The sequence below is a fragment of the Urtica dioica genome, chromosome 4, assembly GCF_054948205.1.
Source record: "Urtica dioica subsp. dioica isolate 48M chromosome 4, U.dioica_male_clone48M_v1_H2, whole genome shotgun sequence".
In the NCBI taxonomy this organism is placed as follows: Eukaryota; Viridiplantae; Streptophyta; class Magnoliopsida; order Rosales; family Urticaceae; genus Urtica; species Urtica dioica.
This window is the reverse complement of record NC_142759.1, coordinates 11,002,104-11,145,198: the sequence shown is the minus strand read 5'-3', so window position 1 is coordinate 11,145,198 and position 143,095 is coordinate 11,002,104. Positions and strand designations below refer to the sequence as shown.

The 143,095-nt window shown below is 35.9% G+C and overlaps 13 protein-coding genes and 1 long non-coding RNA gene across 20 annotated transcripts; 7 read left to right on the top strand and 7 right to left on the bottom strand.

The window, feature by feature from the left end:
- The first annotated feature begins 19,849 nt into the window (after window positions 1–19,849).
- LOC149400380 (putative F-box protein At3g10430) lies at window positions 19,850–21,001 on the top strand. Its single transcript, XM_089610421.1, has one exon. The coding sequence runs from the start codon at window positions 19,850–19,852 to the stop codon at window positions 20,999–21,001; it is 1,152 nt and encodes a 383-aa protein (XP_089466547.1).
- Window positions 21,002–28,363: 7,362 nt separating this feature from the next.
- Window positions 28,364–33,178, top strand: LOC149400379 (uncharacterized). The gene is made up of 6 exons (XM_089611373.1): window positions 28,364–28,702; window positions 28,905–29,025; window positions 29,511–31,521; window positions 31,597–31,657; window positions 31,747–31,970; window positions 32,808–33,178. Exons 2-6 carry the CDS (start codon window positions 28,911–28,913, stop codon window positions 32,875–32,877), a joined length of 2,481 nt encoding a protein of 826 aa, XP_089467499.1. The 5' UTR covers window positions 28,364–28,702; window positions 28,905–28,910; the 3' UTR covers window positions 32,878–33,178.
- A 1,585-nt stretch (window positions 33,179–34,763) lies between these two features.
- TBL26 (TRICHOME BIREFRINGENCE-LIKE 26) lies at window positions 34,764–38,641 on the top strand. The gene is made up of 3 exons (XM_089611372.1): window positions 34,764–35,201; window positions 35,352–35,659; window positions 37,544–38,641. Exons 1-3 carry the CDS (start codon window positions 34,919–34,921, stop codon window positions 38,321–38,323), a joined length of 1,371 nt encoding a protein of 456 aa, XP_089467498.1. The 5' UTR covers window positions 34,764–34,918; the 3' UTR covers window positions 38,324–38,641.
- A 5,060-nt stretch (window positions 38,642–43,701) lies between these two features.
- On the top strand, window positions 43,702–45,660 carry GT72B1 (UDP-Glycosyltransferase superfamily protein). Its single transcript, XM_089611795.1, has one exon. The coding sequence runs from the start codon at window positions 43,940–43,942 to the stop codon at window positions 45,386–45,388; it is 1,449 nt and encodes a 482-aa protein (XP_089467921.1). The 5' UTR covers window positions 43,702–43,939; the 3' UTR covers window positions 45,389–45,660.
- Window positions 45,661–57,771: 12,111 nt separating this feature from the next.
- Window positions 57,772–59,604, top strand: LOC149400376 (NADPH HC-toxin reductase 1-like). The gene is made up of 5 exons (XM_089612662.1): window positions 57,772–57,933; window positions 58,014–58,171; window positions 58,255–58,461; window positions 58,815–59,194; window positions 59,387–59,604. The coding sequence occupies exons 1-5, from the start codon at window positions 57,807–57,809 to the stop codon at window positions 59,535–59,537; spliced, it is 1,023 nt and encodes a 340-aa protein (XP_089468788.1). The 5' UTR covers window positions 57,772–57,806; the 3' UTR covers window positions 59,538–59,604.
- Window positions 59,605–68,793: 9,189 nt separating this feature from the next.
- On the top strand, window positions 68,794–70,952 carry LOC149400375 (NADPH HC-toxin reductase 1-like). The gene is made up of 5 exons (XM_089612496.1): window positions 68,794–69,029; window positions 69,109–69,266; window positions 69,600–69,806; window positions 70,148–70,527; window positions 70,738–70,952. The coding sequence occupies exons 1-5, from the start codon at window positions 68,903–68,905 to the stop codon at window positions 70,877–70,879; spliced, it is 1,014 nt and encodes a 337-aa protein (XP_089468622.1). The 5' UTR covers window positions 68,794–68,902; the 3' UTR covers window positions 70,880–70,952.
- Window positions 70,953–79,954: 9,002 nt separating this feature from the next.
- LOC149400374 (putative WRKY transcription factor 53) lies at window positions 79,955–82,693 on the bottom strand. 2 transcript variants are annotated; one of them, XM_089612457.1, is made up of 4 exons: window positions 82,156–82,693; window positions 81,941–82,069; window positions 80,244–81,298; window positions 79,955–80,170 (listed from the first exon to the last, which is right to left on the bottom strand). In XM_089612457.1, the coding sequence occupies exons 1-3, from the start codon at window positions 82,437–82,439 to the stop codon at window positions 80,806–80,808; spliced, it is 906 nt and encodes a 301-aa protein (XP_089468583.1). In that variant the 5' UTR covers window positions 82,440–82,693; the 3' UTR covers window positions 79,955–80,170; window positions 80,244–80,805. The 2 variants fall into 2 exon arrangements, with proteins under 2 accessions (XP_089468583.1, XP_089468584.1); XM_089612458.1 differs by having other exon boundaries at window positions 80,279–81,298.
- Window positions 82,694–87,241: 4,548 nt separating this feature from the next.
- LOC149400373 (uncharacterized) lies at window positions 87,242–87,996 on the bottom strand. The gene is made up of 2 exons (XR_016296329.1): window positions 87,896–87,996; window positions 87,242–87,525 (listed from the first exon to the last, which is right to left on the bottom strand). It is a non-coding gene; the product is annotated as an uncharacterized LOC149400373 (long non-coding RNA).
- A 7,955-nt stretch (window positions 87,997–95,951) lies between these two features.
- Window positions 95,952–98,695, bottom strand: LOC149400372 (uncharacterized). Of its 5 annotated transcripts, none has more exons than XM_089610966.1 (9): window positions 98,440–98,695; window positions 98,286–98,334; window positions 97,698–97,877; window positions 97,493–97,613; window positions 97,278–97,397; window positions 97,115–97,174; window positions 96,978–97,021; window positions 96,748–96,864; window positions 95,952–96,433 (listed from the first exon to the last, which is right to left on the bottom strand). In XM_089610966.1, the coding sequence occupies exons 3-9, from the start codon at window positions 97,785–97,787 to the stop codon at window positions 96,311–96,313; spliced, it is 675 nt and encodes a 224-aa protein (XP_089467092.1). In that variant the 5' UTR covers window positions 97,788–97,877; window positions 98,286–98,334; window positions 98,440–98,695; the 3' UTR covers window positions 95,952–96,310. The 5 variants fall into 5 exon arrangements, with proteins under 5 accessions (XP_089467092.1, XP_089467094.1, XP_089467093.1 ...); XM_089610968.1 differs by having other exon boundaries at window positions 98,286–98,328; XM_089610967.1 differs by lacking the exon at window positions 98,286–98,334.
- A 6,029-nt stretch (window positions 98,696–104,724) lies between these two features.
- On the bottom strand, window positions 104,725–106,271 carry LOC149400371 (CAPRICE-like MYB3). The gene is made up of 4 exons (XM_089612341.1): window positions 105,987–106,271; window positions 105,836–105,905; window positions 105,533–105,620; window positions 104,725–105,020 (listed from the first exon to the last, which is right to left on the bottom strand). Exons 2-4 carry the CDS (start codon window positions 105,888–105,890, stop codon window positions 104,894–104,896), a joined length of 270 nt encoding a protein of 89 aa, XP_089468467.1. The 5' UTR covers window positions 105,891–105,905; window positions 105,987–106,271; the 3' UTR covers window positions 104,725–104,893.
- Window positions 106,272–115,067: 8,796 nt separating this feature from the next.
- On the bottom strand, window positions 115,068–117,479 carry TROL (thylakoid rhodanese-like protein). The gene is made up of 8 exons (XM_089611471.1): window positions 116,705–117,479; window positions 116,512–116,614; window positions 116,346–116,423; window positions 116,199–116,273; window positions 116,030–116,104; window positions 115,848–115,928; window positions 115,569–115,787; window positions 115,068–115,454 (listed from the first exon to the last, which is right to left on the bottom strand). The coding sequence occupies exons 1-8, from the start codon at window positions 117,310–117,312 to the stop codon at window positions 115,407–115,409; spliced, it is 1,287 nt and encodes a 428-aa protein (XP_089467597.1). The 5' UTR covers window positions 117,313–117,479; the 3' UTR covers window positions 115,068–115,406.
- On the bottom strand, window positions 117,436–120,747 carry LOC149400369 (Glycosyl hydrolase superfamily protein). Of its 2 annotated transcripts, XR_016296463.1 has the most exons (9): window positions 120,381–120,747; window positions 120,155–120,228; window positions 119,875–119,955; window positions 119,705–119,789; window positions 119,471–119,568; window positions 119,114–119,201; window positions 118,682–119,036; window positions 117,969–118,516; window positions 117,436–117,646 (listed from the first exon to the last, which is right to left on the bottom strand). XR_016296463.1 is itself a non-coding variant. In XM_089611470.1 (8 exons), the coding sequence occupies exons 1-8, from the start codon at window positions 120,654–120,656 to the stop codon at window positions 118,263–118,265; spliced, it is 1,311 nt and encodes a 436-aa protein (XP_089467596.1). In that variant the 5' UTR covers window positions 120,657–120,747; the 3' UTR covers window positions 117,943–118,262. The 2 variants fall into 2 exon arrangements, 1 of the variants encoding a protein (XP_089467596.1); XM_089611470.1 differs by lacking the exon at window positions 117,436–117,646 and having other exon boundaries at window positions 117,943–118,516.
- An 80-nt stretch (window positions 120,748–120,827) lies between these two features.
- On the top strand, window positions 120,828–123,007 carry WTF1 (Ubiquitin carboxyl-terminal hydrolase family protein). The gene has a single exon (XM_089613164.1). The coding sequence runs from the start codon at window positions 121,041–121,043 to the stop codon at window positions 122,577–122,579; it is 1,539 nt and encodes a 512-aa protein (XP_089469290.1). The 5' UTR covers window positions 120,828–121,040; the 3' UTR covers window positions 122,580–123,007.
- A 1,308-nt stretch (window positions 123,008–124,315) lies between these two features.
- On the bottom strand, window positions 124,316–126,373 carry PYL7 (PYR1-like 7). The gene is made up of 3 exons (XM_089612294.1): window positions 126,093–126,373; window positions 125,429–125,644; window positions 124,316–125,078 (listed from the first exon to the last, which is right to left on the bottom strand). The coding sequence occupies exons 1-3, from the start codon at window positions 126,216–126,218 to the stop codon at window positions 124,863–124,865; spliced, it is 558 nt and encodes a 185-aa protein (XP_089468420.1). The 5' UTR covers window positions 126,219–126,373; the 3' UTR covers window positions 124,316–124,862.
- Window positions 126,374–143,095: the final 16,722 nt, after the last annotated feature.

The following is a 143,095-nucleotide window of genomic DNA, read 5'->3' as shown; positions in this document are numbered from 1 at the left end:
AAAAAAAGAAAAGAAGAAAAACTAATGATTATTTGGTTGAAGGATACTTTTATCCATTTTTTAGACAAAGTCCAATATAAGATATTTTTAAACTAATTGGTCTAGTCATGATATTTTTTAATTATTAAGCACACTTTATGAAATTCGCAACCTAAAATTTGATAAAATTGTTAGTTAGAATTTCTTTTGGTGTAGTTAGAATGCGTGCGATTCATTTTATTTTATTTGCAACCTAAAATTTGATAAAATTGTTAGGAAAAAAAATGAAAATATTGAGAAAGCAGTTGATTAATTTTTGCTAAGTGACAATATAAAATACGTATAAAAACCCAAAGCCAAATCATTGAATTTTAAAGGGAAAAAATTGATGAATCATTCAATAAGGAAAGCAATTTGATGCAAAATAATAATAATGAAATAAGATAAATGATTTTAGAGTATGATACACATAGGATACTTTTTTTCCCAATTAAAATGTTAATGAAAAAAATAAGATTGAAAGATTATAAAAATACATTAAAATTTTACTTGATTTATAGTAATGTATAAATAGAAAGCACATATAAAAGAACAATGAGAAGTTTTATTCTTGTTATTAAAACGTTTGATTCTTGTTATCAAGAAACAACCACTAGGACAAATTAGGCATATATATCGCTTTAATTTTAGTTAGAATAATAAATAAAACCAAGGTATACAATTTATATTTCATTTTTTTAGGGCAAAGATTTATATTTCATATTTTTGGGGTACCTCCTGATAGACAATTTGTTTGGACTAAATAATTTTATCAGAAAAACTAAATTAATTTTTCAAAATCATTGACCAAATTATGAATTTTTTTCAAGGAGACTAAAAATCATTAATTAGTAAGTAAAAATAAATATCTTGATATTGAATGTTACGTCACCACCACAAAAGACGATGCCCACAACACTACTACTCAATGAAAACTAGCTAACCTAAATGACTAAAATAAATTACAACGACATTTAAAACAAGACTAACATAATAAAACAAAAATCACACGAACATATCAACTTCTGATCCCATGGATATGGTGTGTCGCACTTCCATCTCCGGCAGAGACAAACAAATGAAAGACGCGGCTGGATCGTAGGTAGCTCAACTTTCACCAAACGTCGTCTTTGCAAACCACCGACCGCAAGATTCCAATAAGATTCCAAACTCTGACGGTTTTGTGAAGCATCCCCATGAGCCTTCTCCGATAAAGGATCTGCTTATAATAATCAGTGTTCTATTTATTTCCTCTGAAATATCAACCACTTCATTTCACGAATGAAAAAACGAGAGATAAACTTTGGTTTAAGAAGAACATAACATGTGATTAAATTATCACATTTCATACTGTCAAGTATTCAAACCATTAAAATGACTTCTTTTTTTATGAGCTCCCCTGTTGTGCCGTTGAATTGTTATCAACTTATTATAAAAAAAAAAAAGGTGACATTTGTCCTATGTTTTTGGTGTAACATTATATAAAAAAAAAAAAAAAAAAGTAACATTGAAACTCTTTTAGTATAGTTGGAATGCGTGCGATTCATTTTATTTTATTTGCAACCAAAAATTTGATATAAAATTTTATTTTTGAATATTGAAACAAGATAAATGATTTAGAGTATGATACACACAGATATTTTTTCCCCAATTAAAATGTTAATGAAAAAATAAGACTAAAAGATTATGAAAATACATTAAAAATTTACTTGATTTATAGGCATGCAACACTAAAATAACTATGTTAAAAATGTTACTGTGTATAACAATAATAATGTAAAATAGAAAACACAAATAAAACAACAACGAGACGTTTGATTCTTGTTATTAGGACGTTTGATTCTTGTTATTAGGACGTTTGATTCTTGTTATCAAGAAACAACCATTAGAACTAATTATGTCATTAGCGTTAGACGTCTTTCCATTAGCGTTAGACGCCTTTTGGATGCGACGCGACTAGTCGCATCCAAAAAAGTCACCGAGAATCGACATAACTTTTCTTATTTAAGTGGAAATATTTACCAATGGATGCGACTACAGTGCAAGTCACGGCGTTCGTGAAGAGTTTGAACTTTTTTTTTTACTCAGTTTTTTTTCTTCTTTGATTTTGGGAGATGGTGTTTGAAGATTAGAAAGATTTGTGTTTCCTTTATTTATGGAAAATTGGTCATAAATTTATCTTTTCTATAAAAATATATAGTCTGTCATTCTCTACAGACTTGCTATATATGTAGGTAACATTTTTTTTTCTAATTTGTGATTTTTAATTAATTTTTTAAATTATAATTTATCGTTTGATATTAATGGAGGGAATAATAGCTAGTATGATTTTTATTATGCAAAATATAGTAGCCAAAATTATGTTTCATGGTAGCTATAATACTGCTCTACCTTTTAGTCATCATGAGTTGGACAATAAGCTCTTGACACGACTTCTTACATCAGCTGTAAAACAATAAGTTGATCTAACGACGATACTAAAAAGATAAGAAAATACCAGCTCTAAAACTAGCTAATCTAAATAACTCAAACAACGACATCTAAAACAAAGACTCTAAAACTACCTAACATGAATAACAACGACATCTAAATAAAAGACAAACACAATAAAAGAAAAGATCACTCATCCCATGGAAAAGGCATGTCGTCCTTCCATCGCCGGCGGAGACAAGCGGGGGTCAAAAGGCACAAGTCGCGGCTGAATCAAGGATAGCTCAACTTCCACTGGCAGAGAGGGGTCAGAAGGCTCAGGCTGCAGCTGTAACGTAGGTTGCTTAGCATCCACCTATCTTGTTGGTCCTCTGTGCTCCTCAAGATCATAATAACATCCCTGAACTCTACGGTTGCGCGGATCATCTTACTGAGCCTATTCTTTTTGGCGGTAGGAGTAATCGGCAGTATATTTTATGACTAACAAAGTCAAAAATAAGTTTGTCATGGTTCTGGACTTCACCTCTTTGCATGCTTGACTTTCTCTCAAGCTACCTGCAGCTTCACATATACTTAAAACCATGCTAAAAATCACGAATGTTGATGATATTAACTAGAAAATGTTATGGTTAATTTGTAAATGCACCTAATAATATTTACTGTCATTCTTGTTATAGTTAATAAGATTTATTGTTGTTCCTATTATGGTTAATAAGATATTCCAATTAAAATGTTAATGAGAAAAATATTATTAAAATACGTTAAAAATTTACTTGATTTATGAAAATATATAGTCTGCCATTCTCTACACGCTTCCTATATATATGTAGGTAACATTTTTTAAGTCACAACTTCCAAATCTAGACGAAACGAAATAATCCCCACATTAAACGTAACAGAAGAGATTGAGTTAAAAGGAAAATAAAAGTAATGAAAATAACAACACCAGGCAAATTCAGTGGAAATAAAAGCAAAGACTAGTTAAACTAAGTAACTCAAACAATGAAAAAAACAAAGACTCGAAATGAGAAACCTAAATAACAACGACATCAAAACAAAGACAAATACAATAATAGTAAAAATGACTTATCCCATCGAATAGGCGCGTCGCATTTCAAATGGCATAAGTTGCGGCTGGATCTCAAAGAGCTCACCATCCACTGGCGGCGGAGGGGGGCCTATTGGCTCAGGCAGCTGCAACTGTGGTTGCGGAGCATCCTCCTGTGTGCGTTCGAGTCTGGGCATTATAAAATTCAAAATACGTTTCTGAACGCTACGGTTGATCGACTCATCTTCCTCAACCACCTCTTTTTGGCGGTACGAGAAATCGAGTGTATATTTTATGACTAAAAAAGTCAAAAATATATTTGTCATTGTTCTGGACTTAAACACTATGCACACATTTTTTTCTCTCAAGTTATGTGTAGCTTCACATACACTTAAAATGATAATAAAAATCACGGACACGACAGCCAGAAGAAAAAAACACGCTCCTCTTATGGCACGTGCGCGTTTATTGAACAACATGACCACAAAACGCATGATCTCGTAAACCAAAGAGAAGAAGGTCGTGCTGATTATGGTTGGTATAATAGCACGGTCTTTTGTATCAGCGAAAATAGCAGATAGCAAATTTGGTAAGGCCGCAATGATAACCTCCCATAGGAATTGGTGTTTGCTTTGGGGGAGCTGGTTAGAGTTGGTGGTCGTCGACATATTATTTTCTTTCAGAAGACGAGTGAGAGGTTTTTTTTGAGAGATTATGTGGTGTGAGTGTTGTGAGTGAGGATTTGGAATTTATACACGGTACCGCACACATGAGACCGTTGAGGAGGGAGATTCGTGAGTTAGCTTTTATATATTAATAAATGTGAGGCTAATTGATAAGACACTTTTAAATTTACTACCAATAATAACTTAATTTATGGATGGGGGTTAAAAATTTACTTGATTTATAGGCCTGCAACACTAAAAGAACTATGTTAAAAAGTTAGTGTGTATAACAATAATAATGTAAAATAGAAAGCACATATAAAACAACAATGAGACGTTTGAGTCTTGTTACTAGGACGTTTGATTCTGTCATCAAGAAACAACCACTAGAACAAAATATGTCATTAGCGTTAGACGCCTTTTGGATGCAAGGATCACCGAGAATGTACATAATTTTTTCTTATTTAATTGGAAATATTTACCAATGGATGCGACTGGTCGCATCCAAAAGTGCAAGTCACGGCGTCCATGAAGAGTTTGAACTTTTTTTTACTCAGTTTTTTTCTTCTTTGATTCTGGGAGATGGTGTTTGAAGATTAGAAAGATTTGTGTTTCCATTATTTTTGGAAAATCGGTCATAAATCTATATTCTCTATGAAAATATATAGTCTGCCATTCTCTACAGGCTTGCTATATATATATATATATATATATATATATATATATATATATATATATATGTAGGTAACATTTTTTTTCTACCTAATTTGTGATTTTTTAATTGCTCTTTTAAATTCTAATTTATTGTTTGATATTAATAGAGGGAATTATAGCTAGTATGATTTTTATGATGCAAGATATAATAGCCAAAATTATGTTTCATGGTCGTTATAATACTGCTCTACCTTTTAATAATCATGAGCTGGGCAAGTTAGACGTGGAACGTGACGAATAAAATAATAAGTAAAGAGTAAAGACATATACATAAAATCACCCCCTCATTTCCAAAGTGCACTAACTACAGCTACAATTGACTACAGAGTCAAACAATAAACTCTTGACACAACTTCTTACATCAGCTGTAGAACAATAAGTTGATCTAACGACGATACTAAAAAGATAAGAAAATATCAGCTCTAAAACTAGCTAACCTAAATAACTCAAACAACGACATCTAAAACAAAGACTCTAAAATTACCTAACCTGAATAACAATGACATCTAAAACAAAGTCAAACACAATAAAAGCAAAGATCACTCATCCCATGGAAAAGGCATGTCGTCCTTCCATCAACGGCGGAGACAAGCGTGGGTCGAAAGGCACAAGTCACGGCTGAATCACAGATAGCTCAACTTCCACTGGCAGATAGGGGTCAAATGGCTCAGGCTGCAGCTGTAACGTAGGTTGCTCATCATCCATCGATCTTGCGGGTCCTCTGTGCTCCACAAGATCATAATAATTTCCCCGAACTCTACAGTTGCGTTAATCATCTTACCGAGCCTCTTCTTTTTGGCGGTAAGAGTAATCGGCGGTATATTTTATAACTAACAAAGTCAAAAATAAGTTTGTCATAGTTCTGGACTTCAACGCTTTGCACGCCTGACTTTCTCTCAGGCTACCTGCAGCTTTGCATACACTTAGAACCGTGATAAAAATCACGAACCGTGCTAATATTAACTAGAAAATGTTATGGTCAATATGTAAATGTACCTAATAGGATTTACTGTCGTTCTTGTTATGGTTAATAAGATTTACTGTTGTTCTTGTTATGGTTAATAAGATTTTCCAATTAAAATGTTAATAAAAAAATTAAGACTAAAAGATTATTAAAATACATTAAAAATTTACTTGATTTATAGGCATGTAGCACTAAAAGAACTATGTTAAAAATGTTAGTGTGTATAGCAGTAATAATGTAAAATAGAAAGCATATATAAAACAACAATGAGACGTTTGATTCTTGTTATAAGGACGTTTGATTCTTGTTATTAAGAAACAACCACTAGAACAAATTATGTTATTAGCGTTAGACGCCTTTTGGATGCGACTAGTCGCATCCAAAATGGTCACCGAGAATAGACATAATTTTTCTTATTTAAGTGAAAATATTTACCAATGGATGCGACTGGTCGCATCCAAAAGTGCAAGTAACGGACACGACAGCTAGAAGAAAAAAAACACGCTCCTCTTATGGCACGTGCGCATTTATTGAACAACATGACCACAAAACGCATGATCTCGTAAACCAAAAAAAAGAAGGTCGTGCTGATTATGGTTGGTATAATAGCACGGTCTTTTGTATCAGCGAAAATAGCAGATAGCAAATTTGGTAAGGCCGCAATAATAACCTCCCATAGGAATTGGTGTTTGCTTTGGGGGAGCTGGTTAGAGTTGTTGGTCGTCGACATATTATTTTCTTTGAGAAGACGAGTGAGATGTTTTTTTTGGAGAGATTATGTGGTGTGAGTGTTGTGAGTGAGGATTTGGAATTTATACACGGTACTGCACACATGAGACCGTTGAGGAGGGAGATTCGTGAGTTAGCTTTTATATATTAATAAATGTGAGGCTAATTGATAAGACACTTTTAAATTTACTACCAATAATAACTTAATTTATGGATGGGGGTTAAAAATTTACTTGATTTATAGGCTTGCAGCACTAAAAGAACTATGTTAAAAAGTTAGTGTGTATAACAATAATAATGTAAAATAGAAAGCACATATAAAACAACAATGAGACGTTTGAGTCTTGTTACTAGAACGTTTGATTCTGTCATCAAGAAACAACCACTAGAACAAAATATGTCATTAGCGTTAGACGCCTTTTGGATGCAAGGATCACCGAGAATCTACATAATTTTTCTTATTTAATTGGAAATATTTACCAATGGATGCGACTGGTCGCATCCAAAAGTGCAAGTCACGGCGTCCGTGAAGAGTTTGAACTTTTTTTTACTCAGTTTTTTTCTTCTTTGATTCTGGGAGATGGTGTTTGAAGATTAGAAAGATTTGTGTTTCCATTATTTTTGGAAAATCGGTCATAAATCTATCTTCTCTATGAAAATATATAGTCTGCCATTCTCTACAGGCTTGCTATATATATATATATATATATATATATATATATGTAGGTAACATTTTTTTTCTTCCTAATTTGTGATTTTTTAATTGCTCTTTTAAATTCTAATTTATCGTTTGATATTAATAGAGGGAATTATAGCTAGTATGATTTTTATGATGCAAGATATAATAGCCAAAATTATGTTTCATGGTCGTTATAATACTGCTCTACCTTTTAGTAATCATGAGCTGGGCAAGTTAGACGTGGAACGTGACGAATAAAATAATAAGTAAAGAGTAAAGACATATACATAAAATCAGACCCTCATTTCCAAAGTGCACTAACTACAGCTACAATTGACTACAGAGTCAAACAATAAACTCTTGACACAACTTCTTACATCAGCTGTAGAACAATAAGTTGATCTAACGACGATACTAAAAAGATAAGAAAATATCAGCTCTAAAACTAGCTAACCTAAATAACTCAAACAACGACATCTAAAACAAAGACTCTAAAATTACCTAACCTGAATAACGATGACATCTAAAACAAAGTCAAACACAATGAAAGCAAAGATCACTCATCCCATGGAAAAGGCATGTCGTCCTTCCATCAACGGCGGAGACAAGCGTGGGTCGAAAGGCACAAGTCACGGCTGAATCACAGATAGCTCAACTTCCACTGGCAGATAGGGGTCAAATGGCTCAGGCTGCAGCTGTAACGTAGGTTGCTCATCATCCATCGATCTTGCGGGTCCTCTGTGCTCCACAAGATCATAATAATTTCCCCGAACTCTACAGTTGCGTTAATCATCTTACCGAGCCTCTTCTTTTTGGCGGTAAGAGTAATCGGCGGTATATTTTATAACTAACAATGTCAAAAATAAGTTTTTCATAGTTCTGGACTTCAACGCTTTGCACGCCTGACTTTCTCTCAGGCTACCTGCAGCTTTGCATACACTTAGAACCGTGATAAAAATCACGAACCGTGCTAATATTAACTAGAAAATGTTATGGTCAATATGTAAATGTACCTAATAGGATTTACTGTCGTTCTTGTTATGGTTAATAAGATTTACTGTTGTTCTTGTTATGGTTAATAAGATTTTCCAATTAAAATGTTAATAAAAAAATTAAGACTAAAAGATTATTAAAATACATTAAAAATTTACTTGATTTATAGGCATGTAGCACTAAAAGAACTATGTTAAAAATGTTAGTGTGTATAGCAGTAATAATGTAAAATAGAAAGCATATATAAAACAACAATGAGACGTTTGATTCTTGTTATAAGGACGTTTGATTCTTGTTATTAAGAAACAACCACTAGAACAAATTATGTTATTAGCGTTAGACGCCTTTTGGATGCGACTAGTCGCATCCAAAATGGTCGCCGAGAATAGACATAATTTTTCTTATTTAAGTGAAAATATTTACCAATGGATGCGACTGGTCGCATCCAAAAGTGCAAGTAACGGACACGACAGCCAGAAGAAAAAAAACACGCTCCTCTTATGGCACGTGCGCATTTATTGAACAACATGACCACAAAACGCATGATCTCGTAAACCAAAAAAAAGAAGGTCGTGCTGATTATGATTGGTATAATAGCACGGTCTTTTGTATCAGCGAAAATAGCAGATAGCAAATTTGGTAAGGCCGCAATAATAACCTTCCATAGGAATTGGTGTTTGCTTTGGGGGAGCTGGTTAGAGTTGTTGGTCGTCGACATATTATTTTCTTTGAGAAGACGAGTGAGATGTTTTTTTTTTGAGAGATTATGTGGTGTGAGTGTTGTGAGTGAGGATTTGGAATTTATACACGGTACTGCACACATGAGACCGTTGAGGAGGGAGATTCGTGAGTTAGCTTTTATATATTAATAAATGTGAGGCTAATTGATAAGACACTTTTAAATTTACTACCAATAATAACTTAATTTATGGATGGGGGTTAAAAATTTACTTGATTTATAGGCTTGCAGCACTAAAAGAACTATGTTAAAAAGTTAGTGTGTATAACAATAATAATGTAAAATAGAAAGCACATATAAAACAACAATGAGACGTTTGAGTCTTGTTACTAGGACGTTTGATTCTGTCATCAAGAAACAACCACTAGAACAAAATATGTCATTAGCGTTAGACGCCTTTTGGATGCAAGGATCACCGAGAATCTACATAATTTTTCTTATTTAATTGGAAATATTTACCAATGGATGCGACTGGTCGCATCCAAAAGTGCAAGTCACGGCGTCCGTGAAGAGTTTGAACTTTTTTTACTAAGTTGTTTTCTTCTTTGATTCTGGGAGATGGTGTTTGAAGATTAGAAAGATTTGTGTTTCCATTATTTTTGGAAAATCGGTCATAAATCTATCTTCTCTATGAAAATATATAGTCTGCCATTCTCTACAGGCTTGCTATATATATATATATATATATGTAGGTAACATTTTTTTTCTTCCTAATTTGTGATTTTTTAATTGCTCTTTTAAATTCTAATTTATCGTTTGATATTAATAGAGGGAATTATAGCTAGTATGATTTTTATGATGCAAGATATAATAGCCAAAATTATGTTTCATGGTCGTTATAATACTGCTCTACCTTTTAGTAATCATGAGCTGGGCAAGTTAGACGTGGAACGTGACGAACAAAATAATAAGTAAAGAGTAAAGACATATACATAAAATCACCCCCTCATTTCCAAAGTGCACTAACTACAGCTACAATTGACTACATAGTCAAACAATAAACTCTTGACACAACTTCTTACATCAGCTGTAAAACAATAAGTTGATCTAACGACGATACTAAAAAGATAAGAAAATACCAGCTCTAAAACTAGCTAATCTAAATAACTCAAACAACGACATCTAAAACAAAGACTCTAAAACTACCTAACATGAATAACAACGACATCTAAATAAAAGACAAACACAATAAAAGAAAAGATCACTCATCCCATGGAAAAGGCATGTCGTCCTTCCATCGACGGCGGAGACAAGCGTGGGTCGAAAGTCACAAGTCACGGCTGAATCACAGATAGCTCAACTTCCACTGGCAGATAGGGGTCAAATGGCTCAGGCTACAGCTGTAACGTAGGTTGCTCATCATCCATCGATCTTGCGGGTCCTCTGTGCTCCACAAGATCATAATAATATCCCTGACCTCTACAGTTGCGTTAATCATCTTACCGAGCCTCTTCTTTTTGGCGGTAAGAGTAATCGGCGGTATATTTTATAACTAACAAAGTCAAAAATAAGTTTGTCATGGTTCTGGACTTCACCGCTTTGCACGCCTGACTTTCTCTCAAGCTACCTGCAGCTTTGCATACACTTAGAACCGTGATAAAAATCACGAACCGTGCTAATATTAACTAGAAAATGTTATGGTCAATATGTAAATGTACCTAATCGGATTTACTGTCGTTCTTGTTATGGTTAATAAGATTTACTGTTGTTCTTGTTATGGTTAATAAGATTTTCCAATTAAAATGTTAATAAAAAAATTAAGACTAAAAGATTATTAAAATACATTAAAAATATACTTGATTTATAGGCATGTAGCACTTAAAGAACTATGTTAAAAATGTTAGTGTGTATAGCAGTAATAATGTGAAATAGAAAGCATATATAAAACAACAATGATACGTTTGATTCTTGTTATAAGGACGTTTGATTCTTGTTATTAAGAAACAACCACTAGAACAAATTATGTTATTAGCGTTAGACGCCTTTTGAATGCGACTAGTCGCATCCAAAATGGTCACCGAGAATCGACATAATTTTTCTTCTTTAAGTGAAAATATTTACCAATGGATGCGACTGGTCGCATCTAAAAGTGCAAGTAACGAAAACGACAGCCAGAAGAAAAAAACACCCTCCTCTTATGGCACGTGCGCATTTATTGAATAACATGACCACAAAACGCATGATCTCGTAAACCAAAAAGAAGAAGGTCGTGCTGATTATGGTTGGTATAATAGCACGGTCTTTTGTATCAGCGAAAATAGAAGATAGCAAATTTGGTAAGGCCGTAATGATAACCTCCCATAGGAATTGGTGTTTGCTTTGGGGGAGCTGGTTAGAGTTGTTGGTCGTCGACATATTATTTTCTTTGAGAAGACGAGTGAGAGGTTTTTTTTAGAGATTATGTGGTGTGAGTGTTGTGAGTGAGGATTTGGAATTTATACACGGTACTGCACACATGAGACCGTTGAGGAGGGAGATTCGTGAGTTAGCTTTTATATATTAATAAATGTGAGGCTAATTGATAAGACACTTTTAAATTTACTACCAATAATAACTTAATTTATGGATGGGGGTTAAAAATTTACTTGATTTATAGGCCTGCAACACTAAAAGAACTATGTTAAAAAGTATGTGTGTATAACAATAATAATGTAAAATAGAAAGCACATATAAAACAACAATGAGACGTTTGAGTCTTGTTACTAGGACGTTTGATTCTGTCATCAAGAAACAACCACTAGAACAAAATATGTCATTAGCGTTAGACGCCTTTTGGATTCAAGGATCACCGAGAATCTACATAATTTTTCTTATTTAATTGGAAATATTTACCAATGGATGCGACTGGTCGCATTCAAAAGTGCAAGTCACGGCGTCCGTGAAGAGTTTGAACTTTTTTTTACTCAGTTTTTTTCTTCTTTGATTCTGGGAGATGGTGTTTGAAGATTAGAAAGATTTGTGTTTCCATTATTTTTGGAAAATCGGTCATAAATCTATCTTCTCTATGAAAATATATAGTCTGCCATTCTCTACAGGATTGCTATATATATATATATATATATATATATATATATATATATGTAGGTAACATTTTTTTTCTTCCTAATTTGTGATTTTTTAATTGCTCTTTTAAATTCTAATTTATCGTTTGATATTAATAGAGAGAATTATAGCTAGTATGATTTTTATGATGCAAGATATAATAGCCAAAATTATGTTTCATGGTCGTTATAATACTGCTCTACCTTTTAGTAATCATGAGCTGGGCAAGTTAGACGTGGAACGTGATGAAGAAAATAATAAGTAAAGAGTAAAGACATATACATAAAAGCATCCCATCATTTCCAAAGTGCACTAACTACAGCTACAATTGACTACAGAGTCAAACAATAAACTCTTGACACAACTTCTTACATCAGCTGTAAAACAATAAGTTGATCTAATGATGATACTAAAAAGATAAGAAAATACCAGCTCTAAAACTAGCTAACCTATATAACTCAACCAACGACATCTAAAACAAAGACTCTAAAATTACCTAACCTGAATAACAATGACATCTAAAACAAAATCAAACACAATAAAAGCAAAGATCACTCATCCCATGGAAAAGACATGTCGTCCTTCCATCGACGGCGGAGACAAGCGTGGGTCGAAAGTCACAAGTCACGACTGAATCATAGGTAGCTCAACTTCCACTGGCAGATAGGGGTCAAATGGCTCAGGCTGCAGCTGTAACGTAGGTTGCTCATCATCCATCGATCTTGCGGGTCCTCTGTGCTCCACAAGATCATAATAATATCCCTGAACTCTATAGTTGCGCGAATCATCTTACCGAGCCTCTTCTTTTTGGCGGTAAGAGTAATCGGCGATATATTTTATAACTAACAAAGTAAAAAATAAGTTTGTCATGGTTCTGGACTTCACCACTTTGCACGTCTGACTTTCTTTCAAGCTATCTGCAGCTTTGCATACACTTAGAACCGTGATAAAAATCACGAACCGTGCTGATATTAACTAGAAAATGTTATGGTTAATATGTAAATGTACCTAATAGGATTTACTGTCGTTCTTGTTATGGTTAATAAGATTTACTGTTCTTGTTATGGTTAATAAGATTTTCCAATTAAAATGTCAATAAAAAAATTAAGACTAAAAGATTATTAAAATACATTAAAAATTTACTTGATTTATAGGCATGTAGCACTAAAAGAACTATGTTAAAAATGTTAGTGTGTATAGCAGTAATAATGTAAAATAGAAAGCATATATAAAACAACAATGAGACGTTTGATTCTTGTTATAAGGACATTTGATTTTTGTTATTAAGAAACGACCACTAGAACAAATTATGTTATTAGCGTTAGACGCCTTTTGGATGCGACTAGTCGCATCCAAAATGGTCACCGAGAATCGACATAATTTTTCTTATTTAAGTGAAAATATTTACCAATGGATGCGACTGGTCGCATCCAAAAGTGCAAGTAACGGCGTTTGTAAAGAGTTTGAACTTTTTTTTTGCTCTGTTTTTTTCTTCTTTGATTTTGGGAGATGGTGTTTGAAGACTGATATGCGCCTGGAAAGCCTTATCTAAAGTCATATATGTTGAACATGAGTGAGGATTGATCACTCAGTGGGAGCATTATACACTTGCAAAAAGTGTATGACCTGGACAGACTTTGGTTTGGATAGATGCGTCGTTTAAGGATCGTTACGATGCACTAGCCTAGGCCGCATATGATGGTCACAGTGATGCTTGATCTAATATCCTGAAGTAATCAGGGACTTCTAGATCATGTTACCGGTTTCTTTGACTCGCCACGTTAAAGGCTAATAAGATGCTGATCAAATAGGTGTCTTAGGAAGTCGGGACATGATTGTAGAATAAAGTGTTTTACAGATACGGAATCCAGCCTTCTTGAAAGAAGGTAAATGTTCTCTCACCTAAGGGTTGATTATAGAACCGATTGATTGTGCACACTTCCGAAGTTGGCTTACGTTCGGTTGAATCTTTCGCTGGGGAAGCAACGATGCTTAGGGCTTATATGTAACAAGAAAGGTATAACAGAACAAATTGACCTATCTCGATACGGGCAGAACCTGGAGGGTCATGATCACGTACTGACTAAATCAGTGGACACTCGTCACGATGATAAATATAATTCTAGTGTTAAAGAAGGGTTCAGCCTTGGATTACACGGTGGAGTATTGAAAGAGACTAGAGAATTCAATTTGAAAAGAGAATGAAATATTTTGTCTTTTATCGAGATTGTTAAGCTTCTACTACTAGGTTCATCTTCCCCGATTCGGCTTCGATAAAGGCGGATAAGAACGTTAATATAATAATATGTTTTATTATTATAATCTCACTTGTTGTAATAGTGATTGACAACATTTATTCCAAAAAAGGTTATTTTGGGAATTAATGGAAATGTTGTTTATATGTTGCTAGATCAAGTAAATAAACTTTATATTTATTGTTGGACATGTAAATATGTGTTAAATGGGTTTAAAGCTATCAGGCCTTGAAAAAGCAAAAATTTGGGCCTCCCTACCTTGGTATAGGCGGTTTTTGTACTAGTTGTAGAACTAGGGTTTTTTTTTCTTTTTTTTTTTCCTGTTATTCTGTTCCTAAATTAAAGAAGAAAATATAGGAAATATGATTGTCCTATATTCTCTCCTAATATTTAGGCTAAATATTAAGAGAATATTTATGAAAATATATTTTCCTAAATTTTCTCAACAATAAATATTTTATACAGTTATATAAAATAAAATCTAAGATACTGATCTGACGGATGAGAGGAAAAATATGATTCAGTTGTTGAAATCAAAGGGGTGAGGTTTAATCCACTAGTGTGAACACAATCAAAAGAAATAATATTTTCTAGAATATTCTGGAATGTTTTATTAGATACCTTTTGAAATGCTATAAATAGAGGGCTGATGAGAAGTAAAATTTAACCTAATTTGATCACAAATTTCGTGGCCTCCTATGCCTAGGGTGTGCCGACTTTTTCTTCATCTCTTTCCCCTCGGAATTGCTTCAATTCTATTCTTAGAAATAAGAGAAAAAGATCGAAAACACCCCGTTTTCAGATCTAGTGAGATACAACGTTGCCCACTCATTTGTCTTATCTTCCTCAGAGATTACGTTTCGGAAGACTTTGGTGTCATCACATCGAGTCCTTGAAGGATGAGTTCCAGATTTGATCGTGTGGAGGCTTGTACGTTCAAGACGAAGACGAATTGTGAAAGCTTTCGGTTCGTAAACCAAAAACTGTAAGTTTTCTTAAACTCGTCTTTCTCATCGGTTGCTTGATATATTACTTGCTCTCATTAAATAACGTAGATCTAGATCTTGTATAAATAACCATGTTTTAATTAGCTCTTGTTAGCGTAATTTCATTGCTCCCGCTGCAACATGGTTGTTTTCTAGTGTCATTTAATCGATTAAATCACCAACAAGTGGTATCAGAGCTAGCTGATTTACGTCTTTAATATGATTTGTTCGTGTGATTAAATATAATATGGTTTGAATGGATTATATTTTGATATGAAATTCTAACAATTCTGTATATTGATATGTGAATTGTGATTCGTGAGTTGATCGTAGATTATTTGATTCTCGCTTTCTTAGATTTGTTGTTAAACCTGAAATTCAAAAGGTATAGGTTTTTTGTAATTCTTATTAAAATACTTGATGTAATCCGATGGTCGTGAAATTCGGAGAGATGTCTACCCACGGTATGAAGAGATAACTGTCCAAATGTCAGCCTCAACGGAGGTCGGATGATTGTTCTTGTTAATAAGATTTACTGTTGTTGTTGTTACGGTATTGTTCTTGTTACGGTAGATAATACTATTGTTCTTGTTACGGTAAATAAGATTTACTTTTTTTTGTTACGGTAAATAAGATTTACTTTTGTTCTTGGTACGGTAAATAAGATTTACTATTGTTCTAGTTACGGTAAATAAAATTTACTTTTGTTCTTGTTACGGTAAATAAAATTTACTGTTGTTCTTGTTACGGTAAATAAGATTTACTGTTGTTCTTGTTATGGTAAATAAGATTTATTGTTATCTTGTTACGGTAAATAAGATTTATTATTGTTCTTGTGACAGTATTTAAGATTTATTTTTATTCTTGTTATAGTAAATAAAATTTATTATTGTTCTTGTTACGACAAATAGATTTACTGTAGTTTTTGTTATTGTTATTGTTAATTAGATTTACTAATTTTTTTGTTATGGATGATATTAGTTACTATGATAGTTAATAATATTCACCTAAGGCTATTATTGAAATATTTGAATATTATCATGATAAATTGGTTATTTTTCTAAATATGTTATAAAGTGCGAGTGTTGTATTGGGTAGTTGTATATTAAAAAGTAAATTAGATCTGTCGTTTTCTTGGACCAAGCTTGAGAGTTGGGCATATATCTCCTTCCCTCCTTTCCAAAGGGCACAAAAATAAAATTAATAAAAAGGATAAGAAATGCCAGCTCTAACCCAAATATAAGTGATAAAATAAAAAGTGACAAATTATGTGTGTCAGTTGAGTTGGGACACGAAGACAAAACGAAACATGCATGTTTCTTGTTTTTGGCTGAACCAGTCTATCAAGAAAAAGATTGAACTCAATGAGAATAGTTCAACACCACCACCACAAAAGACGACGCCAACAACCACCGTAGATCTTCATCGCGATGATCAGAAGGTGAACGGCGGTGATCAAGAGCAGGTTGTAGAGTCGGCCGTATGGGATTGTGGCAGCCCGTTGTACGACTCGTATGAATTGGTGTCCCTTACCCATCTCATCGAGCGACACTTCATGGTATTTCCGATGTTCCTCGGCGGATCTAAGCGATTCGTCGCTTCCCAGTTCCCTCAGCCTGTGACATCGCGCCACGTGTCCAAGCAGAAATTGGTTTGTTTTTCCCTGGAGAAAATACTGCGTAAAGTTTAGAGGTAAAGTCTTCAGCGTGTAGACGTGAATATGGATACATGTATACTATACAGTGTACATAATTGTTTTTATTCATGTGCGATTGTAGTCTCATTAAATTTATTGGCATTATTTTGTAATACCTTTCTTTTTGTATGTTTTGTTGTGTTTTTACTCCCATGTCCAATTTTGGCATCTAAATCCCAACGGAAGTTTTTTTTTTTTTTTTTTTTTTTTAAATCACAGAGCGGGAATGAAGTGTGGATTGATTTGGATTCATTAAATAATCAGCTAGATTTTGAATTTATTAAGTCATTGTCATGCTTTCCGTCTCATACTCATTTGGTGTGTCAACACAAATTATTCGTTCTAATTTGTGTTAAAATGTTTAAATATAATTGATAATGTTTTTGATTATGTAAAACTAATAAAATGAGAGGTTGAAGGTCTCCCACTATAAATAAGGTAAATGATCATTATGATAGGATTATAAGATGAATTGCTCATCTCGCAGCTGATTGATCTGAGATCGAATGTAATATGGTACTAATTAGAGTACTTTACTGAAAATTGAGATCTATGAGTAAATTAGTTGGTGAACTCTCAAGCCCATTGTTTTGACTTTAAGTAATATGTTAATGATTCAACATTGAAGAAAATATTTGTGATCATAATCATAAGTTTTTTCATTTTATGACTGATTCAACATTCAAGAAAATAAAAGGTTCTACTGTTAAAAGATTCGCTATACGTGGTGGTAGTTAGCTTGATCAAGTGATAATACCACACGTACCTCGACGGAGAGGTTATGGATTCAAGTCCCATGGGTTGCAGAAAATGCATGTTCCTTATGATTTATTCTAAATTATGTAATTTTGGCCAATAGTGCCACTTACGCTTTGCACTGCTAATATATAATGTAATCTTGACCAATAGTGTCATTTCTAAAAAAAAAGATTCGCTATACATTTGTCCTTTAATGTTAAGTGGAAATCGACCATAGACCCATCAAAGACTCTTTAAATTTTTTTATAAGCACAAGGCTCTCTCTCTCTCTCTCTCTCTCTCTCTCTCTCTCTCTCTCTCTCTCAATAGTTCTTCCTCTAGATCGCATGTCCTCGTTGTTGCCCTTAATTCCAATTAATTACGATAAATTTTGATGACATCCGATAATTTTTTATTAATTCCGATGAAATTCAATATTTTCTTCGATGATAGAGTTATAAATAAAAAAAATTAAAAAAATTAATTTCACACATGTTTGTTGGAGATCGTCGGAGGTTGTCGGAATCCGTCAAGGCCAAGAGGGAGAGAGAATTTAAATAAGAGAAAAAAAAAACTTATGTTTAAATGCTATGAAAGATATTTTGGTCCGTCAAAAGTTCAATTTCATATCATTTTAAATAACTAGCCAACTATTGATATTCTTAATTTACTAGGTCCAAATAATAAAATCTCTTTTAGAAACGATATGTTATAAGTAAGCTTGTGATATACAAACTAAATTGTTAATATGATTTGTTATTTTATAATCAAATTTTTCGTTGGTACTTTAGATCAGATAAATTGCGTTTAGTGCTCATATTTAAAAGAAGAGTTACTTCAATTTTTGCATGTAAATTGACAAAGAAAAAAGTAGCCTACGATAATAATAAACGCGGGTTTTGTCCCCATTTTTTTTCTTACTTTACAAAAAAAAAAATCCAAATGCTTTGTGAATTCATTTTCAATTTGATACTGTTATTGGTCAACCTCATTATTTTCTCTCTCTTAATGTTATGTGTTAATTTTTCCAATATTATTTTTTATTAATTACACAATTTAGGAAGAACATAATAGTCATCTCATCTATACTTAATGAACTCAATGACTATTTATTTAAAAAATTAGGAAACTATAATTCGTTTGCCATAGTCCAAATTTAAGAAGGTTATTTTGTCTAATGGCCTTTTTTTTTATAAAGATATTCATGATATTATAAAAGTTATTTAATACAAAATATAGCTACTAACTAACAAAAAAAGTCGTCACTCAGATCATCGGAGATCGTCGGAATCCGAAAAAAATGAAACTTATGTTTAGATGCCTTGAAGGATATTTTGGTCCACAAATAAATCAAAAGCCTAATTTCATATAACTCTAAAATAGAGTAACATCTCTCTATTTATTAGATTCACATGATGAAACATCTCTTTATTTATTAGATTCACATTATGAAATTTCTCTTCTATAAACGATATGTTATATCTAAGTTAAGTTGGTGATATAGTTTGTTATTTTATAAGCGAATAAAAAACGAATACTTTAAATGAGAGAATGTTGAGTTTAATGTTCATATTAAAAGAAGAGAGTTATTTCAAATCTTGCATGTAAATTGAGAAGGAAAAAATAATCTATGATAAAGAGATGATAATAAACGAGAGTTTCGTCCCAATTTTTTTCTTACCTTTTTTAATCAAATGTTTTGTGAATTCATATACACTTTGATTATGTTATTGGTCGATCTCTTTATATTCTCTCTCTCTTAATATATTAATAGTATGTGTTAATTTTTCCGATATTTTATATTTATCACGAAATTTAGGAAAGAGATATTAATAATCTCTTTATACTTATTGAAATTAATGACTATCTATATAAAAATTAGGAAACTATAGTAATTAAAAAAGGCTATTATGTTTAGTTGCCTTTTTTTTGTTTTTAATAAATATATTCCTGATATAAAAAGGCTATTATCGATTTACTAAGGTGACACGGCGAAAGAAATAGTGTCTTTTACCCTAATATATAGTAACATGCCAAACATCCTTAATTAATAATGATATTAATTTCGAAAGGCATTCCTTATATAAATTCGAAAGGCAGTCCTGGCCGACATTGCATGCAAAAAAAAAAAAAAAACAATTTAGAAAACAGTCATGGGAATTCGGATGAGCTTATTGAAACGGCGGCGAAACGGCACGAGCACAACATTACCGGAAGAGCTGATCTTCTCGGAGGTTTTGCCGAAGCTGCCGACGAAATCTCTGATCAGATTCAAAAGCGTGTCGAAGAAGTGGCGAGAGTTGATCACCAACGACGCGGCTCTGAAGAAAGCTCATCATGCGAGGCACGAAAAAAACCCCGAAGCGTCCCTCATCGCCGTGAAGACGAACGAAGACGAAACCGACCAGAAACTCGTTTGGCTCACCGGCGGTCGAGCTCACGAGATCGTCGTTCCACAGCCTGTGAGGGAGATCAGGAGGCTCGGAGGATTCCAATACGGGACATTCGACGAATTCACGTCCTGCAACGGCCTCGTCCTTCTCTCGGAGCCCTTGACGCTGCTCAATCCGGCCACCGGAGAATTCAGGGTTCTTCCGGATCCCGGGGTTCCCTACCCGCAGTACCCGGATTCGGGGCTGGTGTTCGACGACGAGAGCGACGATCACAAGGTGCTACGAGGAACTCACACGTGGGAATGGGATCACAATCCCGTGCTGAGTCTGCAAGTGTTTAGCAAGAGAGCCTGGTCGTGGAGGAACCTCGGACCGCTCCGCGGATTCCAGCTCTGGCCCCGCTCGCTCGTTAGGGCCCGCGTTTCCACGCACGGAGGGCTATACTTTCTTGCGCTGCAAGGAAACGGTCCCAAAATTGCGGTCATGTCGTTTACGTATCGCAACGCGCGAGTGCGAAAGTTGACCGACGGGCCCGACTGTTTCTGGTTGCCAGACCGGAGGAAACGACTGCTCTACGAGATCGTCCTCGTCAAGTGGAAGGAGGACTCGCTGGCTGTGATCGCCGGGGATTTTATGACGGCCAAGACTTGGGAGCTGTGGGCCATGGAAAAGGACGGGTTTCGTTGGTCCAAGCTCTTCGTGCTCCGCGGTTGCCCACTCGCTCGCGGAGTTTGGAATGACCGGTTTCTGATCACCGAGGAGTATTCTTCTCGCCGCACCGTCGAGTTTGTTCTGTGGGACCCACACACGGTCGGGAACAGAAAGGGCCGTCGCGTGCTCGCCAAACGTGAGGATCGTTGGATACACGGGTCTGCCTTTCACTATGTTCCTACATTGATCTCAGTCTCTTGAGATTTGTCGAATCGAAAATTTCGTTACATTCTGTTTCTGTCCACCGAACTTTATGAATTTTTTTTTTTTTCGGGATAATATGATGTATTTTAGGTTGTTTTCTTTTAGTTAATATTCCATAAAAACTGTCGGAACAGACCAGAATTTCGGTCTTTAATATTCGGAAGTGTTCCTATTGTTAAGTGCTGAGACTCTTAGTTATTGAAATTGGAATTTCCATTTCTTTTTCTGCTCTACTTTTATTTAATTATTTTGCTTATTTACAAGCTTTATTATAATGGTAGTATATATATTTTTTTTCTTCTCCTTTTTTTCCTGGCTCATGCATGGTTCACTATATTAATTATTCCAGCTTTGATCTTGCATCAATATATGATTCCCAGTTTCATGATTATTTGTTAACACTCTCCGTGAAGAACAAGGCACAGATGAAGATGGACAGAGCTTTAGTGTTTTAGTATGTAGTTGAACAAAAATAATATATTTGAAACACTCTTTTGAAGTAGTTCAATGTGTGTGTTGTCTCAGAGGAGGAACAGAATCAAAGACAACCTCTAAACATCTTTTAACTCTTACACTTGAGAGCATTCCAAGTCAAGGGTTGACCAATTTAAACTCTGAGCAATACAACATGTATTTCTTCGAAAATTATGTTCATCACCTGCTGAGCCTGAGATTAGTAAAAGTGGTTGAAAATAGCCAATTTGTTGCGACACTATCTATTGTTATCGATCAAATTTCTTTAACTCATTTTCAAAATTGGCTCTCTCCATTTTTTGGAAAATAGCCAATTTCGAAAATTTTCCTCATTTTTTGTTCGCTCCATTTCTTATGTCCCCTAAAGAATTTACTATAATAAGATAGGAAAAAAAATATGATCACACCAAAAAAAAAGTATTAGAACCCAGTATAATAGTTTGACTAAAGAAATGAGAGGAAAAGAAGAAAAGAGGACTTGCGAATTTTTTTTCCAAATAACTAACAAACAGACGTAACACTTTCGGAGAGAAAACTTGGACAATTTATATGAAATAGGCCTTATATTTTTAAGTCACAACTTCCAAATCTAGAAGAAACGAAATAATCCCCACATTAAACGTAACAGAAGAGATTGAGTTAAAAGGAAAATAAAAGTAATGAAAATAGCAACACCAAGGCAAATTGTGAGGAAAATTTTATATCACCTCTGGTATATACAATCAAGTCATCAAACCAACCTCAGTAAAAACATATTGGCAAATAACGCTTATACTTCTTTTTCACTACCAGAGTTGCTCTGACTGTAAAAAAAAAAAGATGGCAACTAGGATTATAATCCAAGAATTAAATACATGTGGAATATTCTAGTTGCTACAAAAAGATTCAATGCGATCGTAGCAAGATCAGTTAATAACCATGATAACAACAATGCATTAACGGAAGTTTTTGATTCGTTGACAATTATAAATAGGATCTATTTTCTTTGCAAATGACTCGGTGTATACCTGGAATACAAGAAAGCCAACAAATATTGAAAAGGTAAACTCTTAATTTTTTTTAGTTAATTACATAAACCAACCTCAATTGCATTCTTAATATGAACTGGATCGGCCAAAAAACGAAACGCTATCCCTTCAACCTTCAACAAATATAACTACACGTTTTGGCAACATTATTATAATTCCATACTTAAGTTATGAACATACATAAACCAAGATAAATTTATCCTCACAAGCACTCGTCCTATCACCAGCATAGTAGAATTGCGCCTAAGCTATAGAAACGTAAATCTCCACGATTCAATGGTAGGTCCGATGATGGACTATCTAACCACCGAATGGATTAATGGCATTTTTTCATATTTAAAAGAATAATGACAATGTCATTCAGAATTGGCATGACATATAATTCAACTAATTTAACACATTTTCTTAATAAACAAGTTCAAGTACTACAAATATTTACTTGCAAAGTTTACTGCTAAAGAAATGTCACCTGGTCAAGCATAAGAGGGATGACCTTAGCCCGCTTTTCAGCTATCTTCTCCACTACCGAATCTGTAAATGTCACAACATAGAACTAATTAAATACTTTTTTTTTTTTTTGCTATGAATTTATATAATTTTAGTTGTGAAGTTAAGTACTTGAAAATTTAGATTTATAATGTGTGTGTCTGTTACAAAGCAACGGTAACAGTAAATAAATAAATAAAAAGCAAAAAAAAAAAAAAGGAAGAAAACTCACATCAATCCGATGAACAAAAGATATTGCCGGCGAAGATTTAAAGGAGATTGAATTACTGTGAAATGTAGATCTGGTTGAGAGTTCTTTAGTCTTCTTCAGGTGGGCTGAGTTGAGAGTTTTAGTACTCATTGGCTTAAGTGTGTTTTGCCCTCAAAAAGTCAAAGAGAGAGTTTGTTGATACGTTATATTGGTTGTTTTTGTCATAACTAAATTGTTGTTCTCTGTGAGGTTGGAAACATCCTCTTAGAACATGAGGTGTCTGTTTTACACGTCAGTACTGTGATGTAGATTTTTTCTGTTAGATCTTTTTGTCTTAAGCGCTTCCGTGTTGTTTTCGATCGTCCAATGAGCGTTCTCCAAGTACATTGAGAAACTCTAGCCAAAGACACTAGGCTTGTATGTGTCTTATACAATGATCTCTTTTCCTTTTTGGTAGGGTAACACATCTATAAATTTTCTTGCAGTCGTCATCACCGAAATATTGTGTCCTAGGTGTTCTTGTTACTCTATTTTGTTGACAACCATTGTTAGAGCTTTGTCATAGATTTTTTGGTTGTTGATTCAGGTTATTGTAAACACGTATTGTTATAAACGTTGTTAAAACACTGAGAGAGTGTGAGTCGAAAGTGATGGGAGCTCAAACACAAGATGATCGTGTATTAGAAATTACTAGGGTATTTTGAATTTAGAGGAAACCTGGAAGGATCATCCATGGTTGTCCGATGTTGTACTTACTCTACCGTCTAGTAGAATTCTCTTTCCACTAAGAGTCACATCCCTCCAAAAGTAGGCACAATTGTTCAAACTGGGTTAACATATCTTGTGTTTATTTATTTACATGTTACGTGTTTGAGTTATTTTGTTAAACTGATAAGTTGTTTCTTAACTTGTGAGAACATCTTTAGAAACATCACAATAAACAATAGATTTACTTTTTCAATTTTTGTCTCACGTTTTTTGTTAGCAATCGGTCTAGTCTAGTGGCCGAAGGTTAAGAGAGAGAGAGAGAGAGAGAGAGCCTATTTGAAGCTTTTGTTAAGGATTTTTTTTTTGGAGAAAAAAAAAAGAAGAAGAAGGTCGACGTTTTTTTTTATTTATTTATTTATTTATTCTTTTTTTTTTTTTTTGGTAGAAATTGGTGTGGAGGTCACGAACCAAAGAGTGACATATTTTTTTGTGTTTTTGTCTTAAGCGTTTTGGTAAGGAATTTTTTATTTATTTTTTTTAGGAAAATAATAAGGAAGAAGAAGTGGGAAGATCATCAAATTTCGAAGAAAGAGTGGAAAGTCGCCATTTGCTTCAAAGTTTTAAAATTGCTTTAACATCGTCATTTGTCACCCATACGTATAATCATGTGGATAAAAATTGAAAAGAGCCTAGCTCCTAATTATATGCTATAGGTAATGGATTTATTTATGAAAATTTTTGACCCTCCCTCGTTTCAGTGCGTATTTGGATTTGATTATCAGCTTATATATGTAGAAAATCAACGAGTACGTGCTCAATCAATAGGTGAAGCACTATCATTGTCTCTTGTTTCGTAAATTAAAAAAATCAAGTAGACATTTTGGGTTTGGATGAGACGATTTATTGATCGATCACCTATTAAGCTATTTTTTCCCTTTAAAGAAGTAAGTTGTTTCATTGTTCCTTCTTCAATACATCACACAACTTTAACACTTCATGATTACTTTTTGTATTAACCTTACTCTTAAATGCCGCATTAAAGACAGTTTAAAAAAAATGTAATCCTTGAAGATACATTAAATTAAAGTGGAAAAAGCAGATTTTGTACTTCCCGACGAAAGCCAAAAAAAGATGGAAAAGGAAAAGTTGAATTCCATTAAGGAACAAGACATTCCTTCTTTTGAGCAAGTGGGGTTTATTATTTCACTTATTTTATTATTTAGCAGTAAACCTATCAAACTCTTTTTCATGAGTCTGATCAAATCAAACAGTTTAAAAACTTCAATTCCATTTAAGTTTTTTTTTTCTAAATAATTTTTATTTAAAGTTTTGATCTTCTGCCTATCTAATATCCATGTTATGGCATCAAGTTCTAACAATAAATTTGGCGCAAAATAATTCACAACTTTAGGCCATAAAGTCCTACATTTGTATCATGTGTGATCTTACACTAATGGCATGTATTTTACCGGATTGTTAGTTAGTTAGTTAAAACTCTTATCAATACGGGTAAAGAGACAGAGCCAAAAAGATAAAATAAAAAGTCTAAATAATATTAAAGTGATGCATTGTGAGCTAATTACCTCTTATAATTTATTTCAATGATTAAGATGTCTTTATCGATATGCATGTAGCGTCTTCGATTTACGGAGAAATCACTTACTGTATTGTGTAGACAAATAAACGGAAAAAACATGAGTAACCCGGCCCTATCAACGAACAAAAAACTTATAATAAGTAGATATCACTAACAAGGGATATATATATATATATATATATATATATATATATATATATATATATATATATATAAAATAAAATAAAAAAACAAAGTTTCCTTATAGCATTAACGCACAAAATTTAGAATTAATCATGTTTAGTTTATTACATTAATATTCATAAAAAAATAACAAATAATTATTAGTTTTTCCTTAGATAATATTTTCCATTACTAGAAACAATTGGGGGCATTTGTTTGAGATTACAATTGGTTAAGTTTGATTTTATTCCAAGTGTGTAATAGGCTTGCTCACATGTGAGCGAAGTTGGCTGTTATTGTTACTAAAAAAATGAAATCGTGTCCAACACTATTCTCGAACAAAAAACCCTAATCATTCTTAGACATTTGGAACGAATAGATGAAAATCCATTGTCCATGTCAAGGATTAAAATCTCGCATCTCGCGGTCGTACCGCACTTTTATTTTTTGGGGGTATTTCGTCTCGTACCGTGGTATCTCGTGGTATTTGATGAACGTTCGGGGTATCTCGTACCGTGTGGTATACCGCATTCTGTCGGATATACCGCAAAAAAAAAAAAAAAAGTATTCCGCTGGGTATTTGAACAACTTTTTAATTATGATTTTGTATAAGTTTAAGATACACAATCTATATAAATAATTTTAAAATAAAGTTTTCACGATTCCACACATGAAATTCTAAGTAGAGTACAAATCAATACACATGTAATAGAGAGATCTCAAGCAAATTCATACTTAATAAAGAAAACAAAGAAAGATACACGTGATAGAGAGTTCTCACACAAAACAACACAAAATATAATAAGTGTACTACAAACCAAAGCATAATAAAAAAAAATAGAGTTCACAATCAAAATTACTACCTAAATTCGGATTATAATAAATCCATATCAACAATCCATTCAAAAATACTTAACAATCCATTCAAAAATTCAACAAAAAAAATTAAATTTCAAGTTTTGAACCTTACCGCGCGAGATCCGGGGGTACGCAGCGAGATTTGAGCAGTTTTACGTCTCTATCGGACGAGAAACGACCTTCCAGCGCGAGATCCGGCGAGATCTTCCCAGATTTGGTCTTCAGTTGTGCGAGAAACGGAGCTCCAGTTTCTCTTCTTCTTCTGCGGAAAACATGCGGAAAAGTAAGCAAAAATGAACTTAAGCCGAACGAGATTTGAGGGTATATAACATGCGAGATAATGCACGAGATCTCGCGAGATTTGACTAAACTTGCGAGATATACCCGTATCTCTCTCGCAGCCTTCCCAAATGCGAGATATACCCGTACCTCTCTCACAGCCTTCCCAAATGCGGAGGACCGGTACGATTCGAAATTTACCGTTTTCGTTTCAATTTACCGGTGCTTTCTGGTGGTTTCCGGTCCCGTGCTTTCAAGGGTTTATCAAATTTTTGGATTTTATAATTTTTTTAATAATTTTTTTTACGTTAATCCATGATTTCAAGGGTTTGAGCAATGAATATGAGTTTATTGGTTGTTTTGTATAGTTTTCTATGTATTTTTAGGTTTAATCCAAATTAAAATGTTGATTTTTAATCCGAATCTGAATTTTTTGATGTTGTAGATGATGATTTAATGATAAATATGATGATTATGATGTTCTTGAGATGAATATGATGCTTATGATGTTTAATGATGATTAATGATGAGTTGAATATGATGATTCGATGATGAATATGATGATTTGTGATGATGAATTGATATAATGTATTCGTTCTATGAAGTATGAACTACGAAATTTGAATTATGAAAAATATGTTTATTTTTGTAAAATATTTCTGAATTCCCTTCGGTTTTTTTTTTTAATATTTTTTGTCGGTTTCTTCTACGATAAACGGTTTTCTGTCGTTATCGATTTTTTTTTGTCTGTATACCCCTCGGTTTCTCTTCCGATAAACGGTTTATCTCCAAAATTGAAGTTTCGGTACGGTAACGATAACGATAGAGCGAACTTTGATCCATGGAATTGATTCTCGTCCAAATGAAGCCTAGTATGCCGGCAGTCATTCCTACTAAAAGTCCAAGATTGTTTGTTTTTTTTATTTTTTTTTATTTTTTTAAATAAAGAATATTAAAAGTAAAAAAGGAAAATATGAATTATCCTCCAAAAGTCAAAAAACAGAAGAGGAAGAATGAAAGTGATGGTGCTGCGTCACGATAAAGAAAATAAAAAAAGAAATTGCATGTGATTGGACACACATCAGATAAGAACTAAATATTAAAAAGAAAAATAAAGTAAATAAATGTAGGCCCATGGCCAACCAAATGGTTAGGTGGGGAAGCGAACAGAGAATCAAAAACGGAAGACTAGTCAGAGAAGATATAACTTTTTTTTAGGACTTCTCAGACCAAATATTTTCATTTTAACCCCTTCCTCTCTCTTTTTTCTATTCACTTTACCCTCGACACTCTTTTTCACTTCTTTTCATATCGTCCAAATCCGTGCTTTTTTTTTTCCTCTCCCGTCGCCACCGAAGAAAAGACCCAAACGGAAACAAATAAATAGACCCAAATACAATTTAAACTAAAGTAATGGGCTAACGAATAAAGTCGTAAAAGAAGGGACAAACAAACAACAGTGTTTCTTTTTCCCCTTCCCTTTTTAGTTTCAGATTGATCAGACAGACGACATCGTTTCGTACATGCTCCTTCGTTACAGACGACATATTTGGAAAAATAGAAAAAAGAATTATGAAGAAAAATTAAATAAAAATTAATATTAAGGAGCACAGACTATAAGCTTAATGCTCACTGTAGACAAAAAAAACCATGCCTTCATAGAGAGAGAATTTTCAGAGGAACTTCCACAAATTTTCTAGGTTCTCTCTCTGCTCTCTTCATTGTTTTCCGAGAAAGACAAAAAACTTGTCTTTCTCTACCAGAATATATAAGCTTTCATTATTGTTCTCACTTTAACGGCCACTTTGTTTCCCGAGAAGGCTCAGCCGAGAGACCGCGGAGCTTAGACAGAGGAAAACTGTTTTTGACGATATTCTCTCTCGCCGGAAACTTCGGTTCGTCACGTCATTTTCGAAGTTTTTATCATTTTTTGTTTTATTTTTGAGCTTTTTTTTTTTTTAAAATTTTTAATTTATTTTATTTTTGCTCTCGGAGACCGAAAGTTGACAGAGAATTTTTAGTTTTCTTCCTTTGTCTGGTTCTGGTAAAACAAATGAGTAAAGAAATTGAAAAACGCAATTTTATTTGCTTGTTTAGGATTTAATGTCGGAGTCGGCGAACATGCGTTTGGTGCGGTGTCCGAAGTGTGAGAATCTTCTTTCCGAGCTCGCTGATTACTCCGTTTATCAGTGCGGTGGCTGTGGAGCTGTGCTTCGAGGTATTTCTATAAATCAATATATAAATATATATATATATATATATATATATATATATTATTTTCATTGTTCAGTTATTCCTTTTGTTGCTGAGCAAATCAAAACGTAAAGCAAAAGCAAGAACTTCGTTTCGTTTCGTTTTGTTTTGTTCTGTTTATAATTTTTAATAATGATTCGTTGTCTCGGAGTCTTCATTTTCAGTATGAGTAAAGTTCTTATACAACATGAAGAAAAAAAAAAATGCTGTGTCAGCTTTGTTTTGGGTATCATTAAAAATGGGTTTGATTTGATGTTCTTTGCAAATTGTGTTTTTATATTTGCTTAAAAAAAAAAACTTTCTAATTTGGCATACCAGGGTCTTAGTTTCGTTTTAAATTGGATTCCTTTACAATGCAAGAAGGTTCGGTTCTAGTATAAATTGAATTATGGTGAGAATAATTTTTCCTTGTGTTCTGAGAGATTGGATTCTTGTTGGCTTATTTGACAGCAAAATCAAAACACCAAGAAGGGGATAGTGTCTCCGAAAAATCCGATGAAGAACCCGGTGTTGTTTCTTTAGCTAGATTGGAAAATTCCTTAGAGAAAAGGACGGTCGATTCACCCGAAGCTTCGAATTCGGAGGCTAAGTTGATTTCAGGCTCCTTCAGGCGCAATCAGAGCGGTTTCGAGGCCGAAAAGGACGATTTCAGAAAAGGCGACATGTACAGGAGTCCCTCGAACGTGAACGAGGAGTGTGTAGGAACTGAGAACGGGCTCGATAGAAGCCTAAACAGAAGGGACATACTGGGAAGAGAGCAGCTCGCGGATCCGAAATCCGAACACGGGTCAGCAACGACCGACTTCCGAAGATCCGGAAGAATGACGAATTTGAAGATAGGCGACACCGATTTCACGAGGATTTCGGCTTCGAATTACCGCGACGAAGGCCCGTCAAACCACCATTTGGGCTCTTCGCACGTGTCCGGCGCCGCGGACGAGTCGAGAGCCCGATACCTCGAGCAAGATCGAGCCGCGCTCCTGAGGAAGCTGGACGAGCTGAGAGACCAGCTTAGCCGGTCTTGTGAAGTGAGTGACATCCCCAAAGAGAAAGTCCCTTTTGCCCCTTACAACAGACCCGATAAACACGCCGTCGGATCCCCGAATTTCGGTCGTTTCGCCGAGCCGGTTCCGTATGCCAACAACAACAATGGGTACGAAATTCCGGGGAACATGTTTTACCCTTCTTCGATGCCGTACCCGAGTCGCGTCCCGGGATACGGAGAGCCCTTTTTCGGGCTGCCCCAAATGCACAATGGAGCCTCGCACGGGTTTCCGAGGCCACTGTACCAGCAACCGCCTCATTCTTACTATTCGGGTCAGTACGTCGACAACGGCCCCGAAGCGTTCGAGCCCTACTCTCACAACAACAACAACAACAACAACCCGGCGTTTCACCATCCATCGTGTCACTGTTTCCACTGCTACGAGAAGCGCCGCCACAATTCCGTGCCGTCCGATCCGATCAACCCGAGGATCGGGTGGCATCAGAACGCGAGGTGGCCGGGCGATTTCAACGGCCGCGAAACGGGTTTCTCTCGCGGCCGCGGCGGCGGTGGTCGGAGAGTGATGTACTCAGGCGGGCGGCGGCTCCGCCCCGTCGGAATCGGAGCTCCGTTCCTCTCTTGCACCAACTGCTTCGAGGTTCTGAAGCTTCCCAAGAGAGCCCGGCTCGCTGACGAGGCTGATCGCAAATTGAAGTGCGGGGCTTGCTCGGCGGTGATGGACATCGCTCTCGTCGATAAGAAGTTTGTTATCTCCGCTGGCTCGGATAAAGTCACCAACGGAAACAACACGAAGCTGAGCTACGCTTTCTCTTCGGACGATTACGACAATTCGGGCTACGATTTCCAGGCCATGGATAGAGAGCCCGCCTCGGGGAAGGCTCGAGAGAGAGAGACCCACTTTCTCTCGTCTTCGTCTCTTTACACCTCGGACGAAGAAATCGGCTCCGGGGCTACTAACTCTGCTCAGCGGCCCGCGAATGCTGATGTGTCTCCGCCGCCGCCGGGTTCGCCTTTGCAAGACCATTTCGAATTCTCGACAAACAACAACAACAGCAACAATTTGGCGAACCGGGCCGGGAAAGGGAACCGAAGCAGTCGGTCGGACCAGGAAAAGGTGAAGCCGGGAAAGATGGCGTCGAGGCAAAACTCGCTGAACAACAAGACTTCGATGGCCGCGACAGAGATGGAGGTTTCGTTCAACGAGTACTCTAATACGGGGATTTCTCAAGACTCGGGAGACGCGAGCAGAACGGAAGACCCGATGCGGACCAACAACAACAAAGGCGACTCTTTCTTCGCCAACATCATCAAGAAGAGCTTTAAAGATTTTTCGAGAGCTAATCAGCCAGACGAACGCGGGAAAATCAACGTCTTCGTAAACGGGCATCCCATAACCGACCGTGTTTTGAAGAAGGCTCAGAAGCTAGCTGGACCGGTCCATCCGGGACACTATTGGTAAGCGAATGGTAATTTTTTTTTTTTTGTGTCTGTTTGAATTGTTTGCATTGAATGTGTTTTTGTCTCAACCAGGTATGATTACCGAGCGGGATTCTGGGGAATCATCGGCGGGCCTTGTCTTGGCATAGTTCTTGTGAGCCTTCTTCCCATAGTAGTAGTACATGAATTTGGCGGTCCTTTTTCCCTCGTGACAACTAAAACGTAGTGTTTTCTTTTTTGCAGCCACACATCGAAGAATTCAACTACCCGATGCCGGAGAAGTGTTCTGGAGGAACGACCGGCGTGTTTGTGAACGGAAGAGAGCTTCACCAAAAAGATATGGAGTTGCTGGCAAGTCGAGGCCTTCCCGCTTCCAGAGATCGATCGTACATCGTCGAGATCTCCGGCCGAGTCCTTGACGAGGACACCGGGGACGAGATAGATGGCCTCGGAAAACTTGCTCCCACGTAAGTTCTCTAATATAAAATTAAAACTACATTTGATTCATTACTTTAAGGGTCCAGTGGCGCTATCTAGCCATATGAAACGCTAGGAATTTTGAAATATCCAACGTTTCGTTAATTTTTTGTAAATAGCCACGTAAATCTATTTACGCTATAAAAATAACAAAAAACGCAGAGTAAATTTCTAGTAAATATGGTTATTTACGAAGTATTTACAACAGTTTTTGGCTATTTACGAAAAATTTACAAAACGTTGACTAAAACGCAAATGCTTATGTTTATGTGGCTTGTATCGCTAAATTTTTGTTACTTTAATTATAATGGTTTTTAATTTTTAATTATTTATTTTTAGTGTGGTAATAGGAGTGAATTGAATGATAGGCATAGAAAAGGAAAGAATCAATGCTGATGAGTTAATTACTTGATTGCACGTGAAGTCTATAAGGATAGGTTTCTGGGGGCTAATATGATTATATATGATATAATTGGTGGTACTACTAGTACTAACTTGCTTACCCAGAATCTATTATATATCTGAGGTACAGAGTACTGTCTTTGAACTTTCTTCTGACAATTGCATTTTCAAGCATCTTATGATTAAGGCCTTGTCAAACATATAATCCATAACCCACTTTGTTCATGTAGTCTTTGTTTGCATATTCCAGCTAGCTTTTTAGACGGTTCTCAAAGATGGTATCTTTTTCTGTAATTGTTTTGTTTTTTTGTCTTTGTCGTTATCTGGAAATTATCAATTACACAGATCTGTCCACAACTTGCATGCACTTGATTTGTTTCAAGAACCCTTTGAAGAGTCTTCTAACTTGTGCGAATTTTGAACAGGGTTGAGAAGGCAAAGCATGGATTTGGAATGAAAGCTCCGAAAAAGGTTCAGACTAATCAAAACAGCTAGAGTTCGCCTTCGCCACTTTGCAAAATATTATGCTCTCCGAACTATTGCAGATTAGAATTGGCGGTCCGACTAACTATGATCGCGATTCGATCAAAAGATTATTTAGCTAGAGTTATTTGAGTGTTTTTCTGTGTTGCAAATCCAGAGTATTAGGAATTGTTTCAGGTCGGCTTCTATTAGTAGTGTATATGTTTGTATTCCAGTTATGATCTCATGTATAACTTGTTCATCTCTCTCTGGATAAAGATTGAAGTGTTAGTATATATTTAATTTTAAATCACTAATTTTGATCTGTTAAATATTTTTGCATCGTATCTCATTGAATAGTTTTTTAAAGTAAAAAGGTAAATAACTTGAACTATGATAAGCAAGGTTCAGAGTTTCAGGTATTATAGAGCATTTATGCAGAGCAATGATTAGCATAGCCCTTATTATTTTTGTTTTTTTCAATGGTACTGTGCTTGTTGCCCTTGCGTCTGTCTGTTATTTGTTTTACGGGCTTTCTTGTGGGCCTTTTAGATACTCTCATTGTTGGTAACAAATTATCTAACATACCGACTTTTGAAACTTAATTTTTCAAATATCAGTAAGTGTTTTAAATCCATAAAATATCAGGTACTTACATATTCGATTTTATCAGGCTTTTGATGTTTACATTTTTTTTTATATATATATTTAAAATAAGGAATGTTTACACTTTAAATAAATAAGAGTTTTCCTTGTAAATAAGAGTGGACTCGGGATATGTGAGAGAATTTCGGAACTAACATTTTTTTAGAGGCTTCCTTTCCAAAATAACTGAATTTTTTTTATAAAAAATGTTGTTTTTTTAATATATTTAGGACGACAATACCCTCCAACATACACATTTTACATTTGTTAAAGTGTATAGTATACACATTTTAAATCCGCATCTACATACAATTACGAGACTGTATAAAAAAAAAATCAAACTTCACTAGACACACTTCACTAGACAATGATAGAGTATACAAAATGATTAAATGAGAGTAAAATTGACACTTCACTAGACACACTTCACTAGACACATGAAGTTTTTTTTTAGAGTGATGCTATTTGGCACGAGCCACGATTTTGAACTATCCACTCAACATTTAACACGTGTATGTTTAATACTTTTGGGTGGGGATGTGGCAAGTCCTGAGTGGGTCGTTCAAAATCGTGGCCCGTGCCATAAATCATTACTGTTTTTTTTAATGATATATAATGTTTACGCGCGTTATTTTTACAATAACTTTTTAAGAACCCAATATTTAGTGTAATTTTCAAGGACATTTTTGTTGACGGCCATGATTTTAAAAGACATGATTAAAAACATAGAGATCCATTTGAATATTTAAAATAAAATAAAGAAGCCGTGTTAGTGAAAAAATAATATGAAATAGTAAATTTAAAATAAAATGATTGGTAAAATAGTCAAAATTTTAAGTTTTTAGCAAAATAGTCCAAGTTTTCCATTTTCTTACAAGATAAACAGAGTTTAACACTGACAATAAAATTTTAATATGTATATAAGGTTTCTACCTATGTCGATGAATTTATTAACAATGTCAAAAGTTTAATTGGCACCAAATACTTCTGTAATTTTTAATGTTTCACTAATTTTAAATAATAAATGTTGACTATTTTTATTTTTATTTTAAATTTCTAAAAGACTCTAATTTATATATAGATTAATTTTTTTTTATAATAACAACTAAATAAATGTAAAACATTTACATATATATTCAGTTAACTTAATGAGTTCTTTCCTGCTTGAATATTTCCTTTTATTGGTCGAACCAAAATAAAATTTTGAATAGGTGTACGAATTCTATACATTAGTATAAATATATAGCAAACTATTGTAAGACTAATTTATTTATAATTTTGTGAGGGTTCTAAAGACCAATGTAATCGCAAAAGTTGTCCAGTCCATGCAATTAAACCCCTTCGTCGTGTCATCAACCACCTTATTGATGATAACAACCCAACAAGACAACACTCGCTGTTCGAGTTGCTTGAAACTTGAATCCCAAAAATGGCAAAGGAAACAACGAGGCTAGATTCTCCATCTCCATTGACGTCGCTTCACAAGCGCAACCATGCCTGTGTCAAGTTCGGCCTCACTTTCCTCTTCGTGGGCTTCGCTTTCAGCTTCATCTTCTCCGATTCCTTCGTCTTTTCCCCCGAAACCCTAGAATCCCCAGACACGACCATACCAACAACAGAAACAGAAACAGAAACAACATCACCGAATCATTCCGTGTCTCCTTCTCCTGAGCCATCGCCGGCGACTGAAATCCAAGCCTCTCCGAAAAACGGTACGTTTCACAGATCTCTCGGCACAATGCACATTTTTTTTGTTTTTGGTTCAGACACGTGTTCATTTTTTTTTTTAATTTGTTTTGAGTTGAGTCGCGATTAAACTACAAAAAAAAAAAAAAAAAAAAAAAAAAATTCATCCTTCGCAGGGACAAATGAAGAAGAAGAAGAGGTAGTGATGAAGTGTGACATATTCAAGGGGGATTGGATCCCAGACTCCTCGGGTCCACGGTACACAAACGAGACGTGCCGTCTGATCGAATCGCATCAGAACTGTATGAGAAACGGACGGCCCGATTCCGCCTACATCTACTGGAAATGGAGACCCAGTGCATGCGAACTCCCAAAGTTCGATCCCCACAGATTTCTTAATCAAATGAGACACAAATCATGGGCTTTCATCGGCGATTCCATCTCTCGCAATCATGTCCAATCACTGCTTTGCATTCTCTCTCAGGTCAGGTGATAATCACAATTATAATAATAATAATACTAATAATACAATTAGCATATGTTTAATTAATGACCCAATTATGCAAGCTTTGCCTTCAAAGTTCAAACTTGGTTTTATCCAAAAAAAAAGAGTTCAAACTTGTTTCTTACTCATCTAAGCTAAAACAAGTACATCATCAGCAGTGGTACTGAAGATGCCACGTCATTCTATTAGTTACATGTTTCTTTTCTTTTTTTCTTGACTATCATCATGGAAGCTTAAAACACAAATCATGAAGAAAAAAACCTTAGCCGCTTTTTTTTTTTCCTACGGGAAATGAATACGTATCCTTTGGTGGGTGGGAACCTTGAAGAGTAAATTATGTAGTTGGAAAACTTTGTCTTTATTTAGGTACTCAATCTATTATTACAAGACCACTTGGTGAGGTTTTATTACATCCACACGATTCTTTTTTATTTTTTTTTTTTGGTGACGCTGGGAGTTATATAAATCACAGTTGTATTGTATTAGTGTGGCTATATAAGGGGTCCTGAAATTTATTGCTTCCCAGACAGGTCTTTACGATCATCATTACTTTTCCAACATCTTTTGATAGGATCATATCATCCGAAATTCCTTTTTTTTTTTTGCCGGTTTACCAAATGCTGTTTTTATTACTATTTTGAGGGATATAATCCAATGAAAAAAGTGTGGAAAATAAATGACGTAAACGATATATTCCCTCAGAAAATCGAAATATTGATAACAACAAAATGTTGCAAAAGTAATAATTTTCCAACTTATAAGATATATGAGATTTAAACTGTAATAACTTATCTTTCAAATATAAAACCTCAAATCTTTATCTTTATAATTACATGTATTTATCTATAATATTATTATATGAAAATAATATGAATAGCCCATATTATTTCAAAGTTTCATAATTGGGGATACTTGATTCCACATTTATTTCTAAGTTATTGAACAGTTTTATAATGGAAACAGAGAGAGTGTATACCTACCCTTTTTCTAGGATTAATGATTTATTAGTTCCTTTTCTTTCATTAGATCTGTTACTTCAGCGTATGTATACCCAGTTCTAAGAAGAAGAGTACAAGCGTTGCTTCAAAGAGGGTCAAAGAACAAGCCTATAATAATAGCGTCAAATTGATTTGTATTGAAAAGAACGGAGCTTTATAATTTTTCGAATATGATATGAAGACAAAATTATTAATTGTTTATATCTGCCTTTTGTTTTCTGTCATGCCATGGTTTGTTTGTTCTTCGTGTCTTCTTTCGTGTTTTTTGTTTTTGTTTTCTGTAAGTTGTGTATTAAATGGGCATAATTTGAATACAACTAGGGCCATCAAAAGCATGGAAGATCAGAAATGTCTCCATGCTTCTAATTTATCTCAATAGAAGTCCCTAGAATAGCCAACTATAATTGGGAGAGTAACATTTTAGTCCATAAATCTTTAAATGATTGAATTATAACATTTTGCTCTATTTCAGAAAACTATTCATTATTTTACTGAAATCTAGCGCCTAACAAACATAAAATCTAATTTCTAACCTTAATCCACTCAGTAGAAATTAAAATTTTATACTGTTAGAGTAAGATCGTGTTTTCATAGAACATTTTAAAATTCAAATTTTTTTATGACAATAACTAAACTAGTATTAACCTTGGGCATTTGGTCTGACCAAAAAATTTCTATTTTATTCCAGGAAAAAGAAATAGTAGACTATAAATTATGTTTTGTATTGGAACAGAATTTCGTTACCGTTTTGAGACCGGAACGGAATAGAATTTTGGTTCTGTTCCGTTCAGATTTCCCAAATTAAACTAATACAAAATCAATAGTTGAAAACTTTTTAATATATAGCTGTCTATGTTGGTCTCAGGTAGAGCAACCAATAGAAGTGTACCACGACAAAGAGTACCGGTCCAAGACATGGCGTTTTCCGTCCCACAACCTCACAGTGGCCGTGATGTGGGCCCCGTTCCTGGTCAAGGCAGCGATCTCCGAGGACATAAACGGAATCTCAACCTCAGAGATCCAACTCCACCTCGACGAGCTCGACGAAACCTGGACAGAGAACTACGACCGCTTCGACTACGCCGTGATCTCCGGCGGCAAATGGTTCCTCAAGGCCTCGATCTTCCACGAGAACGGCACGGTCACGGGCTGCCACTACTGCCGCGACAACCTCACGGAGCTCGGGTTCGACCACTCGTACAGAAAGGCCCTGAGGCTCGCCCTGGGCTTCGTGACGGGCCCGAACCGCGGGCCCGGGACCGTGTTCCTGAGGACGGCCACGCCGGACCACTTCGAGAACGGGGAGTGGTTCAGCGGAGGGTATTGCAACAGGACCGTCCCGTTCAGAGGCGGCGAGGTCGGGCTGAGGGACGTGGATAGGGTCATGAGGGACGTCGAGTTGGAGGAGTTCGGGCGGGCCGTGGAGGCGGGCGGGGCGGGGAAGCTTAGGCTGTTGGACACGACTGGGCTTTCGTTGCTGAGGCCCGACGGGCATCCGGGCCCGTTTAGGCAGTTCCACCCGTTTTCCGAGGACAAAGGCGCTAAGGTTCAGACGGATTGCCTGCATTGGTGCTTGCCCGGCCCCATTGATTCTTGGAATGATTTGGTTATGGAGTTGCTGCTTCGAGGGGACGAATTCCCGTGAGAAGAGCATTGTTTGTGGTTATGTGTTTGTTAGCTATATATTCTTTGAAAGAATCATATGATAATAAAGAAAGGTGTTATTTTATAGAAGCGACATTTTTAGAAGCGATTTCACGGAGTTCATATATGTAAAAAAAAAACTTTTTTTTTTTTTTTTTTTTTTATGAACACAATTCTCATTGAAGAGGTTTAGCATAGTTAAGACCAGAATGCCATAAATATGGTGAACCATTTGACAGTGTGTTTCGGGAGAAATTAATCTTCTCGGTGTGAGAGAAAGATCAACGATTATTATTAACTGAAACAAAAACCAGAAGACGGAGATGAAGATCAAGAACGCAGTGTCTTTCAAAAACCGAGACAAAATATTTCACATCTCCTTGGTTTTTTTTTTTCTTCTTTATATATTTAACCAATATTAGTATTTCAACATCTATCCAATGAAGTAAACTATCTGAACAATATCACAGCCCTGCTTTAGAAGGTTTAAGTGACTGTCGACTCCATAGAAATTAGATTTTGGAGGGAAAAGAGAATTTGAGACGGAAGCCATTTCATTGTATTAATTTGATTGATTTTCATTACAATTATTTGATGCCTCTGCATTTACATAGCCCTCTAGGAATATCCTAGACTATTTTGTAGAGGTGTATGATAAGACTAGAACATGACTTACATATGTATGCACGAAAGTCAGACTTCTCAAACCATCAAACCAACGGGCAAAAACAGATTGAACAAAAATTTGAAAGTCACGAGGGACATGAACTTTAGTAGAATTCTGTAGAGGGTTAGTTACAATTTTGCATAACCTAAGGACTCAAGCATATATAGCCAAATTAAACTATTAATTTTGCAAAATAGCTAAACTTTCACACTATGATAAAAAATAGCCAGTAAAAATTAAAATATCCAAATTCCCTTCTTTCTCGTCTTTTCCTCGATCGATTCTTGAGCTTGAAGTCCTTCGGCCAACCTTAGATCACGGCGGCGGTAAAAAATTCGTCGGCAAGAAAAAAAATGTCACGGAGGAGTCCCATTTTGATAGCTTGTTTGGAACTACGTTTGTGTTTTTGTGGTTCTGATTAACTTTTTTGAAATCGGGATTTTTTTTTTATTTTTTTTATTTTATAGTAATTTGTTACTTATTGGTTGTTGATTCGTAGCTTATCTTGATTAGGTTTAGTGGTTCTGAATGTTTAATTTTTGTGTCTGTGTAGTTTGTTTGACAGAGAATTTAATTTTTTTGAAAGCGGGAGTAAAATGTTTGACGGTTTACTACCTTGTTTGAATTTGCTTGTCAATCTACAACTTACTTTTATTAGGTTTCGTTATTCAGCACGTTTGATTTTTGTGTTTGTGCAGTTTGACAGGTGATTATTTTTTTGGAAAACGATATCAAATTGTTAGACAATATGTTGCCTTATTTGATTTAGCTTATTTCGGTTAGCTTTGGTGATTCTTAACTGACTTTGTATTTGTGTTGTTTTATAGATGGTTAATTAAAATGAAAGTTAGGATTAATTTTTTTAACAATTTATTGAGTTGTTTGGATTTGATATCGATCAGCAACTTATTTGTATTGAGTTTGGTGATTCATAATGTTTGATTTTCGTGTATGAGGTTATCAATTTTTTTAAAAGTGGGATTAATTTTTTTTTTTTTTTTTTTTTTTAGAACCACATAGAACCCAAATAAAATTGGCTATTTTGCACATAACTTCGACTAATTTTTTTTTTTTTTGGCAATGCAGCCATTTTTTAGTTTGGATTTGGTATAATAGTCAACCTCTTCAAAGTTGAGGCAAAGTAACATAAATTTGAAAAAACTCCAATAATAGCCTTATACTTGTTTACCCAAACACATCAATCGATAAAAAAAAAAAACCTAAAACAGCTCTCGTAAGGGAATCGAAGCTCTCGTTCAACGTTATAGATCTGAGCGCCGAGTTCGGCGAAGGAGTCATCAGGATCTTCGCGAGGCTCAAAGTTCCGGCAAACGCCGAGTCGGTCAATCTCATATGGCAGGTCGGACCTTCTGTCACCAATAGAGTATTGGACAAGCACGAATTTTGCAACGCCAATCTCATGGCCAAAGAAAAACTCAGCCTCACATGCTATGCAAACAGAATGAAGATCAAGCGCTCCAGCGCCGTGAGCTCCATCGCCGAAACCCTAGACGGAGTTACAAAAGAAGTTTGAGATCTTCGAGGTCGATGCAGACAAAGAGGATGAGGAAAGGAAGAAAAAGAAAATAAATTCTCCCAACTTAGATTATCTCGTCGATCATCATTACCACCATCATCATTGTTTTTTTTTTTTTTTTACATTATAAGCGACTAAAATGCACTATCTTATGAAAAATTTGACTATTTTGCTAAATACTTAGTTTGAATTGACTACTTTGTACAAAAAAAATCATTTTTTTACAATTAAATTAATTAGTTTATATAAAATTTTCCTAATTTTAATGTTTATATAATTTGGTAGAATTTCGCAAGGCTTCAACTTTTGTTAATGCGAGGCCAAAATATTACTATTAAGTCTCAGATCACAAAGCAATAAGTAATGATTAAGGGTATAATGTTTGGATTCTGGAAGATTCAATGGAAACAAAAATTTGAGGAAAAACACATAATATAAATTGAGAATAGATCAAAATAAGGTTGTTCAAGTGATGAACACGTCCACCTAATTTACTATGGGTCGCGAGTTTGTGTCACGACTCACGATTATGATAATATTCCCCTTTAAAAAAATTGAGATTAACATCCAACGAATTTTGCATACGTGAGATATTTTTTGTTCTCATCAACTACATGTGTAGCTCCGTTTCTATTCTTTTGGCTCAAAATTTTCTTGGGTTTTAAATAGATATGGATAGACAACACAATCGGGCTTTAAAGATTTGGATACAAGCGACAAGGTATCGATTACCTTTGGTATCTTCAATATTTAATTGGTTGTAATATAGTGAGAAAAAAAATATGTTGTTATTTACTCAAATAAAACACAAGGGATCAAGCAGTGGATTTTTATTTTATCCTCATGTTTTCATAAAGATTTAATGTGAAAATTATGAAATATATATATTCAAGAGCAAAAATATTTCGGTAATTACACTTATTATGAGAGGTTATATAAATTTATGACCAATTTATCATTTTTCAGGAAAACTCGTTAAACCAAAGGTGAATGTTCAAACCCGCAAAAGTCAAGAACTAAAAATAAGAAAATAAATGATCAAGTTGTTATTTTGTTTGAGGATTGCTAGGCATCATTGTTAGCTAGTTTATATATGAAGTGAGCTTGTGAGATTATATACATAGATACAAAGATTCCCAAATAAGTGGCTCACCTTAATTACTATCCTCTTTCCCATCAATTTTTTTAAAAGATTTTTATGCAACACTCAAGATGATCAATGATCATCATTAAAACTCGTATTTGAATGCTCGTTGTGTGGACTATAGAAGAGAGTTCAAAGACGTCCCAAAATGACTAATTTAAGCTCACATAATTATAATTTTCCCAGGGAATCAATTTCTAACAAAAATCGCATAAAGTTTGCGATCGAATAGTTAACATATTACGACTGATTGCAAAGTGAAAGATATTTCTTTATGGATATATTTCTTTTATCCTTTCCATGTATTGCCATGATTGTGGAAATGATTTATCAATTGAAAAGATCTATATATATATATATATATATATATATATATAATATTAAAACGAATGATGATTCGATCATATATTTACGAAAAAGTAAGTTTTGGGGAATAAGAGGAAAATAAAAAGAATCCAATTTATTAAATCAAATCAAATCCTCCATCAAAATTGAGAATATCAGTACAGCTGTCAGTGGTGCCCGAGAATTGGGTTTGAAGTTCAATAAGAAACTTGAAGACAACATTCCTGAATGACTGTACCAATGCATGTACATATCTATTGCCTTTTGCCTTTTCTATGGTGTTGTTTGTTTCGTCTGTTAATGATACAAAAATATAAAAAAAATTATCACCAGGGCAAATGTGGCATATCGACAAAAAGAGATGTTTGTAATGATTACATAAGCCTTACGTCTGAATTGACATCATCATATACATCTGGAAAAATCGTTTCATACGTGTCACACTTTTTTTATTTTATTTTTGGATCTCTGCATTGACCTTTCCTAATGCTAACGACGTTATATATGTAGTCAGCATCCTAGAATTATATAGCGTCCCTGTTAAAAAAAAAAAAAAAAAAAAAAAAAAAGAATTACATAGGCATCCGAATGAATAATCTTTTGAACATTTTTTCTATTTTTTTTCCTTTGTATTGATTAAACTTTAGATATCATGCAAAGAGTCTCAAATATATTAATAAAAATTAGAGAAATAGTTTTTTTTTACGTGCAACATTTTTACAACAATTTTGTTTTAAATTCTTTCAAAAACAGTTTTTTTTTTTTTTTTTTTTTTTTTTTTTTTTTTGTGGAAATAGTTATTTCAGTTTATTTTTTCTTCATAAAGATAAAACTGTAAATAATACACAAAGTTAAAACAAATATTTTAAAAAAAATTTAAACACAAAATATATGATTTAAAATTTAAGAAATAATTTTTAAGTGATAAAAACTTTTAGACACTCTATTTTTGCATTTAATTTAAGAAAACACTATCTTAAGATTAGTACACTAAGGCATAAGTTCTTATCAGTACTATGACTAAATCTTTGAAATGCCATTAACTTTTAAAATAATAATTGACAAAATTGTCAATATTTAATTAGTATTACTAAATCATACTATATTTTTTTATTCATTCCAATCGATTAGATTTATTATTGACTTTAACACATATATTAGAATAATTACATACTTTTCAATACAATAATGATACCCGTAGTCGTGAGTTCTTGTGCAAGCAAGAATAATAAAAAAAAAAAAAAAGAAAAAAAAAAGACACATTTAGTTATTAGAAAACATAGTACAGAATACAGATAGACAAAGTAAATACATAATAAATTGAAAATCTTATCTTAAAGTATTGTAGAAAACTAATTAGCTCAAACATCTTTTAGTTTCTAACACTTTAAATGATTACCGAACTGTCATAATTAGAAAATAACGCTACCTACTATTCAGAACAATGTGCATAGACTGAATAAATGTAGCAAAAGGTTCTTATCCCGCTAATTAAATTTCGGGATAATATCAGTATATCACCATATACAATATTCATGTCATGTCACTCTGTAATAAATAAATAAAAAAAACACCAATAAGGTAATTCACAACCACCATATGACATTTGTATGACATTTGTTTACATATAAAATGACGTGTGTAAATACATCAAAGCACGACCACCCATATTGACCCATCTTAAAGAGGTTCCTTCACCATTAGAACTCACAACTTCTCTCTCTTCATCTTCTTCCTCTTCGAGTCCAACCATCACCGCCACCAAAAACAAAGAAGAAGAAGAAAAAGTAAACATTAAACAAATACCCCACAAAACAGAAGACTAAGACCACAGGTACATATTAATTTCTACTATAAAACACCCTCCGTTTTTCCCATAAACACACACTAATCATCCACAAAGAAAAAAAGAAAACACACGCAAATGGAATCGAGAAGAAGGACGCACGTGGCAATGGTACCGTCGCCGGGGATGGGTCACGTGATCCCGATGGCGGAGCTGGCAAAGCTTCTTCTCCGGGCCCACAACATAAGCACGACGCTGGTGGTCCCCACAGACAGCCCGCCGTCGGAGGCCATGAAGTCGGTCCTCTCGTCCCTCCCGCCGGAAATCACCCACGAATTCCTCCCCCAAGTCTCCTTCGACGATCTCCCGAAAGACGCCAAGATCGAGACCCGAATATCCCTCACGGTGGCCCGGTCCCTCCCCCACCTCCGCTCCGCCGTCCGCTCCCTCGCCGGCGACCCATCCCTCCGCCTCGCCGCCGTCGTGGTCGACCTCTTCGCCACCGACGCCCTCGACCTCGCCGCCAACTTCCCCGGCATCTCCGGCCACGTCTTCTACCCCTCCACCGCCACCGCCCTCTCCCTCTTCCTCCACCTCTCGGAGCTCGACGCCGCCATCCCCTCCGGCCAAGAGTTCCGCGACCTCCCGGGCCCCATCACCGTCCCGGGGGTCCTCCCCATCCCCGGCTCCGAGCTCCTCGACCCGATCCAAGACAGGCGCGACGACGCGTACAGATATACACTGCACAACGCCAGGCGCTACATGCTTGCTGATTCGATCATACTCAACTCCTTTCAGGAGCTGGAGCCCCACGCGGTGGGGGCTCTCCTCCAGAGAGAGTCCCCACCAAAGGTGCTACCTGTGGGGCCCCTCATAAACAATGATCGCATCGCCTCTGACCCCTTCGCCTGTCTCCCCTGGCTCGACTCCCAGCCAATCGGGAGCGTCCTATTCGTCTCCTTCGGGAGCGGTGGGACGCTCTCCTCCGCCCAGGTGGCCGAGCTGGCCGCTGGGCTGGAGAAGAGCGAGCAGCGCTTCCTCTGGGTGGTGCGCCGCCCCAACGACGCCCTGGCCAACGCGACTTACTTCTCCGTTGGCGGCGGCGCTGGCGATGGTAAATCGCTAGACTTTCTACCGGAAGGGTTTCTGGCGAGGACGGGCGGACGAGGCAAGGTGGTCTATTCGTGGGCCCCGCAGGCCCAGATACTGGGCCACGAGGCCACGGGAGGGTTCCTGACGCACTGCGGGTGGAACTCGACGCTTGAGAGCGTGGTGAGCGGGGTGCCCTTGATTGTGTGGCCGCTTTTCGCGGAGCAGAAGATGAATGCGTTCATGCTGGCGACGGAGGCCAAGGTGGCGATGAGGCCGCTGAGGTCGCCCGCGACGGGGCTCGTGGAGGCGAGCGAGGTGGCCCGCGTGGCGAAGGCGCTGATCGAAGGGGAAGAAGGAAAGGCTCTCCGCAACAAGATGAGAGAGCTCAAGGACGCCGCGTCCGTGGCTCTCTCCCCGGACGGGGCGTCCACTAAAGCGCTCGCCTCGTTGGCTCGTCAATGGAACGATCACGGCAACAAAGCCGTGGTCGTTTAATTTTAGTCTAGTAGTGGGGTGTGTTCGACTATTTAATTTTTGCCTCCTTATTAATAATTATGTGTACAATATTATTTTTATATGAATTTGTGTGTGTGTGTGTGTGTGTGTGTGTGTGTGTGTGTGTGTGTGTGTGTGTGTGTGTGTGTGTGGGCCCACTTTTGTTGTTTCACACTAAAAAGACTATTAATGATTTGTTGTTTGTAAAGTGAGTGGAGCCCGGAATTGGTGTACAGAAAATGACCAATAATTATAGTTATCATGTTCATATTGGTCAGTGCAGTAGGTGATATTGACATTTAATTAGAAGGGCTTCACATGCTTATATATTTTCAACGATACGGCAAATGATAATTTCAAAAAAAAAAAAAACGATACGGCAAATGATAATTTCAAAAAAAAAAAAACGATACGGCAAATGAATAAAGAAATGTTTAAGCATATGTTAGAACAAGGGCATTTTGCAGAGTTGGCATCTTTTGGGGTAGGGGTGAAATCGGTTCGGTTTTGGACCAATTTGAAAACCGAAACCGAATTTTCGGTTTTGAAAATTTTGGACCAATGACCGAACCGAATTGGTCCAAAACCGAAAATTCGGTTAACCGGTTTTGTAAAACCGATAACCGGTCTTATAACCGTTTTAAAACTGGTTAACCAGTTTTGATACCGGTTAACCGATTTCAAAACTGGTTTAACCAGTTTTAAATGTGTTACAATTATCCAAATCGGTTATCCGGTTCAAATCGGTTATCCGGTTTTAAAACTGGTTATCCGGTGTCAAAACTGGATAAAAAACAAATCGGTTAAATAATCGATAACCGAATTTTTGGATTTTCAAAACCGATAACCGAACCGATTCTTAAATTTGGTTTCGGTTAACTGAACCGAATTTTCGGTTTGATGACATGACACCGAATTTCGGTTCCGGATCGGTTCGATTATCGGTTTAACCAATTTTCGGTCAATTTTTGTACACCCCTATTTTGGGGTGGAAAATAGTTGATTATTTATAGGCACCCAAGTCAAATTTGAAAATAATTGGTTTGTGACTTTTTGTATTTGAGCTAATTAGAAGGAATCATGTGCGTTTGAGGATATGATTAAATATATAAAGATTTTGGACTTTATCTACTTGCATCTTACTGTGTGTGTTGAAGGATATTAATTATAAATATAAAGCCATGTCAGTGAGATTCCAAATGTTTGGTATGGTTCTTTTGTTTGTACTCAGTCGCGCTGAAATGATCAATTATGGTGCGGAGGTTTCAAGATGAAAATCTGTATATACAGTTGAAAAATATATGTTTAGTAAACAGTACGTTTTAGTGTTTGTAACAAAAAAAAAATAAATAAATAACTAACCAATTAAAACATTTGAGATTGTTATATAATCAACGTTTCATAAATCTTAGATAAATAACCAATTTAAGCGTGTAAATAAATGGACGTGACTATTTACTTAATATTTACGAAACATGTAATTTTATTTGTTTAAAGTGTTTTCTGGGGGAATTATGGCAGTTTTCATTCTTATGTAAATTATTATTTCAATTCAATGGTAAGTTTTTAAATTGCTATTTGATCAATGTTTCAATTTTATTTAAAAAATAACCAATAATTTATACGTGATATTTTTTAATCAATAAAATTTACGATAATATCTTTAGTAATGAATTCGGACTAAATGTCAATAGCCAGCGTTTGATTTTTTTTTTTTTTAAGTACTTATATAGCCAACATTTTGACCTTAAAACCCTTTTTGTTGTGGTTTATCTCCGCGGTAACAATTTATCATGTGATAACAATAATTTGTAAATTTCGACACTTATCACGTTATACCACGAAAGATAAGCGATAAATCAGTATAATTGAAGCCACGCTACGTTACCGTCATCGTAACTTAATCCTCGACTAATACTATAAAGGAAAAATGGCATGAACTAGCCAATTCAAACTATGGCTTTTGCAAAATAGCCATAGTTTCATTAGGTTAGCCAAAATAGCCATCACTCTCTGCAGACCCTCGATCACCTCGCCGCCGGGGATTCTGCCGACCGGGATGACCATCTCGACTTCCATGCGCAGCACCGCGGGGCCCGGCCGCGGGCGGTGGTCGGCCATGTGGCGGGCGGCGGCGACTATCTCGCCGGCGAGGGAGGGCAGGAGCTCCGGCGACGAACCTTTCCAGCAAGGAAGCCCGCCTCGTCGCCGTAGCGTGACGGAGAGTCGCGAATCTCCGTCGATCTCCTTGCCTTCGCCTCCGTGACGGAGAGTCCGACGGGAGGTAAGATCTGTGCTATTGCGGTGACTGGAAGGAGGTCTGCGAAGAAGAAGATCGGAGAAGGTCGAGGATTAAATTTTAAGGCTGAATAAAATCCCTGGACTAAATTAATCCTGCCTGGATTAAATTTAATCCCGATATCTTGTCTGGATTAATAATCGCAGCTTGACTATTTTGCTTATACTTGATAAACTTTGACTATTTTGCAAATCCTTAAGTTCTATTTGGCCATTTAGCCGCTTGACCCTACTATAAAAGCCATAATAGTTTTTGCACATGTGCTCCGGTATAAATTTTTGCATGCCCTTTTGTTTAGGTTAGTTGGCTTCTCATTTAATAATGAGATATTTTAAGTATTTGTATCGAACGGTCATGCATTTATATAGGTACAAGAAAGAAGTGTCCAAAAATGTCACTTATTTATATATAATATATATATATATATATATATATATATATATATATATATATATATATATATCACAAATCAGCCATGGCAATGAAAAGTCCCTTGTGTAAACAAATAGTAAATCGTCTTATATATATGTGAGTTACAACTTGCCATCAATTTTGTTTTGTTTCCTTTTTTTTTTTCTCATCTATCACTAAGCTAGTTATATCACTTTTTTTCTCATCTATCACTAATAGACTTCTAAGTACCAATAGTATCGCGAAATTTATATCATCTAGAAGATTTATACTGATTACCTCATATCAAAATTGGTAGCAGGTAAAGATGATAATGATAGTGACGTTGTTTTTTTTGGATCACTCGAAAGGTGGGAATTCTAACAACTCCTTGAAATTCTTCGCCATGTAATTTCTACTTCTGTTTCTTTATAATAAACTTGAGAAACTTTATTATTAGTAGACAACTTTTAAAAACCATATTAATTTTAGCCAAGAAAACATGACCTTTTATCTATTTTCCTACGATCACTTGACTAAACAAATTATAATATATATATATATATATATATATATATTATTTTTTTTTTCTTTTTGGAAAAAGACAATTATATATACTCTAAGGAAAAAAATTCTCTAAATTTCAAAACTTTCGGATTGTGGAAAGTAAAGTATAATGGTTCAACTCGGCTACACGAGTCTCGGTTAGGCTCTAGATTGAGGTTATAAACTATTGGCGATGTTGGACGCGATGAAGAAGAAGAGGTGTTTGAAAGGGCTTTTGATACATTGACTCTTAATCTCAACGATCCGGTGGACCTCAGCGATCGAAATATGGTGGATGCTAAAGTGAATTTTCACGACAAAGACTTTGTCAAGCCGTTTGTTTCTTAAAGCGTGATTTTTCACATTCAAAATGATGGGAAAAATTATTTCATGGAGCACGTCGAGTTGATTTGATAAAAGTTGACGAGAAGTACGCCGATAAAGATAACATCATTTGTTTTGCTATACACTTTTTTATCGAGGTTGTACGACTACATGATTGACATTCTTTAACATGATAATGTAGGAGATCACTCTCGATGAGGTAATTGGAGCATTGCATTGAAACCAAAGGAACACAAAATATAAATAGAATTAGTAGTTACTAGCATAAATAGTTGGGTAATGGCTCAGAATAAATCCAACAATAGAGATACTAAAGGAAATTAAAAGTCGCGAGTAAATTTTCAAAATTTGAACAATTTCATCATCAAGTGTTACAATTGTCATGAAGAAGGACACATGATGATGAATTGTCCGAATCCAGGAGACGGAATGACTGAGACGTATGAGGAGTTTTAGACGGATAAGAGAGTGCCAATGTTCTTCTGGTCTCCATCACTTAATTTGACAAACCTTGGATTATGGAATTTGGATGCTCGTTCCATATCACTACAACAAATACGACATTTACCGACGATTTATTTCGTCGCTAAAAACCCCGAAATCGTCGCTAAATCTCTTTAGCGACGATAATAATCGTCGCTAAATATGCGTGCCTAAATCTATTTAGCGACGATTTTTTCGTCCCTAAATATTTACCGACGATATTAGCGACGATAATGTCGTCCCTAAATGTCGTGACGAGAAGTTTTTTTTCATTTTGAAACAGGAAATTAGCGACGACTTTGTCGTCGCTAATTCACGCGCGAAAATTTCCCGCGTGAATTAGCGACGACAAAGTCGTCGCTATACTTCTGTGTAATAATATTTAGAGTCGTCGCTAATTATTATTATTATTATTTTTTTTTTCGTCGTTAATTATTTATTTTTTATGGTTTTTTGTTTATGAAATTCTAAAATGAAAAATCAAATAAAAACTAAATTATATTATCCAAATCAAGAAATATATAAAATCCGATTACGTACGTTTTCGGTTATCGAGAAATATGTAAATAATAATCTACTATACACAAAATTTCTAATAAAACACTACTCGCGACGTTTGCTTTGTCGTCCCGCCGCTCGTTTTCCTCCTCCTCGACGTGAAACGCTCTTTTGCTGGCGTCGGAGTAGACTGACTTGGTCCGCCGGGCGTCGTCTGCTGGCTGGCGTCGGGAGTCCTCTGCTGGCCGCCCGTCGGAGTGTGGACGTCGGGCGTCGGAGTGTGGACGCCGGCCGTCGGAGTCTGCTGGCTGTGGGATGACGGAGCCTGCTGCGAACTCTGTGGAAATTGGGACATGAACGAGCTAAGGTTGAGGCCGGGCACCTGACTCTGTATTGTCTCGGCGAACGCGGCGAGGGTCGATGCCAACACCTCCTGCGAGACATATCCTGGTTGCGACGTCCCAGCCTCCGAACTGTAGACTTCGGCGACTTCAGCCGCCATCCGTGCTCCCTGTGGCACCAAACGTCCGACGCCGGTCAAGTGATCAGTCCGCGAACCCATAATATCGCGGATCGCCTGCTGCTCTAGAACAGAAATATCAACGTCCGCTCCTTGGTGCCCAGCCTCCGCTCGCAACGTGTTGAACCTAGCGACCAGTCGATCCTGATATAATTAACTAGTTAGTATATATTAATCGAAAAATAAGAAAAATAAATGTAAACTTACATAACGTGCGGAGGCTTCAGGAGTCAGCCATTCGGACTTGTCGGACTGATGTTAGCGCTTGTAGTTCGCATACAAGCTCTCGAAAGCGTCTGTCTCGACGCTCTTCTGCATGTAAACAAAACTTCAAGTGTTAGATAATTTTAACGATTTGATGTATCATATAAACATAAAACTTACGTTCTTCATGCGGTGGGTCGAGAACCCAATCGTCCCCTGTCGAGTCTTCGTCTTCTTCTTCACGCGATTCGCCTTGTTCTTCGCTTGAATGACCTGTAATATAAGTAACCGTACATGTAAAGAACAAATCGTTTAATAAAAGGGTAAACACATATTTAACGTAAATGATTTGATTACCTTAAATTCATCGCTCGTATATCGTTGTATCAGCGTCTCCCATTCAGTGTCGAGCTTAACGGTCCTCGGTTTCAGCGACCGCGCCACCTGTACGCTGCTCTTGCAGTCGATGTCGAACCATGACCGCAAGGTATGCCTCCAATCGCGAAGACGAGTCTTCGCGTATCGAATGATTGCCGCATCGACAATCGCCTTCTTCTTCCCGGTTGCATCACCATCGACTCGAATGTCGTACTTGTCTCGAATCGCTGCTCGGATCTCGGCCTCCTTCGCCGGCCCCACGTTCGCATTCGTCCACCTTGGGACCGTAGGCGAGATCTTGTCTCGGACGACCAACCCGAGCGTGTTCGCGAACGTCGCGAGATCCGGTTCCATCTCGCGCTCTGGCTGCAAGAACGACTGAAACTCCTCGTTATAAACGACGACTTCCTTCACCCCGGGGCGCCATGCACGCTCAGATCGAATCCCGACCGTCGGCCCACGCACGGCCGGTTCGATATGCTCGTCTTCTTCTTCGACGCCATCACGTACGGGCGCCGACTGGCAATAATTCGGGAGACGGGCTAAGAAGTCATCCCTGCCTCCGCTGCCTCCAGCTCCTGTAGCCGCAGCCATCTGAAATTCAAAACAAAATACGATCCTACCGAAATTTCGGCAGAACCTCCCCTATAAACTTAACAACCCGGCATCAGCCTTTAACTTTAAAACCTGCATAGAAACATCCTAAAACTAACAATAAATCCAACCTCAGTGGTTCGATCATTTTTAAATCTATAAACAACTAATTAATTTCACATTTTTAGTCATTTCTAACAAAAATTAAATCCAATTTCAATTTCAATCCATAACCAATTAATTAATTTCACATAAACTACCTAATTTTCGTTAAACTAATTCATTAATTTAAGTTTGTTACCTTTAGAGAATCGGTTAGTAATTACCTTTAAACTAATTCGTTAAACTACCTTTAATTCATTAATTCATACATAAACTACACAAACTTAAACAATTTTAAATTTTCTAATCGTAATTAACAAAATTACATTTCCTAATTTATTAATCTCTAATCTACTATACTTATATACATAATTAATCTCTAATCCTAATTTACAATTTTAAATTATCAAACATCCTAAATTATATCGTAATTAAATCCTAAATAGTAAATTATATACTAAATTATATCCTAAATACTTATATCCTAAATAATTATATATATAATTATAACTAATTATATATATATAACTAATTATGTAAATACTTATATCCTATATAATTATAACTAATTATATAAATACTTATATCTATATACTAAATTATGTAATTATATAAAATATAACTTATATATATATAAATATTTATAACACCAAAATAAGCATAATATCACAATTTTTATAACTAATTCATACAATTCCATTTATTTATAACTAATTTAAATAATTTAAATTACCTCATATAAATAACTATATACTAATTAATACAATTCCATTTATTTATATAAAGTTATATATATATAAAGAGGAAATGGCGGTATAAGTGCCCAAAGTTTTCGGGTTTTTACACTTATGTACCCAAACTTTTTTTTTTCGCGGCATAAGTATCCAATGTCGCTTCTCCGTCACGCTTTTAGTGTTTTGGACGTTAAATGTTGTTTTGGACGTTAAATGTAAACCCCGAGCCACGTGTCTTCATCCTACAATGTCTGAATTAATATATCCTACGATGACTGAAGATCGTAGACATCGAACTTCAAGTAGTTGGCCGTGGCCGCGATCAAGCTCGACTTCCCCGTCCCCGCCGGGCCCACCAGAAGGTAACCCCGCCGCCATGATCCTCGAGCTCGGCGAGGGTGAATTCCTCGGCGCGGTCCGCGTGTTTCGAGGAAGTTCCGCTTCGTTGGCGTCTCATGATCCTCGAGCCGTTTCGCCGGATTAGGGACGGCGGCGGGCTGCCGGAGGTGGTGGTGGAGCTCGGGGCTCGGGTTATGGTTGGCTGTACGGAGCTGTGGATCTTCTTTTTTCCGAGCTGACTATGGCGAAGGCGAGCAGTACTTCCGCGCCGCCGCCTCCGGGAAGTACCGCAGCGTCGCTAAGACGGGGCCGCTTTCTTTCCGACAGATACGAAGCCCTCGTCGGAGACGTACCGGAGGCCGTTCAAGGCCACGATAAATCCCGCCGGGAATAAAGAAACCGTCGTCGCGATCATGATGGACGCGAGGGCGAGGATGATGACGTGGCGGCAGCGGAGGGGAAGAGTAACGGCGGTGGCGGCGAGGGAGTGGTGGGATTTGGTGGCGTTCGATCACGCGGCGACGTTTGAGACGGTGGCGATGGAGGCGGCAGCGAAGGAGGCGGTGGTGGAGGATCTGCAGAGGTTTGTTGGGAGCCGGGAGAGGTACCGGAGAGCCGGGAGGGCGTGGCGGCGGGGTTACCTTCTGGTGGGCCCGGCGGGGACGGGGAAGTCGAGCTTGATCGCGGCCATGGCCAGCTACTTGAAGTTCGATGTCTACGATCTTCAGTCATCGTAGGATATATTAATTCAGACATTGTAGGATGAAGACACGTGGCTCAGGGTTTACATTTAACGTCCAAAACAACATTTAACGTCCAAAACACTAAAAGCGTGACGGAGAAGCGACATTGGATACTTATGCCGCGAAAAAAAAAGTTTGGGTACATAAGTGTAAAAACCCGAAAACTTTGGGCACTTATGCCGCCATTTCCTCATATATAAATAACTAATATATATAACTAATATATTAATTATATAAATAACTAATATATATATATATATATATATATATATATATATATATATAAAGTTATAAAAAAAAAACTTACCGGGGAGTAGAGGACGGTGGACGAGGACGAGGAAGAGCAGCGCAAGCTGCCGGACCGGGGCGGACGAGGACGAGGACGGCGTCGGTGGTGGAGCGGCGACGGCGTCGGCGGCGGAGCTGCAGACAGGAGAGAGATGTGAGGAGAGAGAGAGAAGTGAGGAGAGAGAGACTTACCGGGGAGGTAGAGATCGGCGTCGACGACACACGGCGGAGGAGGCACACGGCGGAGGAGGAGAAAACAGAGAGAAAAAATTCGATTTTAGGGTTTGGGAGCGAATGAGGAACTGATACGCGACCTGGTATTTAAAGACATTTACCGACGATTAACTCGTCGCTAAATGTTTTAAATTCGTAGCTAAATGAACTTAAATTTTCAGTTCATAAACCAGGCATTTAGCGACGATTTACTCGTCGCTAATAGATTTTTTACACATTTAGCGACGATAAAATCGTCGCTAAATCATTTCATTTAAATTATTTTGGGGGGATTTTTCCCTCTTTGAATTTCGTTAAATTTCGAAATTAATTCCAAACTATTAGCGACGATTTAATCGTCGCTAATTGTTTCCCCGCGAACTTAGCGACGAATTTACACATTTAGCGACGATAAATTCGTCGCTAATTATCTTTGCCGCCAAACTTTAGAAGTTTTGGCACCAAATAATTAGCGACGGAATTATCGTCGCTAAAAGGTTGATTAGCGACGATTAATACTTCCGTCGCTAAATGTCATATTTCTAGTAGTGTATGACAGATAGTGGAAGTTGGTTTTGGAGCATAAAGACAATTTTTTTAAAAGTTAATGAAAAAAAGGTGTTAGAGGTACAAATTAGGAGAAAAATTAAGAAGCTTCGAGTGGACAATCACTTTAAGCATGTTCAACAAATTCCTCATCGTGGCTTCAATAAGTGAGATCCGCTTACTTTCCTATATTATTTATTTTTCTTGTTATACATAGGGATGGCAATTTGACCCGTTACCCGCGTTCCGGCCCGTTACCCGATTTATTCGGGTCGGGTAATACCCGTTCTTTTTGGGTAAACGGGTAATACCCGTTAAGGTTTTAACGGGTCCGGGTACGGGTAACGGAATAGCCATCCCGTACCCGGTTACCCGGGACCCGACCCGTTAACTTTTAAATATTTAAAAATATAATAAATCATATGTTTACATAAGTAGATGATATATTTTAAACATTGTTTTTAAAAATATAATAAATCATATGTTTACCTAAAGATGATATATTATTTTTAAACTTTATATTGTTGATAGATTTTTATTTTATAAACGGGTAAGCGGATCTACCCGACCCGCTACCCTTTTTTTAAACCGGGTAAACGGGTAACGGGTCCAACATTTTTAACCCGTTTACCCGGCGGGTATCCCCGTTACCCGGCCCGTCTCAAAATCCGGGTAAACGGGTCCGGGTAACGGGTAAAAAATTATAGCGGGTACGGGTAACGGAATAGGTGTACCCGGTCTTACCCGTACCCGTTGCCATCCCTAGTTATACACGGGTGGGTTTTAGAGATACCTTGTGAAAACAAAAGAAAAGGGAAGAGAAAGGCAATGAGTTTGAGAGAAATATTGGGGAAAAATAACTTGAGAACAATTATAGAGTAACTAGTAACATCGTAAGTTTGTGATTAATTTGAAATTGATTTTTGTCAGTTAAACGTACCACTCTTTAAAAAGGACATAGGACATTGTTTGGTCTGAACCTAAATAAAAAAAATTAAGAAACTAACTCACTTAGACTTTTGGAATTACTGTTTAGTCAATTTTCAGTAAAATAGTCACAAACTTGATGTATTTATATGTTTTTAAATATATTTTTTTACTGTTGCAGTTAAATTTTTTGAATGTGTAAATAATAACTTATAATTAACTATTCACCAAAAAAGTATTAAACGTTGGCTAAATATAATAAATCAGATATGTAGATAAGGCTATATTTCGAATGGATCCATTCATTATCTAAATCTTTTACTTTCCATCCATTAATTGTCTTTAATTTAAAGCCACATAAAGTATATATATATATATATATATATATATATATATATATATATATATATATATATATATATTATTTTTGCTAATATGTTTTTTTTTTTTTTTTTTGTAATTTGTAATTTGCACTTATCTGACCCCAAATTGATTCACAATAATCAGTAAAATAAATTGACGGCAGAGCTGCCCTTAAAAATAAAATAAAAAACCTTTCTCAAAAGTAAAACATGTTCATAAAAGGATAAAAAGGGATTGAATAATAATTGGAATTGCGTGCTTTTTACTTTAAACGACTACCAATTGATATTAATTAAAAAAAAAGTTAAACTTGCAATATTTTAGTAAAATAATCAAAATTATGCTGTCAAATATTTTTATTATATTTTTTTTTTATCTTTTTTTATGCAAGCAATTTATCATTTTTAAACTATTAAATCATATTATCAAAAATATTATTGAAATATGATACTTATATATTTTGGATATATAACTAATTTTGAACAAATTACTATTTTATAAAGGGGAAATGGCGGCAAAAAGACCCAATATTTTCGGGTTATTACACTTATGTACCCAACGTTTAAAATTGGTGGGTAAAGTACCCAAACCCAAGAAGTTACTACTCCGTTGGTTCCTTGGACGTTAAAAATGAACGGAGTGTACGGAACTTGACGGTGGTAGTCGTCGTGGCCTCTACACTTGACGGTGAAGTTCCCTCAGCTCTTGGAGTGTACGGAACATCCATGGGAGACCATTCCCGTGTGGATCGAGACCGCCATTTGAGCCAGCCACGTCCCCTGGAGGACCAGCCCCGCCGCGCGGCCGAGCCTCGGGACGCTGGAGTCCGGCGACCTCAGGCGATGAGGATGAACCAGATTGGGTGCGAAGAGGATGAACCAGAGGAGGTCGATGAGGATGGCGGCGAGGAGGAGAAGGGCGTAGATCCTGCCAAGCCTCTGGCTGCTGCTCTCGATGGCCACAAGAGCGAACAGAGCCACGCACACATTCATCGCCGCAACTCCATTGTACGACGCTCCAAGGCAGCCGATCACCCCACAACCAATCTCATCCTCCGGCGTCCCGAGGCTCGGCCGCGCGGCGGGGCTGGTCCTCGATCCACACGGATTGGCAGGGGACGTGGCTGGCTCAAATGGCGGTCTCGATCCACACGGGAATGGTCGCCCATGGATGTTCCGTACACTCCAAGAGCCGAGGGAACTTCACCGTCAAGTGCAGAGGCCACGACGACTACCACCGTCAAGTTCCGTACACTCCGTTCATTTTTAACGTCCAAGGTACCGACGGAGTAGTAATTTCTTGGGTTTGGGTACTTTACCCACTAATTTTAAACGTTGGGTACATAAGTGTAATAACCCGAAAACATTGGGTCTTTTTGCCGCCATTTCCCCTTTTATAAATTCATTAATTTTAACAGACTATTTAACTAAAACACCTCTCCTGCAAAGTCAATGCATTTATAAGTCGTAGACTCGTAGTACTCTTACATTCAAAGATTTATACACCACTTATTTGTTTCCGAGCATCTTCGCCTCGGTACCTACGGTACGAGTATCTGTATCCCGCTTCGCTTCGATACCTCGAGTATCCTCGATCTTACCTTCGGCTCTATAACGCTTTAAACCCTCATCATTCGCCTCAATGGGATCCTTTATTCTGGTCGGAGGAGAAATTACCAAACGTCTAGCATTCCCGCACGCTTAGCGCCACTGAGGTAAGGAAATTTCTCGTTGATTTACGTATTTACTTAAAAATGAATAAACCTAAATTCCATTTATCCATGAATAATTAAACCCCTACCGTTTCATAATCATATGCAATAACTCATGGAATCCTATCCTTATTTATTTATTTTATAAATCCTCGTCTTTCTCATCTTATCTACACACCTAAATCTCTATAGAACATGGAACAAAGTACAAGTAAAGCCTCAAAAGTGTGCGTGACCGGAGGTTCAGGTTACATCGGCTCTAGTCTGGTCAAGAAGCTCTTGGAAAGAGGTTATGTCGTTCATGCAACTCTAAGAAATTTGGGTAAGTTATAACTATAAACAACAATCTCTCTTTTTTCTCATATATTTATATTACTCTAAAATGGGCTCAAATAATTACAGATGACGTGTCTAAGGTAAGCCTTCTGAAGAGCCTTCCGGGCGCAGAAACAAGATTGGTTTTGTTCAAAGCCGACATTAACAATCCGGCCGAGTTTGAGAGCGCCATCCAAGGCTGCGAATTCGTGTTCCACGTCGCTCACCAAATTACCGAATTTCAGGTAAAATTTTAACAAATAATACTACAAAAGTTGATATGCTTTAGTAATTGTTGTGACTTGTATGATTTTATTATATGCAAAAGACCGTGGTTGAGTCGGCGGTGGCGGCGGCGAAGAGCATAGCGACCTCGTGCGTGAGGTCGGGGACAGTGAAGCGGTTGATATACACGGCGACCATATTCTCAGCATCATCGCTCGATCCCGACGGAAAAGGCTTCAAAGATTTCATCGACGAAACTTGTTGGACTCCTTTGAATCTTTCCGTTCCCTATGCTAACCAGTTTTTGGAGGTATATGCTTTCCTATACCCGATTTCGAGGCTATAAACGTGCAATTTCGAGTATTTAACTAAAAAACGGTTATAATTTGCCTTCATGCATTTGATTTTTTTATTTATTTTAATCAAGCCACATTTAATTTGATATAGACTAGTTTAGCTTCTTTTTTTTTTTTGTGGGGTTTTAAGACGTAGATACAACTAGTGTTGATAATAAACAAATGAAAAACACGGAATTCACTCCGATCAATTCGAAGCAGTATTAAAAATAAATAAATAAAACTATTAATAAAATATTGTCTCAAATTGAAATGAAATTAAAATCATTTAAGTCACAAGAAAGATGTATACTTTTGAACAATACAGGCGTACAGAGATTCAAAGACACTATCCGAAAAGGAGATACTGAAATTCGGGAAAGAAAACGGCGGCGAACTAGAAGTGGTGACGCTGGGCTGTGGACTCGTGGGAGGCGAATCGCTTTTGCCGTCAATGCCTAGCTCGGCGTCGGTCATTGTGTCTCAGCTCACGGGTGATGAACACGGCTACGGTGCGCTAATGTACATCGAGAACTTGCTGGGGAAAGTGCCTTTGGTTCACATTGAAGACACGTGTGACGCTCATATTTTCTGCTTGGAAAACCCTACTCTCCACGGCAGAGTCTTGCTCGCCTCCTCCTTCGTCTCGTCTTCCGAGATCGCTCGTTATTTTAGCCACAAATACCCTCGATTCCCGTTGAAGGAAGAGTAAGTAGTCACAGTTCATCAATTAGCTCCGTTTCCATTTGAGAGACTCAGTGTTGTCATTTTGTGACAAGATTTTTTTTTCTTTTTTGGCATGTTTGTTTTTTAGTGACTACGTACGCTTGTTAGAGTGTGAAACCACCACGTATATATATATATATATATCCTTGATTTATTGTTACATATGGTTTATAGGTACTTGAACGGGCCAGATAGAGAAATCGAGTGGACTTCCTCAAAGCTTAAGGAGATGGGTTTCGTGTTCAAATTTGATTTGGAGAAAATATTGGACGATTCCGTTGAGTGTGCTGAGAAGAGGGGGTTATCTATCGTTGTGATCCGTTGATTTGTTTTGAATGGCTTATCGATATTTGGGTCATTTATTAATAATATCAATCATAAATTGAAACGTTTTTTCTTGCCAGGGAAAATTTGGGTCATTTATTAATAATATCAATCACAAATTGAAACGTTTTTTCTTGCCAGGAAAAACGACATATATATATTTTGATTCAAGCGACATTTATTGGTAGGGCTTATTTTCTTAAATTTGACTCTGATTTTTTTTAAAATCCCAAATTACCCTCACTTATTTAATATTTTAATTTTAAAAAACGAAAAAAAACCTCTCTCTCTCTCTCTCTCTCTCTTTCTCTCTCTCTCTCTCTCATTGTTATCAAAACTTAATCAAATACATTTCCAAATAAAGTATATGATTAAAACTTATTATCAAAACTGAATTTTTAAAAACACAATAAAAAATACATTTTCAAATAAAGTAACACCTATCCAAACATGATTACAAAAACAATTAATTGAGTAACAACACCAAAATTTTGAGATTTGCTAATTATCCATTTTTTTGTAAATTTTAAGTAAACATCCATTATCATGATGTGATATTGTTTGGATGTTTTTAGAATTCCATTTATACCATTTGAGTCTGATAATTATTTACAATAATTAACGAATATTTACTACAGCTATGTACAGTATGAAAAGTACAATAATATCGAGTGTATGCATTGCTAGCAAGCAATATATTATATATATTATATACACTAAAACTAAGGTTTCAACCGCATGTTCACGATAACGATTTAAGTATATTTCGCAAATTATCTTATTTATCGCATAAAAACCGCACAAAACCGCATATACCTCAAATATCACAATTACCGTAAATTTACCACCAATAATATATGTAAAATTATAAATTTACGGCAAATATCGCAGCCGATACTATGACCATTTGCATCTAGTTTTTTTTATGTGGGATATGGAGTCAATCAACAAAGAGGTATGTCTGTCATCATATTTTCTCGTTTCATCACACTTCGTGGAAAACCAGAGAAAAGGGAAAGATTTAGCGAAATTCTTTCCTTCCAAAGCAGTGACGGGGACGATGCCACTTTCAGCGAGAATCGGCGAAGTTCGGTGAAGGCGTTCACGTTTCGTCGCGATTCAGTATAATTTCAACACAAATTTGTTGTAATTTGAGAGCTTTCGTCAAGGTCGGTCTGGAATTTTTGAAACAAAAAGAAGTTTTTGTTGCAAACAAAATGAAAAAGCATGGAAGAAGAAAATTTTGGCGGCATGTGGTGTTGAAGAGTTGAGGCAAGTAGCAACTAGGTCAAAGATATACTTGATATCACTTCAACACGTTTTATTCTTATGTGGGCTAATCTGATGGCCAATTACAATAGTGTAAACGCATGACATAACTAAAGACAAGTCATTCTATTCTTGATGTGTTATTGGCATTGGGCTAATTTTTTTTTATAGTAAAAATGGGAGAGTTTATGGGAATTTAATATTGTACCCAAAGGTTAAAAATATAAATATAAATAAAATAAAAGTTAATGCATGTATATATTGCACTTTTAAAGGGAATATCCAGCAACCTTTTTAAAGGATAGTTATTGCTTTTTCTAAACATTTCTCCTAAATACATGTATATATACATATATATATATAGAGTAAATGAATATATATATTTTGTAAAAAAAATAAAAATATATTAGACATACATATAATTAAACTTTTAAAGATATAATATATACATTACCATAAACTTTTAAAATAAATATCATACATACATTAAGTATCATATATTTTACAAATTTAAAATTGAAGATATATATATATATATATATATATATTTATATGTATATTTTTAATGTATTATGCCACATTTTTTCCGTTCGGTTTTCCATCGAAAACGGCATATCAGTTGCCCTTTTCCACATTTTTTCTGTTAGATTTTCCGTTGACATGTCGATTTTCCGTAAATCAAAATGTTCGAAACGGCAACGAAAACGGCATTTGAAACCTTGCTTCTAGCAATGACGTTAATCGGTTGTTCCAATTTTTTTGTCTGTTCACACTTACTCCTTAGAGTTTGGAAGCTTCATATCTTAGTTATGGTAAATGATTTAATTCTTGGCCAAAGTTAGAGTTTTTCTTATTTTTTTTATTTTGAAGAACTTAAGTTCATATATCATCGATATAGCTTCGAGTAGTGATTTGTATGTGACTTGGATATAGACATTTCGTTTGGATATGATGTAAGTGTTGACTCTATTTAATACGGTGAACTCTATTTAGTATGACTTGTTGTGAACTCTATTTTGCATGTTTGTGTTGTGAACTCGATTTTGTATATGAAGGTTGTGAACTCTATTTTGTCATTAGGTATAAATTGAACATTTTATAATAGGTATGTATATGTAAATCTTTTTTTTTTCAAAATTGTTTATGAAATACCTGGCGATAAACCCTTTTTGTTGTGGTTTATCTCCGCGGTAACAATTTATTATGTGATAGCAATAATTTATAAATTTCGACATTTATCATGCTACACCACGGAAGATAAGCGATAAATCAGTATAATTGAAGCCACGCTAGGATAACGGTAAATCATAAACTAATCCTTGACTATACTATAAAAGCCATAATAGTTTTTGCACATGTGCTCCGGTATCAATTTTTGCATGCCCTTTTGTTTAGGTTAGTTGGCTTCTCATTTAATGATTTAATAATGAGATATTTTAAGTATTTGTATCGAACGGTCATGCATTTATATAGGTACAAGAAAGAAGTGTCCAAGAAAAAAAAAGTCACTTATTTATACATATCACAAATCAGCCATGGCAATGAAAATTCCCATGTGTAAACAAATAGTAAATCGTCTTATATGTGAGTTACAACTTGCGATCAATTTTGTTTTGTTTCGTTTTTTTTGTTTCTTTTTTTTTTTTTTTTTTTTTTTTTTTTTCATCTATCACTAAGCTAGTTATAGACTTCAAAGTACCAATAGTATCGCGAAATTTATATCATCTAGAAGATTTTTACGGATTACCTCATATCAAAATTGGTAACAGGTAAAGATGATAATGATAGTGACGTTGTTTTTTGGATCACTCGAAAGGTGGGAATTCTAACAACTCCTTGAAATTCTTCGCCATGTAATTTCTACTTCTGTTTCTTTATAATAAACTTGAGAAACTTTATTATTAGTAGAGACAACTTTTAAAAACCATATTAATTTTAGCCAAGAAAACATGACCTTTCATCTATGTTCCTACGATCACTTGACTAAACAAATTATAATATATATATTTTTTCTTTTTGGAAAAAGATGATTATACTTTTTAAGTAAAAAAATCTCTAAATTTCAAATTTTTCAGATTGTGGAAAGTAAAGTATAATGGTTCAACTCGGCTACATGAGTCTCGGTAAGGCTCTAGATTGTGGTGATAAACTTTTGGCGATGTTGGACGCGATGAAGAAGAAGAGGTGTTTGAAAGGGCTTTTAATACATTGACTCTTAATCTCAGTGATAAGATGTTGTTGAAGGTTATCTGGTGGACCTCAACGGTTGAACTTGTTGGTGGATCGAGCGCGCATCGGACACGAACGATCGCTCCGACGCGCCTCTTTTGAGATGATTCCACCATATAACCATATTAATGCGGAAAAATAATTAATTACGCTAATCATAAGCTAATTAAATTATGGTTATAATTAACAAGATCTAGTTATGTTTAATTAATTTAATTCACGAGAGCATATAAATCAAGCAACCGATATAGAGTGAAAACGAATACTTACAGTTTTTGGCTCACGTACTGAAAGCTTTCACAATCCGTCTTCGTCTTGAACGTCTTGATGAAGGACTCGAGGATAACACCTTAGTCTTCCGAAACGTAATCTCCGAGGCGAATAAGAAAGATGAGTGGGCACAGTCTTTATCTCACTAGATCACGAAACTAGGTGTTTCGAGATCTCGCTCTTATTTTACTAAGAATGGAAACGAATTTCCGAGGTGGAGAAGCAGCAAATTTCGCACGGCCAAGAGGGAGGGCCACGAAATTTCTAGGTCAAAATCCTTAATTTTTGCCTTCTCATGAACCCCTATTTATAGTAGTAAAAATGAGATATTCATGGAATCTTCCAGAATATTTTATTTCCTTTTATTGTGTTCACACTAGTGGATTTAATCTAGGCCCTTGGATCTCAACAAGTGAATCCTACTTTTTCTCTCATCCATCAGATCAATATCTATGAGATATTTAAATAGAGAATAATTTATTTAGTGAGATAATAAAGGAGAATATATTATTCTCCTAAATTTTCTCCTAAATATTCTCCTAAATACTCTCCTTTAAATAAGGAGAAAATATAGGAAAATATCTTATATTATTCTCTCTCATTTATTTAAACAACTAAAGAGAAAATATTGGTAAATACCAATATTATAAAAATCGGTTTTTAGGCACACGGCCAAGGGGATTTGCGCAAACCCTAGTGCCAAAACCCTAAATCCGACTTTCATATTTTGTGCAAGGCCCAATTGCTTAAAACCCAATTAATTATTTATTTACTTGATCCAACAATAAACAAATAATTAATAATTGTTTATTTACTTGATCAAACAATAAATAAACAACTCTACCATAAATATTTATTTAATTCTGCGAATACCCGTTTTCCAGAATTAATGCTGTCAATCACAATTACAGCAAGTGAGATTTAATAATGATAAACATTATTATACGAAAGTTCTTATCCGCCTTTATCAGAGCCGAATCGGGGACTATGGACCTAGTAATAGAAGCTTAACAAATCCGATGAAAAAGACGAAATAGTCATTTCTCTTTTGTCCATCGATTCGTCTAATCTTGGTCAAATACTCCACCTTGTAAGCCAAGACTGAACTCTCCTTTATACTAGAATTATATTTACTCATCGTGACGAGTGTCCACTGATATAGTCAGTTCGTGATCAAGATCCTCCAGGTTCAACCCGTGTCAAGAGAAGTCAATTTTTCCGTTATACTTCTCTTGATACATATCAGCCCTAAGCATTGTTGCTTCCCCAGCGAAAGATTCTTTCGAACGTTACTTACTTCGAAAGTGCTAGCAATCTATCGGTTCTGGAATCAACCCTTAGGTGAGTGAACATTAACCTTCTTTCAGGAAGGCTGGATTCCGTATCTGTAAATCACTTCCCACTCGAATCATGCTCTGAGAAAACTCCCAAGACATAAGCTGTGATTAGCATGAATAGCCTTTTAGCGAATGAGTCAAAGAGCCCAATAACATAACTCAGTGTCCATGATCACTTCAGGATTTAGATCAAGTCTCACTGTGACCATCATAGTGGCCTCGGTTAGTGTGTCGTAACGGTCCTTAAACGACACATCTACACCAAGACCTGTCCAGGTCGTACACTTACCACAAGTGTAGAATGCTCCCACATAGTGATCAGCCTTCACCCATGTGTTCCACATATATGACTTTAGATATAGCTTTCCAGGCGTATATCAGTCATCGACCGTGTTTTAGCACACCGCCCGAACTCAGGTGCCCAGCACGTGACTCAGTTAGATACAGAGGCTATGGAAGATAGTTGTTATTGATTCTAATTGTTTAGAACTCAACCCACTAATCATATAATGCTAATAAAGTAATCTTATTATCGAATTTAGTAATCATTTATTCATTATCTTCAAGTGGGCAATATTCCTAACAATCTCCCACTTTGACCAGAGAAGATAAGTTTCCTTTAGCCAATTTAATTCTTTGCCATCATTATAGACGGTTTAGACTTTGACCCAGGATTGAGATTCCCATCATATGGATTCCCACTTTTATCTATACTCTATCATTTTTGTCGATCTGACATATGTCCCATTTTCATATTATTCTAGTTCATGCATTTTTGCAAGTGTTCTTTGACTTACCATTTAAGGTCAAGTCAATTTGTTCACAGTAAATAAATTTACTTTAGAACAAATTAACACTTCGCATACCTTTAGATTATACACCAGACTTTATATCTAAAGATAACAAGTCTCCCTATCAAGGTGTACATCCCTTTGGTGCCAAAACAGGTTGCACCATTGCATGGTTTGATAAATGAGTCCAACCAATTCCTCATCGTTGCTTCAATAAGTGAGATCCGCTTACTTTCCTATATTATTTATTTTTCTTGTTATACACCTGCTGTGGGTGGGTTTTAGAGATACCTTGTGAAAACAAAAGAAAAGGGAAGAGAAAGGCAATGAGTTTGAGAGAAATATTGGGGAAAAATAACTTGAGAATAGAGTAACTAGTAACATCTAAGTTTGTGATTAATTTGAAATTGATTTTTGTCAGTTAAACGTACCACTCTAAGAAGGATGTAAGACATTGTTTGGTTTGAACGTCAATAAAAAATTAGGAAACTAACCCACTTAGACTTTTGGAATTACTATTTAGCCATTTTGCAGTAAATATTAGATAAATAGCCACAGACTTGACGTATTTATACGTTTTTACAGATTTTTATTTTCTTTTTTGTTGTTGCAATTAAGTTTTTTTTAACGTGAAAATAATGGCTTATGGCTATTTACCAAAAATTTAATAAGCGTTGGCTAAATAACAAACCATATATGTAAAAAAGACTATATATCTAATGGATCCATTCATTGTTTAAATCTTTTACTTTCCAATCGGTCCCTGAACTCTAAAATATGGTTGAATTGTGTTGAACTTTAATATTTTTTCGTTTTGGTCCTTCCGTCTAAACTTTTCTCAATCCGCCAGTTAAATTTTCCATGTGCATGTAACGTGCCTCTTAAATAAGGGCAAATTTTTAATCTTACAAAAGAAATAAAACAAATTCATAAAAATAAAATAAATATAGAACTCTCAATTTATTCGACACAATATCTCTCTCTCTCTCTCTCTCTCTCTCTCTCTCTTTCTCTCTCTCTCTCTCTTCTTCATCTGATTTGGGTCTGAACTACGGGCTTCGATGTTTGTTAAAGAAAGTGTGCACTCGCTAGGGCTGGAGAAACCAGGTTCAGGCAGCGCTAAAGGTTCTCCAGGTCTTAGCATCCTTCGATATGAATCGCGAGTCCTGGTTGGGTTGTTCACAACCATCGTTCCAGATCTGAACGTAGTCGGTGCGCGTTCGTCTTCGTCGTCAGGTGGTGTCAACGGTTTGAAAAGCCTCGGCGCTGGACTCTCAAGTGGTGATTGGTGTTGAGAAGGAGCTTTGGGCTCAGCGCGACGCCGCAGCGATGTTGACTCCGCCGTGGGAGAGCTCGTTGGAGAACGCCTTCCTCCGTCCACGGCGTTTTACCTCCTATACTCCAAGGCCGGAATCCAGCTCTTCCAGCGATCATTTGGCAACGTCTCTAATATGGTCTCCCCCAAATTGAGCTCGTCTGGCGAATATCTGGCTTGAATCTCTCTCTCTCTCAACTTTCTTCGGTGACTCAACCTCGGTCCAACCCAACTCCGACCACCGTTGCTTCACCGAAATCCAAACCAACGATCCGATTGAAGCTCTGCAAAGACGACCAGTCACACCTTGTACGCCAATTGTTCGACGCATTGCCTCGTCCAAACATTCCTATGGAACACCAGAATAATCGGATTCATCTGCAACAACCTCCACGAAGAAGCTATCTCCATCTGCAAAACCCCGTACTTCTCCGACGTCGTTTTAATCGCCAAGCCACGTCGAAGCTTGTCGTTTTTCTCACTCCCATCGTCGTTCATGTGTACTCCGACAAGTCTTGGTCGGCGAGCTGGTCGTTTGGGAGAGAGCTCATGCGTGTGTGGCGACAGAGCAACGAGTAGAGCGTGAAAGTCCCTCCCTCGCCATGGTCGTCAGCTCTGAGGACGATGAACACGTATGTTTTCAAGACCTGCGTCAGAGCTGATTACGAGCGATGAGAGCTTTGGAGTATTCGGCGGCGAATAAATCATAGAGGATGTTGAAATAATAAATTGATTTTGGGCCTTAGGAGTTTTAAGCCCAAATATGTGTTGTAGTAGGTCCATATTCTAGAAGCCTATTCTAGATAAATCCATAGACTTCTCTAGAAGATAAGGATAAGATAGGAAATGTGGAAAAAACTCTAGAGAATTATTTCTAGCCATTAGATTAAGTTTGTGGTGGCAAAATCCTATCCATTGATTTAGGAATGTCACTAGTATAAATAGGGATGATGTACTTAAGTTTCTATCAAGTTAAAATAAAAAGTTCTCCTTTCTACAAAGAAATTCTCTCTCTCTCTCTCTAGTTTTTACCCAAGCCTCCAAATTTCTAAACCTCTTCCCTAAACACCTAAAATACTTAAACATTTTCTCCACCTACCCAAAATTTCCTTCCAACAAAGGACTAGCATGGTGAGGATCAGAATAAGGGAATCGAGGGAGAGAGACATATATTTTTTTAATGGGCTTTCACCGCTCCGTGAACTTTGATTTCTATATAAAAATGAAATGTGTTCAGTTGTTTGTGTCTCTTGCGCTTATGATTATTTTATTTTATATATAAAAAAATATTATATCGTGTCTCTGTGTATGTATGTACGGTGGAATATGTATATCTATAATTGGTTTCTGCTTCATTTTTGTGTGTGAAGAGAGAGAGAGAGAGAGTAAAATAAAATAAAAATTTTAATATAAGAAAAATATCCAAGAGAAAAGACGAGGGCATTTTTTATAATTTTCCTTTTATAAGTAATCACGTGCAAAACGCGTGCTATTTTAACTGACGGATTCACACACAAATTGACGGAATGACCAAAAATGTTAAAAACGTAAAGTTTATATATAATTAAAACAGATTTGGAATGGCGTGCTTTTTACTTTAAACTACTACCAATTGATATAAATTAAAAAAAAAAAAAAAAAAAAAAGTTACACTTGCAACGATTTTAGTAAAATAATCAAAACTATGTTGTCAAATATTTTTTATTAATTTTTTAAAAAACTTTTTTATACAAGCAATTTATCATTTTTAAACTATTAAATCATATTATCAAAAATATTATTGAAATATGATACTTATATATTTTGGATATATAACTAATTTTGAACAAATTACTATTTTATAAATTCATTAATTTTAACAGACTATTTAACTAAAACACCTTTAATATATTTTGAGTAAATTGGATATGTAAATTCTTTTTCCAAATATACGTATTATTTTTTACAGTCTCTCTCCTGCAAAGTCAATGCATTTACAAGTCGTAGACTCGTAGTACGCTTACATTCAAAGTTTATTTTTTTATCCTTGAACAATTAAACCGTACTGTTTCATAATCATATGCAATAACTCATGGAATCCTATCTTTTTTAATTTATTTATTTTATAAATCCTCGTCTTTCTCATCTTATCTACACACCTAAATCTCTGTAGAACATGGAACAAAGTACAAGTAAAGGCTCAAAAGTGTGCGTGACCGGAGGTTCAGGTTACATTGGCTATAGTCTGGTCAAGAAGCTCTTGGAAAGAGGTTATGTCGTTCATGCAACTCTAAGAAATTTGGGTAAGTTATAACTATTCACAACAATCTCTCTTTTTTCTCATATATTTATATTGATCTAAAATGGCTCAAATAATTACAGATGACGTATCTAAGGTAAGCCTTCTGACGAGCCTTCCGGGGGCAGAAACAAGATTGGTTTTGTTCAAGGCTGACATTTACAATCCGGCCGAGTTCGAGAGCGCTATCCAAGGCTGCGAATTCGTGTTCCACGTCGCTCACCAAACTACTGAATTTCAGGTAAAATTTAACAAATAATACTACAAAATTTCATATGCTACAGTAATTGTTGTGACTTATATGATTTTTTTATAGAATCCATTAGGAGAATAGCCAATTTAAATGTTTGACATTGTTAAATAGCCAACGTTTGGAAAAATTTAGATAAATAGCCCATTTTAGACGTAAACCTTAATTAAATAGCCACTTTCATATACCAAACGTTGGCTATTTATCTAAGATTTACGTCTGAAAGTGGCTATTTACTTAAGATTTAACAAACGTTGGTTATTTAGCAATGTCAAACGTTTAAATTAACTATTTTCCTAATTTTCTGTTTATTATATGCAAAAGACCGTGGTTGAGTCGGCAGTGGCGGGGGCGAAGAGCATAGCAACCTCATGCGTGAGGTCGGGGACAGTGAAGCGGTTGATATACACAGCGACCATATTCTCAGCATCATCGCTCGATCCCGATGGGAAAGGCTTCAAAGATTTCGTCGACGAAACTTGTTGGACTCCTTTGAATCTTTCGGTTCCCTATGCTAACCAGTTTTTGGAGGTATACACTTTCCTATACCCGATTTCGAGGCTATAAACGCGGAATTTCGAGTATTTAACTAAAAAAGGTTATAATTTGCCTTCATGCATTTAATTTGTTTTTTTATCAAGCCACATTTAGTTTGATATAAACAAGTTTAGCTTATTTTATTATTTTTGGTGAGCTTTTAAGAGGTATATACAACTAGTGTTGATAATAAACAAATGAAAAACACGGAATTCACTCCGATAAATTCAAAGCAGAATTAAAAAAAAAACTATTAATAAAATATTGTCTCAAATTGAAATGAAATTAAAATCATTTTAAGTCACAAGAAAAATGTATACTTTTGAACAATACAGGCGTACAGAGATTCAAAGACACTATCCGAAAAGGAGATACTGAAATTCGGGAAAGAAAACGGCGGCGAATTAGAAGTGGTGACGCTGGGCTGTGGACTTGTGGGAGGCGAATCGCTTTTGCCGTCAATGCCTAGCTCGCCGTCAGTAATTGTGTCTCAGCTCACGGGCGATGAACACGGCTACGGTGCGCTAATGTACATCGAGAATTTGCTGGGGAAAGTGCCTTTGGTTCACATTGAAGACACGTGTGACGCTCATATTTTCTGCTTGGAAAACCCTTCTCTCCACGGCAGAGTCTTGCTCGCCGCCTCCTTCGTCTCGTCTTCCGAGATCGCTCGTTATTTTAGCCACAAATACCCTCGATTCCTGTTGAAGGAAGAGTAAGTAGTGACAGTTCATTAATTAGCTCCGTTTCCGTTTGAGAGACTCAGTGTTGTCATTTTGTGACGTTTTTTTATTTTTTGACATGTTTGTTTTTTAGTGACTACGTACCTTGTTGGAGTGTGAAACCACCACATATATATATATATATATATATATATATATATATATATATATATCCTTGATTTATTGTTATATTTGGTTTATAGGTACTTGAACGGGCCAGATAGAGAAATCGAGTGGACTTCCTCAAAGCTTAAGGATATGGGTTTCGTGTTCAAATTCGATTTGGAGAAAATATTGGACGATTCCGTTGAGTGTGCTGAGAAGAGGGGCTATCTACCGTTGTGATCCGTTGATTTGTTTTGAAGGGCTTATCGATATTTGGGTCATTTATTAATAATATCAATCACAAATTGAAACGTTTTTCCTTGCCAGGGAAAACGACATACATATATATATATATACACACAAATTTTCTTGCAAGGGAAAATTTGAGTCATTTATTAATAATATCAATCACAAATTGAAACGTTTTTTCCTGACAAGGGAAAACGACATATTATTATTATTATATATATATATATATTGATTCAAGCGACATTTCTTGGCAGGGCTTATTTTCTTAAATTTTACTCTGATTTTTTTAAATCCCATTTTACCCTCACTTATTTAATATTTTAATTTTGGAAAACGAAAAAAAAACCTCTCTCTCTTTCTCTCATTATTATCAAAACTTAATGAAATAGTGGTAACTAGCTTGGTCTAGCGGTAATCCCACACACACCTCGACGGAGAGGTCATGGGTTCAAACCCTCATGGGATGCAGAAATGCATGCCCCCTAGGATTTATTCTAATAAGTATGTAATCTTGGCCAATAGTGTCACCTATTATGTAATCTTGGCCGATAGTGTCACATGCGCTTTACACTGCTAATATATCATGTAATCCTGGCCGATACTCAAAAAAAAAAAAAAACTTAATCAAATACATTTCCAAATAAAGTATATGATTAAAACTTATTATCAAAACTGAATTTTTAAAAACACAATAAAAAATACTTTTTCCAAATAAGGTAACAACTATCTAAACTTGATTACAAAAACAATTAATTGAGTAATAACACCAAAATTTTGAGATTTGCTAAATAGCCAATTTTTTTTGTAAATTTTAAGTAAACATCCAATATTATGATGTGACATTGTTTGGACGTTTTTAGGATTCCATTTATGCCATTTGAGTCTGATGGTTATTTACAATTATTAACGAATATTTACAACTATTAATGTATTTTTGGCTTTGTTAATAAAATCTCGTGGTTATTTACTTAAAATTTAACAAAAGTTGACTATATAGCAAAAATTGAGTTTTCATATGGCTATATATCTAGAGAAACGTTAAAAAAAAATTATTTCACTCCGTCATTATCTCCGTCTAGAAATACCTCGTTATTATCTCACTCCGGTATTTTGCTTATATCACTGCGTTATCTTCGATACCTCATATGAGTATCTACGATATCTATGATATGAGTCAGTAATGCATAAGTTAGAGAAATTGAAATTTTTGAACAAACTACGATGACACCATCTTTTTCACGTTGAAGAATAATTTACAACAACTGAAACATCGAACCAAGTGTATCGTAAATTATCATTCACACCATAAAAAAATATATCTCTTACAACCGCGAGTACTAACTTGCGTAAGACCCATATGTAAGAGTTCAAGAACGCGAGAGCTAATAAAATATTGCACCACTTTATGATACATTTTGGTTTGTTTTTTAAACAAGATAGTCGCCATAGATTTTTCCTTATTCATGCTCCTGAGATTAGCATGACCAAAATTTATGTGCCATAAGGTCTCTTCATCAACTTTTAAAATGAAATAAGAGTCATGAGAAATTGGTGGTCTAGACGATTACAAATAGCTATTATCAGATAATCGAGACCCTATGATCATCAACATGTGTTTATCATCAGTATCAATGCATTCCTCTAAATCAAGAGTATGATATCGATCTCATAACTAACTAATACTGATCAGATTAGAAGTTATACGGATAAAACATCATTCAACATAGAATAGTGTATGATAGTCAAGTTGACATTTACAATAATTTTACATCTAGCATTGTTTCCGAAAGTAGTATAGCTGATATAATATTATTTGACATTCTTCAAAAAAAAGTTCCCACCTGTTTTAATCAGTATCGAGAGCACCAGTGTCAAAGTACCAACCTTTTACTGAGGAAACAAAAAGAGAGGTATCAGAAATATTTCCTCAAAGATCCATTACGACCACGCTAGACTCTACGATGTTATGATTTATTCCCAAATCCGACCTAAAATAAGAAAATAAAACACACAGTTACGAAGAACACACTACAAGAAATATGACATTTAGCTACGAAACTATCAGCGACGATTAAGTCGTCGCTAATCATACTTTTAGCGACGATTAGGTCGTCGCTAAAATAGTATGAAAATTTGGTGTTAAAAATTCTAAAGTTTGGCGGCAAACACATTTAGCGACGACAATATCGTCGCTAATTATTTTTTTCGTATTGTTATCATTTCATTTAGCGACGATAATTTCGTCGCTAATTATTTTCGAATTTTGAAGAGGGAAAAATCCCTCCAATACTATTAAATCAAAAAGAATTAGCGACGATATTACCGTCGCTAAGGATTTATGTAACCAATTAGCGACGATAATTTCATCGCTAATTATTTTCGAATTTTGACCAAAATTGAAGAGGGAAAAATCCCTCCAATTATATTAAATCGAGAAGAATTAGCGACGAGAATATCGTCACTACCTATTTATGAAACCAATTAGCGACGATAATATTGTCGCTAAATGCCTGGTAAAATGTAAGTTCATTTAGCGACGATATTTAAGCATTTAGCGATGATTATATCGTCGCTAAATGACTTTAAATACCAGATCGCAGTTCTCCAATTTCATTTTCACGCGAACCCTAAAAATTTTATCTCAAACGATCCGAATCTCCCCTGCTCGTCGCCGTCCTCCGCCGTGTGTCGCCGTCCTCCTCCCTCCTCCGGTTAGTCTCTCTCTCCTCACTTCTCTCTCTCCTCACATCTCTCTCACCTCACTTTTCTCTCTCTCCAGAATTCCCCCGCCCGCCCGCGCCGGTCGTCCTCCGCCGTTCCGCCACCGACGCCGAAGTCCTCGTCCACTGCCGTTCCGCCTCTTCCTCTGCCGTTCTCCATCCTCGTCCGCCGCGCTCTCCCCGGCCGGTCTGCTTCACGGTATGTGTGTGTGTATATATATATATATATATATTAGGTATAAATATTTAAATTGGTTATATTTACATAAATATTTAAATTAGTTATAAATATTTATATTAGGTATAAATATTTATGTAAATTAGAGATATAATTATATATATATATATATATAAATATAATTTAGGATTAGATTATAAATATTTACATGAAATGGATTAGAGATATAAATATAAATATTAGGAGTAGAATGGAATTTTGTTAGGATTAGTAGATTAGTTTAACGAAAATTAATTAGTTTTGTAATTAAAATTGATTAGGTAAAATTATGTAAAAATGAATAAAAATTGAAATTGTAATTAATTTTGTTAAAATTGGTTATGGATTATGTATTTTAGTAATCGAACCACTGAGGTTCGATTTATTATTAGTTTCAGGATGTTTCTATGCAGGTTTTAAAGTTAAATGCTTGATGCCGCGGGTTGTTACCGCGGACATGAGGTTGACGGGTTTGATCTCACGATTGTCACGTGACTATGCACCGACTATTGGCTCCTGCTATTCATCCTTTTATGGATCGAACCATTCGATATGCCATAATAGAGCTTTGCAACTTCTTCGGACTTATTTGCTCAAGAACGCTGGTAATTTCAGACATCGAAAAGGCGCAGGAGGATGTGAAGCTGATATTGTGTAAGTTGGAACGAAGTGATAACAGAAGAACGACTCAGAATAGCGGGGTATGTGTACCAAGTGAAGGAGGTCACGACTTCTACGGTCAAGTAGAAAACGTCCTTGTCTTGACTTATCAGAACGATTGTCGTGTCTTCTTATTTCAATGTCGTTGGTTCGGTGACCAAGATCCGAGGAAAAGGACACGCAACGACAACAATTTGACAAGCGTGTATGTGGCAAAAGAATGGTACAAAGACGAGCCATTTATTTTGGCAACTCAGGGAAAACAAGTTTTCTACTTGGAAGATAGTTTGAATGGTCCTGATTGGCGAATCGTCGAAGAGTGTAATCATCGAAATGTGTGAGATCTTCCTGATATTGACCTCATTCTTGGTCAATCTTCGTCATCAGTTCAGTTATTGGTGGAACCGTCAGATTTGGATTCACTATCGACGCGTCATCGGTCTGCGATACCAGAGCCCGTGAGCAACGAAGGACTGAACTTGGAAAATATTGAAGAAGAAGAGTCCAACGATGATGAAGAAGCTGACGACAATGATTTGATGGAAGAAGATGATTTGTCAGACGATGATGATTGATAGTATATAACGTTTTTCATGTAGCTACTAAATTAACATATTTAAATTATTACGAATGCATAACTAAATAAAGTTTGTTTTGAATTTCAGATGGCTACGGCTACAGGAGCTGGAGACAGTGGAGGCGGGGATGACTACTTATTGCGTCTCCCGAATTATTGCGAGTCGGCGCCCGTACGCGATGGCGGCGAAGAAGAAGACGAGGAGATCGAACCGGCCGTGCGTGTGTTGGACTTATAGGATCCTTAGCAATTCATGCAACGCTCGGGATTTGATCTGAGCGTGCACGGCGCCCTGGGGTGAAGGAAGTCGTTATTTATAACGAGGAGTTTCAGTCTTTCTTGCAGCCAGAGCGAGAGATGGATCCGGATCTCGCGACATTCGCGAACACGCTCGGGTTGGTCGTCCGAGACAAGATCTCGCCTACGGTCCCAAGATGGACGCATGCGAACGTGGGGCCGGCGAAGGAGGCCGAGATCCGAGAAGCGATTCGAGACAAGTACGACATTCGAGTCGATGTTGACACAACCGGGAAAAAGAAGGCGATTGTCGATGCGGCAATCATTGGAGACGCGAAGACCCGTCTTTGCGATTGGAGGCATACCTTGCGGTCATGGTTCGACATTGACTGCAAGAGCAGCGTACAGGTGGCGCGGTCGATGAAACCGAGGACCGTTAAGCTCGACACCGAATGGGAGACGCTGATACAACGATATACGAGCGATGAATTTAAGGTAATCAAATCATTTACGTTAAATATGTGTTTACTATTTTATTATACGATTTGTTATTTACGTGTACGTTTACTTATATTACAGGCCATACAAGCGAAGAACAAGGCGAATCGCGCGAAGAAGAAGACGAAGAGTCGACAGGGGACGATTGGATTCTTGACCCACTGCATGAAGAACGTAAGTTTTATGTTTATATGACACATCAAATCGTTAATACTATCTAACACTTGAAATTTTGTTTACATGCAGAAGAGCGCCGAGACAGGCACTTTCGAGAGCTTGTTTGCGAACTACAAGCGCAAACATCAGTCCGACAAGTCTGAATGGCTGACTATTGAAGCTTCCGCACGTTATGTAAGTTTACATTTATTTTGTTTTATTTTTCGATTAATATATACTAACAAGTTAATTATATCAGTATCGACTGGTCGATAGGGTTCAACACGTTGCGAGCGGAGGCTGAGCAACAAGGAGCGAACGTTGATATTTCCGTCCTAGAACAGCAGGCGATCCGTGATATTATGGGTTCGCGAAGTGATCACTTGACCGGCGTCGGACGCTTGGTGCCACAGGGAGCGCGGATGGCGGCTGAAATCGCCGAAGTCTACGGTTCGGAGGCTGGGACTTCACGTCCAGGATATATCTCGCAGGAGGTGTTCACGTCGACCCTCGCCTCGTTCGCCGAGGCAATACAGAGTCAGGTGCCCAACCTCAACCTGAGCTCGTTTATGCCCCAATTTTCGCAGAGTTCGCAGCAGGCTCCTTCGACCCACAGCCAGCAGACTCCGACGGCCGGCGTCCACACTCCGACGGGCGGCCAGCAGACGACTCCCGACGGTAGCCAGACCTCCCACCGTGGCGGTCCGAGTCAGTCAGCTGATGAGCACATTATTCCGCCGAGCCTTGCAGAGTATCAGCGCCAGCAGAGCATTTCACGTCGAGGCGGAGGAAAAAAAGGACGACGACCCAAAGGTCGCGGCTAGTCTTTTATTAGATATTTTGTGTATAGTAGATTATTATTTACATGTATTTTAACATATTTCTCGTTTATCGAAATCATAACTGGATTTTATATATAAGTTGATTTCGATAATATAATTTGGTTTTTATTTGATTTTTCATTTTAGAATTTCATAAACAAAAAAAAATAATAACTTATTAATTAGCGACGACAAAGTCGTCACTAATTCTTTTACTGAGTGAAGTTATTAGCGACGACTATTCCGTCGCTATATCGCGCGCGAATTAGCGACGACTACATCGTCGCTAATTATATTTCACAAAATTAAAAAAATGTCTTCGTTTATACTTTTCGAGACGACATTATCGTCACTAATACGACTATTTCGTCGATAAATATATTTAGGCACGGACATTTAGTTACGATAATAATCGTCGCTAATATCGTCGCTAAATAGATTTAGCGACAACTAAGGTGTTATTAGCGAAGAAAAAAATCGTCGGTAATGACTCTATTTGTTGTAGTGACAATAGCACACACAGATTTATATTGGTTAATTAGCAATGCGTAATCTATATCCACTTTACCTTTGCAGAATCTCACTAAATCCAAATTCGGGAGAAAAAATGTTTACAACTCTTTTGCGCTCTACCAACATAATCGGTGCACAGGTCGATCCGCGAGTCCTCGTCGTAAGTTCTTCATTCGTCAAGCCGATCGATTGAGAAAACTCAAATTTTTGCTAGGAGAATTGAGCTACATGAAGATTTTCCCATACAATATGTAGCAAATAACCTAATATGCCATCTCTTTATATAGTATACCGGTTAGAACCTTGTTTCTTCTTTCTAATATAGGACCAAGCTATTAGAAAGATGTTCGCGACAACTTGTAAGACACTTTCCCGGTGGTTTTTTGTGAATGACGTGTCTCAGCCCTTTAAAAAAATTTTAGGACTTCCTAGGATGAAGAATTTCCTGCACACTGGTAGTACCATAATTCAACATGCACACATATTTATTCATAGCTTTCAGCTGAGCAGTCAAGTGCCCAACTTCTTTCTTCAATTCATAAATAATGATCAAAGTCTGCTTTTATCAAGAAGAAGAGTTTCACTTCTATCAATCTACTTCTCTATCACATGCGATTCTTCAATAAACTTTAGATAAACAGTTTTATAAGACTCAGCCAAAATTTCATCAGTCAGTTCATGATCATTGTTGGTTTAATCTCGTTTACGTGGATTGCTTTAGTTTTATATTTATTTATTTTAAATAAAGTCCTGGTCTTTAGGAAAGTCTGTTAGGCTAGTGGAGGACTGAGGCAAAATTAATTGTGTGATCGTGGCCGAAATTGTAGCCACTAAAGCCATGTTTTTATTCAGTTACGTTATGTTTGTACTCATTATAAATAGCAATGAAAAATCTCAGAAAAGCAGTATGTTTCACTGCACCAAAGCTATTTGTTGTTCTACATATTATCACTATTACGTGCATATATTTTCTCTTCTCAGGTTCTGCAACAACAAGTGGTATCAGAGCGTCTTGGTGTTCGATCCAAACCTCTGTAGCCGATCGGTGTTCGATCCGCTTCGGCAATGGCAGGACAAGGAGAAGATGGCAACAACAGCAAGGCAGTGATTTCATCATCTCCGCCGAAGGCACGGCTGAGCAGCGGTGGCGGTGACGAGCTGCGCACCGTGGAGCGGGTCGTCAGGGAGAGCGACGGTGCAGCGCACTTTCCGCTCCTCACGCGTACAAATTACGCAGATTGGGTGATCCTCATGAAGGTACAACTGCAAGCGCAAGGCTTGTGGGATGTCGTTGAAGACGGTCCTGGCGATCACCGCGAAGACAGGCGGGCCATGTCGGTGCTACTCCGGGCAGTGCCGCCGGAGCTGATCCGTACACTTGGCGTCAAGGAGACGGCCAAGCAAGCTTGGGACACACTCAAGATCATGCGGGTCGGTGTCGAGCGTGTCCGGGAGGCTAAGGCGCAGACACGTTGGACCGAATTCGAGAACCTCACGTTCAAAGACGGCGAGGGGGTGGAGTCTTTCGGCATTCGACTCACAGCGATCGTCAACGACCTCGAGGTGTTGGGCGATCCGGTGACCGAGCACAAGGCGGTGCTCAAATTCCTTCGAAGCGTACCGCGCGCATACAAACAGATGGCCATGGCGATCGAATCGCTGGTGGATCTCAAGTCTTTGTCCATCGAAGAACTCACGGGGCGGCTCCTAGTCGTAGAGGAGCGCGGCGAACTCGACGACCCTCTGCCTTCCGGTGGGCGCCTACTTCTCACGGAAGAAGAATGGCAAGCCCGGCAGCGACAACCGGCAGCGACAACGCGAGCGTGGGCAAGGATCGTTCGGCGGTGGCGACAAGAAGTGCAAGTCTCCGACAAAGGAAAAGTCATCGTCAAACGGAGGCGACAACGGCGAACGCAAGAAGGGTAATTGCCGCTATTGCGGCATAGCCGGCCATTGGGCTAAGGAGTGCCGCAAGGCGATGCGTGACCGAGAGCAGCAAGAGCAGGCCAATCTCGCGCGTGCCGAGTCGGAGGAAGACGATGAGCCGGCGCTGCTCATGGCGCAGACCTGTACTTTGGGTCAAGCTGCCGAAGAGGCGCCCGAGGCGGTGTACCTGAACGAGGAGAAAGCGGTGCCCATGGATGTGGCTGACAGCGTGCGGTACCTCGACACCGACCAATAGTCACATGATAGGCGTCAAGCAAATTGATGCAATTGATGTTGTGTAACGAGATTAAGGGGGTGATTTGTTGGTTTAATCTCGTTTACGTGGATTGCTTTAGTTTTATATTTATTTATTTTAAATAAAGTCCTGGTCTTTAGGAAAGTCTGTTAGGCTAGTGGAGGACTGAGGCAAAATTAATTGTGTGATCGTGGCCGAAATTGTAGCCACTAAAGCCATGTTTTTATTCAGTTACGTTATGTTTGTACTCATTATAAATAGCAATGAAAAATCTCAGAAAAGCAGTATGTTTCACTGCACCAAAGCTATTTGTTGTTCTACATATTATCACTATTACGTGCATATATTTTCTCTTCTCAGGTTCTGCAACAACAATCATCACTAACAATGTTTTATCATCAGGTTGCGGTTTCTAGAGTCATTAATAGCAGAGATGGATACCGAGTTACTGTTTTATTTAGTATTAAGAGTACGCGCTTGAGAAGTGAAACGCAACGATATTTTTCATCTATTCAGAATCACTATACTAATCGGATTCATAATTAGTGAGCGTCAGTGTGGTATCGATGCTCTTATACCTTCTTTCTTCATAAAATTAGGACATTCAACTTGTATGTGTACCAGACCTTCACTTTCGCTGCAATGGACACCTTTTGAGAAACTTTTATACCCTGTAGGTTGTTTTCTCCAACTTTGCCTCTCTGTTGGTAATCAAAGTTCATGTTAGCCTTATAAAAATAAAAAATAAAAAATAAAAAAAGCATTGATTCCTACCAGTTTGATCTGAGGATGAAGTTTTAAAAGCCAACCCTTTGTGTCTTTTCTCCGGTTTATCATTGATAGAAATTGCAAAGGTAATAGCCTGAGTCTCCTCAATAGCGGTAACTTTATGCCAAATCTCTTTGGGAGATATCTGAAGATTTTCCGCACCATACTTTTTTCAAATATGTTTTTCAATCAAGACGAAGGATTCATTAGATATATCCTGGAGATGAACATTGAAATCAGCAAAAGTCTCATCTTTTTATTTTTCTGTGAAAAGTGAGCAAGAAATAAACCATATATGTATTGACCACCATTAACTAAGCAGAATCCTCTTGGACTGAAGTATATACGTATGACCTTCGAATCAGCCTAAAAGCCGACTAAAAAATAACGCTAGGCCAAAAGCAAAACATTTTCGTATCTAAACTAAGTTCAGCACTACTCACCCTTAGCCAAAAAGTGATGGCCTTTTTGTTACTTACAGCACACGTCAAAATCCTAAACTTTGATATATCGCCATTTTCTATGAACACTTATCTACTATATATTTTCAGGACGCTCTATCAATCAATCAAGAGAAAAACCCGGGACTGTCCAGAGGAAACTCCGCATCGAAATCCACGTTCTCGATAATGAAGTCGAAATCGCATTGATGCGAATTGGAGACCGAATTCGGGGTCGAGATTATTTCAGTGAGATCGGACTCCGACAAGTCGGAGCATCCAAAGGCCGTGGCGTCCCAAGGCTGGCTCGTTCCGGAGAGGAAAGGGTTGTCCGTCGGAAACGAAAATGGCGGGAAAATGACATTGTCGCGCGAGTCCTCGGTCTTGACTTCGAGCCCTGCTTTGAGATTGGAAAGAGCTGAGTGCGCTTGTTGTGGTTTCGGCTGCATAGGATTATTGGGTTTATCTTCTAGAAGGCAGTGTTTTGATGGTTGAGATGTACAACAAGTGTGTCGTCCTTTGTATGTGATTTCCACGAGTGAAGAGTCTTTGTCTGATTTTTGGACTTGCTTTGTGGCCAAACACCCTTGTGTGTTTCGGTGCGTGCATCTATAGTATCCTCTGCCAAAATTCAATTTTATCATTTGAATTAGAAGTGTGACTTTAATAAAATCATAATGGAAATTAAAGTCCTCATCGCATTATAAGAGTTAATTATAATCTAACACAAGCGCACCGAATTATGACATATGACAATTAATTCTTCTATACAGAAATTAGTCACCATCACTCATTCTTCTTATTTCTTATTTCTTATCTCTTATTTCTTATTTTAGCTAATGATGGAATGCACTATTTTTTTTATATGAAATAAAATTTAAATTTAACCTAACAAAAGCAAATAGTTATAATTCGAAGTATCGAGAAAGAGGTGGGGAAAAAAAGGCAGGAAAAATATTGTAACATTGTGTGTTTGTGCCTTTGATTTTATCACGAGCATATATTATTGGAGCTAGTCTTCTTGTCTTTACTCTTTTCCGATAAGATCAAGTAGTACTTTAAGCTTTTTATTTGTTTTTTTTTTTTTTTAGTTTATATAATATTATATAAAGGTGCTAAAGGCTGCCTATGGTTTAAAACATTTGTTTTTTTGGCCATCATGAAACCAACTTTATGCAAATAACAGAACGTGCTAAAATAAATATTATAATAAAAGGCAAATAAATAAAAAAAATTAATTTAATCACTCTTGCTCTGTCTCACCTTGGATGAATAGATCCAAGGATATCTTTCTGTCCGTACTTTCTCCAGCTATGACCATCCTCAATTGGCCCTTCTATCCCTGCTGCCAAACACACCTTCACTTTCTCGCTCGATTTAGGCATTGTTTTCCTACAAAAACGGAAACAAATAGATCCGAAATCAGCACCAGAAATCTCATACAAGAAGTGAGTCGTGACTCGTGTGACTCGTTGTACCTTTTCTTTAAGGCCTGTTTCGGAGCGGTGGTTTCTTGGTCGAAGAAGACGCTTCTCGGGCTTGCGTTGCCGGAGGAATAATGCTGCGGAGATTCCGATCCCATGTGATTTGCGTGGTTGAGCATCGAAAGAGCTTTCTCGTAGGAACATAGGATTTCGGCGACCAGAAAGTCCTTTTCTTCTTGCGAACATGCTTCTTCTTGAAGTTGCTTCATTAGTTGCCTCGCTAGCTCTTTGCCTTGGCTTAGCTCTTTCATCAGTGTCTTCTGCTCTGTATTTTCCATAATTAAACGTGGGAGTTCAAATATTATACCGAGAGAGAGAGAGGGAGATTTTAGTTGGAAAGCATGAATATGATGTTGTGTTTGAGATATGAGTGTGTATATATATATACACACATGTAGTTTAGAAAGGAAAAAATGAATGACATAGAAAGTGGGGTATATCAAAACAGGACTTTGGCTAAGATTAATATGACAAAGCAACAAGTGCGCCAAATTTGTGAGATTTATTGGCAGAATGGTTGGTTGTTTATGTATTTAATTTCTGATAAAATTAAATGTTTTTTTTTTACCTTCGTATATATGTAGTAGTAGTAGTATACTATATACTTTACTTTTGAGAGAGAGTGTTAAGGCAATGAAAGAGTGGGCTTGTTTTGGTGAAGAAGCCGTGAGGAAGTGAGAAAGGAAATGAGAAGGAAAATGAGAAGAGTTTGACCGAAGAATAATTCTTCATATCCTAGTGATGACGTGGCGTTTCCAGTCGAAAATAACGAAATCTATATCGACCAATTGAAAGAAAAGTCCGCATTCTTAATCCTTGACCACTTCAAACAAACGATGAATATCAACAAAATATGAAAATACGTGTTGATTGGTCTCAACTCTCAACTCTCTCTCTCTCCTCTCTCACTCTCTCAGACACACACATATATTATATAAATATATATAATGGACCTACATATTGAGTAACAACGCGGAAGCAGATTGGAAGATTCTTCGATCATCATCATATATGACTTCATAGCCTACCCAATAAGTTTTTATCTTCTTCTCATGGATAATACAGTTATCATTAAAAAAAAAAAGGATAACTAAGTCTAACAAAGATAAAAAGAAAAAGAAAAAGAAAAAGAAAAATGCTAATAAAAATATATATAAGTCTTGTGTCTTAATGTTAGACCCATTAGCTTACGTTGATGAGCCGTATAAAAGCGACATCATGACATAACAAAACATATATATTACTACGTATATATCTGCGAATCTCGTTGGATTCGGATGTCTTTAATTATTTAATGTGTAGTTTAGTAGCTTGGCTAAAAAACAAAGTAAAGAGTAGCATCATAACTACAAAACCTTTCTATCAGTAATTCACTAATTTATGCTAAAATCTTTCATCCATTTAAAGTTTGGACTTTATCCTTTGTCATGTATATATAGATGTTCAATGTAAAGAAGTAACTTAATTTATTTGAAGAATTGTAGGTTGTGTTTGGTAATTAACTCAAAAAGTTTTTTGTTTTCTGTTTTCTAATTTTTGTAGTTGTATTGAAAAACTGTTTTGTAGTTGTTTTCAAAAAGTTGTTTGATACAGTTTTCATTTTTGTTTTTGAGAAAGTGAAAAAACTGAAAAAAGTGTTTGGTATAGTTTTCATTTTTGTTTTTGAAAGAATGAAAAGAGAAGATGAGGAGAAAGAGGAGAGAAGATAAGATTTTTTTTTTCAAAAACACATTTTATTTGTTTTCAGTTTTCTTTACTTTTTTTCAAAACAACTTCAAAATTTTTTGAAATTTTTTTCCGAAAACACTTTACCAAACATGTTTTCAATTTTTGTTTTCAATTTTTTCAACTCAAAAACTAAAAAACAGTTTTTGAGTTGCTTACCAAACATGCCCGTAATATCTGTATCTCTCTCCCAATCTCGATTATTTAATCTCGTGTTTTAATGTGTGTAAGGGGTAAACAATAGCTACATCTCAAAATTTCATAATTGCTCTTTATTTCAAAAATATGATCATGAGATATTATTGTTTAAAGTTGAAAATATTTTGAAATACAAAATTAAAGTTTAGAAAATAATTTATTTAGTTTGATTTATTTTAAGTTGTAAATTAAAAAATAAAAAATACTGGGAGATATTTCAATCTATATTTTTTTTATCTAATCTGCTTTCAACAACACTATCAAGAGTTTATTTTAATTCAGTGGTGTGGACGAACGGCGAGCACTCAATCTTCATATAGATTACGTATGAAGATCAACAAGAGGTTTCTGTTATCATCCTTTTAAGATGGATCTAAAGAAGTTGGCCATTTAAAGACATCTCATGAGGGCTATAAGGGTTGATCTAATCTCATTAGGGCTATGAGTTGTTTGATAAGTACATAATTCTTATTATTTGTGATAATTTTTCATCACATTATTTATTGTTATCACTAAAAAAATCACGTTTATATGATTTGAGTGTTTACATGTATTTTAGTTATTTCGAGTGAATTCGGAGCTAAAATATCAACTTTTTAGAAGAAAACAAATCAACGTATGGAAGAGGAGCAAAATAGCGAGCGTACTGCGATACAACATCCAGTACCGCGATACAGGAGTGAGAATCAGTGGTTGTACCGCATTAAAGCAAACGTTTACCGCAGTACAGGTCCGTTAAAAGTCCATTACAATTCAAATAAAGTTCATTCGAATTCCAATAAAAAAGGGACTTTGGAGTTTCGATCTAACACACTCAGCAAACGATTTTCAGAGCTTTAGAAGGGAGATAGACTTTTGGAGAGACGTGACTTGACTCGGAGGATTTCTCCACTAAAACGGACATTCGAGCCATCAATCTTTTCCGTTTTCCCCGTTCTTTCTTTTCTCTAGTCTCTATCATGAATTTTATTTGATCGATTTTTATCATGAGTAGCTGAATTCTCAAACAATTAAGGAGAATTTCAATCCTAAAACATGAATTGAAGATTTTGGTATACTTTGTTCTTATTTCTAGTATTGAAATTGTTATCGCTTTTTTATTTGTGCATTGTTCTTGAATTGTCGTGTTTTTGTATGGATTGAACACCTAGAGATAAATATTATTATTCATAGCCATATTTTCAATATTAATCCATAATTGTTAGGATAGTAATTAGTGATGCGATTACATACGGGTACGAATTTTGCAAAGATATTGTGCATGTAGTGAAAAGAAGTACTGAAATTAATTGAATCACGCGTGTTAAATTTACATTGTTCCATTCGTCTTGCTTTCTGAATTCATCCATGTTCCTAGATTATAATTTCGGCGTGTGTTCAATAGATTGTTTAGCAATTAGGACTTTATATCGGCACAACGTCATGATTAGCTAATATCAAAATATTACAAAGATTATAGGCCGCGTGTGTCGATTTTTATGGACGATGATTCAATTCTTGCTTTCTGAATTCATCGATGTTCCTAGATTATAATTTAGGCGTGTGTTCAATAGATTGTTTAGCAATTAGGACTTTATATCGGCACAACGTCATGATTAGCTAATATCAAAATATTACAAAGATTATAGGCCGCGTGTGTCGATTTTTATGGACGATGATTCGATAAAGTTGTGTGAGTATTGTCGAACCGAAATTGGATAGGATTATTGCGGGAGCGAATGAAACCTTGATCGTGTCTTTTCCATTTGATTTTCTCAAGTAATTTTCTTAATCTAAAAAAACCCCCGATTTTCTTTACTTTATTTTTTTTCTCCTGAAATTAAGAGCCAATTGATTAGACTAGATCTTTGTGAGTTCGACTCTTATTTACCGCAATATCTTAGTGTTAGGTTATTTTTAGTCGCGAAACACACGTATCATTGTTCTTGTGTAAATGCTACTTTGTAATAACATTTTTTTTATCAATAATAAAATGAGTATTGCTACCTGACAGCGCTATTAGCGCGTCAATGATGCATAAATTAAATACAACTTAGAAACGTCGACGTCGGCGCTACTTATGGCTGATCAATTTCGCAATAAAATAGGTAGACTATATAGTGATGCTTGTATCACTACTAATGATTTTCAATTTTAATAACAAAAAATTAGTCAAATAAGCCACCGAAATTTTAAGAATTGCTAGATAGTCAACCTTTTGTAATTTTTTTGTAAATAGACATCTCAACTTATTTATGGCACTAAAGAAGATAAAATACCCAAAAATATTACCGCATATTTTGTGTTTTTTTTTTATCTTTTTAATTGTCCTAAATTAATTAAGGTGACTATTTACAAAAAATTTACAAAAAGTTAGCTATTATAGAAAACGTTATAGTCGAATGATTATATAGTTTAAGAACTCTTTTAATAATAGACACACCATTGTGTCATTGATTGGCAGTGTTATTCAAATAAATCGTTTTGGACTCTGGTATTTCAAGTGGAAAATCAATGCTTTCGTAAGAAAAATCCAGGGATAACAAAGTCCTAGCTAGATGGACGGATTCAAGAAAAGAAAAGGAAAAGAAAAAAAAAATCTGAACTTTCGAACTTCATCACTAGCTGGAAGCAATTATTCGTGAATTGCAAATTCCACATGAGAATTTTTCTTAGCTCAGACAGACAAACGTGTCTCGTAAAGTGTAGTGTACTAACAAATTGGAGTCCGACATAGATCCGAAAAGACGGGACGAAGATCAACAAGATTAAAAAAAAAAAAAAAAAAAGATTGAATTACAGTAAAAATTGAACGCATTTTTAACCGGAAAAGTGAATGTTTTCTAAATGAACATAATGTATGACTAGTAATATTTAAGCACGAAAGCGTATAGTTTACTGCATCACTAACATTAAGCGTAACTATTAATTATGGTTTGCGGTGTGAAAAATATAATTTATATAAAGGAGCTCGTGTAGATTAACCAATCATAAACATAAATTTATCAAAATAGTCAATGTTTAGTTTATTTTGAAAAATAGCCAATAAACCACTTAATCAACTTCATCAGACAAAAATATCCTTTATTAAAATGAAAAGTTACCAAATATAAATTAATTAACAAAAATAAATAAATAAATAAATGAAAACATTACAGTAGATAACTCTTCCATTAATAGATTAACAAATTCCCACCGTCGATCTTCACCCCGATCTTCACTGCCGAGTCAACTTGTCATCTGTCTCGGGCCGCTGATTTTTTGGCAAGAAACACAGAGCCTCCATCACTTTCACCGCCTCTATATTGGCCCGCTCTGCCCGAAACAATGATTCCATAGAACGTGCAAACTCGCTGTTTTTGACTTGAGCCACCAATTTTGCAACTGAAAACGCAGAACCTCCCACGCTTTCGCTGCTTCCGACTTTGTACGGAGCAGCCACTCTGAATGAACTAATTAACACTGAATGAATTAACACGAATTAACATTGAACGAATTAATAAATAAACACAAACAAATCAAAATTAATAAACATATCGAAGTAACCAAAAAAGAAAAAATTGACGACGAAGACGAACACGACTGTATATTTACAATGGTTAACTATTAATAAACATTAAACAAAAATTTACAGAAATTAACTATACATGTTTCAAAGTGTAGATAACAAAAAACAACCAGTGGAACTCAAATCTAATCTAAAAGATATTGAACAAAGATCAAACAAATAGAAATGACCAAATCACTACAATAACCACACAAATCCTCACGAATCTAATCTAAAATATATTTAATAATTAAATAAAAATAGTTAATTGAATTTTAGTAGGACCTGAAGCTGAAGCGTTGGACATCGTCGGAATAACGACGAACATGGAGACCGGACTAGAAGCAGTTGGAGTCTTGGTCGGAACGAGGGGTAAGAGAGAGAGAGAGTCAAAGCTCTAAATCTGATATAAATGCCATTCATTCTCTCACGCCTGACTCATATTCAAATATATATATATATATATATATATATATATATATATATATAATTGCTATATATAAAAGTAACCAAATTCGTTAATAGACCCAAATCCATAAAGAATCAACAACTTTCAATATATATATATTTAATCAACTGACACAAAACTAAAGAAATTGAAAAAATAAAATTGGAATGCAAAATTTGAAATAATTGTCCCATTAATCAATATTGATTATTTTGCTTAAAATTTTGAAACATTGACTATTTTACAATATCAGTTTGAACTTTGAAGTTTAATCCGTATAATTTTTCATCAATTATTAACATTTTTCGATGAGGGACATGGGAAGGGATATAACTCAGTCTAAGATAAGACCTAATCCCAAAAAAAACTAAAAGAAAATAATGTATGGGTCCATGCAAATGCATTATATATAGATTTCCCTTCAAAAAGTTCCTTATTACTTTAATGAGTTACCGAATTTTTTGTAATAATGATTTATTTACGTTTTCCGCTGGAGTGTTTTTTATAGCAATTCTTTTCTTCCCTTTGTATCTTTTAAGGGGAATTGACATTAATAATACCATCTCAATGTCACTTACCAAATATAGCCCAAAATGAAATAATTGACACATATGATACATATCCTATTATGTAAAGACTATTATACCATCTTAACTATCTTAAACACACCCAGACTATTATACAGTTCTTCATCTTCTTCAATTCGCTCAAACCCCTCTTCCAGCTCAAACCCATCTTTTTGCTCTCTCTCTCTCTCGCCCATATTCTCGCTCTCTCTCACCCATCTTCGTGCTCTCTCTCTATGTCGTGCCTCTTCTCGCTCTCTATCGTCCCTCTTCTCGCTCTATCTCTCTCTCTCGGCCCTGTTTCTTTCTCGCTCAAAAAGTGGGCCGGTCGATCTGTGTTTCTCTCTCTCCACGATCTCTATTTCTCGCTCACCCAAGATCTCAGTTTCTCGCTCTCTCTCGCCCGATCTCGATTTAGGGTTTCTCAAGGTCAGTCTCGTTTTCCTTTTTCCATTGAGATTGTTGTTATGGTTGATTTATTTAAGATGATTGTGTAGATTGTTGTTATATGATAATTGTGATAATGAATGTAGTTATGTTACTGGGTAACTGGTATTTTTTTTGCGATTGTTGCGATTTTTTTTGTAGACTTAGTGAGTAACTGGGTTTTGTATATATATTAAAAAAACGTGAACAATGGTAAGAGATGATATTTCCTTTGGTAAGTGGGGAGAAGTGAAGAAATTATGAAATAGTCTATGAGAAAAGGTGCGAACAACGTAAGAGAAGTGAAGCCAAACAATGGGTAGATATGAAAATAGGATGGTAAAGATCAAATTATAGATTGAAGAAATTGGCTGTGATGATTTATGATTGGAAGAAATAGTCTCTGTGAAATTTTAGTCTTTGTGTTTGTTTGCATAATTGTGTGTGTTTGATTGAATCTCGATAAGGTTTTTGTGTTTGTTGCATGTTTGTGTGTGTTTGGTTGAATCTCGGTAGGGTTTATCATCACGTACTCTACAAACCCATTTGGATCTTGGTTCGTGACATATTGGTAACGAACTGGTTGAGTTCGTGACCGATGTGTCATGAGCTCGCTGACTTCGTGACATATGTGTCACGGACTGACCCATTTCTGTCACGAAGTGGGTGAATTCGTGACACATCTGTCACGGAGTCAGCGAGTTCGTGACACAACGGTCACGAACTCAACCATTGTCCGTGACAGATTTGGCGCACGATCTTCCATTATCTGATTTGAAACAGGAGGACATGCTCATGTATCGACAGAAGATGACCATCGAATTATACCGACACAGAGCGCTAAAACTACACACGCGTGGAAATATCAATGTTGAGGCTACTTAAAATTATGTGTTTATGATTGTACGTATGTGTTTATAACTGTATATATGTGTGTTTAGAACTTTATGTATTATCTTGACATCAATTTCTTAGTTTAGAATTTTATGTATTGCTTCGAAATTAATTTATGTGTCACAAAGTGACCTCATTTCATGACAGTTGTGTTTTATAAACCATTCTTAACAATAAACTCAATATCACGGACTGAGATCACTTCGTAACACATGAGGTGAAATATCACAATTCCAATATCACATTACACAGGCGAGTCCAACAAAAGTCAAACCAAATCAAATGTAATTTCATTTTTTAAACCATTCAATACATCTTCGACTCATTTGAACAATAACACAATACCTATGAATAAAACAACAACAACCAGCATTTTAATCTTGAATAATTCATATATAATCAGTTGTTCAAATTCATTGGCTTCAGTTGGTTCTTCGTGTTTAAAGTCTTCATCTACAAAAGATGGTATATGGTTTTCCAATGAATTTATCTTCCTTAGCAGCCCTGGAATGATTTGAATCGATCTTGGGCACATAGGTGGGTCAATCCATTCTAAAAACCCGCATCCATTGAATTTCTTTATCTGTCACAACCATAAACCAAAGAATATTTTTTTACAAACACGATTCTCCTTATTTATAAGATTTCTATACGATTTCTAAGATAACGAGAAACATATTCAAACCTTATACTCGGGGCATCCATAGAATCGTCTTCCAGGGTTATCAGCAGTCCAGGAAGTTCGTTCAACTCTATTTAGACCACACGAACATGAAGGAGGAGGTCTTCGACGCTCGGTGCCACCTCCTATATATCCTGAAACGCGCGGCTTCCGACGTGTTGACGAACTGCAATCACTCGACGCCATCGTGATTGTATCAACTGTTTTTTAATTCTGAAAGAATAGAATAAAAAACATCAACAACATGGTAAAATTTTTATTTCCAGTTCGTGACACTAGTGTCACGAAGTGAATCTAGTTCGTGACACCCTGGAAAAATTGGGAAGTGTCACGAACTGGATTCACTTCGTGACACTAGTGTCATGAACTGGATTCACTTCGTGACACCTTGGAAAAATCGGGAAGTGTCACAAACTGGATCCACTTCGTGACACTAGTGTCACGAACTGATTCACTTCGTGACAGCCTGGAAAAATCGGGAATTCAACAAAAACACCATTTTGACAAACAAATCACACTCAAACACAATGGAACCTATTTCAACATGAATCATAACAATTAAACATGTTCTTGTATGTTAAAGATAGGAAGAACTTACCAAAATTTGTTTGAAGAATTTTGGATCTTTGATTTGAACGAAGATGAGCTTGGATCTTTAATATTGAACAACCACTATGGGTTTCAGAGGAAGAAGAAGAGATTATGGCGACAACGTGTGCAGATTTCGGCGAGGAAGAAGAAGAAAAACGTTGAGTTTCAAATGGGTTTCAAATGGGCGTGATGAAGACGAAGGAAAAAAAATGGGTCTAGGTTTTTTTTAGCGTGATAAGTTGGGGAATAGAGTTGGGGGTAGGAAACTTACCGTCGACGAGCAAGATTCCGGCGACCCAAGTGATGAAGAACTCAAGCAAGCTTCGTCAACTTCTCCAGCTCAGACCCAAACGAGGGAGAAGAAAAGAAAAAATAATCGGCCAAACTTGGTTTTCAGAAGAAAAAAACGTAAATGAGGAGATGGTAGGGTTGAGGGTAATTGGGGAAAAATTAATTTCTCTCACCTACCATAAATGCTACTTTTGTCAAATTTTTCATTTTGGGCTATATTTGGTAAGGGACGTTGCAATGATATTATTTGTGTCAATTCTCCATCTTTTAAAGTATTAATGAAAGATGATCAAAATATTATAGCATCTTGAATTCGCACTTGCCCTAAGAACTTTTTCCAAAAACTTCGTATCACATATTAATGTAAACATATCAACCCCTCTTTCCAAACTCTGTGAGAAAAATTTCAACGTACGTGTGAACATGTAATATTCACACCCATATATAAAAGTATGTATATATATATATATGTATGTATATATATGTATGTATGTGAGAGAGACAGAAGATATTTTTCCTGGAAATTGCTCAGTAGTATGAACACAATGAGAGTCACATGTTAAAAAGCCTTGAATTTCAAAGAAGTTTTGAATTTCTTTCTTATTCTAATATACATAATAAATACCGTGTTCGTGTGGGGTTCACAACTTCATTCTAATTTTAATGTGTGCAGTGCAGGTATTGATTTTTTTTCTTCTCCCTTCTTTTTTCTACATCTCTTTTTCTTTTTGTTCATGTATCACTTGGAATGACTATAATAATTCAAATTAATAACTTACATAAGCAATAATAAGTCAAAGTTTCAAACCAATTTGAGAAATAAATCAATAAAATAATCGGGCATCAAACTCCACGTGTGGAAGGCCAATGTTTTTCCACCCCTCTTTTTGTTCATGTATCACTCGGAAGGAATATAATAATTCAAAATTAGTAACTTTATAAGTTACACACAAGCTTTAATAATTCAGACCAATTTGAAAAAACAAATCAACAAAAATTTGTGGATAGTATATATTTGCAAAGTATCCTAGATAAATTTTAAAATGAATTGATATTGAGATGAATAATTCCAACTTTATAAAATCATTATTAGATATTATTAGTCTCTCAAATTTTTAACATGCTTTCTAAGAGATAAAGGAAATTCTGTGTTTATTGATCTTGTGTTAAATCTCAAAGAAAATGTGATATTTTAACATGTCCCCGACCCATATAGTAGCTCTTCATATTTACTTATCTTAAACGGGATCTCAACATAATAACATGCAATCAATCATGCAATTACAATAGAGAAAAAAAAAATTAAACTAACTGTTGTACCGTTATTAATACAAGGTAAAAATAACATTCCGGAAACAAACGACGACACATTTAGTCCATGCACAAGATCCAAACTCACAAGCAAACTCACGCGTCAAACTCCGAATCAACACTCACAAGATGTCTCTTAGACAAGCTCTCAAAAGAGACTCAGAACATGTTTTCAAGCTAGACTCATTGACAAATCTTCAAGACAAAGTCATAAATATGACCATCCGGTCTGCCAAAGAAAATGATCATCGACCGACCAAAATAAAAGATCACCGGATGACCAAAGAAAATGACCACCCGACCAGCCAAAAAATGAAGATCATCCGACAGACCAAAGAAAATGATCACCCGATCAGCAAAAAACGAAGATCACCCACCATTTTCACTCGGCCAAGACCACCCGATCATTTTCACTCGGCCAAGACTACCCAGTTGTCTTCAATCAGCCAAGACCACCCGACAATCTCCACCATCTAATCAAGTACTTTCAACCAAACCATTTTGGCTCCTATAAATACGTCATCAACTCACAACACAAGGTAAGTTTCTCTCAACTTGTCAAAACTCTACAAAAGATAACACCACAACTTTCTCTCTCTAGAAAACATAGAGACTAGTACAAATCGTTCACTAAGAACACAATACAACACGACTAATGTTGAGCGTCGGAGCGCGCGTCGAGGGAAAATCCTCCGTGTCCCTCTAGATTCACGTTTTCTTGTGCTTAGGTGAAGGGACGAGGATTCGAAGACCCGGAGAGGAAATCAAAGGACTTGAAGATCCAAGAAAGATGAGGAACATGGATAACACAATAACATGAAGACTCGAAGAAGAGATCAAAAGATTGAAGGCGAGGATTCAAGAGAGATTACGGGTTGAAAGCAAGGCTTTGGAGATAGATTCAAAGGGGTTGAAGACGAGGATTCAAGAGAGATTATGGGTTGAAAGCAAGGTTTTGGAGAGAGATTCAAAGGGTTGAAGACTCAAAGAAGCAAAGACTCAAGAACTCGACGAAGAATGCGAAGAACAGGAAGATCCCAAGACCTGAAACTCAAGGAACCGAAGACTCGAAAATCCGAATAACACGAACACGACGAGAATGACAAACCCAACAAATGCGAGAGTACGAAGGAGATTAATTGACGAGAGAAAAACGACGAGAAGAGAAGAAATTCACCAAACCCAATCTACGTGCGATTATAGGGTCCGGCCCTAGATCGAACTACGGATGGTTCTTATTTCTAATTAAAAAAACGCGATTAACACTAACCATTGATAAAATTTATGTTTTGAATAAGAGAGTACTTCTCTCTCTATCTCTCAATTGAATCAGTTATTTGTTTAGCCAGCAGTCATTCGTCATCATCATCGTTGTTCATCCACGGTACCATAAGTGGTCGCCTTTCTTTTCCTCTCTTCTATATTAAACAAATATGGCATTACGTGGAATTCATCAACGCATAGAACCTACATCTAATATGAGCAAGCCTAAACAAATCTAATTTTAACAAAATCCACACATAATTCACACAGAATCAACACAAAATACACACAGAATCCCTAATAACATCAAACCAATAGTTTCATCAACACAAAATTAACATGTAAACCCAAAAGTTCATTTTTGTCACGAAAAAAAATTAAGCAACCAAAAGTAAAAAAATCTCACTTTGTGAGGTCTCTCAGATGTAGAAGGATTAGAGGCGTCAGAATTTGAAGAAGAGCTTACAAAGACCTTCATCTTCTTCTTCGGCGGTGCAAGAGCCTTTCTCCATTTCTTCGCAGGGGAGTTTTGCGTTGGTGGCTCCGGGGCTGTAGGCACGCGCAGACTCCGACGCGGGGAAGCATTTATCACATGAGGTGGAGTTTCGGCCGAGGATTGAGGAAGACTCCTCTTTTTAAGGTTAGAGTTTGGTTTTGGAACTTTTGGGGGCCTTTTGGTTGGTGAACTGTTCTTGGTCTTCATTTCTTGTGCGCAGAATGGACGAGAGTTGAGAAATGAGTGAGATTCAAGAGTTTGAAAAACAAGATGAGACGGTTTTTGGAGGAATGGTTAAGGAAGTTTGACGGTTTTTTTTCGAGCTCTCTCTCTCTCTCTCTCTCTCTCTCTCTCTCTCTCTCTCTCTCTCTCTCTCTCTCTTCTGGTTAAACGCGAAATAGGAGAATGAAGAAATGAAGAGGAAGGTGACGTGTAGGCAAGGTTAGTGGGAAATTGAATTAGGCTTACGTGTAAAGTGCGCTTAATAAGTGGGTCCATTTCAGCATAAAAATCGGTGGATTTCGTGACATGGCGTGACTTTCTATTTAAATTTAAATGTTCACGGGAGTAAAATGGTAATTACATAAATAGAAAAAATGGCAGAGGTCCTATTTGTGACCATTTTGAAAAAAAGTCCAAAAAAGTCAAAACCTTTTTTTTACTCCTAATTAGAGCAATTTCCCTAAAATAATGAATAATAAGAGAAAAAAATTGGAAACTTATATATTGTTATAATAGAAAAATATATTATTAAAAAAAGAATGAAAATTAATATATTGTATTTTAAAAATGAGATAACTATTGTAATTACTCCACTAGTAAAATAATATGTCGTGGAGTGTTCTTAGATGTTCTATTGGCTAAGTTTAGAAATCTCCATTCCGGGCAACACCAAGATAATCATGGAAATTCTCGACACATGACGAGTTTGTGAGTTTGTTCCGTTTGTTCTTTTTCTCCGCTATTTGATCGGATCGTGTCGACCGTTTATCTCTTTGCTGTTTTATGTTTTTGTTTAATTAGCAGCTGAGGCTGATGATGTTTAATGAAAGTTTGAAGTTTCAAAAAAATGCTATACCTCGTTAATATGAAATCTTCACCGACTGTGCTACATCATTATGAAATGTAATTCACAAGTATAATTTACAAATGGTAAGAGATGAAAGGCGATTAAATTACTACACTGAGTGAGGCGTTCTCTTGCAATGACAAAACTTGATCCGACATCAATAAGAAGAAAAAAAATTGAGAAAAACATACCATCTCTCGTAGATTTACAAATCACAGATTAAGCACACCACGCCAAGATTTGAAAGCAGGGTTTTAACTTACCATCATCATCATCTTCGATCTCATTTTAATTGAGAAGGTAATAAAAGAATGTAAAGTCGAGTACAACATAATATTATTTATTATCGTTGCGATCCAGTTTCTCACATAAACTTATTGGATTGATAGCGATAAGCGATAATCATGAATGAAAATAAATAAAGCCTTCATCTAAAGATTATGAAATGTAATCTAGGAGCATAATTTACAGAGAGAGAGAGAGAGAGATAGAGAGAGAGAGAGAGAGAGAGAGGTAGATACTAACTACACTTTTTGAGGCAGGATTCTGAAGTTACAAACTTGGTTTAATTTATCAGTGAAAAAAAATAAAAAAAAATCTCCCGGAGCTACTAGTATACTTGATCATCTGCAACACAAATTATAACAGACAAATTAAGCTCGCTCATGCATCGATTTGGAACTTTGTAAACATAAAACACATTACGGAAAATAGAAAAAGGTACAACTTACCATCTCCATCATCTTGGGCATTATAATCATCATCATCGTCATCAAAATCGACATTCTGCAAGATATTACAGTCAAGAAAGAGATATAATACTCTTTTTTTACTGAAATCTTTTCAAGGGAAAAAGGGGGGGGGGGGGGGGGGGGGGGGGGGGGGGGGGTAATAGTGATTTACTAGCTTATATATATCTCGATCTCTGCCGAATCTATGTGAATGTCCAAAAAATTAGACAGAGACATTTTTCTAAAGCTACATAATTGGCTTGTTTAACCAAGAAAACTATCATCAAGAAAAGAAATATCCCGAGCACAGTGTTTGAACATTTGACAATGATGTCAATTAGAGATAAAGAATTGGCCAATAATACAAACCTGTCTGTAATCATCATCATCACTGACTTCCTCATCGCTGCTATCTTCTTCTGGCTCTTCATCCTCGTCCTCATTTTCCCCCTCTTTCTTTTCCTTTTCACCCTTTTCATTTTGCCCCTATAAATGTTTTTTTTTTTTTGAAAAAGACGAGCAATCGTTCTTATAAAACAATGGTAAAGATCTAAAACTACTTATTGTAACCACAACAAAGCCATAACCTTTTTTTTTACCTCGCGTTGCTCAAGCTTTTCAAACATGTCCAACTTTTTTATCTCTGGGGTATGATAATATCTCTAGTTAGTTTCTCATATACTTATAAGCTTACTGTGGGAAAGAATATAACTTAAAGGATCAAAATAATGGTCACCAGACTCAGGATTCCACCGAACTCGTTTTCGGCTAGGCTGTCGCTGCCACCCCTTTGAACCTGAAAATTCATTCTATTAGCCAAACGGGAATCCGACAAAGCCATTATGTTGAGTCTTTTCATTACAATTTTCAAAGAACATCGAGAATCTAGATTACAAAACCTTCGGTTAGCTCCACGGGAAATCTCTTATGCTGCAAAATTTGTGAAAGTGAATCCCGTCTTATTGTGTTATTCACTTTGTTCCTGTCTGAGAATCTTTCTATGTCCGCGTTTTGTCCCTCTGAAGCAAGATGCAAAATTTCAAAATTCAATGATCATATATTTTAAAAGTTAATAAGCACAAAAGAGATACAAGACATAGTCCAAGCAGCTGACTTTTTGAGGTTGGGTCTTCAAGGTAGTAAGGAGAGGCTTTCCAATAGTTTTGCAGCTTTAGACTTCGCCGGACTAAATTCTCTTCGACAGTCACAGATTTTATATCGGGAAGCGTCACACCCTTGAAATTTATTAAAAAAAAAAAAAAAATCAGATATATTGTAAACTGTAACAACAGAATAGCAAGTGAATGTGAAAATAGTACCTCTGGGAAAGAGATAAACGGCTCTTGCTTAGCGAATGAAAAACCACCTCCACCGAACCCACGTCCTCTTCCACGACCTCTATACGCCATTTTCCTCAATGCACAAGAAGAAGGGTGACAGGCGGTTCAAATTGAGAACGGCTACGGCGGACTTGCAAAAAATCTTCAAGACAAACAATTCTGAAGATACATGAAGAAACAAAATCAATCAAAAGCCATCCCACTTGATTTAATCTCTATGTCACGAAAAGCCCTAAAACTAACCCATTATCATACAGTATGCATTACTAATCATATTTTTGTAAAATATTTCATGTTACTGAAACAGAGAGACAATTGATAAACAAGAATAAATCACAGGCCAATAATAAGATTAAGGTTTTTATCTATTTCCGAACCAGATACCTTAAAATCTGTAGCACAAAACTTTCAACATCCAATAAGTCTTCAAGACCAAAAAAATAAAGCTCAAACCTCTATCTCAACCGAACAGAATCATAAGCATCAGACTCGATAAATAAGAACTCGTCGAACTAGAATGAACCTGATTCCACCAAACACATAGCGACAAAAAAAATAAACACTAACCCGGACACGGGTCAAGGGTGGCGACAGATGGGTTTGGGTCCAACTTCAGCTTCACAAAGAGATATATCATTTCTAATAAAAAGCAATCGTGGATTTGAACGATAATAAAAAGCAGAGAGTCGAAAGAAAGATAGACATTCACGAGAAAACTTACGAATTTGTTGTTCGGAGTGACGATCCTTGATGATGATTCCTAAGATAAAAACCCCCAGATTTTGAACCCTAAGAGAAAACCCCCAATTCAAAATTCTAAGCAATCGGCCTCCACTCCTTCTTCGTTCCGATTCTCAGTCCTCACTCTCTCTGTCTCTCGCGATTGTCGTTCTCTTCTCTTCTATGTGTGCTTTATTGTTTATGCGTACAGCTTCTCCTCTTTATTTGAGTCTGCGAGATAACAAAATAAAAATTAAAATCAAATAAATAAATAAATAAGTTGGATTGAAATATGAATGTAAGAAAAAGGGTGGGAAATCGATGGAGTAAAACAAAATTAAAAGAGGGTAATTGAAATTTTGTGGAGATAAAAAGGGAATGTCAAATTTCAATATTAATCTAAAAATTTGTAGTTACATAAATAATAAAAATTTAAAATTACACTAAATATCTAATTTATATTATATATTATAATTTATATTTAAAATTTCAATCTTATATACTACAAATAAAATATAAACACGAGAAAAGTAAAGTGATTAAATTATATTTTATAGGAGAGTGTGAAAACCTTACAATTGATGTCTATATTTTAGATAAAAATTAAAAATTGAATTTGAAAAAAGGTAATGAGTCAGTTTATTATAATTGAAATCAAATAAAATTGAATACGGTTTGTATTAGTTAACAAAAATAATCATGGCTATTTGAATTCAACGATTACTCTGATGTTCAAAGGTTATTTCTCATAAATTGTGATTGTTCAAATACTATTTGATTATATGATTGTTCAAACAGAGAGACAATTTTCGAAGGACACCGTCCTTTCTCCTCCTGTAGTCCTCATCAGGACAAGGGGTAACCTAGAAGCTATACACAATTTCAGGGCTTCAAGGTTCTTAGATTTCTACTCGTTTAATCCACCCATTTTATTATCTTTTTAGTTAGCGGCCGAAGATTATTTGGTCGTCTTGTCTATATCAATGTTTAAAAAGGCGGTTTTGAGGCGCGCCTTCTTTTGCCTTTTTCATACGATTCCGCTCTAAGGTTTACGCCTAGGAGTGGTTTGGGCGTTGAACGCCTTTTCTGTTTCAGGCACTGCCTAAGGCGGGTGTCTCACCCAAATTTCACCCAGATCTACCTGAAAAATGGCAGTTTCTTTCTAAATGGGCCAATTTAATCATCCGGGCTTTTTGTTGGGCCTTTTTAGGTTTTTTTTTAATAAAATTTAAATAACTAAAACGAAATTAAGAAGAAATAGAATCAGTCGTAATATGAACCGACTCTCACGCAAAAAATATCAAGTGTCTCTCTCTCAACCATACCAAGCTGCGCTTCTTCTCCACACCATCATCTCTTCACTTTTTTGGCTTAGTTTTTTGTTTTAAAACTTATGAAAAGTACTACTGAATTTATATATTTTCTATGTTATTGTTGAGGCTTATGTCTTGTACCGCCTTTAGGCTTATGCCTCGCCTAGAAAACGGAAATCGCCTCGATTCCCGCTTCCGCCTATTTAAACATTGGTCTATATGATGGCTTTTCTTAGTTTCAGGATTAAACGAACAAACATAAAAAAAAAACGATTTCCACTAGGCACCTGTAACGACTCGAAATTTCAAGATAAATGTTGCAGATTAAGTTTATCATAAAGACGAGAATAAACCGAGAATGGAAATTAAAGATATTTAAGGTCAACTAGGTTCTGAAATATTTTCAATAATTTGTGAAGGACCACGAATGTGAAAATAAATTCAAACGACCTCAAATAATTTCTACGTGAAAGAAATTTAAAAGGAAAATTATTTAATTAATTTTCCGGTTATGTTTTCCATCTTCCAGGACAAAAATAAATAGAAGAGGTTTCATTTGCAACATTTAAAGAAAGGAAAGATTCTTTTGTAGAGGAAAATTAAAAGTGCCAGAAAAAGGAAGGTTTTAATAACAATTTTCGAAAAATTAACTTCAACCTTATCCAACCATTCTTCTCCTCTTCTTTTCTTTAGTGTTTCATGCGTCCAGGAAGAAAATATACGAATCCCTTATTATTCCAATAATCATCATATAGATTGTCTGGATCGAGAAATCGGTTCAACAATTATCATACGTAAATTGATATTGATTTGAATATAACTTATTTATTTCATCATATTTAATAATATCAATTTTATGTTTATAGTTATAATTAATAATTTTACATATATAATATTAATCGTGTTTAACGGGGTCGTAATCGTGTTATTATTTGTAATCGTATTAATTGGTTCATATTCGTGTGGGTCGTAATCGTATTTCGTGTCGATCATTTAATAATCGTGTTAATCGGATTTTAATCGTGTTACCGTAATCGTGTCGTTTTGACCCATTATTTAATCGTGTTAGCGTGTTCGACCCAATTAAGAAACGATCCATTTATTGAGATTCAAATCCGCTTTAAATCGTGTCGTAACCGTTTCGTGTTTCGTGTCCGGACCAAATTACCATCCCTAGGGAATATTACCATTGGTCTTTAAAAGAAAAACCTATGTAACTAAATCAAGGGATTAATTTCATATTGTGGGCCTAAAAAATAACAAAATATCAATACTAGATCTTTTACTTTCAAAATATTTGAAATTGAACTTTTGTCCTAAAATCAAATAAAAATACCCTTTCAGCATATTTCACCCTCTTTTCTCATTCTCTCTTTAATTTCCTTCATTTTATCTATTCTTGCTCTCTCTTTAACTCTCAAAGATCCCTCTAATCTTCTCTCAATTAACGGATTTCGTGAATAATAGTGAATATCGATTTAGTGATTTAGAGTTAAAAAAACATACACTACAAAAGAATGAAGTTTGCATTATAATATACGATAATGTACAATAATATATGATTAGGTACGATAAAATACAATAATATACGATAAAATATTATATTGTACGATAAAATATTAAAATGTACAATAAAATTCATACACTACAGAAAATGAAGTTTGTGTTATAATATACGATATTGTACAATACAATACAAAAAAAATACAATAAAATATTATAATGTACGATAAAAAAAAAATTCATACAAATGAATTTTGCATTATAATATACGATAATATGCAATTCTGTACAATATCATACGATAAGATACGATAAAATAGTATAATGTACGATAAAATTCATATTTTTTGGGCATTTTGAGCGCTGAAGGTCAAATTCACGAAACTTGTCCATCGTAGGCCGTCCTCGTCGGATTCCCTCGTATCTCGTTAAATATAGTTATATCTTATCGAAATCGAGCGTGAGAGATCGAGTGAGGGATTAAGAAGATAGAGAGTGAAAGTGAAATTGGCTTATCTTTTTAGAAGGGTATTTATGTGGTAAATAGAGAAAAAAAATTTCATTTTTAGATATTTTTTAAAATATGAGATCTGGTCTTGATATTTTGTTATTTTTAGGTCCACAAAATGAATTTTCTTTTTGTTTTGCAAATAAAGACCTTTTTTTCATTAATGCAAACAAGGAATCTTAAATTCGTAATAAATAGGACTCTTAGGTATGAAGTTAAGTTTTGTCAAAAGGTATTTTGACATTTATATTAGTAATCTAAACTAGGTGTTTAAAGTGAACTAAGACCTAAAATTTGGTTTTTCTACAAAAATATCTTCAACTACTTGTCTCCTAGGATTAAAATCTCGCGCGAGATGGGGGTATCTCGCGCGAGATCTCGCGTTTTTAAGAAGTGCGAGAGGGGTATGTGAATATCTCGCGAAATGTATTAATTCTCGCGAAATCTTGTCATATTTCTCGCATCTTGCACAATCTCGCGAGAGATCTTCATTTTTCGTACGTCGGATGTTCATTTTTGCTCAAATCTCGCCGTTTTCCGCCATTTTCGCGGGGTAAGTGTTCGGATCTTATTTTTAATTTTTTTGTTGATTTTTAATGGATTTTCCGCCCGGTTTAGACATAGATTTTGATTTTTGAGTATTTGTTCATTTGATTTTATATAGATTTTTAATAATCTGAATTTAGGTAGTTATTTGAATAATTAGATGTTGTTAATGTTGATGTTGTTTTTTTTAATGAGTTTTTTTTTCATCCAAATTTAAATATTTATTTTGTTGATTTAGCTGTAATTTGTAATTAATTTGATCTAAACGTATATCGATTTGTATTCTATTTAGAATTCTATGTATAAAATGTTGAAAACTTTATTTTAAAATTTAATTGTTTGTATATCCTAAATTTAAACAAAATCTTAATTAAAAACTTGTTTAAATATCTCGCTGAATACCTTTTTTTGGGCGATACGTCCTGCGGAATGCAGTTTACCACATGATACGAGATACCTCGAACGTTAATCAAATGCCACGGTACGAGAGATGAGATACCCCAAAATTAAAAGTGCGGTACAACCGTGAGATGTGAGATTTTAATCCCTTGCTTGTCTCTTTTTTTTTTTCATTCTTCCAAGTTCCCTGACCTAATTTAAAATAAATTAAATTAAATAAAAACAATCAAATTTAAAATCCCAATAGCCAAATCAATAGATTTGGAGTAAGAATAATCATCATCTACTTTTTTTGTTTGGGTTTCTTGTTATGTTTTTATCTATCTAAATTGAAAAATCATCGTTTTTATTGGTCATCGGATCACGATTATTTGGATTTCTTCATCAAATTCTGTAGGTAAGTTGAATGAGCTTTGTGTGTGCTCGATTTGTAATGTGCTATATATTTTTTCCTTTGTCAGAAGTCTACAAGATGAGCTATTATTTGCACTTAGGATTAGATTTATTTTGAGCTAAGTCAGATGTTATTTTTCTGTATTTATGGATTTTTTTTCTCTTATTTTAATGAAATTTTAAGTGCATTTTCTAAAAAAAAAGAGTTGAGAGGACAATAATAACAACAATAGTGTTCTTAAACGTGAGGTCATAGATTCAGAATAACAAGGGCCATGTTATTTTGAGCTCATATCTGTTCTCTAGACGGTTCAACTTATTCCAATGATTTCTTATGTATCATTTTAAAAAAACGATTTTTCTCAGCTACAACAGCGGATCAGCGTACAGAGATCTTGCGGTGGAACTCACAATTTTGTGCAGTAGGAATCCACAAATTTTGCTTATAATTTTGCCGTGTTGTCTATGCTCACCATTATACAGCATCTTTGAAACTAGTCGCATCAACAAATTTATATGGTTATACTTATACAAATATTAAGACGCGTATTAGATGAGTTTTCATGGATGGACATATATATAGAAGTTCCCGTAATCAAACTATATCGTTTTAAATGGATTCCATAGGTTCTTATACCCTTGTTGCTATCTTCAAAAGTTCATATAAAATACATTGTCGTCTTTTCTTTCTTATTTCGAAAAAAAAAATATTATTACCGTGCTGCATGTTACATGACATTTTCAATTTGTTTAAATACTTGACAAAATTAATAAAAAAATATATGCATCAAATATATACTAAAACAAGTTGGTCCGTAACATTCGTTTTTTTTTATCATCACCCTCCGTATATGCATCATTATTAAAGCTTTCCCTTTCCATCATAAAAATTTAAATGACCTGTTCTCATAACAAAACAGGAAAAAATGATACTAAAACTATATATATATAAGTCGCACTGTGATTCATAAAAAAAGAAACTGTACGCGTATCAATAAGTTATGAAGATATCGGTATTTACTTGCAAACTGAGAAGTGAAAAAGAAAACAGAGAATTTTTTATTTATTAAATTACTAATCCCGCTCGAAAATACTCATAAATATGTGGGTCCATATTGACAACTAACGATCAAAGAGGATGGATGAGAATTTTACTATCCTAAATTGTCTATTGAATTCTTAGGTCGATGACACTGGTTGGTCTTTTTGAAAATAACTATATTATTAAATTAAAATATAAAATAGACATTATGCAGTTTTAGCAAATAATAATGGACACAGATTACAGATATAGTGGAATATCTCAATTATTTAGAGTGACGAAATAGAAAATCACATCTACTTTACATCGTCCTGTTTTGTGACACACATGGGTGAGTTTGAAAACTAAAAAATAACATTGATTTACCGTGCTGCATGTTACATGAGCAATTCTATTATATGTCTCACTAAATTTTGTGTTAAAATCATATTATTTTTGTATATTTTTAACACTAAATTTTTTTTCAACTTCAATCACAACATTAAATTTCACACTAAAAGTACTATTCTTTGTTATTATATTGTTAAAACCAATAAAATAGTAGAATAAAGTTGGTTCTTTTGCAGTGAAATTGGCAACTAATTAAAGCTAAAATAATACAAAACTATTTTTTTCATTTTGCCGTGATACAGTAACACATCAAATTTGACGTGATATTATACACACACTAAAATATAGTGTTGTATTTGCAGTGTGGTTGAAGAAGATTTTGCACTATATTTGATGATATACCGTATGGTCAGAATTGGCTTTAGAAGTCACATCTCTTGAGCTCTGATCTTCTTCTGCCTGCGAAAATTTCACCGTGTCTCATCAACCAAAACCTCTCTATTTCTTCCGCTTTTCGCCCCGGAATCCGACCCGCGATTAGAGCCCACCTAATTGCAAAATATGATCAAATCGACTAAGGTTAAAATGGCGCGATTAAATACTTTGGTTTGTTTGTAGTAATAAATTAATGACTTCCGATTGGTCATATTGGTCAATGTCCATGCCGATGTGATTTGGCATGTTTGACATCTTTTCGATCTCCCTTTATTATAGGTTATTAATGGCTCCTTAGATCTCACCACATTTGCTAACTATGCTTCGAATCCAAACATTGTATATTGTAGACATCAACTTGTGAAATGCGAACGGAACAGCTCATCAAAAAATTATGACATAATTAGGTAAACAAATTTAATAGCCTTGGCCCATCATAGTAACTGGCAAGTTAATATATATATATATATATATATATATATATATATATATATATATATATGGTTAAAAAAAAGTAGAAAAGAATAAAAAATAAAAAATAAAAGGAAAGAAGGTTCTTCAAAACAAAAAGAAATTTGTACGTAAAAATTAATTATAAAAATTATGTTGAGAAATTAAGATTTACCTGTCTCCGACGAGCTTGTACATTCTAAAGATGAGATCTTCTTCTTGTTCCGACATGTTTATGAAGTCCCACTCTATGCTACTCACCTCTGCCACGTCAGCAACATTAGCCAGAAAGAGAGTAAAATATATAAAGGTGATGATAAAATCTCCAGCTGTGATGAAAGCAAATTTATATACATATGGATAGGTATACTCTTAGACACTGTGTCAAATGGATATACACATGATGATGATAGAGTGAGTCCAAGAGAGATTCTGAAGATTTTAGTTTGTTAAATACAAGTGGATATAAAGGTATTACCTTCAGAGCAGTGAGTAGTTTTCTTTGCTTGCTTTCTCCGGCGTTGTTTGTCCATGGCTTGCGATATAAGCTAATTTAAGAATACTTTAATAATCCAAATTGACCCAGAAAAAGAAAAGAAAAAAAAGGAAAGGAAAGGCTCTGGACCAACCACAAGTGAATAGCAGAAGAGTTTATTATCTGAGACTGGCTAGGTGAGAGTGGTAGGAAGATGAAGAGAATAATAATTTATTTATTAAAATATATATAAATATAGTCCCAGAAACAAAAAAACAAAAGCTAATATAGCAGTCTTGGGAATATGAAAGCTATGGAGATATATGTGTGTGTGTGTGTGTGTGTGTGTGTGTGTGTGTGTGTGTGTTGTGTTTGCTTAGAGAGAAGAGCTTTTTAGTTTTTAGAGGACTCAAAGGCAAAGGAACGGAAGGTCCTACCAAACAGACAAAATAACATTTGTTTGACTTGCAGTTGTCTCTCTAAAATCTAATCTAAGTTTCTCTCCCTCCATATATTATAATTTTTTTATTTTTAATTCGGTCAAAATTCGTGATGTGTAATTTTAGGACAATGTCGTTTAAGGAGTTTTTGTAGCATTATGTATAGTACGATTGTTGGTGTGTCACTAAAGTATATATATATATACATATGTATATATATATACCCATTATTTTATGTTTTAAACCACCGTTATGTTTGATAGTAATAATATTGATATTAATATTAATAATAATTATATATACCATTGTTTTTATATGGAGATGCTGATATCTAAGATGTCGAGACTTATATATATATATATATATATATATATATATATATATATATATATATATATATATATATATAGTTCGTAAGGTGGCATGAAAAAGTTAGTCATGGAGTTGAGGAATATTGTTGGACCACTTCTGCACCCAGAATTTTTATTTTATTATTGAGCCTTTTGCTTTACTGATTAATTCATTTATTTATGGATTTATTTATTTAGTTTTTTTTGTGTGCATATTTTCACGTGTATTTGTGCCAACATTGAATTAAAAAAATTACCCGTTATGACAAGCTTGATGATAAAAAAAAATAGTGTTGAAATCTAGCTCGGCAGTTCGGCCTTCTCTTGACACTTCGCCACCTCGTCCGAGCTAAGCTTCACCTCGTCCTCGTCACCCCCCCCCCCCCCCCCCCCCCCCCCCCCCCTCTTCCTGACAAGTGTGCCTTTGGGAACTCGCACCACTCGACATTCATTTCACATGGGAAATTGTGGCATTTATTTCTCATGTTATTTTATATGTCTTGTTCTCTGTGTAATATTTATTATTATCTATTTAGGCATATTTATTACACGTCTTTATTACTTCACATGTATCTAGACTACACTCATGTATCTACTATATGTATAAATAGGTGATACAATTTCATATCAAAATATAAAAAATATTCAAAGTCTCGGAACACTCTATCTCTCATTTCCGATTCTCTCTTTCTTTATCTTTTCTACAAATAGTAGTCTTCTTTATATAAAAAAATGGTTTTAAGATGGTTATTCACTTATTCTATTGAATCATATAGCTTACTATTACTGTCGCTCTACACATAGCTGCTTATTTAAACATAGATCAAACATTCAAACTACTCTTCTTAAATTTGAGGTTCACCTGAACAAAAATGTTTAAATATCCGTGCCATTATTGTCGATTTTCCTCTTTCAATAACGATACCTGCTGTTTTTCGCAAATCAATTCCTTTATTAAACTTAATCAACTACTCAGGGTTTCGGGCATGACAAATTGCACAATTATTTGCGTCGTAAAGATTCGGTAGATAAGAATGCATAAATAAAATACAATATGTGTAGACCCGCATTGTTGTTTTGTTGTTGTTTCTACTGGCTGTTCATAAAACATAATTACTAACTTATATGTATAAAGGACTTTCACTTTCCTTATTAATCCAGTCTTATGTTGATCAGATAGTTATCTATATTAATCCAGTAGTTTCGTTCATCAAGTGCTAAAATCTCAGTTATTTATATATATATATATATATATATATATATATAATATATATATATATATATAATATATATATATATTATACATATGATTTTATGGCAAGATCGATGAATAGTAACCACAAGAGAAGGATAACGTTTAAAGAAGGGAAAATAACACATTTATATCATGTGTTTTAGTGAAATGTCGAGTTTAACCATCGGTTTTCAAAAATGTCGAGTTTAACCATCGGTTTTCAAAAATGTCGAGTTCATACCCTCTGTTTAACTAAAATGACGAAATTATACCATCTGTTTAACTAAAATGACGAAATTATACCCTGAAATAGACAACAGTGTCACGAATATTTTTTTATTGACTTTTCATTGACGTTGACTATAATATTTATATATAAACACCAATTATCTTTATTCATTCGCGCCATCTATGTAATTTATTTAAAAACTTAAAAATAAACAACAGTCTCTTAATCGTGAAGAACACAGAAAGAGGCAAATGGGTAAAACATCGATAGTTGATAGTCATCAAAATCGCATATTCGAACAAAGAATCCAGGATTTAGAGTTACAATTCGAACACGGAATGAAGTCATTTCTTAGAAGGTATGAGTTTTATTATTTAATTTCAATTTAAGGCTATTTTTATTTCAAAATTGAGAATTTAGAAGTTAGGGCACTGATGTAGATTTGATTTGGTTTTTCTTATATAAGAGTTAATATCAATGAAAGGGAGATTTGTGACGCTGTTATTCATTTCAGGGTATAGTTTCGTCATTTTAGTTAAACAGATGGTATAATTTCGTCATTTTAGTTAAACAGAGGGTATGAACTCGACATTTTTGAAAACCGAGTGTTAAACTCGACATTTCACTAAAACACAGGGTATAAATGTGTTATTTTCCCTTTAAGAATTGCTTGGTTTCTTTTTTCTATTCTTTTTTTAAAATAAAAATTGCTTGGTTTTTCTCTTGGTTTTTAGATATTTTCCTGGAAAGGAAAAATGCTCGCAGGATTGTTCAGTTTTATCTATATTGTTATTGTTGTTTCATTCATCGATTAAGTTTATATTTTGGTAAAGTTTTCCAAAATATCAATATCATGTTTTTAACATCTTAGAAAATTTGGAATATCGCAATTTGATTTTGCGAGTATTTGCGCATTCTGTTTTTATGAGATACGCTTTCAATTTTATCTCACCTAATCAGATTGTTGGAACTCGTACATTCTGATGTATGTGGTCCACTTAGTACACATGCACGGGGAAGATACGAATATTTCGTTACCTTCACCGATGATTACTCAAGATACGGTTTTGTCTATTTGTTCAAACACAAATCCGAGACCTTTGACGTATTTAAGGTCTTTCGTGCTTTAGTGGAAAAGCAAACTGGCAAACAGATCAAAACCCTTTGATCTGATCGAGATGGTGAGTATATGTCTGGAGATTCGATGACTTTCTTAAAGAAGAAGGTATCGCTTCTCAGCTTACAGCACCTGACACACCTCAACAAAACGGAGTGTCAGAGAGAAGGAACCGAACTCTAATGGAGATGGTTAGATCGATGATGAGTTAAAGCGAGAGAGGAACGCCATGATTTTTACAAGAATATACACATGTTAATATGGAAAGTCAACCGCAAGAGTCGACAGAGGAGCAACTCTTGTTTTCAGTTCAGTTACGCTTTCATTTCTTAATTTTATTTAAAGATTCTTCATAGTAATTTGGTATAGTGTGTGGAAGATCCGTCATGTACAGTAGGTGGGGTTAGCCGTTATTTTAGGGTGTACTATCCTCTTACGATAGTCTGAAGTGATGATATCAATGTCTTCCTTTGACTTCTTGAGTGGAATATGTCTCAATTCAAGCTGGGCAGCAGACGGTAACAGAAATACCACTACCGTTAGTGTGCCTTCCGGTGCTTAACGATAATGACACTTCCATTAGGAAATTGGTTGACTTCGAAGGCTTTACGGTAATGGTATTTCTATTAGGCCGAATGAAAAATAAGGATTTCTATTAAAGTATTACAAAAATATAAAATAAAAATAAATTTTAAATGAGAAATGAAATAGATTAAAATAATATTATACTTTTAAAAACTGAATTGCATCTTTATTTATCACTTAAAAAATAAAGATATAAAGCTAAAACATTACAAAGAAATTAAACCTAATGAATAATCATGTTTTGGAAGCGTACATCAAAAGTATCAACAAGATCAATGTTCATGAATGTTTTTTTGACCACGCTCTTCATGTTGACACCATACTTTGTAAACGTTCAGTGCCTCGACCATTGAAAAAATTGACAAATAATACATTTATTAACTTGGATATATATAACTGTAGGTACATAGATCATAAAGGATGATGTTGCAATTAAGCTTTTTTAAAAGTCCCAAAAACCGCTTTTAGAAGTCCACTTCTAAATGTGCGTAGATATAGTTTGAAAAAAACTTCAGAGATTTCTCTCTCCTCTAACCCTCTCTGGTTTTTCTTCTCAGATCTAGATCTAGATTTAGTTTTTTTCTCTCACCCCTGGGGCTGATCTCGGCAGGGACTCCGGTCACTGCTGGGTGTCTTTCGGCCCCGGGGGAGAAGGTGCGACGGAAAGCTACCAGGGTTGAGAAGCAACAAGGAAGATTCGTGTCATGGCTGTGCGTTGCGGCGTGTTCTCGGCGACAGTGGTTGTGCTACGCGACTCCTCTCCGGCGACGACGTTGCGTGCCTCTCCGGCCACAGCGCTGCGTGGCTCTCCGGCGACGGCGCTACGTGGCTCTCCGGCGACGGCGCTGCGTGGGTCTTCGGCGACAGCGCTGCGTGGCTCTCCGGCGACGGCGCTGCGTGGGTCTCCGGCAACAGCGCTGCGTGGCTCTCCGGCGACTACGCTGCGTGGCTCTCCGGCGACGGCGCTACGTGGTTTTTCGGCGACGGGGACGGCGTTGTGTGGCGCTCCTGCGACGGCGACGGTGTTGCGTGTCTCCTCAGTGATATCAAGGGCGCGGCGTGGTTTTTCGACGACGGGAGCAGAGTGGCGTGACTCCTCGGTAACACGGCTATGGTTTGGCTCCTTGGTGACGGGGACGGGGCTGCAGGGCTGCGACGGCGTGATGGCATGACTGTTCCGCGGCGAGGACAGTGGGACATGGCTTCTCGGTGTTGTGTACCCAACTCTGGTGGCAAGTTTTAATTTTATGTTGGTTTTTTTCAGTTTAAGAATAATTGCGAATGGTTTATTTGGTAGCAACATTTTGTTTGCTTTGTTTTGTTATGGAGTCGGATTAGCCGTCGTCCATTATCCCGGTTTGGATTTCCTGTTAGATTTTGTTCTATACAGGCTGAAGAGGCATCTTCTTCGTGGTCATCGGACCGAGGTTGAGTGGACCTCTCCATCAACCATTATTGGTTTGTTGAAAGAGCCATCTGTGTGCTCGAATATTGTGCTCGTCGTTCTTCTTCTTGTCGGAAGCATGCACAAAACGTACGATTACCGGAACTTAGTGTTAGGTTCACTTTGACTTAGGTTTGAGGTGTTCCATGTATTAAGTTATTATTCTCCTGTATGTATGGGTTTTTACCCAATTTTTAATGAAACTCCGTGTTATTCAAAAAAAAAAAAAGTCCACTTCTAAATGTGCTATAAGCGACTAGTCGTCTATAAAAATCACTTCTAATCAATCGTCTATAAACTATTTATAAGTAACGTATCGCTTATAAATGTATTCCCGCGGTATGACATATATTATTAGAAGTGACATGTATCTTTTAAATCTCAATTGCCAAATCTCACTATTTTATAAGATCTTAAGTTCTCAATGACTATATTGCTAGCAACTCAATTTTAACAAGGTACACATCATATTATTGTTTCAGAATTATCAATCTCAATTCCAAATTCGTAACGCCGTGCTCATCTAACTTTTTGGATGTATCATAGATATATTATTTTGAATTTAAATCATGAAATAACCCATGGGTCTATGATCAGTCATAAGAGTTCAGTATCGTGGGGTTCTCAATAATCGCACTATAGTATTGTCAATATCCAATACAGCCATTTTACTTTTATTTCATAAAATTCCCTTTTCCTTTCTATATTATTTAACATATTAAAAATATAATTATGAGTTTGCCGAATTAATATAAATATATCATTTAATTAATTTTTTTTAATATAATTTAGCATATACACAAAAGCATAAAAATTGTAGTAGAAAAACATGAATAAAAGCCAAATTTTTTATTTTTCAAATACTCGAAGCAAACACGTTAAGAGTCTCTCAACCCACACCAATTTGAAACCGTCGAGTTACATCTGCGAAGAATTCTCCTTCAACAACAAAAGAGTACCATGGCTTAGTAATGTTTCACAAAATAGTTTAGTTAATTTAGACTCTTGGGAGGCTATCTTGTCATACCCATGCACGGTCGGGCATGAGATTCCGGTGTTGCGAAAGACGGCCTTGGAGAGTCTTCTTTGGAATGTATAGTTTAAGTTGATTGTTCTTTGTGTTTCTTGAATTTTTTTTTTTCATCTAGTTCCTTTTTCTTGTTTGGCCAATTTAGTTTATATTCGCCTCATTCGGTATACGTTGTTTCTAAATTTTTCTATTTCTCTCTATAAATATTTACTAGAGGAGACTAATAGAAAAATAATTCTTAAGAAAGGTAAAATATCGGGTAATAAATTAAAATATTCAAAAATTCATGTTTGAGGGATCTCCTTAGCTTGCTCCGTCCTTGTGCTTAAGGCTGATTTTGAGTTTTTTCCTCCCAAAAAAAAAATAGTAAAAAGTGAGCATTTGCTTGGTATTTCAGGCAGGTAAAAAGAGAATATAGTTTCTGCTTTCTACTGTAAGTAAATCACTTTTACAAAACATTCTCATCTAACTATATCTGCGAACCAACCGTTCAGCCACAATTTGCGATGTGTTGTTGGCCAATACTCCAGTGCAGACAAAATGATCAATAGAAAGTGCAAATTATTTTTCTTATAAAGCTGAAAAGGGTTTGTGATTACAATTATAGTGTGCGCTCAAAGCATGTTTGAAGGATATCAAACTGAATCTAAATATATATATATATATATATATATATTCTCAGTGCTGTCAATAAGATATTAAAGTCTCCAAACACTACGACAGAAATTGGTAAATATGAGACAAAGCAAACACTATAATCGTAGATGGTACATTTTTGGAGAATAATCACTGTCATTAAAATGGCCAGTAACGTGTATCTTTATCTTTCATGACTCACATTATTCGACAGGTCCAAGATCTAAAAATAAATAAGCAATATTAGTTCTAGTTCACGCATGGACAAGCCAGGAAATGTTTTTAAGGAGGGTTAAAAATAGTTAATGTCTTTATATATTTTATGATTTAGAAATATTTTCATCAGGATAGAATTTTTGTCTAACAATAATGTAATTAATTTATAAATATAGGCTTAAAAAATTTCAGGGGGCCTAAAACCCCTCACTCGGCGGCTCTATGTGGCTTCGAGCCCGAGTTCAAGTAATATGCACACCTTATTGATGTGAAAAGCAATTCACCCTGTTAAAAAGTAAATTTAATTCGATAAAGCATATCGGTTCTTAGTTGATTTTACTATCTATATGATAAAATACCCAAAAAATTTAAGTAAAATATTTTCCTTAAATATATACTAGTAGACTTTACAATGTAATAAATGGGAAATTATATGCAAATTATCGGGGTGTGTCAGAGACTCGATGGCGCAGATACACGACAATGAGTTGGTCGAAGAAGTCTATGTAAGATAAATTTGACGGAGAGAACCCACATAGTCGGTAAGATAAAACATTTACCTTCATTGATGGTTTATGAGGTGAAGGAATGCATCAATTTTCTTCCCACAAGATTTATAACTTAGCTTGGCCATGGGCAGTCGCTTACAACCATCGGTTAAAAGTAATGAATTCATGGTTTGAATGTTGCTCGATAAATTTGACGGAGAGAACCCACATAGTCGAGTATCTCGTAGAAGATTCCATGTATAGGATGGGATGTAGTTGAAGGAGCGGTTCGACGTTGGACACCAGGCGTATGGGCGTAGGAAACCTACTTCCAAGATGTCTTGGTGCGCAAGATGTCGCAACACATTAAATAAGCGTGTGACATGCAAGGCCGGCCCAACATGAATTGTGACCTTAGGCAAAATTGAAAATTATGCTTTCAATTAAGGCTTTTTATATATAAAAAAAAGGCTTTTAAATAAATAAAAAATTCAAATTGAGGTCTTTTTATATTAACTTTTTGGGAAAATGAGTGCAAACGAGACTTTTTGAATGTGAGGCCTAAAGCAATTGTCTATGTCGCTTAAGGCAAGGGCCGGCCTTGGTGACATGTTGGACGTCTAGGTGCGAAACGCTTAGGTCATAAGACACCTAGGTGTAGGATGTCTGATGTGTGCCACGCAGCGATTATAAATATCATTAAATGATTACTAAAGTAAAGCGATAAATATGGGTCGAAACCACGAGGGCATTGTTCAATGACTCAATCAAATGACTAATAAATTTCATGAAAATTATAAGAAATAAAAAGAAAGCAATGGGAGTTTTGTTTTAAAAAATTCTAAAATTATTAAGAGAAATTTAAATGGATAACATGATAAAAGAAACATTCGCACCACGTGACAATGATTCAAAATCTCAACTTTGATAATGTCTTTTCATGCAATCAACATGAACATAAAATTAATGCAAGTGAACGATAATCTTGCAATCCTATGATTATAGCTAAATATGATGTTGCACCGATAACTACCTATGACATCCGAAAACAAAACTAGAGAGCAAGCATCCTAGATTTAATTCAACAATGTCAATAGATTGGAAAGCAAGATTAGTATTTAATGATGTAAACTCAACAAGCACGAACTATAATTATCGATACCTTCGCAGGAATTGCAAACCCTGGATGTGCTTAATTTACTAGCATTCAAAACAATTACATATTAAGAATCTACCTAAAAAAATACAGATTATGAATCTAGCAAAGTAGTAGATACAAATATATAGAAGCACTTGAAATGCTAAACAAAATGGAAGGTCCTAGACTTTTTTAGCATATCGCAATTATTTGAACTAACAAACTTCACACTTTGGCCACCAGATTTCCCTTGTTCACTCATAAATAACATCTGGTTTTATTGCCATCAAATGTTGTCTTTGCAGCACTCAATCCAACATAACAAGAATTACTCATGAAGCATGCATAGATTGAAGAGCCTGAAAGAACAGTTTACAAAAACAGTTTATATATATATGTAGAGCAATGCATCGTAATTAATGACATTTTCTTTGTTTTGCTTTTCTTCAAGACTGAAAGAACAGTTTACCAAGTAAAAGCTACAACATGAATCATCTACAAAAACATTAGAAGAAAAACAAGTCCAAGTTATGAATTATCCCTAACACAACATTCTTATTCCACACACCAAAAAAAAAAAAGTGAGGTTGAAAATTTCTTTTAGCCGAAGCACCAACTGCACATAACTCATACAGCTCCGAGAATTCCATTGGGATCAGAGCACTCTCTATGGCTTTGAAGGTCTTGGCGATGTTGGAGGCTTAAAATCTGGATACTGATGAAACCATAGAAAAACAGAAGTAATGATAAAAGAAAGGGTTTTTTTTTTTACCAATTGTTCATCACAAATAAAAGGAACATGAAATAGTTCGATGAGAATCAGACTTACTGCGTAGTATGGTGATGAGTATGTAGGACGAGGTTTTGGCTGTTCGGTCGGAGGAGCCGAGTTTACTTCTTTCACAGGCTCTGTAATTGCTTCTGCTTTTGGCTCGGGAATCGTTTCCTCTATTTTCGGTTCAGGAGTCGAAGGACTCTCGCTCGCAGCCTCAGCTGGGGCTGGGAGAGCCTTTCCTGTCATTGTTGGAAGAAGTGCTTTTCCGATCTCCTGTTGTTTTTATACAGGTTAATAATCATAGTAGATAAACAATTTATGGATTTATTATACCTTCACATCGTCAACGAGCTCTGCAGGGGCGATCTTGGCGGTCAAGAACTCGTCAACTTGTTTCAGAGTTTTCTTCCTATCCTGCCGAGGTGAAATATTGTGTGCAAAATAAACTTCGATATGACTTGAACTTTCGCTGCGTTTTTTTTTTTCTCGAAATAATATTCCGTCGAAGCGCTTACCTCGGCAAAAAGCAGGTTCTTGGTCACAACCTGAACAATTGCAGCTGATCCCAAGACTTGGAGTAATGTTTCAACCTATAGGTACGAGTATCGAAAGCAATGTTGTTACATTTCACGATGAGATTGTATAAGACTATCGAAGCAAAGAAAGGACAAAATAATGGCTGACCTCTGTAAAAACCAAGGCGCCCAACCCGGTTGCCACGGCAAAGCCAAGAGCAACCGACAATCCATCTGCGCCGTCCTGAAAATTGATCCAACAAAAGCATGCATAAGAATCTCAATATGGGACATTCATGTGCACATTGATACGTACTCCTATCAGAGATTCTGCCAAGCCACCAAGATCCAAGCTCAACGATTTTCTTGGTGCTATCCATGGAAGATTGCTATTCTGTGGAAGAATGTATCAATGTTATGCACTTCACACGACACATTATTGACATAAAAGAGAAACTTAACGCAAAAAAAAACAGAGATACCAGCCATCCTCGGGGACCTTCTGCTCCGTCCTTAATGCCATAAGCAGCTTTGAACCCATTCACAGTGACCAACTCAGCAACTAGCTCAGAGTTCCCATCAAATCTGGCTTTCCGGTCACAAACGCATCAGGAAAAACAAAATCAGCTAGTTACGAGTTAAGCTACGTTTCAATCGTTTCTTCGATTATCTTACTTGTCAAGGATGAACAATGTGGTGTTTCCCGGGTCCTTGAACTTCAAAGCGAGCTTCTTCAAGAAGCCGGTCTTGTCTTCGCCTTTGTAGATAATTCCGACCGGTTTCTTGCCCAATCCCTTGAGATTGGGACTGCCCACTTTCCTCAATTCGGCGCTCGGCCTGATATCGACCAACTCAGCACTCGAGTCCTCACCGAGCTTAGCGTAGGCACTCCTCGCGGATTCGACGCCCCAAGGCCTCGGCTTCTTGAAGAGCTGCGAAACCACCAATGGGACAGCCAAAATGGCGACCCCACCGGCCAAAAGCACAGGATTGTCTAGGACCCCACTGAAGTCAATTCCACCTTCTCCTCCTGAGAAGGAAGATGTGACCCCACTTGCTTGTTGTAGTGCCTCTTCATAGGTCAAGGCCTTGGCGACGAGGCTGGTGGTGCTGAGAACTGAAGACAGAACCACCAGACCACCCTGGATTCTCTTGGAGGATGTGTTTGAGGCTCTTTGTTGTGGGATTTGACAGATTGTTGATGGGTTTTTCCTTGGCTCTTGTTTCCTGTCTGAGAGAACCGCTGATATGGGTGTCAATCCTGCTGCATTGAGGGCCTCCATAGCATAACTCTTCTGTGGAAGGCTCTCTCTCTCTCTCACACACACTTTCTCTCAACCCTTGATTAATTATCCTCCATGAAATACCAAATGAAAAACCAAGGCTGGTTTGTAATTCAATGAAGGTTGTTTTTTTTTTGTCTGTTATGGATTGGTCTGAGAGATACCTTGGCTTCACTTTGTGTAACTTGGAGTACAACTTCTGAAGTGGACAAGAAAAGGGATGAGCAAGCCTTGGCTAATGAGTGAACGACATGTGGCAAGTGAGGATGATAAGTTGCTGATTTGGAAGGTCTTCGGTGGCAATGACTTCATAAGTTGTCTTTAGATTGTGTGGCTGTGAAAGATTTGAGGTAGTATTTAGAGATTGAATACCGCTTCAAAAAAAAAAAAAATACCGCATCTAGCTAGTACACGTCCTATACAATTTATAGTAGTACAGCTATAGAGTATTGATCTTTGCTAGAGTGGCTTAGCAGTAATTAAATGTCAACCACCAGGCTTATCTTATATGGCTAACAGTATTCAAATCTTCGGGGAAAACTAATTGAAAAGTGAATTAAGGACTTGATTGTAAATGTAACTAGGCGTATAAATATCAAAGCTTTCCAAAAAAAAATTAAAAAATAATAATAAATCAAGGCTGCTAGTACATGTACCCAAATATAGTACAGGAAGAGTATTGTTCTTATGGAGCCATTATCGCCCTGCCTTAATAACCCTACACAGAAGATAAGATTTTTCTCAGGTGAAAAATCAAGAAAAGGGATTGGATAACAAACAACGTTGATTAGAAAAAGTAAGTAACCATGTCAATTTTGCAACTCAAAAGCAAGTAAACAACTCAACAGGCTTATTACAGATCACATTAACAACTCCACAGGCTTTTCTATTCCAACAAAATTTAGCTACAACACAATTATACGTTTAAATTTAACGTTAAAAGCAGCTTCTCATAGAAGATCAAAAAAGTAATCAAGGCCTTGACCAATTTCCCAGACTGAGATGCCACAACCCCATTTACGAGCCTCCTCTAACCTCAAAAAAATCGACATCAACGTTGGATAGAACACGGCATGCCTGACATGATTATCATCAGTGTAGAAGAAAAAATGCTCGCCACTGTGTTGTTCCCACTGAAAAATGGGTTTGTGCTTCTCCAATAAATGCATATAATCGCTACCTGTGATCGCCCCGCCGCCTCCACCTAAATAAATAAACAGCTGCTCGTGAATTCTCGATGAACTAAGAAGTCAATGGAAATCAAATATCTTCATGCAGATAAGAGATCATTTGCTCCATATCTCTACGTCACGCATTAACTAGAAATTCATGTCTTTCTTCTTCTCAAGATTCATAAACCAGAACATACCTTCTGAAATAACGAAATCATTTCCGTAGAAATTGATGCCAAGAAATATTTTATGAGACGGGCTTGGAACGCCATCGTGAGTACCGCTAAGGAGCGTTTTCAGCGTCGAACTAATCCACTTGAGTGGCGCATTAGGACCTGGATTGCGTGGGCTCGAGAAGTCATACGTCATGAGCGAGAACCCATCCACAGAGTCCCTCAAATACAGAAGATCTTCAGGCCCAAAGTCATGTTCCTGGGGATTCTCCGAGTGAGGTGGACCTATAACATAGATGAATTCTAAAGTCCGCTTATCTTTCCTCTCTGCGCTGACGGAATGCAGTGCGTTTCCAAGCTGTTTTACAAACTGCAGTGCCTACAGGCTTACAAAATAAAGTCAGTTTTTCAAAGAAATGAGGGGAAAAAAAGGTATCAATGCAGATCAACACTTACTAATATCCGCAATTTTGGATCGTGAAGGATTCCATAAGCAGCCCACCTTGACCAAGATTCTAACACAATACCATCGTAACCGATTTCCCTAAATACCGAAACCATCAGTACCAACAAACAGATCTTCAATGTTTTTTCCTTTTTCTTTTTCAACATGAAATATAATTAACTTGACTAAGAATATTCAAAGAAGCAACCACATTTGGCCCCAAAAAAATTCATTCAAGTGTCACTATTCCTACCAAGCAAAGGAATAACAATGGATCGTACCACTTTTACCCACAATCAGCTTAAACTTAGAACTAGATCTAAGTAATCATTAAAGAGCATGGATGTACTAAGATACTGGAGGTTTACTTGCACTCGTCGACTATGAGTTTAATAGCTCTATTTGTCTGCTTCTTCTTTGTAAGTAGCTCTTTTGGAGACGCTTCCAAAACTACTCTAGGCAACACCTATCAAAAGCCGATAAGGAAGTTTAGCCTTTTGTCAATCGTTGCAAACTTGACTAGGCTGATTAGAAAAGGAAAAAAAAAATTAAAACTATAACTAGCTAGAATGGAGCGAAACTTTTAACTGACATCAAGTTACCTTGGCATTGCCAGCTGTCCGAAGCTGTGATATCCATTCACTATCAACATTGTGTCTCCCTTCCAGAACCAAGTTGCTTCCTTGACTGTCGAAACAGGGATCGAAAAGTGTGTCACCGAAACAAAAGACGAAAGCGAGGAAACAAATCTTGGGACGGACTTCATGTATACCTTTTAAGATCATACCAGACTGGCGATAAATGCGTAAACTTGCAGTTGAATCTCTTTGCCGCTTCGTAGCCTTTAGAATTCCTACCATAAACATAATAGTGTGTTCAAATATTCAGATTTCAAAAAAAAAAAAACAAAAATAATTTTATAAAACATGGTCGATCGAGCTTGCATCAAGACGGACTATTAAGTATTTATCTCAGATGGCCAAGCTATAAATGCAATTTATCACCAAGAAATTTGACATAATGTATTCAATATTGAATAATACAGTGCATACCATGGAGTGATATAGGCTAACACGGGATACGAATATTGCCGGCGAGACATATTCTCTGAAACCTTTGTGTTCTCCTGAATTTAATCAAGTACATTTTAAAGTAGAAGAAAATAATCATCCAACATTACTTCCAACGAAAACTGATGATCTAACTACGTCCAGTTGTATATATCGCGACACAGAAGAAGAAGAAGAAGAAGAAGAAGAGTAAACAAATCGTACTTACAGCGAGAATTTCGAGGTAATTCGCGTCAGCCTTGACCAGTCCTCTTCTCCGTACGTACGAATCGTACGTACTATTCGTGTCTGTAGAGGATTTGAGTCTATACACGAGCACCGAGATCGCAGTAGATACGATGAAAACGATGACGAATATGGTAATGAGTCTCCGATTTGTAGAGTCCCGAGCGCCGAGTCTTCCGGTCGAGGTTGAAGGCTCAGCTCCGTCGTCTCGTCGATCGGAGCTCCGCGAGGCTCGGCGGTCGCGCTTCTTCGCCGCCATTTTTCCAGAGGTCTGTCTCGGGTCTCAGAGAGAAAAGTGATTACGTGACAAGCCTAGCTACGATACGACATTTCCTCACGCAGCCAAAATGTAAAACGACGCTGCGTTTTGAACGAAAAACAAAAAAGAAAAATAAATATCTAATGGTGGGGTTTAACTTTAATCATTTCAGTTTCAGATAAACCCTGAAATCTCCGAGAGAAGAAGGAAAAAAGAAAAGGCTTCCGTCTTTCATCTTCAAAGTTCAAACCCGTTTACTTCCGAAAATCAAACGAAGGTGAGAGAAAATTATTTTTCATGCCTTCGAGAAATCGTCTTATCTTTAATTTTCATCGTCTCTGAATATCAATTCATTTGGAGCTTGAAAAGAGAAAGAAAAAAAAAATGGACTTGCTTTCAACAACGAAACCCTTGTTTCTCTCGTACAAAACACCTCTACTCCAAATCCCCAAACACCCCGCGACGAAACCCCAAGTCTCAAAGTCTCAATTTCTGGGAAAAACCTTGGTTTTCGAAGAAACCAGGAACGTTGGTTGGAACAAGCCTCGAAGAGCGAAGTCCCCGATAAGAGCCGTGGTGAAGAGAAGGAAAGAGCTCCCATTCGACAACGTCATCGAGAGAGACAAGAAGCTGAAGCTGGTGACGAAGATAAGAAAAATCCTGGTGGAACAGCCTGACCGGACAATGTCCCTCCGGTACCTGGGAAGATTCAGAAGAGAACTCGGGCTCGACAAGAGACGCCGATTCATCGCCGTCCTGAGGAAATTCCCGGCGGTGTTCGAGGTGGTCGAGGAAGGCGTTTTCGCGCTCAAGTTCAGGATGACCCCGGAGGCGGAGAGTCTGTACCTCGAGGAGCTCCGGATCAAGAACGGCATGGAAGACGTCCACGTCGCGAAGCTCCGGAAGCTTCTGATGATGTCGATGGAGAATCGGATCCTTCTCGAGAAGATCGCCCACCTCAAGACCGACCTCGGCCTCCCCAACGAGTTCCGCGACACCATCTGCCAGCGCTACCCTCAGTACTTCCGCGTCGTCACGACCCAGCGCGGGCCCGCCCTCGAGCTCACGCACTGGGACCCGGAGCTCGCCGTCTCCGCCGCTGAGCTGGCGGCGGAGGAGAGCTCGGCCCGGGAGGCTCGGGAGAGAGACCCGATCATCGACCGCCCCGCGAAGTTCAACCGAGTGAGGCTCCCGAAGGGGCTTCAGCTCTCGAGGGGCGAGCTGAGGAAGATCGCCTACTTCAGGGACATCCCACACGTTTCTCCGTACTCGGATTTCACTTCCCTCAGGCCCGGGACGGCCGAGAAAGAGAAGCACGCTTGCGCCGTGGTCCACGAGATGCTGAGCTTGACGGTCGAGAAGAAGACGCTCGTGGACCACCTCACGCACTTCCGAGAGGAGTTTCGGTTCTCGCAGCAGCTCCGGGGGATGCTGATCCGCCACCCCGACATGTTCTACGTCTCGCTCAAAGGGGATCGCGACTCGGTTTTCCTGAGGGAGGCGTACCGGGACTCGCAGCTCATCGACAAGGACCGGCTCACCATCGTCAAGGAGAAGTTCCGGGCGCTCGTCAGCGTTCCGCGGTTCCCGAGGCGGGGCCGGCCCGGGGTCGTCGAGGAAGGGCGTGACGGGGACGGTGACGGTGACGTGGATGAGGACGGTGAGGGACGGGACAACTGGTCCGATGTCGAGGGGCTCGTGAACGAGGAAGATTTCGATGACGTTGATGATGATGATGATGATGATGATGAATATGATGATGATGATGATGGTGATGATGATATGCCCCCGGATTTCGACGAAGATGGTTACGATAGTGTGAGTGTCGGGGTGAGAAACTCGAGGAAACGGGATGTCGGGCGGGACGAGGAGAAGGTTCTAGAACCGGTGTTGCCTGATGGACAGCCGAGAGAGCGTTGGTGAACGCTTTATTTTTTTTAATGAGGTTGCCTCGGAGATGGTTCTGGGTTCCTTGGGAGCTTTTTTTTAGTGCAGGGAAATTGGAATGGAATAGTCAAAACAGTTATACAGATGTGACGGTTGTGAAAAACTAGAAGATCATTAGGCTGGTTTAAAGAACCACAGAATGTACCCATTTTATTTTATTTGTGTCGATCGGATATTGTGTTTGTTTGTTCACGTGGGCATGGGAAAATGTTGTAGAGCGTAGCTGAATGGCGTATAATATTGTGTTTTTTTAGTTCTTCTCTTTTATATATTTATGGGAAGGAACAAGTAATTGATACGCAGTAGTGCAATGAATCACATACGGCATGTTGTATCAGCAACCAAGATCACTCGAGAACAGATTTCTTGAGTTCTAAGCTACGATCGCACGCGTTCCTTTACAATTCTCTCAATGCGTTCCCTTTGCTCGAGCTCTCAAATTAGACTCTCGAATACTACTCTGTGTTGTACCTCCTTGCCTACGAAACAGATTGAATTTGTCTGCACAATACTCGAGCCCGTTGACAGTCCTAACTATGTCGACCTTATAACTGATCAAGATCTTCCTATGTTCACCCAATTATGGACGTGAAATTTATCTATTCCCACCATGACAGTTTTGACTCGAAATGATCCCTCTAGATCAGAATGGGCTAATCAAGAATGCTCTTGTGAGGCACTTCCAAGCCTAGCCATAACTTCAATTATCTCCCAACAATCAAACAAGACACAATTTAATTATGTGTCCATGTAAAAACCTAAACAATAGTTTCAATTCCCCAACAATGCAGAACAATCTGCCAATATTACAAAATATACAAAAGAAATACACTTGCAAATCAATATCCAACACAAGCAGATTTTTGTAACACATCATTCTCATAAATCTTTCTGAAATTGTACTAGTTGACCACCAAAGACCATAGTAACATTTCTTAGCGTATGAACACTTACCAAGTAATCTCAAAATGCCTATAATATAAACTCAAAATGACCATCATTTTTCCTGAAACTATTCCTGTCCGGGCAAGATTAAATGGACTCGAGACTTGATTCAATGAAGAAGAAAGTGTAAGAGCATCTGAGACTTTGGTGATGGTTTGAAAAAAATTTATGGTTGAAATCATTTACATAAGATCATTCTTTCAAGGAAGAAGCAGAAGATATTACTTCGTGCCGGTTTGTCTAAACTCCAAACTTTGTCAAGGTGGAAAGAGAGAATGAGAACAGGTTGAAATACAAATACATAGACCAAAATTTTCAGATTGTCCAAAGCTTGAGGCTAGTCAAAACGACCATGTTCTCATCGTAGGCATGTAAGTCTGGATAAGTCCCAGATAGAATCCACGAGGCCCTAGCATCATCGACTGAGAAATGTCCCCAATTGTTGGGTCCAAGGGGAATCGAGCTGGGGAACAATAATTGCCCTTATATGGATATCTTTCTTGGGTTTTAATCCCAATAAGCTTACAAAGTCGGCTCTGTTCATTCTTAATTGTTTCCCCAAAAAAGCAGCAATTTGTTGATCTGGAGCACTTATATCAGTACTTTGAAACTCCAACACTAAATTTTGGCAATTCACAGTAAAATAACCTAGTTGAGAGTTGAGACAATCCTTCACTAACATCTAGAGAAAGTAAGGTACTAAGACATTAAAGATGTGTCACGTGTCACCACAGCAAACCCATAGAAGTGACGATAGTTAGAAATAATAACGCAAACAAAGTGGTTTTACATCACAAATAAACAGCTAACAAGTACATAGTTAATGTAATTCCAATGATTTATTAAGGTAGCAGTATATACAAAAACAAACACCATAAAGCAGTGCCGGTTTCTCTTTCCCTCCAAATCTTTTTTTCAACCCCACAGGATCAAACTCCTCAATCCGGAGAATCCCAACACTATTTACAGACAAAAGTTACAGCAAGGTTGGTACCACCCTCGCCCGCTAATGTATAATTTTTTTTTTTACCCATGAGCGAAACAGCAAGTGTTCATCGTGACTTTTCCTTCACAAACCCAGCAGAAGAGAAACTCAGCAGCCAATTTTCTTTCCTCCGACCATGAGATAGACAGACAACGCCAAAAGCAGACGAGAAGATAAGCGAAAGGGCCTTCGTAGGACGAATAAAAAACTCCTGAAAAGTGGAGGGAAAATCCTAGCCTATTGTCTACAACACCATTCCGAGAGATCAAAAAGCTTTAACCGTGGACCTGATATCCCGATGCAATTCTTTCGGGAACTCAGTGCCTCCACTATTGGTTGATGGGTTCGGTTCTGTCCTGCACGGCCATCCTCTCGGAGACATCGGAGAGAGATTTGAGGTTGCACCTGATCAAGGCCTCGACAAAGTAACAAGTCTCGTCCTTGGTGTTCCCTTCGGGTACATCCACCACAAAGGATTCGATGACGAGTGTCCCGGGTCTTCCATCGATAACTTCAGGATGGACAGTAAGGATTGAAGAGTAGTTCTGCAATTCGTGGAACACGCAGAGAAACATGGTTAGATTGATTTTTCGGTACACAGCATATAAAGACTAACCCAGCTTTAACATATACAGAAGAATGACATCGAGTTTATAGAATTTTATCATACAATTTAAAGGAAATAGCATGTTGAATCAAAACTATTGGCAAACTGAGAGACCCAGTACCATCTATTCACTGTCAATGGGTGAATTTCAATAGCCGAGTATACATTAAAGTATACACTCGTTTTTTTTTATATCGTGTAAGAACAAAAACCAAATATTTCAACTTGAGTCGGTAAATTGTAATTTTTGGTTCCACACAAGATTAATTCCACAGATAGAATGAGTACCTTTAGTCTGTGATCACCTCCAACAATCCTAATGCCAAGAATGTGCTCTTCATCATCAAGAAACTCCAATCTCTCTGTGCTGGTAGTAGCTGGAAGCCCCGACTTAACGTTCACTTCTCTAACGCTGCCGATTCCAAGGTCGCTTTTCATGATGCATCTGCTAATAAAGGGCTTGTACTTCTGGGGTTGATCAAATCTTCTTACCAGTGACCAAACCTGACAAATTCAAGATAAATAAATAATCCATCTAGTCAAATAAAAGAAAAGGAAAGAAAGTCAGAAGACGAGACCTAATACCAAAATATATATATTAGCTTATAGACAGAGCTCTTCCTCTACACTTTTACCAGTCACAAAACTAATACAACATCTCAAGAAACACAAAGAGAAAGCAAAACGAAATAGAAGCTCAATCCAGTACTTCAGATCATCCTACCAGCTTCCTAGAAATCGCCGTTCAATTTAACTAAACCTATAATTGTATTTATTTAACAATAAGAACGAAAGATTGTTTGAAGAGACAAACAAGAAGAAATGAAAAAAAACAAAAAACAAAACAAAACAAAAATTCGATCTACACCAAACCGAGTTTTACAGATCTTGTACGAGACAAGTAAAGTCGAACATCCAAAAATTTGTAAACATGGAGAGAGAGAGAGAGTACCAATTGCACAGGAGCTTTGACGTGCTTGATCAAAGCAGAAGTACACTGATTGTCTCTGGGCTGGTGTTTGTGGTGCCTTCGAATGTACTGAACCTCCATTGTGCCCAAAGAATCGTCTCTGTTCATTTTCTTCTTAGGAGTTTTCTCTCTAAAAATATGAGGATCACGGAAACAGAGAGAGAGACTTCAAGAACGTAAGAGATAGAGAGAGAAAGAGCAAGAGCGAAATAAAACAAAAGCCTTGCGTTTCTCGCAAAATAAAAAATATAAAAATACGAATTAAATAATTTATATGGTGTGTGGAACACCCACCCACCCATATGGACGGATTATCTAATATTTTAAAGTCTAGAAAGAAAATAGCTATGTAAAAGTTATTATTGGTCGTAGTTTAAAAAAAACAAATATATAAATAAAACCTTTGTAAAAATGTGTAATTTGTCTACAAAATGTTTTTTTCACTATAATTGGTTAACTTTACTATTATTTTTCTCTTTACTCCAATTTTTGGCTAACAACTAAAATATAACATAATATATTTTTGTCACAAAAAAAATTAGATATAAAAATTTATGCCGCTATTGCTGCCTATTTGTTTAATAAATAAAGAAATAAAAATCTCAAGTAATCTTTAGCGTAGCTTGGCAGGCTTGACAAATCCATAAATCACACCGACATTTTTCATTTCTTAATTGAAAATAATATTTTAATACTGTATTGCGCGTTAAAAGCCCGGGACCTATGTATTTTATTTGTGTTAATAAAATAAATTGAAATCTAGAAACTACCTTATCTTGTTCTTTATTTAATTTAGTTGGGTTGTATAAGTTTACAGGCAGGTTACAAAATATTCTGTCACTGTCTCAGTTCATCCTTTTTATTTTCCTTCAGGTTAGTGGATATGCCATGAGCCTGAGTGGCCCACCACCTCTACGCAGCACTGAGTTGTTTGTAAGTGGACTTTTTTTTTTTTTTTTTAAGAATAAAAAAAATAGAATTTTAAGAGGATATCCATTGAACTTTGTTTTTTTATAATTGTTACAGGTTAGATTAATTAAAAAGAAAAAATAACGCATATATACAAGGTAAAATATCGAGTTTAATCTTTAATTTTCAAAAATATCGAGTATGTATTTTTATTTAATTAAAATAACGAAATTATACTCTAAAATAGATAATTGTGTCACAAATATTCTTCATATTAATTTTTCATTAATGTTGACTTTAATATTTATATATGAACCTCATTTTACCCTTATTCATTCGCTCATTATAGTCCTATATATAATTTGTTGTAAAAAAAACAACAACGATCTCTGAAATTTAATATATTGTGGAGAACAAAAACAGATGAAAAGATAAAAATCATTAAAATCACTGATTAAGGGTGAAATCCACGAATCAAATTCGCAGTTTGAGATATATGAATTTTATTAGTCTGTTTTGATTTAATTCGATTTCAAAATTAGAGATTGGGGGTTGTTTTTATTTTTATTTTTAAATAAAATAAATACATATGAGACTATAAAGCGCGATGAATAAATATAAAATGGGATTTACATATAAATATCAGAGTCAACATTAATGAAACGTCAATAAAAGAATGATTTGTAACACCGTTATCTATTTTATGATATAATTTCATCATTTTAATTAAAGAGAAAGTATAAACTCAATATTTTTTAAAATCAAATGTTAAACTAGACATTTCACTTAAATACGAATATATATATGTATAATTTTTCTTTGTTTCAAATTAAAATATAATAGATGTTAGCCAAAAAGTCAGCATATTTTCACGATTTCAGTAGCACATGATACAATATTAATAGTATTAAACAATTAAAAACTAATAGGACTTTAAAGTGTGATTTAATATCATTAAATTATTTCTGATGATTTAATAGGAAAACATAATTATTAATCGGTAACATGATAGAAATGTGTCTCCCTACTTGGCAAATAGTCTCCTGTCAAGTGGTGCATAACAAATACACCTTTATTCTTTTTCTTTTTATGAAAATACAAATACACGTTTATGCAACTTATGGAAGACCATCCAAAACCACACTGCCCATTTTTTTTTTTTTTTTTGAAACGACCACACTGCCCATTTAAGAGGGAGAGAATATACTAATAAACATATATAGTATTGTCGATTGGATCAAGTCGTCGGTAAGTTAACCGATTTAGCCTTTTTTTTAGAGGTTTTGAGTCGATCCGGTCATTTTTCGGAAAACGATCGGGCGAACCGTGCTTGTTGAAGGACATAAATTGGGCTTGGATATAGACCTTAAGCTCGGTCCAGTCCGAACCTTCAGAAAAGCTCTATTCGAATTTGGTCCTTTTGAAATTCTCTCTCTTCAACTCTCTCTCTCTCTCTCTGATGAAGATTTTTGTTTTGTTATTTTTCACATGGATCATCTTGGTTGCTTCTGGAGTCAGAGAGTTAGAGTTTTAATGAACTTTAACGTACTTAGGGACAAAGAAAAATCTATGCCAGAGTCTTAGAATCATTGACATTTTACAATGACATTACACCACTTATCATTTGTTTCTCTTGTAAATCACTAGATTTTTTTGTGTCACCGTCACCTTCCTTATCTAATATGTTTTCGGAAAACGGTCGGGGCGAACCGTGCTTGTTGAAGGACATGAATTAGGCTTGGACATAGACCTTAAGCTCGGTCCAGTCCGAGCCTTCAGAAAAGCTCTATCCGGATTTGGTCCTTTTGAATTTCTCTCTCTTTCACTCTTTCTCTGATGAAGATTTTTGTTCTGTTATTTTTCGCATGGATCATCTTGGTTGCTTCTGGAGTCAGAGAGTTAAGAGTTTTAATGAACTTTTACGTACTTAGGGACAAAGAAAAATCTATGCCAGAGTCTTAGAATCATTGACATTTTACAATGACATTACACCACTTATCATTTGTTTCTCTTGTAAACCACTAGATTTTTTTTGTGTCACCGCCACCTTCCTTATCTAATATGTTGATCTTCCTTTTCTTGAGTTATTTTTATTGATTAGAGTAAGTTGTTGGACTTGACTAAGCTTATCAATTGATTCACACAGTGTGAAAAGGATGACTTTTTTATGACATTTATTGGTCTCCAAGCTTACCCTACACTTATTTTTTTAAGTTATCATTTACCAACCACTGAAAATATAAAAGATATGTAATTTCAAAAGAATATTTCAACTTTATAAGAATATCAAACCAAACTCCGTTTTAGTTATTTTTTTGCTACCCTTCTAGATGAATGACCTCTAACACTAGTTCTTGTCTACAAATAAGCACAAATAGGTTTGACATAACGTATATGTCTAGGGTAGTTCTAACTTTTAATCTCTAAACATTTTTAACATACGTACATGTTCAATAACTAATTATCACAACCCCGTAAAATATTATTTTAGCAATGTGGACATATAAAATATTAATATAATCGATACACAATGAATTCGTTTTAAAAAATAAAACACCTAATTAGATAACTAGTTATATTTACACTTTTACATTACTATATAACCACTTTTTCGTAGATACTAGATAAATGACCACAAACATGACGTGAAATTCTTTATTTGCACTTTTTATTCAAATAAAATATTGGAGTATTTACGTCAATTTATGCGTGTAAATACATTGAAGTGACTATTACCTAGTATTTACGAAATGTTGATTATATGGTGTGAAAGTGTAAATATGGCGATATACCTAATGGACCCAAAATAAAAATACATTGAAGACGACAAGAATTTTAAGTGAGGTTGTCTCTAATTACAGGCAAATCGACTAAAAATAAAGAAATAAGGAAGAGTCTTAATATGAGTTTTAAATTACAACAAATTAGGTAAATAGCCAACTAAAATCTTTGGAATTGTTATATAGCCAACATTTCGTAAATCTTAGATAAATAGTCATAAAGATGATGTGGCCTAGTAAATAGAAGTGTGATTATTTACTTAAAATTTACGTCTGTAAATGTATTAAAGTGGCTATTTACCTAAGATTTACGAAACGTTGGCTATTTTACAATGTCGTAAATGTGGTTATTTAGCTAATGGACCCTTTAAATTATGCTTGACAATGATTGTTTTTGCTTCTTTGAGTTTGCCTTAGCAATTGACATTTTATTGAGTTTATGGGTTAATTAGACCCACAATTATGAGTTCTTTTTTAGCGGTAACCGTCGAATATGTGTTCTCGATCCATTTTTTAGTCTCAACAATCGAATCATTAGACTTTGAAAGATTATTTTTATTAACTCGTGGTTATTTTTCTCTTTCTTATTTGACTAATCTAACTTATGGATCGATCGTTCCTCTTTATATTTTGTGGACTTTTGGGAATCTCATTATTTTTACCGGATATTTTGTTGTATAAAAAAGTAAAAAAAAATATATATATATATATAAATATATATATATATATATATATATATATATATATTTCAATTTAGTTAGCTTGATTTTAGCCAACTTATGCATTCATTAAACATAACGCACCAACATCCAAAATATCAAATTATCAATCAAATCAATGACCAATAAGACTATACTAAGTGACCCTAAATTTGGGTAACCCTAAATCTTTGCGAACGTTGAATATTGGCACTATATGAATATGAAAGTCGTCAACTCGTCCAAATTGTATATAAATATACATTGATGGCGTTGGATCTACAAACGAAATGAAGGTATTTCCCTTTGGAATATGTTGCAAGGCGTACAAATAAAGTGAGACCAAATTTATTTCAATCCAATTATGTGCAAATTTAAGCTGTGTGAATTTTGGCAGGTTATTTGAGTTAGGTCCACCAATGAGAAAATAAAGGTAGAAGATGAGACTTGCCTCGACCTCGAGGTTCGAAAGGTGGTAAACTATGAAGCAATATGTCTTTCAGAAGGCGAGTGCTCTGGGAGATTCCGACTTTTTGTGACATGTTCGATGTACCAATGTCATTTTCTTTGGATAAATAATAATAATAAGGACAAATCGTATAAACAAACAACTAGTCGTATTTAATCTCCTTTTAAGTTGGTCTTTTAAAAGTGTAAAGTAATTTGAGTTTGATTCTTAATACATTAAAAAAATATTTAAAAAAATGGATGAACAGGTGCGAGAAAGAAATGGTTTAGAATTTTACTAGCTCTCCTCATTATAAAACCTGCAAAAAAAAATACTAGAATTTTATAATGAAATTAATGTTTATGTTTTTTTTTTTAGAAGTGGCACCAAGATTACATGATATATTATAGCATTGTAAGCGCAGATGTGATATTATTGGCAAAAAATATATAATTTAGTACAAGGGTATTAAGTTGAAAGAAGATAATCATCTTCTTGTAAAAGGCATGTATTTCTGCAATTCAAGAGTTCGAATTCAGGATTTCTAGTCGAGATATGTGTGAGATTACCAATAGACCAAATTAGTTATCACAAAATTAATATTTTAAGTTATGACTGATTCAAATAGCGAAATTAAAAGAAACTCAAAATACTCTAAGATCACCCAAGAGAAATTGCATCCTTAAGTTTGACTAAGGCTTTAATTTACCCCTTCTTATTGGTGGATGTCATGTCCTCTTTTAACAAGAAAATAATCTTCTTTTCAGGTGCACTCGCGTGTAAGAGTAATGGTTTAATCTGTACGAAATATAAAAAATTTATACTAAAGTTTATATATTATTTGTTGTAATTTGTGTTTTAAAATATAATTGGTGGTGTATTAATGTATATTAGTGTATAGTGTATATTTGAATGAAAAATAAATAAAGAGCCCTTTTTCTTAGGCATATACATCGGGTTGGGTTATTCGGGTTTGTGCATTTCATGAACCCAACCCGAAATCTTCGGTTTGTCATTTTTATAACCCAACCCAAACTATTTATGGTACTGAAACTAAACCAACCCGAACCGATATTAATCGGGTTGGTTTGGTTCGATTAATTTGGGGTGGTTTAAGTCGGGTTGTTCGGGTTAATTTGTCACAACAAAGGTACAAAATAGAATCGTTGAATCAAATTCATAAAAAAAAAAAAAAAAACCATGCAAATAAATTATGTCTCATCTCAAATTTAACACTCCATAAAAATCTAGACGTCATGAAAAATCTGTAAAGTAATAAAAAAAAATGAGTTGTTGAAATTAATATAAATAAGTCTTTATGATCATATTGAGTCTACATATATTATCTATTTGTCAACTGTCGTGAGCATAAAGATACACCAATAAAATAATTAATTAATTTAAAAATTCATTTATATTCTTATTTTAAAACCATAAAGCATATGGTGTATTTTTTTTTTACCTTGATAATATTTTTCATTTTTTTAGAGAATTTTTTTTTTTTATGTTAACGGGATCGGGTTGGTTTGGTTCAACCCAATCTCATGCGATCAAAAACCAAACCAACCCGAAACACTTGCGGGTTGGGTTGGTTTCAACCCAAAAAATTTCGGGTTGTAATGGAGCGGGTTAGAAAAGAGTACGGTTTGGTTTGGGTGATCGGGTTGTTTGGTTTGTCGGTTCTTATGAACACCCCTACTTTTTCTGACTTTATCTAGAATGGGGGTATTAAATAATTATATCAATGATTTTTTTAATTAATATATCAAATGGATTGATTACTTTCCACAAATTTCTTTATCTACTTTATTTTAATAAATTAGGCTATATTCACTATTCTCCCACCACTTAATGGAAAAAACAAAAGATTATGGATCCAATCCCTATCAAGGAGTATTATTTAACGAGCATTATTATAGATACAGATCTTCTGTTTAAAATTTTAAAGTAATATGCGTGATTTGAAGTTTAAAACGGCTAGTATAATTAATATTCATTTTTTTAATCATATCTTGTTTGGTAGCCATAATAAAATTGTTTGTACAAGTTTTCTTTATTAGGTGTTATGTCGTTATTTTTTACAAATGAAAAACGATATTCCTAATAAAAAAAACGACAAGTAAACGGTTCTGAAAGTTGAGCTCCAAACGGCTCTGAAGGTTAAGCCCAAAACGGCTCTGAGGGTTGAATCACAAAAACGACTCTGAAAACTAAGCCCAAAGCGACTCTTAAGGCTGAGCCCAAAACAGCTCTTAAGACTGAGCCACAAAACGGCTCTGAAGTGAGCCACACAACGGCTCTGAGGGTCGAGCCATGAAACGGCTCAAAGGGCTGAGGCGCTCTGAGAGCTGAGCCACAAAACGACTCTCAAGTAGGGGTGTACAAAAATTGACCGAAAATTGGTTAAACCGATAATCGAACCGATCCGGAACCGAAATTCGGTGCCACGTCATCAAACCGAAAATTCGGTTCGGTTAACCGAAACCGAATTTAAGAATCGGTTCGGTTATCGGTTTTGAAAATCCAAAAATTCGGTTATCGGTTATTTAACCGATTTTTTTTTTATCCAGTTTTGAAACCGGATAACTAGTTTTAAACCGGATAACCGATTTTAATCGGTTAACCGATTTGAACCGGATAACCGATTTGGATAATTATAACATCTTTAAAACTGGTTAACCAGTTTTAAAACGGTTATAAAATCGGTTATCGGTTTTACAAAACCGGTTAACCGAATTTTCGGTTAACCGATTTTCGGTTTTTGACCAATTCGGTTCGGTCATTGGTCCAAAATTTTCAAAACCGAAAATTCGATTTCGGTTTTCAAATTGGTCCAAAACCGAACCGAACCGAACCGATTTCACCCCTACTCTCAAGGTTGAGCTCAAGGATCACAAACGACTCCGATTTAATTAATTTAATTCACGATAGCATATTTATCAAGCAACCGATTTGAGCAAAACAAAACGAGTACTTACATTGATTTTCGGTTCAGCTACAGAACGCTCCTAAACCAATCGCGTACTCCTTGCGTAGTCTTGATGAAGGACTCAAGGATGACACATTAGTCTTCCGAAACGTAATCTCCGAGACGAATAAGAAAGATGAGTGGACACAGTCTTTATCTCACTAGATCACGAAACTAGGTGTTTCGAGATCTCGCTCTTATTTTACTAAAAATGGAAACGAATTTTCGAGGGGAGGGAGAGGCAGAAGTGCACGGCCAAGGTAGGCTAGGGTGCACGAAATTTTTCTCAAAAATTGCTTATTTTTGCTTTCTCCTGAACCCCTATTTATAGTAGTAAAAGGAGATATTCATGGAATCTTCCAGAATATTTTATTTTCTTTTATTGTGTTCACACTAGTGGATTAAATCTAGGTCATTGGATCTCAACAAGTGAATCTTACTTTTTCTCTCATCCATCAGATCAATGTCTATGGGATATTATTCTCTATTTAAATAGAGAATATTTTATTTAGTGAGATAATAAATGAGAATATATTATTTCCCTTTAAATATATTCACATATATTCTCCTAAATACTTTCCATTAAATAAGGAAAAAATATATGACAATATCTTATATTATTCTCTCTCATTTATTTAAACAACTAAAGAGAAAATATTGGTAAATACCAATATCATGAAATTCGGATTTGATGGCACACGGCCAAGGGGATTTGCGCAACACCCTAGTGCCAAAACCTTAAATCCTATTTTCATATTTTGTGCAAGGCCCAATTGCTTAAATCCCAATTAATTATTTATTTACTTGGTCCAACAATAAACAAATAATTACTAATTTTTTATTTACTTGATCAAACAATTCTACCATAAATATTTATTTAATTCTGCGAATACCCGTTTTCCAGAATTAATGATGTCAATCACAATTACAGCAAGTGAGATTAATAATGATAAACATTATTATACGAAAGTTCTTATCCGTCTTTATCAGAGCCGAATCGGGGACTATGGACCTAGTAATAGAAGCTTAACAAATCCGATGAAAAAGACGAAATAGTCCTTTCTCTTTTTCCATCGATTCGTCTAATCTTGGTCAAATACTCCACTTTGTAAGCCAAGACTGAACTCTCCTTTATACTATAATTATATTTACTCATCGGGACGAGTGTCCACTGATATAGTCAGTTCGTGATCAAGATCCTCCAGGTTCAACCCGTGTCAAGTGAAGTCAATTTTTCCGTTATACTTCTCTTGATACATATCAGCCCTAAGCATTGTTGCTTCCCCAGCGAAAGATTCTTTCGAACGTTACTTACTTCGAAAGTGCTAGCAATCTATCGGTTCTGGAATCAACCCTTAGGTGAGAGAACATTAACCTTCTTTCAGGAAGGCTGGATACCGTATCTGTAAATCATTTCCCACTCGAATTATGCTCTGAGAAAACTCCCAAGACATAAGCTGTGATTAGCATGAATAGCCTTTTAGCGAATGAGTCAAAGAGCTCAGTAACATAACCCAGTGTCCATGATCACTTCAGGATTTAGATCAAGTCTCACTGTGATCATCATAGTGACTTCGGTTAGTGTGTCGTAACGGTCCTTAAACGACACATCTACACCAAGACCTGTCCAAGTCGTACACTTACCACAAGTGTAGAATGCTCCCACATAGTGATCAACCTTCACCTATGTGTTCCACATATATGACTTTAGATATAGCTTTCCAGGCGTATATCAGTCATCGACCTCGTTTTAGTTCACCGCCCGAACTCAGGTGCTCAGCACGTGACTCGGTTTAATACGGAGGCTATGGAAGATAGTTGTTATTGATTCTAATTGTTTAGAACTCAACCCACTAATCATATAATGCTAATAAAGTAATCTTATTATCGAATTTAATAATCATTTATTCATTATCTTCAAGTGGGCAATATTATTCCTAACAGGAATGCCTCTCAGTGTACAAGAAAGCCTCGGGACAAAAAGTGAACTATGACAAGTCTGGTATCACTTTTGGTCTAAAAATTGAGGAAGAGACGCAACTGGAACTTGCGAGAACCTTGGGGGTGAGACGGACCGAGAACCTTGACCACTATCTTGGGCTCCCTACTTTTTCCAGCCGGCGTCGGACGGAGCTGTTCACATTTGTACTTGATAAGGTGTAGAGCAAAATAAAAAACTGGAAAAGTGGTTTATTCTCGCAGGTCGGGAAGGAGGTTCTCTTGAAAGTGATCGTACAAGCCATCTCAAGCCATGTATAAGCTGCTTCCGGCTTCCTAAGGGCTTGATTAACAAAATCCACAAGATGATGAATGCTTTTTGGTAGGGGAGCACGAAAGAGAAAAGTTTCAACCCATTAGGCAAAATGGAAAATGTTGTGCAACCACAAGACTAGAGGAAGGCTCGGGTTTCGACATCTTGAAGACTTTAACCAAGCTTTCCTAGCCAAAAAAGCTTGAGATATCATCCGGACAGCCTGGTGAATCAAGTCTTCAAGGTGAGTTACTTTCCTAATTCTCATTTCCTAGATGCTAACAAAGGTGCAAGTTGTTCCCAAAATTGGAAAGGAATCTTGTGGGGCAGGAAGCTTATCGAGAAAGGATCAAGATGGCGAATCGAAGATGGTAAACAGGTGGATGTTCTACATGACATGTGGATCCCAAGCCCGGAAGACGCTGAAATGCCACACAGGGAGCTGGAATGATGAGCTGATCATGGCCATGTTCAGCCCAGAAGACGCTGAACAAATTCTCTCGATCCCGTGCTATAATATCCCAACGGAGGATTGGCTCATGTGACACTTCTTTACTAATGTAGAGTATAGCGTGAAGAGTGGCTACCAATTGACGAGGGACTGGAGGAAAGAGCCAAGTGGGTCCGACGCCAATACCAGCGACTTATGGTGACGATTCCTTTGGAGGACTAGACTTCTGCCAAAGATAAAGATGTTCATTTGGAAGCTTTGTAACCACTGGCTACCTACGAACATTAATCTTCGGGCCCGACAAGTTATGAATACAGGTGTATGTGGGAGATGTGGGCAAGAACCGGAGTCGTGCTACCATACCATTTGGGGATGTCGCGAAGCCAAAAAGCTTTGGAAGGCTGCTGCAGTGACCAATAATCTTGTACCAGCGGAGGCTATGGACCTGGTAGGCGGACTAGCGAGATTGGCTGCGGCGGAAAGCGAAATGTTGTGGAGTGGATACTTACAATAGCTTGGCAGAGCTGGAACGTGAGCAATGAATGGGTAATGCAAGGAAGACAACGCCCGGCTACCGTGGTGGTGTAATGGACAGGGAACTACATCAGTGAGTTCCTCTCTATGGTGAAGAAAGACAAGGCTGAAGACCGCGCGAAGCATAGACATGACGCTTGGCGCCCACTGGTCTAAGACGTAGTAGCTATAACAGTTGATGCCGCAGTCCATGGCGTGGAGAGGAAAACAGGGGCTGGCTTTGTGGTCGGAGACTATAATGGGCGCCTTATCGTTGCTGGGATATCAGCGGTGAAACAGAGGCTTAATCCACCGGAGGCGAAAGCGAGAGCCATTATCAAAGGGTTACAAACAGCGGCAACCCTCCAGGTGCGCAAAGTAGAAATACAATCTGATTGCGAACGAGTTATCACTATGATAGCTCAGTCGCAATCCCCGACGACGGAGCTCGGCGTACTGGTGGAAGAGATAAAACATTTACGGGGCAGTTTCGAGGAGACTCACTTTTCCTTCTTATCTCGTAACTGTAATATACCAGCTCATAAGCTTGCAAAATACTCTCTTATATTTGTTGATGATGTACTGTGGCACAATGATGCTCCTCCTTGGATGTACCCTGTTTTTATGCTGACATGCCCAAATAATGAAAGTCTGCGACTTTTGATTAAAAAAAAATGCTGAAATTATACCACATTACATTCCCTCTAAAATAGGGTCTAAGATCTTGAGAAATTTAATTATCATGTTCTTCACTTAGTAAGAGAAATATTCATTATATAACACTTTTGTATATTTTTTTTTCGCTAAAGAAAAGAAAGATTATGGCGAACTACACTCATCCATACCGAGTTCCCGAAGGGCTTCACCACTGTCGTAACACCACGAGATATCTCTAACCCGTTACAATCTATTCAGATCGATACGAGATTCGACGCCTGTAATTCAAGATAGATACACATTGCAAGCTCGCACTCCGACACTTGTTTCGTTAATGTAAAAAAACGCATTAACACTAGAAACAATAATTATGCTCCCATGCATCAAATGGACGCATTATGTTAAAACACTTTTCACGAATTATAAAGAACATTACTTTCTTAAAAATAAAAAAAATAATAAAAAACATTAGCACCTTTTTATTTTTTGGCATAGGCCTGTATCGGTTGTTCCTCACCAATCAATTTGGGAACAAATATTTAAAGCCACTTTTGATATTTTTGATGCTTTTGTCTTGTCCTTAATATATATATATAAAAAAAAAAAAAAAAAAAAAAAAGTCCCATCAAATATTTGAAGTGGCTCATGTGACAAGTATGGGATAATAAAAAAGAGACGTTCTCATGAACCACATGGTGCGATTCAATTGGGCAAAACCAAACAAACTTTTTTTTTTCAAAGGAATCGATTTGTTGTGTCTTTTGCTATTTTCTTGCCATTTAGCAATGCTTCATTGGGTAACATTCTTGCAATTGGATTATGTTCATTTCTTTTTCTTCTTATAATAAATGGGTTGGCTTTTGAAGTAATGTATAGTTAGAGAGATAAGCTGAAAAGAAGTGCACTTTTTAACAGATCTTTTCGTTATGGAAAAACGAATATACTCCTTTTCTAGGATGGTGATTTGGCCAGTCTTATATAATGGACTCATGCATAGTATTAGCATTTATACCTAATAAAATACCATTTTTATCTCTTTAAAAATATGGATTATTCTTAAACTATGATCACCTCAATACTTTTTAATCAAAATTAAATATATCAAAACTCATCCAAAAATATGACTCTACGTTTTATACAATTACCTTTATAACTTTAATATTCTCTTTTGATCTTTCTCCTCTTTTCCTCTTCTTCTCCCCGCGTCCAGGCGAAGAACTCACGTTTTCAAATCAATTGCCGAAAAGACCGAGCCTTGAGCCATAACCACGACGAAGACTTGACGGCGACATAACCCCTGGGCAGAAAGAATTTGGAGGCGAGAATCGACGACGATCGCACATCGAGATTGGCAAAGCCTTCCGATTCGATTCTGTCAGCATCGGTGAGTAGATTCGTGCTCTTCCAATTTATTGACAGAGAAGACCGAACTTTGAGCCACAACCACGACGAAGACTCGACGGCGACATAACCCCTGGGCATAACAAATTTGAAGGCGAGAATTGACGGCGAGAGCAACATCAAGATTGGCAAGGCCTTCCAATTCGATTTCTTCGGCGTTGGTGAGGAGAATGACGAGATTTACAGTCGATTCTCTGGCAGCAAAGACGACGACGTTTTGCTTGTTCTAGCAGCGGGAACTTGCTCTACATTCGAGATCAAGTTTGGTGGAAGCAAGAATTCAGTCCAATAATAATTTATAGAATATATTGGATAAGAACTACAGATCATAAATTTGCTGATTTGTTCTCCACCACAACCATGACAAAGATCGGGTTTACCAACCCTCACGAGTCACAGATTCTTTGAAGATTTATTGATATTAATGTTAATAAACTACAAAATTTATTGACATCAATATCAATAAATTTGGAAACGTGAGTTCTTGAAAAACCCAGATTTTGAAAAAGAAAACAAAAATAAGATTCTGGGAATTTCTTTGAAGATTTCATTCTTTGAAGATTTATTGATATTAATGCCAATAAAGTGAATTACTTGTTGACGTCAATATCAATAAATTCGAAAACGTGAGCTCTTGAAAAAACCCAAATTCTGGAACTTTTTTAGAAGATTCTGGAAATTTCTTTCAAGATTTATTAGCAAAGATGTCAATAAATCTTCAAAGAAATTCCCAGAATCTTTGAAAATTTATTGAGATACATGTCAATAAATTGACAAATATATCAATAAATCTTCAAACGAATTCCCAAATTTTCTAACGACAAATTTTTTCATATTGCATAAAAAATTAGGAAAACACCTCAAATGCATTTCTTTAACGTCGCAAACCTCATAGTTAAAAAATAATAAGAACTAAATGAAAACAAGTAAACACATGTTGCGATCGAACTTCAAAATGAAAACAACTATAAAAAACAAAAACAAAAAATGAAAGAACGGAAATGAACGAAAGAAAAAGGAAAATGAGAAAAGAGATTTGAAAACGTGAGTTCTTCGCCTTTACGTGGGGAGAAGAAGAGAAAAAGAGGAGAGAGAGAGAGAGAGAGAGAGAGAGAGAGGTTACAAAGATAATTATACAAAACATGGAGTTATACTTTTAGATTAATTTTGACATATTACATTTTGATCCAAAAGTATTGAAGGTGTGATAATTTAGGAATAATCCCTTAAAAATATCCATATCATCACAGTGGTGAAACTATTAAGTACGACACGCATACACAAGACAAGAGTATAGTAATCTTTATAAACATATAATCATATGAATATTTTGCTCTAAATAATGTATTTGTTCTGTAAATAAACAGTAAGGTATTTCTTGCACAAATTATGAAGTTTAAACATATAAAGTAATCTTCCTAAAAAATAAAAATAAGAATATTAAATGGTCGTGCCAAGTGGCATCTTAGTATTACTACTGATTAATACTGATAAAAGATCACTTCAAACTCACGTGATTTTATCTAGAGTCGAATTCTATGACTACACGTGGATCGAATGGTAGTAGAATCTCCTAATTTGTCGTCTTTGCATCGTTGGAAGGGATTTCGACTCCGTATCACCTGAAAAAATAGAGAAAAGTAAACTAAGCGGCCAAATAGATTTCTCCTTATGCGCTCTTCAGCGATCAACATTAGTCATTTACTATATGTGAGGTGGGGGTCTCATCTCGTATCTAAGGTTAGGGAAAGGAAGTATTTATAACGAGAGAGAGTCACATTTTCTCCAAGTTGAGAGAATTTACATCAACATTATGTTGATGACGTATTTACAAGGGCTTGAGAAGCTTGAAGGGCTTGGCTGAGCCTTGGAGGCTAGTGGACCGAGACTGAAAATAAAGTCCGCGGCCTTCTTTAATATGGGTCGTCAGCGGCACTATTAGAGTTGGAACATCAATCCAAAGGACAAAAATGATAATAAAATAAAGGAAGGGCATAATCTTCTTGTAGTGGCCCTATCTGTCCTCGGCAAGAGTCATAGACCACCAAACTGCGTGAGCTTGTTGATTCGTTTTTCATCATTAACAATATTCTATCTTGAATTAAAGAAAAAAAAAACTACTAATTATTTATATTTCTATAATCTACTCGAAGATACAATAAATAAATTGTGCATCAACTCTTATACAAGTACTAGTACTAACGCGTTTTGTTTCAACAATTTGAACGCTCATACAACTCGCGTTCTTTTGTTTAAAGGTGTCTTTTTCTTTAGTTAAATAGTTAAATGTGTCTTTTAAATAAATAAGTAAAAAATTCCATGAACTAAAATAATTAAGTGGTAGTTTTTTTTTGTAGTCATTTTTTGTACTTTATCGCAAAAAATAATGTGTTTACAGTTTTAACAGCTAAAAAATATCAAATTTTTAATTTGTAAATAGTCATTTGTTAGTTTTTCTTTATGTTCTACATTTTTTTGAGTTTTTTTTAATTGTTTTAGGTTCTAGTTTAACTTTATTTACTATTTATAATTTTATTTTTAAATAAAAAAATGTTTATCGTTTAAAAAAACGGCATTTTTTAGAAGTTTTAAAATTATCGCTATTTTGGGATGATACACCCTAAAACGCTATTTTCGTGACATTTTCAATATTTAAAGAACATATCTTATGAAGTGGTTGATGGGTCTGGATAAGCAACATTCTTTAGCCCATGGGCCGAATATGGAGAAATCTTGAGTCCTCTTTTAAAATTTAAATATTATTTGTAAAGGTGTAACATTCTTCTAATAACAGTTATTTTAATTCTTCTAAAAATACAGTATTGTTTCAAATTGTAAAACGTTATTCTTATAAATTAAACCGTATTCTTAAAAAAAATTAAAAAAAATTCCAAAACAATTTTTTAAAAAATCTATAACATCAACAAAAGTTATAGATGAATGGAATGGGCAACGATTGTATAATTTTTAGTTTCAAAACAATTAGTTTATCCATAATAATAATAATAATAATTATTATTATTATTATGGATGTACGGTGAAAGGGAGATGAATGGAATCGGCAACGATTGTATAATTTTGGGCGGAGCAGCATGGCCTACATGTTAACTGGCCTCTTAAGAAAGGATGCCCCGGACTTCTGTGGCGGCATATCTGGAACTTGCTTCTGGTAGCTGTTTTATGTAATTTATTACGAAGGTAACATGATTAAACGTTTATTACGAAAATAGCTTTTCTAAATTTGTAAAAAATCAATTATCTTGATATTTAAAATTAAAAAAAAAAACTTCTTTACGATTTTGGACTCTATTCAACTTTATTTACCGTTTACAATTTAATTTATATAAAAAATATTTTATTATTAATTTAAAAAACAGCTATTTTTGAAAAGATTTGAAATAACAGCTACTTTTGAAATATTACACTTTAAAATGTTTACTTTTGTAATTTATTTGGAAAATATTGCATATTTAGGTTCACTTTGGTTGTTTATCAGATTTTATTATAGATTGTAGAGGACTTTTGTCAAATATGTATGATAAAGCACAAAACTAGGTTCTGAATGTGTCAAACATTAAGTTTATATTTGTATATTTAATATTTTAATATTTCGACAAAGATACATTTAAATGTAGCATGGAACCGCAGTGGAAAACTGAAAAAAAATTAATAATAATGAAAAAAGCTTAATAATGGTCTACTTGTCCAAAAACTAGGGATAGGGGGATTGACACAAATAATACCATATGAATGTCCCTTATCAAATATAGCACAAAATGAAAAATTTGACACATGTAGTACCTAGACCACTGTGTAAAGACTATTATACTCTTAAAACTCATTTAAACGAAAAAAAAACCATTCCAAAGCCAATTCCCTCTTTTTTTCTCAAAACTTTCCACACACACC

Bases quoted from the DNA above. Each gene is read 5' to 3' on its own strand.
- LOC149400371 (XM_089612341.1), bottom strand. From the start codon at position 105,890: ATGGACAAACAACGCCGGAGAAAGCAAGCAAAGAAAACTACTCACTGC. The intron at 105,621-105,835 runs GTAATACCTTTA...CTGACGTGGCAG, and splicing joins AACTACTCACTGCTCTGAAG to AGGTGAGTAGCATAGAGTGG. The intron at 105,021-105,532 runs GTAAATCTTAAT...TTTTGCAATTAG, and splicing joins TACAAGCTCGTCGGAGACAG to GTGGGCTCTAATCGCGGGTC.
- GT72B1 (XM_089611795.1), top strand. From the start codon at position 43,940: ATGGAATCGAGAAGAAGGACGCACGTGGCAATGGTACCGTCGCCGGGG.
- WTF1 (XM_089613164.1), top strand. From the start codon at position 121,041: ATGGACTTGCTTTCAACAACGAAACCCTTGTTTCTCTCGTACAAAACA.
- LOC149400375 (XM_089612496.1), top strand. From the start codon at position 68,903: ATGGAACAAAGTACAAGTAAAGGCTCAAAAGTGTGCGTGACCGGAGGT. The intron at 69,030-69,108 runs GTAAGTTATAAC...AAATAATTACAG, and splicing joins TGCAACTCTAAGAAATTTGG to ATGACGTATCTAAGGTAAGC. The intron at 69,267-69,599 runs GTAAAATTTAAC...TATATGCAAAAG, and splicing joins ACCAAACTACTGAATTTCAG to ACCGTGGTTGAGTCGGCAGT.
- LOC149400380 (XM_089610421.1), top strand. From the start codon at position 19,850: ATGGGAATTCGGATGAGCTTATTGAAACGGCGGCGAAACGGCACGAGC.
- PYL7 (XM_089612294.1), bottom strand. From the start codon at position 126,218: ATGAACAGAGACGATTCTTTGGGCACAATGGAGGTTCAGTACATTCGA. The intron at 125,645-126,092 runs GTACTCTCTCTC...TGAATTTGTCAG, and splicing joins TCAAAGCTCCTGTGCAATTG to GTTTGGTCACTGGTAAGAAG. The intron at 125,079-125,428 runs GTACTCATTCTA...CACGAATTGCAG, and splicing joins GAGGTGATCACAGACTAAAG to AACTACTCTTCAATCCTTAC.
- LOC149400376 (XM_089612662.1), top strand. From the start codon at position 57,807: ATGGAACAAAGTACAAGTAAAGCCTCAAAAGTGTGCGTGACCGGAGGT. The intron at 58,172-58,254 runs GTAAAATTTTAA...TATATGCAAAAG, and splicing joins ACCAAATTACCGAATTTCAG to ACCGTGGTTGAGTCGGCGGT. The intron at 59,195-59,386 runs GTAAGTAGTCAC...TATGGTTTATAG, and splicing joins CGATTCCCGTTGAAGGAAGA to GTACTTGAACGGGCCAGATA.
- LOC149400372 (XM_089610966.1), bottom strand. From the start codon at position 97,787: ATGGCGTATAGAGGTCGTGGAAGAGGACGTGGGTTCGGTGGAGGTGGT. The intron at 96,865-96,977 runs GTAAAAAAAAAG...AAACATTTATAG, and splicing joins AAAAGCTTGAGCAACGCGAG to GGGCAAAATGAAAAGGGTGA. The intron at 96,434-96,747 runs GTTTGTATTATT...AATATCTTGCAG, and splicing joins ATGATGATGATTACAGACAG to AATGTCGATTTTGATGACGA.
- TROL (XM_089611471.1), bottom strand. From the start codon at position 117,312: ATGGAGGCCCTCAATGCAGCAGGATTGACACCCATATCAGCGGTTCTC. The intron at 116,105-116,198 runs GTCAGCCATTAT...TCGTACCTATAG, and splicing joins GCGCCTTGGTTTTTACAGAG to GTTGAAACATTACTCCAAGT. The intron at 115,788-115,847 runs GTATAATAAATC...TAAAAACAACAG, and splicing joins AGCTCGTTGACGATGTGAAG to GAGATCGGAAAAGCACTTCT.
- TBL26 (XM_089611372.1), top strand. From the start codon at position 34,919: ATGGCAAAGGAAACAACGAGGCTAGATTCTCCATCTCCATTGACGTCG. The intron at 35,202-35,351 runs GTACGTTTCACA...CATCCTTCGCAG, and splicing joins CCAAGCCTCTCCGAAAAACG to GGACAAATGAAGAAGAAGAA. The intron at 35,660-37,543 runs GTCAGGTGATAA...TGTTGGTCTCAG, and splicing joins TGCTTTGCATTCTCTCTCAG to GTAGAGCAACCAATAGAAGT.
- LOC149400374 (XM_089612457.1), bottom strand. From the start codon at position 82,439: ATGGAAAATACAGAGCAGAAGACACTGATGAAAGAGCTAAGCCAAGGC. The intron at 82,070-82,155 runs GTACAACGAGTC...CCGTTTTTGTAG, and splicing joins AAACAGGCCTTAAAGAAAAG to GAAAACAATGCCTAAATCGA. The intron at 81,299-81,940 runs GTGAGACAGAGC...GAATTTTGGCAG, and splicing joins CTTGGATCTATTCATCCAAG to AGGATACTATAGATGCACGC.
- LOC149400379 (XM_089611373.1), top strand. From the start codon at position 28,911: ATGTCGGAGTCGGCGAACATGCGTTTGGTGCGGTGTCCGAAGTGTGAG. The intron at 31,658-31,746 runs GTGAGCCTTCTT...TCTTTTTTGCAG, and splicing joins CTTGTCTTGGCATAGTTCTT to CCACACATCGAAGAATTCAA. The intron at 31,971-32,807 runs GTAAGTTCTCTA...AATTTTGAACAG, and splicing joins CTCGGAAAACTTGCTCCCAC to GGTTGAGAAGGCAAAGCATG.
- LOC149400369 (XM_089611470.1), bottom strand. From the start codon at position 120,656: ATGGCGGCGAAGAAGCGCGACCGCCGAGCCTCGCGGAGCTCCGATCGA. The intron at 119,037-119,113 runs GTAAGTGTTGAT...GTAAGCCTGTAG, and splicing joins ATCCAAAATTGCGGATATTA to GCACTGCAGTTTGTAAAACA. The intron at 118,517-118,681 runs GTATGTTCTGGT...TTATTTATTTAG, and splicing joins TGATTTCGTTATTTCAGAAG to GTGGAGGCGGCGGGGCGATC.